Raw genomic sequence first — 136,592 nt, forward strand, 5'->3', positions numbered from 1 at the left:
ATTTAATGGTCAAACAACCTAAGGCCTTAAAGAGTAGGAGGACTGAGAATTGAGACTTCAACCAATAAATGTGTTTTCTTGTAAGAGATATGGGAAAGAGCAGGAAGCAAATCTCTTGCTTCACACTTTTGAGGGTTGTACCATGGAAATACTGGTGCCATTTGATTTGACCATTCTATCTCTATAACTCCTCTTGTCCTATTCCCAATAGTCCTTCTATGGCCTACCAGCCTTTCCCAGGAACCTCCCCTCCTTATCGCAAGAGAATGAATCTTCTGCCCTTTGTCCCTCCTTTCATCTTGAAAATACTGATGCATCAGGTTGTTTTCCTCCTTAGCTAAAAGCAAACTAAATTCCACTTAAAACGTATTAATATTCTTCAAGAGTAAGCCCAGTTGAGTAACACATAATGTAAACATACTCATTTTATTAACATGTTTTATACTTGCTTCTTGTGAAAATGAACCCTGGCATCATTGTACTGAGAATGAGATAAAACCTTGATGAGAAGATTCTCATTACACAGAATCTCTGCAGTAGATGCAAATGCTTTTTCATAATAGCTATGGATGACCCCATTTCCCACTACAGCTCTTATCTTGTCTCTCTGCGTTTCTGCCTTAATAGAAAGGGGATGGCAATCACCACTCATTTTGCTACACTAGAAAAACCTGAAAATTGAAATCTCTATAAAATTGTACAATTGGATGTTGGGATAGATAAATGTGTAGAGGACAGATGTTGGAACTTTGATAATGTCTTGATATTCTACTAGAAAAATGCCTAATGTATCTCCTTTTAAAAAAAAAAAGACTTTGGGGTGCCTGGGTGGTACAGTTGGTTAATGATCCAACTCTTGGTTTGGGCTCAAGTAGTGATCTCAGGGTCATGAGACGGAGCCCTGCATCGGCTCCATGCTGAGTGTGGAATCTGCTAAAGTTTCTCTCTCTCCCTCTCCCTCAATCCCTCCCCCGACACACTCCCTCTTTCTCTCGTGAATAAATAAATCTTTTAAAAAAATAAATAAATAAAGACTTTACTTTTCAAGGGCAGTTTTAGGTTTACAATAAAGTTGAGAGGAGAGTACAGAAATATCTCATATACCCCCTGCTCCCACACATGAATAGTCTTCGCTATCATCATCAGCACAATGGTACATTGTTTACCTACATTGACACATCATAATCACCTGAAATCCATAGTTTACTTAAGGGTTTACTCTTGGTGTTGTACATTCAATGGGTTTAGACAAATGCATAATGACCTATATCCATTTTTATGATACCTCCAGAGTATTTTCACTGCCCTAAAATCCTCTGTGAAACGTCTATTCATCTCCCACCACTGGCTCCCCACATCTGGCAATCACTGAGGTTTTGTCTCCATTGTTTTGCCTTTCCAGAGTGTCATATAGTTGGAATCATACAGTATATGGCCTTCTCAGATTGGTTTCTTTCACTTAGTAATTTGTGCTTGTTTCCTCCATGTCTTCCTGGCTTGATGGCTCATTTCTTTTGATTGCTGGATAATACTCCATTATTTAGGTGTACCACAGTTTATCTACCAATTCTACTGCAGGACATCTTGGTTGCTTCCAAGTTTTGGCAGTATGAATAAAAATACTGTAAAATCCACGTACAGATTTTTAAATGGGCATGAAATTTCAACTCCTTTGGATAAATACCAAGGAGTGTGATTGTTAGATTGTAGGTTCCAGTAGGTTTAGTTTTATAAGAAACTACCAAACTGTTTTCCAAAGTGTCTGTACCTGTTTGCATTTCTACCCAAATGTATGAAAGCTCCTCATTCTCCATGTTGTCAGCCGCAATTGGTGTTTTTAGTGTTCTGGATTTTGGCTATTTTAATAAAGTTTATATTTCACTGTTGTTTTAATTTTCATTTTCTTGATGAAATAATATGTGCAGCATCTTTTCATATACTTATTAGCCACTTGTCTATCTTTGATGGGGTGTCTGTTAATGTTTTTGACCCATTATGTAGGAAAAACTTCTTCTCTGTGTTTTTCCTTTACTATTCACACAGAACACTTCACTTCTGACATTTCTGGTCACCAAATGTGTGGCTTTTTTCCTTCCACCAAGCAATTCTCTACAACACCAGCTGGGTATTCTACAACTCAATTAAATTCTGACACTATCTGCTTGGAGTAGCATCAGATGCCACAAGTTGAAGGCTCAGTCATAGTAAGCTGTCCCCTAATCTCAATTTCAGATGCTAGTCACAAACCCTGGGTCCTCACCTGTATGTCTGATGGACTGGCTATAAATTGAAACTCTAGCATCCCTTTCCTTGGGTTAAGCAATTTGTTAGAATGGTTCACAGAACTCAGGGAAAACTCTACTTATGTTTGTTGGTTTATTATGTAATAAAGGATTTGATAAAGGACAAAGAGAACATCCAGATAGAAGAGATACATCTTCATGTGAATTTCCGCAAAATAACTTGGAATTTTGATTGGGATTGCATTGAATCTATCAATCAAGTTGGGAAGAACTGATGTCTTGACAATATTGAATCTCCTTATCCATGAACATGGAATATCTCATTTATTTAGTTCTTATTTGATTTCATTCATCAAAGTTTTACAGTTTTCCTATACCAATGTATGTTTTTAAACCTAAAATTTATTTGATTGTCAAATAATACATTTTGTTATGCTAATACAAATAAAAGCATGACTTTTGAATTGTTCATTTACATGCAATTTTTATTCTAAAAGCTTGTAATTTAACCTTATAGGGTAGCATTTAAAAGATAATTCAGAAGTAGTCATAGTCCTTTTAATCAGTCTCATCTGCCTGCCTCAAAATGTCAAAGGAATGTTAAGAGAAACATGGTGTGGTGGTGGTGGTGGCAGTAGACGTAGAATAATCTTTAGATTATTTATAAGTTACAAATGCAGTAGTTTTAAAGTAATGGCAGAACATTTAAAAATGGCTGTCGATATAAGACCTTTAAGCTGCTCAGACACTAAAACAATTACCAAAAGACCAACATTTCTAGGGTGACATTCTTTCAAATATGATGATATTCAGTTTGATAGCCAATATGTATTTTTAACACAATAAACAAACTAGGTATGTATAGTACTATTGTTGCTCTTTATCTAAACATTTTCACAAAGAATGTCACAAAGTGAAATGCAGATTAAATCCACATGGCTCATATTAATAATCATAGCTCATAAAACATCCTCTCAAACATTTCCTAATGAATAATCTTCATAAATTTTTTAAATTGTTGCATGAAAAGGTTTGGATACTGTTATTTATCTGAGCCTGAACATTTTAAGTTTCTGTTACCAAATGATTTAATTACTGTAAATGTGATTGGCAGTTTCCATTGCTAGTATAGTTTACTTACATGATTTTTATATGATGGAGGAAAAGAGACCCTTGAAAAAATGAAAATTCTTATTTTAAGTGATTTTTAAAAAATTAATAGCTCTTTATGTCTGCACAATGTTCTCCTCTTCCCCACCAACAAATTGATCAGAATGGCTAACTTAATTGAGGCCATCTTACTACACAAGAGATTTTTATTCATAATTCTATTATTATTATTTAAGAAACAATATGTAGGAATATCTTTTTAATGTATGTAGACACTTTTAGAAATAAAATGATACACAGGATGATGGTAATAATGTTTTTATTTAATTGTTTCATTAATTTGTTTTGCTCATTTTATAGTAATTTATTTCTAATATGGAGGAACAATGGAAGCACCAGAGGGTAAGTGACTGACCTTTATCAAATAACTATCATGGTCAAGACTAGTGCACACATTACTCTTTTTTTTTTTTTTAAAGATTTTATTTATTTGAGAGAGAGAGCATGCTGGAGAGCACAAGCAAAGGGAGGGTCTGGGGGGGGAGGGAGGGAGGGAGAGAGAGAGAGAGAAGCAGATTCCCTGCTGAGTGTGGAGCTTAACTCTGGGCTCAATCACATACCCTGAGATCATGACCTGAGCCAAAATCAAGAGTTGGACACGTAACCAACTAAGCCCCCAGGTGACCCACAAACATTACTCTTTTAATTTTAGTTTTTACTATAGGCTTTCATCAACTTCATAATCACCATCTTCACACGTTGAATTATCAGGAATTTTTTTTGGTATTATTTTTATTTTTTTCAGAATTTTCTTTTTGAAATTCCAGTTAGTTAATATGCAGTGTAATATTAGATTTTGATGTACAATATTGTGATTCAACACTTCCATACAACATCTGGTGCTCATCGCAATGCATGCCTTAATCCTCTCACCTTTTTAATCCATTCCCCGACCTACCTTCCTGCTAATAAGCATCAGTTTGTTTTCTATGTTTAAAAGTCTGTTTCTTGGTTTGCCTCTTTCTCTCTCTCTCTTTTTTTCCCCTTTGCTCATTTGTTTTGTTTCTTAAATTCCACATGATTGAAATCATGTGGTATTTGTCTTTCTTTGACTGGCTTATTTCACTTAGCATAATACTCTCTAGCTCCATCCATGTCATTGAAAATAGCAAGATTTCATTCTTTTTTTATGGTTGAGTAATATTCTACCATATATATAGTCTTCAGCAAAGCAAGAAAGAATATCCAATTAGAAAAAGACAGTCTTTTTAACAAATGGTGTTGGGAAAACTGGACAGCCACATGCAAAAGAATGAAACTGGACCACTTTCTTACACCATACATAAAAATAAATTCAAAATGGATAAAAGACCAAAATATGAGACTTGAAACCATAAAAATCCTAGGAGAGGCAGTAACCTCTTTGACATCAGCCATAGCCCCTTCTCTCTAGATATGTTTTATTTTTTTGACTCCTGTCTTACTTTGGGCTACACATCTAAAATGTTTAGGATATATTATAAATTAGTATGTCTCAAAATTTCATTCTATATAATTAAAGGCCTAGGTTTATAAATAAGATCAAGTTTTGGCCACACAGGTGTCTTTTGAATCTGTTGCCTCCTTCAAAATAAGGACTGACTTTCCTACTTGAAGCCTTCAACATCTTTCACACAAGTTGTCACGATGACTTTCTCACTGGTCTCCTTTCCTTCGTTATTCTAATGAAGACACTTAGTCTGAAATACCATTTTAAAATGTCTATCTGATTATCTAATTATGTCACTCCTCTGAACAATATCTTATTTGCTTGTTTCTTCCAGGATCTGGCTCTTTCCTGCTTCTGATTTTCCAAACCCCATTGCATGCATCTACCAACTTCACTTACTGTATTTCTGACATATTAAACCCGTGGCCGTCCCGCAACATGTTGAGATATTTCACATCTACATTTGTTGATCCCTGTGGCTGGAAAACTTCATCTATTTGGTGATCTACTGATTACTTAATGAAGCTCAGTTGAATAATCTCCTCCACAGGTAAGCTGTACCTACTTTGAGCCATATTTGCAAACATATACTTCGACATGTAACATTACTATGATATATTACAATTATCCCTACATGCTGAATTTTCTTAAGGATCCACTAGTCTGAATTTTCTTGAGGACAACACGTAGAGTATTTATTTTTGTTTCATAAGTCCATAATCATGCAACTTGACACACAGTAGGTACTTTATAAACATTTGGTAAACAAATGAATATTGCTACAACACCATTAAAGTCTTTAGGTCGGAATATGTTATACTCTTAAGTGAGGCCCGGCTTTTTTCACAACAATCGCATTATAAGAATAAGTCACAATTTGAAACTGACTAATAAGTTACTTCAATTAAAACTTTTTTTAATTAATATTGATATTGATTCAGAGAGGGCAAATAAAAGATTCCAGAACAGTTCTTAATGAATATTCATAAAAGAGCTCTGGTTTCAAAACACAAAAATGGATAAGAAATAACAATAAAGCCTCAGTATACTACAATTTGATTATATACACTTTGTATTATTCAAGTAATGTTTATGATTTTGGGCTTCTGTTCAAATTTAATTTCATGTTTTCTGGCAAAAATATTCATCTATAATAACAGCTGTGCTCTTCAAATGTAAGTACTATTTGTTTGTATCTTGAACCTGGCATTGTATCTGTGTGAAGAAGAGGATTTGGAAAACAGATTTGAATTAGTCTATTTAAATAAGCTGTGATATGTTTTGAAGGTGTAGCTTACTGAGTGGAGGGGTTTACTTATCTATAAGGTCAGACGTGCATGAAGGCTGTTTTGTTATTGGGTAAACTGAATTCCATATCTGATGTAGTTTTAGGATAATAACCTAAATATTAAATTATACATATGTTTCACAGAAATTTTAATGTCTATGGCTTAATTAACATCTTCAATATTTATTTCAGTGTTTTTAGCACCAACCATGTTAGAGAACAAGGTAAGTCGTCTTTCAGATTTCCTGGATGGAGCTTTTGCTCTGGCAGTTCCTGTTCCTTAAGAGGACTGGGAACTGTATACCCATTATGAGAGTTTTTATCACACATATTTCTCACTAGTATTCACTTCACTATTTGAGAACACATGTGCAAGAGTAAAGTTAGGAGAAGGGCTTCTTTAATGTGTTTTATTCTCTCTTATTCTCTCTCTTTCTGTGTCTCTTATAAATGTTCCTATTTTCTTTTGAATCACTAAAACACTGTGAGTTTTTAAAGTTATGCTTTCCTATGTCCACAGATTAAGGGATGCAAGTGTGAAGCTAATAACATGTGAACGGATTTATTAGGAAAGGTAATATTATGTTGCTATTACCCATTGTGTGTGTCCTTCTTTAAGAAGACAAAATCCAAGATCTGACAACAGAAATATCTGAATGTTGAACTGAAAAGTCATCTGTAAACATTTAAAATCATGCAGAAGCACAAAATAATCACTGAGAAAAAAAAGTTTTACAGATACCCCAAAGAAATCAACTGTTGACTTTATATTTAAAAAAATAGCACTTCACATGCCGTCATACTACAGACAAGATTGCTTTTTATATACTCAGTGGGTCTGCTCTCTTTCTGAAAATAAAACAAATGATAAATGCACTTCCTCCAAAACAAGACAGGACCAAGCACACTGTACTTTGGCCTTATGTTTACTCCGCTTAGGAGCCTCTGACCCTAACAGCAGGTGCTTGGCAGTTTCCTGGGATGCGGGGCCAGTGTGTTCTGCACTCATGCTGGAAATCATTTAGTGGAGCTCATGTGGCAAATGATGCATGGAAATAGGAGGGAAAACATCTCCCATACTGTAAGCCTTCTGTTCTCTTAAGCCATGTACATTAAAAGAGAAAGAGATATCTGTATAGTGTTGTTTTCCTTTAGTTTTATTTCAGAGCATTAGGTTGAGTTTCAGAAGAGATAGCTGCATTGTATCTGTTAGGATGAGAAAATCTATTTAAAAGGATGTTCAAATAAACTGGAAAAGAACAAAGACATAGAAGGAAGCTAGATAAAAGAGTTAGTCTGATCATCAGGTAAAGGTTATCTTGCAGAGAAAATGAGACCTGATTTTCTTGTTTGGTTTTGTGTTCTCCATCTCTAGGACCATGGATCCTTAAAAGAACCCTTTGCTCTTGAGACCAGATGTCTAATGCCCAGCTTGACATGAATTACTTTAGTACTTTCTTACTGTTTAGAATTTACAAACATTAACATCTTTTTTATTGAAAAATGCTTTTTTTTTTAAGAACTACTAATTACAATTGCTTAAGAGCTCATATTACAGTTGAAAAGATGAATTAGTTCTTTTTGGAAAAGAACAGGGTGGAGATATGTGTTCCTTCCTAAGACTGAGTAGGCTATGCAAATATTAGAATTTAAGAAATTTATTAACTACCATTTTCTTTTTGAGATTTTACATTACTCTTCTTATTTAAAAATATTTTGAAAGTCATTAAATTAAGCAAGCGCAGTCAACATGGTCTTTTAGTGGTTATTTTCAAAGCATTCATATTATTAAAAACCAGACATAAATGTCTAAATGGTATATCTACATAAAATATGTAATACAATTTAATAAAATTTTTTCAAAGGGGTGGAGTAAAGAAAGTCCACAGAGTCTCATCCTACCCGGGCTAGGTTAATGAAAATGAGGCCCTATTTTCAAAAAATATGAGGACGTGAAAACATTGGTAGTTTTGGTAGGGGAAGAGAGATTGAATGAATTAAAGAATTTTAGGAGATTTCAGAGAAGTAACAATGATCTATTAAGGTCTTAGCAAGTGGTCAATGCTGGTAATCTTCACTCCATGGAAACTAGCAATAGGAGCTGCAGCAGCAGTAGGCAGGAGCTATGAGCCGTACTCATTGCATGCTTCCTATTTGCCAAGCCCTCTGTTAAATACTTTTTATGAGTCATCACACCAATATGCGGTGGGTGGACTCCCAAGTTGATGCTTACTGACCCAAGAGCACATGTGCTAATCCCTAATGTGCCCCCTAGAGATTCAGTAAAATATAAATCTTGGATCTCCTTGTGGTAAAGACAACCCCAAAATACACAACAGTAAATGATTAGGTACAGGTCTTTATATGACAGACTATGCAGCAGGATAAAGGGAAGACGGAAGTCAACGAACACTAGACTGATTAGGAAAAGCTTTTTGGTGACCACTGAAAATGGGTAGCATCTACTTGTTGGTGTTAAAGATGGTGGGGATGATGGAAAAAGAGAATTCCAATTTAGAAGAATACATGAAACAAGGCACAGAACATAATGTACCCATGAGACTGCATTTGATTAAAGAGTACTGGCAGAATTCAACTCAATTCAAAATTGCTTGAGGCCCTCCTCCCCACTCCTTCTATAGCACAGCCCAACAAGATACTTTGGCAGAAATCACTATGTTGTGAAATAAATTGCGGGTGGAAACAAACTGAGGAGAGTAAGCTATTTGGAGCTTATTCTTGAAAATGACTCATTCAACTCTGTATGATTTTGTTTTCTCAGTCTAAAATGATTAGCTACATGACTTGAATAGCTAAGCACATCCAAAATATAAAAATATGTTTGTATCTGGGAAATAATGGCAAAATGAAATGGGCAATAGGACAAAGATGTGGCATTTTCAGGAAGGATTTTGCCCTGATGCAAAACATTTTTCTTGGAGTGACCACTCCCAGTTGGGCATGATATACTGTCCCCTTCATTTGCTTCTTCAGAGGTGAAGAGGGAAATATTAGACAATGTAATGGAAAAAGAGACCAATCAGTGAAGAATAGTTCAATGCAGGACAAGATTAAAATTTCAGGTTCATCTGTGAGACTTTAAATAACTCACTATCTTACCATAGAAATCCTAAAAATAGAGCCATCTCTACTTTTTATTTATTTATTTATTTATTTATTTAAGATTTTATTTATTTATTCAACAGAGTAGAGACAGCCAGCGAGAGAGGGAACACAAGCAGGGGGAGTGGGAGAGGAAGAAGCAGGCTCATAGCTGAGGAGCCTGACGTGGGGCTCGATCCCACAACGCCGGGATCACGCCCTGAGCCGAAGGCAGACGCTTAACCGCTGTGCCACCCAGGCGCCCCTCTACTTTTTTTTTAATTTCATGAAATCAAATTTTTAAAAAGTCAGTGAAGTCAGAATAGAAAAAAATTTTTAAGTCAGTGAAGTCAGAATAGAAAAAAAAATATTACCTAGTGATTTCAGATTAAATAACATGTCCAGAGCAATGGAGTGTATGTTTGATTAAAAAATAGTGTGGGTGTGGGCAACCTTTAATTTTTTCCAAGAAAGAATAAATAATAAAAGAAAAAACACTGCCACTCTTCCTTCCCACATTTTTTTTTAGCATAATGGATATTCAAATGTAAAGTGCATGATCTTACAATAAAGGGTTGTGACTTAAGTTGCATGAATTAAGTTGTGTAAACTTGCTACATTTTTCTTATTTTTTTTATTTCCTGGTGGAAAAGCAAAGTGTTACAATGACTGACGCTGGTCTGTGGATTGGACTGGAACACCTGATCTCAGCCAACGGTTTGAAACCATTTTACAATCTTAGTAGTTGTGAGAAAGAATATTCTATTTTAACTAGGACACAATATGAAAATAGCCTTATTTTTTTCCTCTGTGGACTTCAAACTCATTTTCTCTAAATTCCTTTCCTTATTCTTTGTCAAAATCTGAAATATATTCCCTAAATTTTCTATTCATTTTCAAGGATTAAAGCAGTTTCACTTCAGTTATTTAAAAGTCCTAACAAAATTTTTTAAAGATTTATTTATTATTTGAGAGACAGAGTGAGTGATCAGAGGGAGGGGTAGACAGAGAGAGAGAGAGAGAAAGAATCTCAAGCCAACTTCCTGCTGATCACAGATCCCAATACCTGGTACAACCTCATGACTCTGAAATCATGATCTGAGCCAAAATCAAGAGTTGGATGCTTAACTAATGAGCCACCCTGGTGCCCCTAAAAGTCCTAATAAAATTTGAATCAAAACTTTAACCTCACCTCCAATACAAATTTAATACCCTTTGTAACTCAGGCCATCCCTAGGATTCTCAGACCAACAATAGGAAAGAGGGCATTGTCTATTTTTTTTTCTCTCCTTATAATACTATACTTACTTGTCCACTCCTTCTGCTATTTCTAGCTTCTATGGGATCTGGGGCAAGAGACAGAGTAAGGGTGAATTAGAAAAGTCAAATTCCTCTTTGCTTGGTGCTGATGTAATCTGGCACTATATGGTGCGTGACCAAATTCTGGCTATCTCTTGCATAAAGCTCTTTTGTATAATTTTGAGACCCTTCCTTTGGGGACTGCTGCACTGAACTATTACCTGCTGTCCATAATACTCTATTCAAATAACTTCTTATACATTCTCCCAAACGCCTGCCTATACTATACCTCCAGCCTTTCTAGTAGAATACCTGGGACTGGAAGGCAGATGTCCTGGGTCAAATCTCTATAAGATAAACATACACATCATAAAGCAAAGGCCCCTTGGAATTCAGGCATTGTTGCTCTAAAAAATCCTGGAAGCACAGGTCACATTCATCGCTCTCCTATTTCCTTGTCCTGTTCCATAAGCATTTACAACCAACTGTTCTACTTGAGAATCAAGAGAGTCAAGTCCAAATCTTCATGCCCTACCCAACTCTAGAGGACAATATCACATTTACAAACTATTCTTCCATTGTGCTTAGTGATGTGCCACAACAGGGTCAGATATGTTTTGACAGACTAGCTAATGTCCATCCAGAAAGAAAATCCTGGTCTCTGCTCTGGAAACCAACCCAATGCCACCACCTCCATCACAGTCTCATCAAGGAATTCCCTTGATGCTCACTTGGCTTGAAGTGGGTGAGGGAGTATGCCCCAGTCTTCTCTATTCCCACTAATTGCTATAAAAAATTATTTTTTTCTCTTTAATGAATCTCTGGACTTTTTTTTTTTTTTTTTTTTTTTTTTTTTTTTTTTTTTTTTAGCCTGCATAGTGGTAGCTGCACTATTTTGGATACCTCTTTGCAAACCTTGAAGTGTGTGGCCTAGAAATTTGGAAATTCACTGTCCATGGTGCTAAGAAATGCTGCCTCAGACAAAAATCTCTGAGACAATCAAAAATGTCCTAGCCAAGCTTCACAAGATTTATTAATATTTTTGCCAAGTCATATGTTTCAATATTGTGAAAAAACATTGATCTAGACAAACCAGAGTCGTAGATCCTAGAGATTTCTTTTTTAAGTGAAGGTTAATTGTAAAGCCTTTATTACTTAAAGAAAGAACAGTGAATGACCCAAACTCTGCTTGACTTCAGAATGGGCATACATAAGAACAATATGCTTCTGTCTTCTACCTGGAAACCTTAATCTACAAAACCAGTGCCGTGTGACAATGTTTCCAAGCACAATAATCAGGCTTAATTTGAAAGGATGGTATGAGCTTCCCAATAGAAATTTTAAAAGCACTGCTACTGAATTCTCAAGAAATTGCTATATGAAAATTTTCTTAATGTTTCTCAGTGTAAGTTCTCTGAAACCCACATCTCCGGCAAAATGAAAGGCTTATTTATACCCTTTATAGGCTCATTTCCATTTTACAATTCAATATCGCCAAAATTTAATATTTTGATTCTTCGTGATTGTATGTCGTGTGTGTGTGTGTGTGTGTGTGTGTGTAAGTTGCTCAACATTTTTGGCAATCTCTAATCTCCTTTAGTTACCAAACAAAATATATTTGAATCAATCTCAATATGAGCATCAAGCTTAATGAAAAACAGAGCATCAAGAAAGTAGATAAATGGCTACAGCTTCCACCTTCACTCTTGCTTTACACATTCATCCAGTTCATCAGTTCAACGTGGGGTTTAGGAGGCTCATGACCCACTATTGACGGCAGCAGTGATTATGGTATATCAACATTTATTTATTGGGTTTTTTACAGACACCAGAAAACTAATGTCACATGATATAAAATGTTTCCATTTTAAGCTGATATGTTGGTAATTGTCTTTCACATAAAGAGTAGTTTAAAAAAATGAGGAGCTTCATTTGTATGATAGGGGTGTAATGGATGAAAATGTTCAACTGAAAAATAAAGTAAGATGAAACCACTGTATTTTTTTCTTTCACACCATTTTTTAGGAACATGTGATATAATTATTTTTAGATGACTCCGGGTGACTTGAGGGTCATAAAATACTAACTTTTCAACAAGATAGAATCATTATATATTAAAATGTTCGATTGTGTAAGTATTAGTATGAATTTTATCATAATAGTTCAGAATTTAGACTTTATATCTTGAAATTATACTTTTATTGCAACAAAGATGTGCATTTTACTTAGAACCTAAAATTAGATTGCAGAATTATTTGATGGCAGATAGAAAAAAAACCAAACGACATCTATCTTTATGTTTTTTTCTACTAAGATAATATTAATTTATCTAAAATTTTAAGTAGTTCAGAGAACTTTTCTCATTTTGTTTTCACTAGGTTGATGCAAAACTTGTAGGAAACAAGGATAAGTTCTCATTTTTTAGTTGTAGAATTATAAATATTGGGTGAGGATTTTGTCTTCCTAACTATTAGTATCCTTCTTTTTCCTATGCTACTTAAACTGAAAAAAATAAATGATTCCATAGCTAGTCACCAAATTATATGGACCATTGTCTTACTCTAGAAACGTGCCTAATTTATGGTGAAAACTGCATACATATTTGTGGGATAAATCAGCTTACTTTCACCCCAAACTTAATGAAATAGGAAAATACCAAAACCCAAGGTGGGGATATTACTTGGTTCTTACTATAAAAATGTTTGTGGTGACAAAATGAGACATTAAAACATGGAAAAAATAAATGCAAGCCCCTGCGTTTCAACAATGGCTGTTAGTCACCTTATTTTACTCATTACTCTATCTTTAGATAACAGATTTCACCTATATCCCCTTTTATGCAATTCAAAAAACTAGTCAAAATCAGTATAGAAATGCTACTCTTTTTTTTTTTAAGATTTTATTTATTTATTTGACAGAGATAGAGACAGCCAGCGAGAGAGGGAACACAAGCACAGAGAGTGGGAGAGGAAGAAGCAGGCTCCCAACGGAGGAGCCCGATGTGGGGCTCGATCCCAGAACGCCGGGATCACACCGTGAGCCAAAGGCAGACGCTTAACGACTGAGCCACCCAGGCGCCCCAGAAATGCTACTCTTAATATATAGTAAAAGGCAAAAAAGAAAACCTATAGAATGTAGCAATGCTTATTTGAAAGACATTTCTGTGTTATCTAGGGAAAAACGTGCTATTCAATGTATATCTGAGTGTAGTAATTTGGTATCATCAAATATTACATATTTGTTTATATCTCATCTCTATCTAAAATACATTTATTTATAATAAATGATATACTAAAAATGAAGGTGTTACAAAATATATAGACCTAGCAAACCGAGGCTATGAAAAAAGGAAAAGGAATATAACATACAAACCATAAAAGGGCAATGTTACTAGTCTGACTTATATTACCCTAGGGTCTCACCATTCCTCTTAGGAGAGTCTCCCTTAAAGGGAACTTCTGTCTCATCAGAATGAAAGACACACAAGCTCTTCTAGATAGATTATAGTTTCCTTTGCCTCATATAAGTAACATCATGTGATGTCCTGTCAAAGACTATCATAAAATATGTTTATGTCAAATATAGTGTATATTTATGTGTTACTTCTTATAATGTTCACTGATAATGTCTATGCCATTGTATTAAAATACAATTGAAATTCACACCCAACTTTCCCTTATAATTATGCTCCTTAGGCAAGTGTTTCAACAAGTTTGCTATATGTTCATATGAACTTGTAAAAAAGGAACAGTGATTACGTAACCACTATGCTGCCTTAATACTTTTATCACTTAGGTATGTGTTTAGCACCTCTGGTTGCAAGATAAAGAAACCAGTTCATATTACTGATAGCTTCTTAAAGATATGTGGTTTAGATCACACGGTTTAGTTCTTGGGTCTGTTTTAATGCTTGTTCCTTCCAGTGTCTTGCTTTCAAAGACTTTGGTATGGAGTCTCTTGCATTGTTGCTGTGGCTTCTGTAACTGGGCCTCATGATCTTTAGAATAACAAGCTGGTCTGGATGAAGTAAAGGAGGGACTTCACTCTGGGTCTATGCCAAAGCCTCTGTTCTACCATTAAGATGATTCTTTCAGGTCTGCATAGTTTTAGCTCATGATATCGCTCTGATATCTCTGATACCTTTCAATTTCAGCTTTCTTATGGCCTTATGTTTTTAGTGCTTCTTTTTCAGATTCCTCTAAAATAATTTGGACCAGACAAAGTAATTTTGATCCTTTTTTTACACTGGACCACCCTCTCACTTGTTGAACAGCTTAGGCTTCCCCTGGCTAGGGATCCTTGCCTCATCCCCTCAATAGAGGGAGCTGAGCTAGTGTAATGTGCTCTACTCCTCACAGATGATGAGGATATTTTAAAGATGTTTGGGTGGAAGATTTCAATTTGGCCCTCAATGCCAAGGCCAAAGCCTTTTTAAAAACTTAAATTTTTTTTCTTTTATTTTTCCCCCTTTGAGTCTTTTCTGTCCTTCCTAGAAATACTCCCACATACCTACCTTCCTTACTGCCCATAACTGTTTATCTGTCCAATTCTATTTCTCCTATCTTCCATTCAGTCAAGTGCCATCCCTTATCTTAGAAATTTGTTTATATTTAGCCAATCCAAAAGCCAACAAAAAAAATGGTCCATAATCCTTTGTTTCTACGATGCACTTGAGATTTTGGTGGGTGTAGATCTTAAACTGGGACTTGAGGAGACGGACACATAGAGCTAATTGTTTGACTGCATGAAAGATCTCTAACAAGGAATGAGACCAACTACTTATAAGAACAATTTGCATATGAGTTAATTTATTAGGTAACTAGAAATTGTGAGAAAAGTTCTAACCTCTATTCGTTATCTGGAAAACCGGTAATATATGGGGATGGTTACTGACTAAAGGAGTGAAATGATTTAGATAAGGTAACTTCTTACAAGATCAGACAGATAAAGATCTACAAATAAAGTCGACTCAACATGCACAGATGTGGAAAGTGAACAGAACTTCATGTTTACCACACAGCACTCTGAGGAAATACATGAATTATGAGTCAGTTACCAGTAGTATATTTTAGTCAGAGAACTGAACAAAGTATAGGAATGGAACTGATTTATACAAATTATATAAATAATATAATCTCTGTGCTTGTAATTCCATTTGAGATCCTGTTGTTTAGGGCTATTATAACTGTAAATGATAACATACCAATATAAATTCTGTTTTGAGATTGGAATTTGGGGCTTCCGTAACTCTACAGTTCATAGTGAGGGATGTGGCTAGCTTTAGTCAGTCTAGATTCAGGATCTCAAATGACAGTGTCAGAACACAATTTCTTTCCATTTTGTAGCTCTGCTTTTCTTTTTATCTCCTTCTTTTCCAGTTAGCTCACCCCTCAAAAAGTCCGATATAGTCATCAAAAGTTTTGTTTTAACATTACACTGTCTAATAATCCTACAGAAATTATGTGCTTTATTTTGAATAATGTCAGCAAAATTACTGAGTTAATTCCCTGAGCTGCCTTGGATCATATATCCATCCCTGAAATAATTGTGTCAGCCCATAGAGTGGAAGGTACTGACCGGCCAGGCCTGCATTCTGTGCAGTAGACAAGTAGCTGAGCTTTGGAGAGTGACACTGTCCCTGCCAAAACGACATGAAATGAGGATAGGAGAGGGATGGTTTCCTCACCCCTCCAAAACATAATTCTTATTATGAACAAATGAAAATGTGGGCAACCCAGAACCATAAATGACCAATTCAGAAATTAATGCATCTTATCCATCACTTGAGATTAAGTGATAAAAGCCAGATGAGAGATTTGACCAAGGTGGCTCTCTAGAATTAGTGATAGATCCCAGCTGTTCTGGTCTCTAGTCAGGTGTCAATTCCTTTTGTCTCCTGTAAAGCACTGTTTATGATAATACTGGGATCTGGGGGTTGGATCTTAGGCATATTCTGTGATTGTTCTTTTTTAAAATGCATAGTATTCCACCTCTGGCCAAACTTAAGACTTGTGCAAATTTAAACACATTAAAATAATAGAGAAAATGGGTGATAGAACTATACTATACAAAAATCAGAATGTACTCAATAATGTACTTCATCCCACTGTTCCTATTTGGGCATCCTGCAACTCTCTGGTTACCAAGTGATGCTAGAGCTTTTAACATTTAGTGGCTACAGTTGATTTCTCCCCAGGACACTACCTTTGGCTCTCTAGAATGTCCCAGATAGCTGATAAGCTCTATTCATGGACAATATCTATAAGAAATAAAGTTGAATATGTTACCATCTTATTTTATTTCATATTTATATTTTCTAGGGCATTCAAGATTTTATTGGTCATATTGCAATTCTTTTTTTCTTGGCGTTACTATAAAAATGAAATAAGTTTTGTTTATACATATTTATAAGAAATACATGCTAAACAGTATGTAAATAGCTATCATAAACATATAATAGTCAGCAGATTGTCTAGTTTCATAATTATCTGGTGGAAAAAACCTGATGAGATCAAGGATTTCACTGGTCATCACAGCGGTCAGTCAATATTTCTTACTGCTTATGGTAGCTGAAATTACATGAAGAAAACTGAAGCTATCACATAGAAATTAAAATCACATTGCAATTACGTATTGCAATGCCTCTCTGCTGGGGGAAATGAAATACAAAGTTTAACAGCTTCTGAATCTTTGCATTTCTTACACATTTTCTTAGTAACAATAGAGTGTAATGTTCTATTTAATTCAGAAACTCTTGTGTTCAGAGAGAGAGATAGTGATTGATGACACATTATGCTGGCCCTTCTTCCTTCAAACCATCACTATTTCTTTTTTTTTTTTTTTAAGATTTATTTATTTATTTATTAGAAGCAGGCTCACAGCGGAGGAGCCTGATGTGGGGCTCGATCCCATAATGCCGGGATCACGCCCTGAGCCGAAGGCAGACGCTTAACCGCTGTGCCACTCAGGCGCCCCAAACCATCACTATTTCTATGGCTCTGAACTTGTGAAACAGAGATGATTGTATTGTCTTCATTCTTCTTTCTTACACTTTTGGATTTAGTTGTGTGTAGACACAAGTTGTTGAGAGATTCTAACTGATTGCTTATTCAGCAAACTCTCTAGAGTTCCTAATTCTCATTGTTATCTGTCAATCTACATACAGGCTCAATTTACTGCCTTTCAGAGTAAACACTACCAGTAAATTCCTAAAAACAAAACAAAACAAAACAAAACAAAAAACAGACAAAAAGAACAACAAAACACAAACAAACAAACAACACCCTTGCATTTGCACAGCAGGTAGCATGGGACAGAACCATGGGCCGGCATCCATACTTTAAACGATATGTATGTTCCTGAGTTTTACAACATGAATTTATTGTAATATTGAACTCCCCTATACTAAATCTATCAGGTGTTAGGAAAGGAAAGTCTGTTTTTCAGGACTATATATTCATTTTAAACATTTGCTTTTATTATATCTCCCCTGACCCTGATGTTTACAGGCTGAGCTCTGCCCAAGCCTGCCTGGTCAAGAGATGCTAAGTACAGCTTAAGAATCCCAAGAACTTCGATGCTGAACATTTAGTGAAGAACACAGTAGGAAATCATTGCAAGTGTATGTACTTTCCATTGTCAAGTCTGACGATGTGGAGTGCTGCCCAGAACAAGTGGAATCTAGCACTCCTCCTTTGCTCTGACAATTACCAAAGTAAAAATAAATTTTACCTGCTAGAAGCTGCTTATATCGTCATGGCCCAAGGCCATGCATTATTTAGGCTTTATAATGACAATACAAATTTTATAGTTAAGTGCCTGTGTATTGCAAGGCAGAATAAGCTAGTAACATATGACTTGAGTGCACACACAGTGCGTTTTATCATATGAATTCCTCAAAAAAAAAATGAGCTTTTGACAGTGTATCTTCCAGTAATTTAAGCCACTTGATGCAGTGTTTCTTGTTGCTGGTAATTACTCTTACCTCTTGCCACAAGAAATCTCTAAATTTTCTGAGAGTAGTGTGGTCAAGCGCTTCTACGTAAAAAGAGGCAATGAGAGAGAGACTAACAGAGAGAGGACTGGTACCCTGCTAATCTCTGAATACCTCCCTAATAACTATTTTGGGAACTAGACTTGGAAAATAAATAAGCTCACATTCCACAGGATGTGATGCTTTCATGACCCTTCAGGAGGCACACAACTAGAAAGTATTTTAGGATTGGAGTCACCTCCAGATCATGATGATTCAGGAATATTATCCTGAATACAATTCTGCAGCACTCTCCCTTGGGGCTGAGATGAACTCTCCAGTAGCAAAGCTTACACTGCTCCATATCTCTAGAGTAACAATAAATAAAATGCACATAGTTATACCAAAATGTTCAGATTGATCCTATGTATTTTACAATAAAAATGAGCCTGACATATTTATTTTGGTAATTATACCTCATCCCTGCTAGAGCAAGTCTCAGAAATAATCTTTAACAATGACTCTAGAATTGATTTTCTTGTTTGCCTCTTCTAGAAATTCAAGGATGACAGAAAGAACAATTCTGATTGCATTTCCAGAAATTAAGGGACCACAACATTGGACTGTTACAAGATCTATTAAAATTTTGAAAGTTTTACTCAAATGTATATATGTGTTTTCTTTCCTTCTTTATTATTTTTTGAGGGGTATGTGGAAGCTAACAATATGGCATCAAGTCTCTGATAATCCAGAGACGAATTTGGGTCAAGGCCTCTGGGTTAACTAACATAAACTGCATTCTGTTGATTTTTCTAGGAACTAAGACCAGATGCTTGGAAGCAGCAGTGGTGAACCATCTCTGGAATTCTTCCTTCTGGGCCGTACCTTGGATGTTTTGCTTTCCAGTAGAGATGGGTTTAAACCCTCTCTTGAGTTCCATAAGGTTTGTGTTTATGACAGTGGGAGGGGACATAAGTAAGAAAAAGGAAAAGAAAGTAACTAGAAATAAGATTACACAACAATAATCTCAGCATCATGTATTTCTGTTCAGTGTTAGGCCTTCATAATGTGTCCATGTGACTAAAAACTAATAGAAGTCTTTCTAACTCACCTGGAAACTCCCTCAGGGGAAATGGATCCTCTCCCTATTCTCTCTTGGCTATGGTATTACAGATTGTTTTTCAGTTTCAGACTTGCTTCTTTATGGGATGGGATGTGCTGTTTGACATTGTAGTAGTTGCTCTTATTTGAATATGGAGCCAGAAGGGGGCAATGTTAACCTTACATTTTTAAATCAGGTAAAGGTTCGTTTTTATTTGAACTTTTTTTTTAAACTTGGAGATTTTGTGCTACACATACTACTCTATGTTATATAGATCTCAACCAATGTTTAGCATGTTTTCAAGATTTCAAATCTTAGTTAATATACCCTTTTATTAGCTATTAAATAATAAAAATAGGAGAGTAACACCAACATTCTTGTATTTGGGGGGAAATATTCTGTGAAAAAATGTCTTAATTTTTGGTGCAAATACTTGCTTTTTTATTGTTATACACAAATCAAAGGCAAAAATGACATTGATTTAAAGGAACAAAACAAAACACAAAGTCAGGCACAGAAAGTTAAATCATATTTGAGATGTGTTTTATTCATGCAAATGTTCAGGCTAACATAGAATGTGCATCACCCATGTATTATTGGAGGCATGTAAATTTGGGAAACAATGCTAGTTGTCACTTACAAATTTCCCTAGCATGTAATTAGAGTCAATAGTATGGAAATCTAATTTGGTAATCATCTTCCATGCATTTATTGTTTCCTAAATTTACTGTAATGTCTTCCTGGCTCTTATAATATGTGGCTTCCATGTAATCGCTTAGATTCTATTTCAAAAGAAAATGCTATGAAAAAGAACTTCTTCATTGTCAATATCTGGCCTGTGTTTATCCTTGAATCTGTCTTCCTCCAATTCTGCTAGCAAACCCCCTATTTCCTCACAGGGCTCTGAACTACTATTAAAAAACATGTTCCATCTCAGGTCTTCTATATAGATTGTAAGTAAAGAAGATTACTTAATTTTAATGGCAAGTCAGAAATATCGGTAGATTTGCCCACAGTTTCTGCACTGCCATGAGCTTCCCCATAGCTCAGTCCAGGGGCGCTTCTGACAGAGGAGAGTGCTAAAATTCTTGCCTCACCAAATTATCAAGAAGGAAGCCAAAATTTCTTGAAAGAGTTGAACTACCAGACTTTATCAGGCAGTAGCCATGGAAGGAAGAAAAGAAAATTATACATCATACTGGATATTATCTTAACAGAATTCTTTTACCAAGGTTAATAACCAATACTCAGAAGGACTTTCTTGGTCAATGAATACAGCAGGCTCTGCTAATGACATATTCCTTTTCCATATGAGTGATGCCACATCTAATTTTAAATCTATTTTGCATAATAGTAATAATAACAATAACGTTTAAAAGGTACAAAAATACCTTTTCACAAGAGGGAAAAGTAATTTCCCTTTCTCTCTTATCTTCAAACACTTTGTTCGCCTCCCCTGAGATGATCACTCTTAATAGAAATTTGCTAATTAGCTGAATTTGAAAAGATTAATATTTTTAAAGATCTATTTTTTGAATATGGACCTAATTTTTGAATATTTTTTGAATAAATTCACTGCAAAAAGAAGAGGAAGATACAGAGATTTCCCATATATCACCTATACCCACCATACATCGCCTCTCCCATTATCAACATCCTCCATCAAAGTAGTATATTTGTTGCAACTGATTAACCTATATGAACACTTCATCACCCAAAGTCCATAGCTTATGTTAGAGTTCATTTTTGGTGTTGTACATCCTACAGTCTTGGACAAATGCATATGCACAATTTATATACACAATATATACAATGTATTTGTATATATAATGGGTGTATAGTATTATAGTATATCAATATATAGTATGGTAGCATACAAAGTATTTTCACTGTCCTAAAACTCCTCTGGGCTCTGCCTGTCCATTCCTCACTTCCTCCAATTCCTGGTAACCACGGATTTTTTTTTTTTTTGTCTCCATAATTTTGCCTTTCCTAGAATGTGTCAAATGGTTAGAATCATACAGTTTGTAGCCTTTTCAGATTGGCTTCTTTCACTTAGTAATTGCATTTTAGTTTCCTCCACATCTTTTCACAGCTTGATAGTTCACTTCTTTTTAGTGCTGAATAATATTCCATCGTCTGAATGAACCACAGTTGATTTATGCATTCACCTACTAAAGGACATATGGGTTGCTTCCAAATTCTAACAATGATGAATAAAGCTGCTCTAAGTGTCTTTATGCAGATGTTCATACAAACGTGTTTTCAATTCCTTCGAGTAAACATCAAGGGGTACAACTGCTGAATCATATAGTAAATATATGTTTAATTTTCTAGGAAACTGCTGAACCGTCTTCCAAAATGGCTATACCATTTTGCATGCCTACCAGCCGTGGGTAAGCTTATGTATCGCTGTTCATCCCTGTCAGCATTTGCTGTTGTCAGTGTTCTGGATCTAACCAATACAATAGGTGTATAGTGGTATCTCGTTGTTTTAATATGCATTGCCCAATAACATATCATGTGGAACATCTTTTCATATACTTAACTTCCATTTGTATATCTGTTTTTGGGGGCATCAAGGTCTTGAGACCATTTTAAAATTGGGTTTCCTTATTGTTGATTTTTAGAAGTTCTTTGCATATTTTGGATAACAGTTCTTTATCAGATGTGTCGTTCGTGAATATATTCTCTTCATCTGTGGCATGTCTTCTCATTCTCTTGAAGTTGTCTAGTGCAAAGCAAAAACTAATTTTAATAAAGTCCAGCTTATCAACTCTTTCTTTAATGAATCATGCTTTTGGTGTTTTAATTAAAACTTATTACCATACCCAAGATCATTTAGGTTTTCTCCTATGTTATATTGTAGGAATTTTTGTTTGTGTTTTACACAAAACTGTAGCAGAAGAAAAATAATTTTCACTTTATCCTTTTAAGTTTTGGGCTCTGCCCTTGTAACAAAAGATAGATAAACAAGAGAAAAACAAACAGAAGTTTGTTAACATGTATACCTTGTACATACCATGGGAGATAACAAGGGGAAAATGAGTATCTCTCAAAGATGTGGCTTAGAATTTTGGCTTATATATCGTCTTCACTAAATCCAAGAAAGAAGGGTGTGGGGAGACCAATTATGAGGTGACCAGGAAAAGTATGGTAAATAAAAGTAAGAATTGTTACGCAGATTTAAGTTGGTGCTGCCTTCACTGATAGGAATCTCTGATGATTTGGTCATCCTTCTCTTCCTTATATAGAAAGGGAGCCAAACTTTCAAAAGATTTCCTTTTAAAGTATGAATTCCTGGGATGCCTGGATGGCTCAGTTGGTAATATGTCTGCCTTTGGCTCTGGTCCTGATCCCTGGGTCCTGGCATCGAGTCCCACATCAGGCTTCTTGCTCAGTGGGGAGTCTGCTTCTCCTTCTGCCTCTGCAGCTCCCCCTGCTTGTGCTCTCTCTCTCTCAGACAAATAAATAAATAAAATCTTTAAAAAAAAGTGTAAATTTCCTTTACAAAAAAAGTAACTTCTACTCCGTTTTCAGAGCTTTTTCTGTGACTGTTGTTTTTCAAAATAATCACCTCAAAATAATTCTTATGCCAAGGGTGGTATATTCTTCACTCTTCAGGTCTATGATTCATTTTGAGTTATTTTTTGTGAAATATGTAAGGTCTATGTCTACATTCATTTTTTTTTTTTTTTTTGCTCATGGATATCTAGTTGTTTTTAGTACCATTTGTTGAAAAGACTATCTCTGCTCTATTATGTTGCCTTTGCTCTTTTGTTAAAAATCAGTTGACTGTATTTATGTGGGTCTATTTGTGGGCTCTCTATTATGTTCCATTGATCTAGTTGCATATTCTTTTCCTAATACTACACCGTCTTAGTTACTGTGGCTTGAATTTGGGTAGTGTCAGTTCTCCAACTTTGGTCTTCTTCAGTATTGTTCTGATTTTTAAAAATGTGTTTTCCTCACTTCAGAGACATGTTCAGTATAAGAATTTTATGTATAGGGGCGCCTGGGTGGCACAGCGGTTGGGTGCCTGCCTTCGGCTCAGGGCGTGATCCCGGCATTATGGGATCGAGCCCCACATCAGGCTCCTCCGCTATGAGCCTGCTTCTTCCTCTCCCACTCCCCCTGCGTGTGTTCCCTCTCTGATTGGCTATCTCTGTCAAATAAATAAATAAAATCTTAAAAAAAAAAGAATTTTACGTATAGAATGGACATAGAGGGTATTATGCTAAGTGAAATAAGTCAGACTGAGAAAGACAAATACCATACGATTTCACTCATATTTGGAATCTAAAAAACAAAACAAATGAACAAAGGAAAATAGAGACGAACCAAAAACCAGACTCTTAGCTATAGAGAACAAACTGACGGTTACCAGAAGGGAGGTAGGTGGCAGGATGGGTGATAAAAGTAATGGGGATTAAGAGTACGTGTATCATGATGAGCACTGAGCAATACATAGAATCGTTGAATCACTACATTGTACACCGGACACTAATATAACACTGTATATGAATAACAGCAACAACAAAAACCAAATGAATAAACAAACAAAAAGCACAATCAAATCTATAAATACAGAGAGCAAACTGATGGTTGCCAGAGGGAAGGAGGGTGGGGGATGGGCAAAAAGGGTAAAGGGCAGTGAGAGATACAAGCTTTCAGTTATGGAATGAATAAATCATGAGGACGAAAGGCACAGCATAGGAAATATGGCCAATGGTACTGAGATAGTGTTGTATGGTGACAGATGGCAGCTACACTTGTGAGTACAGCATAACGTATAGAGAAGTTGAATCATTGTGTTTTACACCTGAATCTAATGTAACTTTGTGTGTCAACTATACGCAAGTAAAATAAAAAAATGCTTTAAAAAATTACCTATAGAGTTAAGGACATTAGGCCCTCTTCCCTCTTTTTTGGATCCTCACAAAAATACATTTTAGTTTGAAACTAATGCATTTGTTAAAACAAACAAAAGTGAGGGACTAATGAAACAGTCTAAAGAGGAACAGTAACCCCTGTCTTGATTCCCAGAAGTGGGGGGCAGAGGGGGGCTGGCATTAGCTCTGAGTTGTAGCATCGAGCATCGTCAGCTCAGAGCAGAGAAGCAAGGCAGCTTCTGCAACTGTGAGAACACACTGGAAGATCAGTGTATCCAGCAGGGATTCTAAGATATTAAGTGATGACCAGGAGAACTTACGCCTGAAAATTTGTTGCTTTCACTGACGTCATAGCTTACATTCTTTGATTTCTGCCCACCTCAGACACGTATAATCTATTACAACACCTTTCCTCTCGATTTTGCTTGCAGTTGTCTATTCTCCTTCAGTTCCTAAACTATGATCTCTAAAAGCCCTTCATGTAACTTACTTCTCTCAACATCGGAAGTCAGCTAACAGGTGAATGGAATCAGTTTTTCTATCTTAGCACATACCACCCACAGGGATATCAAATCAAATTGCCTTCATACCTGAAGGAGCACTTAGAAACTACTTCCTTTAATGTTAATAGGCACCAAGGAGTGCCAATGGCCCAAACTACATGTCTAGATCTCCATTTGCTGCTGAGGAAAATTGAGCAAATTGTCGCAATTACATATGTATTTATTTTCAAGCCCAAGATTAGATGACAATAATTTACTTTCCTTGAGGTTATTTATCTTTTAAACCCAAGAAAATAGGCTTAGAAAGAAGGCATTGGATCAGTTGCTGAAAAATGTCCTCAGCATGAAACACAGAAAAATGTCATCATGTAAGTTCTACCACTACCACAAGCTCACACTGTTCCCTTAGATTACCTGAAAAAAAAATTTTGAAATTGATTGTCCCTCGTGACTGTATTTTTGTAAAAAGCTATCTGTTTTATTAATAACTTCAAATGAATTAGTTGGGAAAAGGATATGTGATATTCCATCTGCTTAGGATAATATCATACTTTGGCTCAAGTACATTTTCCTTTCCATTTCTTTCTTTTAATTAAAATATGGAGAGTTAAGTCTATTTCTTCAAAGAGTATGTCTTGATTTCTGTTAGTTGAAATGTTTTTTCCTGGATTTTGTCGTCAGGAAAATGTTTTTTTTTCTGTTCTCTGCTCTTCCCCCTTAGAAACTTTCCCCTTTGTCTCAGTTTTTAGAGATATATTTCCCTACCTCCCTTTTTGGTTTAACAGAATTATTATAATTTCTCTCATCTACAAGAAAAAATATTTACTGTTGAGAATGTTTCACTGTACAAAAACAGCTACTCTTCAAATCCACTGTTATTGTGGGAGTCTATTTCTGAGAACACTCTGACAAGGAGACAAAGGAGAGAATTTCCCAGAAAACACAACCAAACAAAGTGGGCTGGTGCTCTCCAGTGCAGTACAGTTACTGACTTATTTTTATTTGATAGATGAATCTCAGCCATTAAGAGATGGGTACAAAACCAAATACTGCACATTTTGTGACAGAATGCAAAATATCCTTAAAATTTAAGGTAAACCCAAAGATCTAAGACTACTTGGGCATGTGAAAGGATGTTTGGATGGTGTATATAGGACCCCTGAGATACTCAATCTACCTCTTCTTCCTATAGGGGTAATTTTCTGGGAAATCTAAAGAAAGACAGATTTAAAAAAAAAAAAAACACCTGAATTTCAGCAGGATGCCTCAGAGTTTCTACTGATGTTTTAAAAATTGGTTAATTAGTAGTGAGATTCCCATTAAAGGAGTTATTTATATAAAGAGACTGGACCTCCAACTGACAGAGATATCACAGCAAGAAATCAAATAGATTTGTAGTTGAACTTAATCAGATTTAAATTTCTTTCTAACATTCACGAACCTAGGTGGTCTTGTTTCTTTCTTTGTTTATTTGGAGACTTTAAACTTTTACTGTATTTATGTGGGTCTATTTGTGGGCTCTCTATTATGTTCCACTGATCTAGTTGCATATTCTTTTCCCAATACTACACAGTCTTAGTTACTGTGGCTTGAATTTGGGTAGTGTCAGTTCTCCAACTTTGGTCTTCTTCAATATTGTTCTGATTTTTTTAAATGTATTTTCCTCACTTCAGAGACATGTTCAGTATAAGAATTTTACGTATAGAATGGACATAGAGGGTATTATGCTAAGTGAAATAAGTCAGACTGAAAAAGACAAATACCATGTGATTTCACTGGAGCACTTTTCATAAACTTCTACTGTTTTCTCATTGTTCTCTAATTGGAATACAGAGTTATCCTTTAGCCAGAATTCCGTATTCTTCCTTCAAAGATTAACATGGGTAAACAATCCCTACTGATTCTTGCTTTTTTTCTTTCTTTACTTTTTTAAGGTAAGTTCCATTTGTCTTTGACATTTTATGTATATATTTTCTCTTATTCTACTTTAAATACTACCTTTTAAAAACAGAAATTTCAAGATTTCTAAAATAGTAGATTTCTAGGTTTAAAAAGAAAAACTACAAATGGTTTTATTATTTATAAAATTGGAAGTGTCAAGTTAAAAAAAAATTCCCTGGTGTATTTTGTAGGCATAGAGATGGCAGTTATTTTTCTTTTTCTACACATGGATCCTTTTAAATATGTTAGTGGGTAGATCAAGGAAAGGTATCTATTTGTAATTATAAAATAAACTGCTAAACAGAACAGAAAACAAAACAGCGGATATCCAAAGCCATTTGTCACAATGCACTTGAATGTCTATCATTTGTACTCTTAACTAAGGCAAAGAGCTGAGGATGGTGTGAAAAAAGGCTTGGTTTAAAGGCTAAAGTTGTGTACTCTCTGATTGGTTGAAAATCGGTCATCAAAGGCTCAATTGTCATTTAACAAATGTTTAAAAATCTGAAAACACACTGAAACCGAGGGTAGAAGCAGTGATTGTAATGCTTGCAGAACACAACCTCCTTAAATGCTAGGACATTTTTGCTTATTAAATCCTTTCTTGGCTAGCTTTCCTGCTGTGTACGACTCACTATGAAAAGCAGGCACTTGCAAGGCACAGCTGGAGACCAAGTATAACAGGATTTCAGAACCCAAAACATTCTAAAATTTCCTATCAATTCCCCACATGCTTACTTAAGAATGCTAAGGCTTCCATTGCTAACTTTTTTATGTGTTTGTGGTTTCTGATTAACTACACTACTTGAAATGCTGCTTGAAAAACATAAGTCATAATAATGATAATATCTGGAAGGTATAAAATTTTTATTCTACAGAGTTTAAAGTGTGGTGGTTGGTTCTTGTTGTAAAGGTAAAACTGGGGAACATATATCTGTTACTGTTTGGAGGTGTATTATTGTCACCAGAATTAATTTAACAAATTACTTTACACGATATTACAGATTTTACTAAAGAGGTAGACATTTCTATGGGTTCAGGTTATTTATTTATGTATAAGGAGATGATTGGTTTAGATTGTCTTTGAGTCACTTTTTTTATAACATTTTTTTGATTGTAAAAAGAAATATTTAACATTATTCTCAATCATAAATAACAAAAGTCTCATATCAAAGATTTTTTTTAAGAACCTGTCTTTCTTTGTCTCTCTCTCTTTTTTTCTCTCTCTCTCTGGTTACAGAAAGTTGCTGGGGTAAAGTATAAAATTTCTTGTAGGGCATTCATATATGTAAAACATACTGTAAATCCTTAAAGTGATACAGGTCCTTTGTACAATACTAAAAATAATTGGAAATTCATGCATAAAAGTATATGGAGAGAATTCCTGGTTTCAGATCTAACATGTAAGGAGCTTAGAAGTCATCACGCCAATCCTTAAAATAAGATAAATCTAGAAAAACTGAATCAGTGATCTTTTTTTTTTTTTTTTCTAGCCTACAGAGAACTGAAGTCTTAAAGCAAAGAGCCACCTGAAAATCTGGACAAAAAGACACATGCAGAGAGACACAAATACCAGGATTTGCTGATCTAGGGCAGAAGCTGCTGGACATACATATTGGTAAAGACATTTAATGGTAATTTTGATGAACTGCTGGAAGCTGAGAGATTAACAAGAGTGAGAAAATCCTGGAGGTCACAGTCTTAGGGGAGCTCCCACATTTTCCTGGGCTTTTTTTTTTTTTTTTTTTGGTGGGTATCCAACCAAGTATTTATAGTGAGAATCCAAGAATCCAAGGAAACCTGGGACTCATGAGGAGGATGAGGAAAAAGGACAAATCCACTATTTTACTTGTATCCTTCACCACCTTTCTGTCAGTAATAAATAGAGTAGGCAGGCAGAAAGTCAGTAAAGATATATAAGATTTGAATAGCACTATTATTGCTCAACCTAAATTAAGTGATATTTATAGACTGAATCCAACAACAGAAAAATCCACATTCTTGCCAAGCTCACAGGGAACATTTACCAAGATAGGCAATGTTCTGTACTATGAAACACAGTTCAATGAAGTTAAAAGACTAAAAATCACACAAAGTATATTCTCAGACCAAAATGGAATTAAACTGGAAATTAACAACAGGAGGCTGAAAAATCCCCAAATAGACATTAAACAACACATTTCTGAATGGGCTTGGTTCAAAAAAGTCTCAAGGGAAGTTTTAAATATTATAACTTAAATGAATATGAAAATAGAACTTATCCAAATTTTTCTTAAAGGGGTATTTAAAGCATTAAATTAATATGTTATAAAATAAGGAAGGTCTAAAAATTTTAACCTAAGCACCCACCTTAGGAAAATATAGAAAGAAGAGAAATATAAATTTAGTTCAAGAGAGGAAATAATAAAATTAGAGCATATATCAACAAAGTTGAAAAGAAGAAAACAGCAGAGAAAGAGAAAATTAAATCCAATATTGGTACTCTGAAAAGTTCGCTAAAATTGATAAACTTCTGTACAGGCTAATCAAGTAAAAAGAAGATACAGATTACCAATGTTGGTAATGAAAAAATGGTCATCACTACTAATTCCACAGACATTATAAGGATAATAAGGGAATAATACAAATAACTCTATCCCCACATATTTGATAATTTTTTTCATTTTTTCTTATTTGATAATTTAGATGAAATGGTCCAATTCTTTGAAGACATAAACTACCAAAACTGATGCAAAGAGAAATAGGTAACCTGAATAGTCTTAGATTTATTAAAGAAATTTAATCAATAATTAATAATCTTTTAAACAAGAAAATATCAGGCTCAGATGGTTCATTAATGAATTCAACCAAAATTTTTAGGATGAAATAAGAATTCTGCAAAATATTATCCAGATAATAGAAATATATGGAACATCTGACTAATTTCATGAGGCAAAAATTACCCAAATATGAAAACGACATAAAGACTTCACAAGAAAAGAAAACTATGGATTAATATTTCATGACCATAGCTATAAAAATCCTCAGCAAATAAATGCAGTAATATGTAAAAAGGAAAACACATGATAACCAGTTGGGGTTCATACAAGGAATGGTGGTTCAACATTCAAAAATCAGTCAATGCATTTCATCACATTAGTAGAATGAATAAGAAACCATACCTTCATATCAATAGAAGCAGGGAAAATATTTGACAAAATTCAAAAACCATTCATGGTAAAAACTAAAAAAATATAAGGAATAGAAGGGAACTTCCTTAAATCAATAAATGTTATAAATGAAAATCCTCAAGCTAACATCATACCTAAAAGGGAGAGAATAAACATTTGCTCCCTAAGATTGTGAACAAAGTATGTCTTACCTAACAAGAAGAATAAATAAAAGGTGTTAAGATTAGAAAGAAATAAACTGTTTATATTCACAGATGACATAATTTTCCATGTAGTAATTCCCAAAGAATCTGTTAAAATAGGTAGCTTGAAACTAGTAAACAAGCAGAACAAAATCACAAGATACAAGATCATTAGACAAAATCAATTGTTTTTCCATATATGAAGAATAAAAATTTTGATTTCAATATTATTTTAAAGTTTTATTTATTTAAGCAATCTCTACATCCAACATGGGGCTCGAAATCACAACCCCTAGATCAAGAGTCACACGCTCCTCCGACTAAGCCAGCCAGGCACCCTTGAATTTGATATTATTTTAAAAATACTGTTTAAAATAGCACCAAAAATTTGGAGACTTAACTATACATCTTGTAGCATATGCATAGAGTTATATAAGGAAAACCATTAAAAAGATTTAAAAAATTATCAACTAAATAAATAGGAGATATTTTGTGTCCATTCACTGGCATTCTCAATATTGTTAAGAATTGCAATTATTCTCAACCTGACCTTCAGATTTAATACAATCCCAACTAAAAGCCCAGCAAGCTTTGTTTGTAGATATCAAGCTTACCTACTTTTAAAATTTATATGAAAAGTCAAAGGACATAGAATATCCAATAAAATATCGGAGAGGAAGAAGAATAAGGAGGAAGAGGAGGGAGGGGAGGCACAGAAGAAGGAGGAAGATGAAAAAGCGGTGAACAGTAACATCAGAAATGTTGAGGGAATCACATTACCTTATTTTAAGGTAGTATAAAACTACAGTGATCAAGGCATGTATCGATGAATAAATAGACACATAGATCAATGAAACATAATAGAGAGCCAAGAATAACATACATATATTCGATTGATTTTTAACAAAGGTGTAAAGACATTTCAATGGAGAACAGTTCATTTCAACAAATGATGTTGAAACAACTGATCATCCACGTGCAAAAAAAAATTGAGATGATGACTTTATGTCTTACACAAAAATTAACTCAAAATGCATCATACACCTAAATGTAGAAGGCAAAACTAAAATTTCTAGAAGAAAATGTAGGGGAAAATCTATATGATCTTGGTTTTGGTGATGACATTTTAGATATAATGAAAAATACTATTCTGGAAAGATAAAAATGATAAGTTTGGCTTTAATAAAGCTAAAAACCTCTGCTTTATGTAAGACATTGTTAACTGAATAGAAATAAAAATCTCTGATTTGGAGAAAATATTTGCTAATCATAAATTTGATAAAGGGCTTGTATCCAAAATGTACAAAGAACACTTAAAACTCAACATTAAGAAAACAGCCCAATTAAAAATGGGAAAGGATATACATGCATACTTCGTCAAAGAAGATATACAGAAGGCAAATAAACATATGCAAAGGTGCTCAATGTAATTTGTCATTAGGGAAGCATAATTTATTTTTTTAAGATTTATTTATTTATTTTAGAGAGAGAGAAAGAGAATGAGTGGGAGGGGCAGAGAGAGAGAAACCAAGAGTCCAATGCTTAATGGACTGCACCACCCATTACCCCAGGGAAACACAATTTGAACAACAATGAGATACTGCTACACATGTAGTGGAATGGTGAGAATTAAAGAAATACTGCCAAGTTAATAGTGAGTGAGGATATGGAGTAACAAATTCATTCATTGCTGGTGGGAGTACAAAATGGTGCAACCATTTTGTAAGAAAGTTTCTTACAAAGCTAAACATACTCTTACCATATGATCCAGCAGTTGTACTCCCAGGAATTTGTCTAACTTATTTGATAAACTATATCAACACAAAATGCTCCATGTGAACATGTTTATAAGATATTTATTAATAATTGCCAAAATCTGCAAGTGACTAAGATATCCTTCAATAGGTTAATGGATGAATGAACTGTGTTAGATCCACAGAATGGAATACTGTTTAGTGATAGGACGGAATGAGTTAACAAGACATGAAAATACATCGACCCATATTGCTAAATGAAAGAATCCAATATCTGTGATTCCATTTATGTGGAATTCTGGAAAAGACAAAACTATAGAGATGGTATACAATTCATTGCTTGCCAGGGTTTTAGAGAGGGTGGAGGTATGAATAGGTGAAGTAAAGGAGATTTTTTTTTTATGGTAGTGAAGATATTCTGTATGATACTGTAATGCTGAAAACACGACACTATGCATTTGCCAAAACAAATAGAAGTTTCCAGCAAATTAAAAGATAATATAGGAGACTGGGAATCCCAGAAGGTATGTAGACTGTGACAAAAGAATGTAACTGTAGAAAAAATGTATAAACTAGCTTCACTGAAGGAGCATGGGAAAATGTGCTGACCTAAATGACTTAAGGCTTTAAAGATTAAAACAAACAAACAAACAAACCAACCAACTGCACATAAGCACTGTATTCTAATAGGTAAAGTTGTTCCTATGGGGTCACATGTTAACGATTCTTAAATCATTATCAAGTGTATGCCATATGTATACTGATTCTGAAAACCAGTATGTCACATAACTGGAAATGAACTGTTATGTACATAGATAGCAGATGATGGGAGCCAATTTTCTCACTATTGGAGTAGCAGGTTACAGACAAGCAAGGCAAGACTCAAACAGTCTATATGGTGCTGTGTTAGAGATGCAGACATCAGTATGGACCCATGTTGACTTTAATATAGATACAGTTGTTTGCATATAGAAATATTTATAGATATGTGTATATAAAAGGATTAGTATGTACATGTATTTCCTTATTTTGTCCGTTGAGAAGGCCTAAAAGCAATGACACCCCTGGCAATATCCATACCCAAATCTTACATCATGATTTCTTTTTTTTTTTTTTAAGATTTTATTTATTTATTAGGAAGAGTGGGAAAGAGAGGACATGAATGGAGGGGAGGGGCAGAGGGAGAGGGAGAATCAGACTTCTGACTGAGCAGGGAGCCCAACATTGCCATGGGGCTTGATCCCAGGACCCTGAGATCATGACCGGAGCTGAAGGCAGATGCTTAGCTGACTGAACCACCCAGGTGCTCCTACATCTTGATTTCTAACACCATTCTCCTGATAAAATAAACCAGGGATACTCGGAGAAATGGCCAATTCTAGGACTGCAGCAGAGAATATACAAGATGAGCCTGGAGCACCTTGTAATTTAAAAATTACAAGAAGTGCTAAAAACAAACAAGAAACCAAACCAAGCAAAAAACCTGATGTGATTATATCATAGGAACTAAGAAACAAACGAAAGAGCTCCCAATGGCCAATGCTGAAATAATTTGAATCACAAAATAAAGTCATATTGAATTATATCCCAAAGTATAAAATACATATCCATGAATCAATACTGATATAAATAAATTACTGAATAAAAAATTAAACAGGATACAGACACCAAACTTCAGTGTAGAATTAAAATAATTTATGTAGATTCCTCCCGTTCACATAGATAGATAGTTGCCCCTCACTCTTTAACTGCACGCTGGGTTTGAATGTGTAATTTTTACAATGGGGAAATCTCTCAATCAGGTGATCAATGTTAATATCAATAGTGATGTCATATTGATAGTATGTACCTTAGATATGAGGGGATGAAAATAGCACTTTATTTCTGTGTTCTTCCTCTTTTTTTTTAATTTTTAATTTATTTGACAGAGATAGAGACAGCCAGCGAGAGAGGGAACACAAGCAGGGGGAGTGGGAGAGGAAGAAGCAGGCTTTCATCAGAGGAGTCCGATGTGGGGCTCGATCCCAGAACGCCGGGATCACGCCCTGAGCCAAAGGCAGACAGACGCCTAAGGACTGAGCCACCCAGGCGCCCCCTGTGTTCTTCCTCTTAAAACCCCATCGCCTCAGTATAATCATGAGGAGGATAACAGAAAAACTTCAATTGATAGACATTTTATAAATGTACTAATACATGTACAAAATATAACTGTAAAACAAATGTATAAAATATCTGACAAGTGCTCCTCAAAAATGTCAAGGACATCAAAGCAAAGAAAGTCAGAAAAATTGTCATAGTCCAGAGGAAACTCAGGACACATAACAAATAAATGTAACGTGGTATCCTGAAATGAATCCTGAAATAGTAAAAGAACATTATGTAAAACTAAAGAAATCTGAACAAACTATGGTCTTTAGTTAATAATAATGTATCAATATTGGTTCCTCAATTGTGACAAATATACCATACTAATTAATGTAAAACAATAGTAGAGGAGACTGGGTATGTTGTATTTGGTGATTTTCTGCACTATAATCTTAATTTTTCTGTAAATCTAAAACTGTTTTTTAAAGTTTATTAAAAAAATCTATTCTTATTTCCCTCTTTAAAAAACATATTAAAATTCTATCACTTATTGCTTATTTGTATCATTTTGGATATTATCATGCTAAAATAAAAAAGTTAATAGTTGAAAAGCTGTGTTACATCTATACCATGCAATTCTATTCAGCAATAAAAAGAAACTATTTTACACACACATATTGAATGAATCACCAGGTAGTTTTGCTGAGTGAAATGGAGAATAGAATGTGTTTGCCATGCCCCAAGGAAAGGTGTGCATGGTTATGAAAGAGACACACAAGGGATTTGGTGGTCATAGAATTGTTCTGAATCTTGACTGTACCAATATCCATATTCTGGTGGTGAAATTGTACTATATTCACAATATGGTAAACAAGGTAATAGGTACATAAGATCTCTCTGTGTTCTTTCTTACAGCTGCTTGTGAATCCACAATTATCTCAAAAAAAAAAGCTTATTTAAAAAAAATAAGAAGAGTCTCTAAATAATGAAAACAAACTAAAGCTACTGAAATTAAATGAATTATCAGTCAGTGGCATAATCACTAAAAGAATTATTCCAAGAAAATTTATAGTGGTATTTGGCATTAAATCTGTGAGATACAGGTAAGCTTGGAAGTGTGAGAACAATCCTCTGCCTGCCTCTATTTCCCGTGTGAAATAGAAAGCAGAGATCAGTTGAGGATGAGGGTCAGGGCAAATGTGCTGAAGGTGAACTGAGAGGGTGTCCCAGCGAGGCGAGTATGGAAAGGAGGTGAGATTAACGGGCAGCACTAGGGTCACACCTGAGGCTACTGAGTGTGTATTTAAAGTGAGAGGAAGTTAGCAGTTGTGTGTTTTTCTTAAGCAAGGATCATTTGTGGATCTACGTAATAGGTAGAGAAATGGCTTTCAAACAGGATTCGCATTTGCCAGCCTAGTATCACAAATCAAGAAAGAGGTAAGGCAGTTAAATTTTATGCAGAACAATGATAATGATGGACCATGAAACTTACATTGGGTAGTGAAGGTAATGTGAATATGAGGCTGTGGATTGGTAGTGAAAAAGCCACTGGATCAATGGATTATAGGATCAAAGTCCTGAGGCTCAACCCTTCTCTGCTGACCAGAGAAAAACATGGGCAACTGCCTGCTTTGCTATGATTTTTTTCTATGTATAGCATGCAGGCTTCCTAAAACCTCCTGAGATCTAATAGCCTTTGGCATGCCTTACATTCTGAAGTTTCTACAGGGAGTAGTTTTACATTTATAAGGGGCTATGATTACATTTGTTATTCATTCACAGAACAGAGCTTCTTAGTAATTTTTTTTTTTAATGTGGCTGTATCTAAAAATAGCCCACCTGGGCAGGGTATATGGCTTCCTCTAAGAAAAGAAAGTATTATATGTAACACATATTTCTTAAAGATTCTATCTGAAAAATGTGAGTAGCACACATTTATTTTAGATTCAGTAGTAATAAGTACCCTAGAAATAAATGGATGGAAATGACATCTGCATGGGTTAGCTAAGGAGTAATTTTTTTTTTTTGGCTAAGAAGTGATCTTATAGCATTTTTGTATATAGCAAAGCTAAGGCATAGAATAAAAAGTTATTAACTTTTTTGCATCTATACCAGCTGTACACTTGCTTTAGAAGAGAATTAAGAAGATGGACAAACCTAATTGTCTGTTACTAGAGTGTAGAAAGGAAAAGAGAACAATTTAAATGAAATAGATCTATAAACAGTGCTCTGAATGGACTACTACTTTGTGTCTATTTTTCAAGTACTTGATTTTTTTGTTTTTAGGATATTATTTAGGGATGCCTGGGTGGATCAGTCAGTTAAATGTCTGCCTTCAGCTCAGGCCATGATCCCAGGGTCCAGGGATGGAGTCCTGCATCTGGCTCCCTGCTCAGTGGGGAGCCTGCTTCTCCCTCTGCCTGCTGCTCCTTCTGCTCATGCTGTCTCTGTCTCTCCAACAAATAAATAAATAAAATCTTCTAAAAAAAAAGATTTACTTATTTACTTGAGAGAGAGAGAGAGCAGGGGAAGGGGTATGGGGAAGGGGAGGGGGAGGGGCACAGGAGAGGGAGAAGCAGACTCCCAGATCCCCAGCTGAGCAGGGAGTGGGACTCCAGGCTTGATCCCCAGACCTGGGGATCATGACCCCAGCCAAAGGCAGATGCTTAACCCACTGAGCCACCCAGAAGCCCCAACAGTTGATGTTTTTAAAATGCCAATGTAACTCCGATTTTTGAAATAAGGCATTTTCCTTCCCATTAGTTTCATTATTCAGTAACCACTCTGTGCAAGAATTTGATCTAGGTAATACGATACAGTAAGAAGAAATACATAGTATTTAGTCACTGCCACTCAAGAGTTTTAATCTGCTATGAGAAAAAGAAACCTGATTTAACGCATGCACATGTTTATTTTAGCAAACATTCATGGTGTGTCTAATAAGCATTATGCTGAATACTGAGAGTTTAAAAACTGAAGTATGCATTTATTCATCTATTTGTTAAAAAATTGTTTTCAATTCCCATGATGCATCTCATGTTGCTCTAGGAGCTACTGAATCTACAGTCGACAAGATTGACAAGTTCACTGATTGTGAAGAGATGAAGAGATTATGTTCTGAAGCATAAACAAGAACACAAACAAATTATGAGATTATGTTAAATCATTTTAAGGGAAATAGAAAATAAAACAAGGAAAGTTGATGAATAAGTTCAGGGAAATATTTCTCTTGTTTGAGGAAAATGGGAATGGACATGAGGTAGGGGTCATATCATTGTCATAGATTGCTGTGTATGTCCCAGGTTTGTTTGTTTTATGTATGTATGTATGTATGTATGCATGTATGTATGTATGTATGCATGTATGTATTTGGAGGTTGTAGGTTTGCAGGCATTTATTACGTTCTTAATATGGCTAAGTGAATCATTAAAAATGGGGCATTCATGGACCTATGATGAGAATGATGTGCCATCATTCACCAAGAATAATGACTGATCTAATTTGGACTGTATCTTCAGTCCACAGAGAGAGGGAGAATAAGAGAAAGAGTGAGAGATTGATCTTTTCTATGTTCTTTTCCTTCTTTTATGTTTATTTTAAATTGGCTGATTCCTTCTTATCCATTTTAGTTGAGATGCTTGGAAATTTATTTAACCATAGGCATTTTTTTTAAACAAAGTTTTATTGATACTTTTATTTTTCTCCTTCCACAAAAAAGGGAGGTTAAAACAATTAAATTCTTATTACTCAAACTCATAAACTATTATTCTGGTATATTTTGGTTCTCACTCATTTTTCTTTAACTCCCCAAATATTTACTTCTATTTCTCTCTCTAGTCACTTGTTTAAATCTACCTGTATATGTATCTCTTTTCTTTCTCTTCATTTCTTCTTGTATCTCAAACCTTCCATCTGAGATCACTTTGCTTCTAGAAGAAAAACATTTAGGAATTTCTTTATTGAAGGTTTGTTTCATAGATTTTAGACTCCTACCCTGCTTATCTGTTTGCTTGTGCTTGTCAATTACAAGGTTTCAGTTTAATACATAAGAAATTATGATTATATTGCACACAGATTATAACCCAGCAGGTCTGGATTGTCCAAATTTTACACATTTCAAAGGAAGGTTTGGTTTTTGCTCATCTCCTGGGAGTCAACCTCGAAGTCCTTATCCTGTCTGTACAGATTGTATTTGTTTAGAATATCCTGCTTGTACATTGCATCAAAAACTGGGGATGTACTGTATGGTGAATAATATAACAAAATAAAAATTATTTTAAAAAAAGAATACCCTGCTTGCACAGAGTTCGTTTATCTGATTCTGTATGCCATACCATATAGTTTATGCTAAACATGTGATTTATGGTGGAAACCTTGGGCCATGTGGAATCAGCCTGAGCTCTGATGGGGTTGAAAACTGAAGGTCAGCCATGTAGGTGGTCAGCCCTTCCTACGTGACCAACCCCCAATAAAATTCCTGGACACCAAAGCTTGGGTGAGCTTCCTTCCTTGTTTGGTAATACTCCTTGCATGTTGTCATGCATCACTGCTAGGACAGTTAAGTACTTTCCACATGACTCCACTGGGAGAGGACAACTGGAAGCTTGTATCTGGTCTTTACCAGACCCTACTTTTCCAGGCATCTATGCCTCACAAACCATTTTGAGTTCATTTACTCTACCTAATCCTTAGTCAAGTACATCCTCCTAAGACCATTCCAGAAATAAGGACTGTTGTTCCTAGAAAATATCACTGATTTATTTAAGAGAAGAAGGATAGACTTGGTCACCTGCTTTCTTTTCTTCTCCTCACAGCCTGAATAAACATAGGACAACTAATTTATATCCTACTTCCCCAAAATAAGTTATGTGTGAACTATAATGACATTTAGCTTAGGACTGTAACTTACGTCATCTAAAAATGATGTTAGATGTTTGTGGGCTTTATAAAATGTGTATGGTACTCTGCACTGGTTTTGGGAAAATCTCAATTATTATCTTTTATAACTTTGCCTCACCCCTTCTTTTGAAACTCCAGTTAGATTTTCTCACATCATCCTTCCTTTTACCTCTCATTGAATAAACATTGCATTGCCTTTTCCAGATAACTTCTAGATAATTTCTTTTCAGTTTGTCTTCTTGTTTTCTTACTTTTCTCTTTAGGAGTAAATATTTTGTTAAAAAGAATCAGGTAAGTTAAATTGCCACAATTGTATTTTTTTAAATAATTTTTATTTTGTTATGTTAGTCACCATACAGTACATCCCCAGTTTTTGATGCAATGTTCCATGATTCATTATTTGCATATAACACCCAGTGCACCATACAATATGTGCCCTCCTTAATACCCATCACTGGCCCATCCCAATCCCACACCCCTCTCCCCTCTGAAGCCCTCAGTTTGTTTCCCAGAGTCCAGAGTCTCTCATGGTTCATCCCCCCTTCGGTTTACCCCCTCTTCATTTTTATTTCTAGTAGTTTTGTTTGGTTCTTCTTTTACATAGTTTTTCATATTTAAGCTTCTTTATTATTTTTTGAAATATATTATTTTTTTATATTGTATTTTTGATCATGTTAGTGTCTGAATGGTTAGACTTTGCTTTTTTGATCCTTTGCTGGCTCTTGCTCATGGTTCTGCAATTTCTTTTGTATTTACTAACTATTGTAAACAGTTTTTGCTGGCTGAAACATACTAGTATTAAAACATTTTCTTTTATTTTCTAATAAGAAGTATGTAGACTTAAGTGTGAGAACTGACAGTAGACTTAACATTATTCAAAACTGAAAAATACTTGGGACCTCAGTAGATTAAGTGTCTGCCTTTGGCTCAGGTCATAATCCCAGGGTCCAGGGATGGAGCCCCTTGTTGAGCTCAGCAGGGAGTCTGCTTCTCCCTCTCCCTCTGCTTCTTCCCTGGCTTCCCCCCCTCTCTTTCTCTTGTTCTATCTCTCAAAAATAAATAACTAAATTTTAAAAAAATCTTAAAAAAAACAAAGATGAAAAGTACTTGGGATTATTTTCCGCTTCCAATATTTCAAATGATAAATTAGGACTACCAGAATCAGCACTAACAGAAGGTCAACAAGTTATAAAGGAAAGCACATGAGATTTGAAATCAGGCAGAATTGGGTCAATTCCCAGCTCTGACACTTACTGCATGTGATAACCTGAATTCATCTCAATTTACTCAGATAAGATGAGATAAAATGATGATGACAGTTACCTCATGAAGTTATTATGGAGATTAAAGAGATAATGTATGGAATGTGCCTAGCACCTGTTCTCCATAATAGATATGCAATGAAGAACTACTGTTATGCTGTTATTATCAATATGAATTATTAAGGCCAAAATATCAGTCATTATATACACCATATAAAGGTATTTTAGAATCTCACAAATTGCTTTTAGTGGAATTTCTTTTTAGAATTTTTAAATTTAAAGCAACAACACATTGTAAAGCACAGATATATCAGTATTAGTCTCCATATTACCAACATTGAATTTTTAATAAATTCAGTAAGGTGGCTGTAGATAGAATCCCATTTCTAATTCTCATGAGTGGGGCAAGTTACTTATTTTCTCTCTGCATCAGTTTTTCATTTTTAAAGTGATGATAATAATAGTGCTGATATAAGAGTCAGTATGAGGATCAAGTGTTATTAATATGCTTAGAGGATTGACAGGCTCGTACAAAGTTCTACGTTAATGTTTATAAGTAAAGTTTTTAAAACAAATGTTTTATCACACAGGCTTATTTAAAGTGGGTTTTAGGAAAATGATTCTAAACGTAAGAGAGATATCTACCTTCCAGAAACATGGACTTGGTTTTTGAATTCTTTCTATAACCGATGGGTTTCTCAGTGAAACACTATTTTGGTTGTAGTGTATTTTCCTGCCTGAGTAAAATCAACTAGGTAGCCCTTCCACCAAGCTTAGCAGATCTGGAAGGTGCAACTGTGTGTGTGTGTGTGTGTGTGTGTGTGTGTGTGTGTGTGTGTGTTTAGGTGCCGGGGAGAATAGAAACCAGTGAAAAGCAGGGATTCAAATTCCTGTTCTACATGCTGGAAATGACCTAGCTGATTACTCTTTCACTTACCTCTCTGATTTTTTTTTTTTTCCCTGAACAGCATGGGGCATCCAAACGTTCTCTTCCTCAAGGCAATGAAATCATAGACAGTCTGATATAACTGACAGAAGAATCTCATTCTGCTAATCTGTTCTAAGAATTAATGGAAAGAATGTCATATGAATGAAATCATACAGTGTATAACCATTTGGCACTGACTTATTTCACTCACCAGAGATTCAACCAGATTGTTGCAAATATCTATAGTTCATTACTTTTTATTGCTAAGCAATAAGCTCATTGTAGTTTTGATGTGCATTTCCCTGATGACAAATGATGTTGAGCATCTTTTCATGTATCTGTTAGCCATCTGGATGTCTTCTTTGGAAAAATGTCTATCCATGTCTTCTGCCCATTTCTTAACTGGATTATTTGGTTTTGGGGGTGTCAAGTTTGATAAGTTCTTTATTTGAATACTAGCCTTTTATCAGATATACCATTTGCAAATATCTTCTCCCATTCTGAAGGCTGCCTTTTAGTTTTGTTAATTGTTTTCTTCACTGTGCAGAAGCTTTTTAACTTGATGAAGTCCCAGTAGTTCATTTGTGGTTTTGTTTCCCTTACCTCAGAAGACATATCTAATACGAAGTTGCTATGGCTACTGTCAAAGAGGTGGCTACCTATGTTCTCTCCTAGGATGTTGATGGTTTCCTCTCTCACATTTAGGCCTTTCAACCATTTTGAATTTATTTTTGTGAATGGTGTAAGAAAATGGTCCTGTTTCATCCTTCTGCACGCGGCTGTCCAGTTTTCCCAACACCATTTGTTGAAGAGACTATCTCTTTTGCATTGGATTTTCTTTTCTGTTTTGTTGATGATTAGTTGACCATATAGTTGTGTGTCCATTTCTGGGTTTTCTTTTCTGTTCCATCGATCTACACATATCTGTTTTTGTGCCACTACCATACGGTCTTGATCACTACAACTTTGAATATAACTTGAAGTCTGGAATTGTGATGCCTCCAGCTTTGCTTTTCTTTTACAAGATTGCCTTGGCTGTTCAGGGTCTTTTGCGGTTCCATACAAATATTAGGCTTGTTTTGTGTAGATTGCTTTGGGAGGTATAGATATTTTAAAAATATTTGTTCTTCCAATTAATGAGCATGGAACGTCTTTCCATTTCTTTGTTTCCTCTGCAATTTCTTTCATAAGTGTTCTATAGTTTTCAGAGCACAGATCCTTTACCTAGGTTAGGTTTATTCCTAGGTATCTTACAGGTTTTGGTGCAATTGTAAATGGGATGTATTCCTTGATTTCTCTTTTGGCTGCTTTATTATAGGTGTCCAGAAACAACAGATTTTTGTACATTGATTTTGTATCTTGCAACTTTACTGAATATGTATTTTCTATATAGAAAACTCCAAGAGACTCCACCAGAAATTTGCTAGAACTCAATGTACAGAAATCTCTTTGTGCTTACTCCTGTGCACCCCACTCTCTCTCACCTTTCTCTGACAAGCGCCCCCCCACCTCCATAGCAGCCATGATCTATTTCTCCCCCGAACCACATCTCTGCTCTTTCAACCTTCCTCAGAGTGACCTCTTCTCTCCCTCCTAGTTTTGCAGTTTGTTCTATTCATCCTCAGATTGATTTCTTGGGTATTCAGAATGAGTAGATATGGTGTGTTACCTGTATCCCAAAATACCCAAACCATATAATGAGTATATTCATGTCATACTCCATTTATTTCACTAAATTGAACTAACAGACAAAACAAAAATTTGAAATGTTTAACCTAAAAAATAATGTTGGAAAGCATAAATATGTATTTCCATATGAATAATGTTTATTTATTTGCTAAGATACCAATATAGGGCTTTAACTGATTCAAATTCAGCTCTTTCTTACCTAACCTATATTCACAGGGCATCTGTGTTTTCAGTTTTGGTTTCTTTAAATTAGAAGATGAACTTAAATCTTTTTAAAGAGGACCTGACCAATTTAAATACTATCATTTTCCCCACTCTTTTGTGGTCATCACACATTTAATTTCATTTTTATTTTTGAGCAATGTTGGAAGCATTTAACTTAATAAAATTAAGTAATTACAATAATTAACAAAATTGGTATAAGCAAGTTTTGGGGAAAAAACACTACTATTATTGGAAACGTTCAACTCCACTGTTGGGCAGAGAATTGTGTGGGTACCCTGAACAATCAGTGTACCATGACATCAGTCTACAGAGCACTGGTTAAACCTACAAGGCAGTTAAGTGGAGGGAAACAGGCTAAAGCTGTTTAATGACTCTGTTTTATATTCATTTCATTTGGCCTATGAATGACAGGCCAGAAATTACCTGCAAATCCTCACAAAGGGCCTGGGACATCTCTACTTCCTACTGCCACATGTGCCACCTCAAGCAAATACAAATACCATGAATAACACTCTGGCTTCCTGTGAAGCCAGCTCTGACTAATGCCTGTGGGTTGATGTACTTTCTGTACCTACTGTTCTTTCTGATGACTGGATCTAAAATGGTGACAGGTGTTGTGGGCTTTGTTATTCCTCTTCAGGAAGAAATTTGAATGCACTTAAATTTTTGAAACAGTTGCATGCCATCCTATCCAGCTAGTTTACCTTCCTTATCCTGTCTTATTTATATCACCATTGGACTCGTAAGTACTAAGCATACGCAATATGTAGTAACCTATTCCCCGCCTTGCATCAGGCATGTGATACACTCAGAAAAGCAGGAGACAACTTCTAGGGACTTGATCTTTTTATGTTTCTACATGACTAAGACTGACTGTGATGGTACATAACTATTGACAAGCAATTTAAAGGAGCTCCAGCAACTGCCCTTACTTCTACTACTGTAGGTACAAATGCATTCCTCACACACTGTGTTTTTATTATAATTTTTAAAAAAGATTTATTTATTTATTTATTTATTTATTTATTTATTTGGCAGAGAGAGAGAGCTTGTGGGTACGTATGCAAGGGGCGGGAGGGTCAGAGGGAAAGGGAAAAGCGGGAAGCAGATTCCCCACTGAGTGCTGAGCTGGACAGGGGGCTTGAACCCAGGATGCTGAGATAATGACCTGGGCCGTGATCAAGAGTTGGACACTTAACCTACTGAGCTACCCAGGTGTCCCATACACACCATGTTTTTATTTTTAAATAGCCAGATTCTTATTTCCATGTGAAGAGGATCAGAATACCCCAAATACGCTGCTTTGATATGAAGGCAGTTGAGAAAGAAACAAGACATGGGACACCTTTCCTCTATCTGCTTAAAAGCTGGGCACAAATATCCCTTGTGGAGGTGTCCTCTTTTCTCCTATCAGGAAGGAAAGAACATTCTTTATTCACCAGAGATAGAGGCAGTGCCAAGATGAGTCTGCATAAACAAAATCTTACAAAATAACCCTTGTCTTCCACTAACTACTATCTTTCATACATCTTCCTTCCATAATCTACTTCCCCCAGAATCTCAAACCCCTTTGCCTTTATCTTGTCATTTCTCCACAATTTGTCGCCCTTTGTTAACATGGTATATAACTCCTCCTCTCCCTGCCCTCCCTCCACTCCCACCCTGAGTTTAACTGCTTCTTTGGATTTTGACTTCCTTTCTATGAAGGCCTCCATGCACGTAAAAAATTAAAATAGTAACATGAAACAAAGTTTCTCCTGTTAATCTGTCTTTTGTGCATTTAATCTACAGGTCCCAGTGATATAACATAAGAGAGTAGAGGAAAAGAATTTCCTCCCTTACACATATTAGACATATATTTTACATTTTAATCCCCAATAACATTTTACTTCCCTTTACGACTCTGCTTAGTACTTAGTGGTAGAAAGAAATGGTGTTGTGTTAAATACTATGTTAGAAGGAGTATCATGTAGTATTTAAGAGAGCTCTCTTGTCAGACTGCCAACTTTTTTTTTTTTTAAAGACTTTATTATTTATGTGACAGAGAGACAGCCAGCGAGAGAGGGAACACAAGCAGGGGGAGTGGGAGAGGAAGAAGCAGGCTCCCAGCGGAGGAGCCCGATGTGGGACTCGATCCCGGCACGCCAGGATCACGCCCTGAGCCGAAGGCAGACGCTTTAACGACTGCGCTACCCAGGTGCCCCCAGACTGCCAACTTTTAAATCTGCTCTATCACTTATCATGTAACCTTGAGAATTTAATTAAAATCTCTTGCTTTAGAGATTTTAAACAAATTTGTTTTTGTATGAAAACAAATTGTATGTATGTTTTTTTGTATGAAAATAAATTTGTTTCCTCACAGAATTATGGTGAAAATTAAAGGACTCCATAAATATAAATCACACAGAACAATACCTGACTCCTATTACTCAACCAGTGCTAGCTTTAAAAAGTAGTATAAATATCTCAAACACCCGACGTCATAGACCGCAGTACCACAGTCGCACGGTAGCAAAACAGCAGTACGCACATTACGTGAAGGATGTTAGCTTGAATTTAATTCATTTTGATGCTTTAAAAAATTAATTATAATTCAGCTTTGGTTTTAGTTCTTTAAAAGGCCCCTCAGTTAACTTACATATAAAACACACTGTCCTAAATCTTCTTCTATTACCCCAAGTCATGACAACTCGATTCACCTTAGAAAAGCGAACACGTAAGTAGCATGTTGGACAGTATAAGGCTTAGTAAAGTGTGGCTTCTAGCTAGAAGAAATACAATTGTTTTCTTTTTGGTAGAGTTCTAAGAATCTGCTATCTCTTCTGGTAAATCAGGGAATTTGGAATACAAATGGTTTGCCAATTTACTCTTGCAGTTGAATAACGGAAATAATGTTTTTGGTTTATAAGACAATGGAAGATAAAATTATGTGTTTACATAAAAGGTATATTACATCTGCATTTTTGGTAGAAGTTGAATTTTCCATCTCTAATATACTCATATAATCCGATAAAAATCTTGCCTCATTTCTTATATCTAATTACTCGCATCATTAATAATTTAACATATACTTTTATCTAATATAAAACTAGTCAAAACTCATTTTTCATGGGGATTTATTTCTAAAGCAGCTTCTCCTAACTATCTGGTTCTTGACCTTTTTATGTATTTTGGCATAGACATGAGCAATAGAATGATCCGACAAGTATAAAGTAACATATTCAAACAGTGCTTCCACGAATTGTACAATGCTCCGCAACCCCTGTATGATGACTAATGTGATTGATTTATTTAGTATTGTAGTAGCATTTTGTACTCTGCTTGGAATGGTTAACCTATATGAGCAAAAAAGGCTTTCCCAAACATAGGAGCCTATCATGTGTTTATAACACTAAATATCTTATAACTTGTACTTAAATAAAAACCTTCAAAAAATGATTTTGTATCATCTAAATAATATTTAAACAATCATTTTAGGGGCGCCTGGGTGGCTCAGTCGGTTAAATGTCTGTCTTCGGTTCAGGTCATGATCCCAGTGTCCTGGGATGGAGCCTCCTCAGCCAGGAGCCTGCTTCTTCCTCTCCCTCTGCCTTCCACTCTGCTTACTTGTGCTCTCTCTTTCTCTCTCAAATAAATAAATAAATAAAAATCTTTAAAAAAGTAAATAATCATTTTAGAATACATATGCAATTCAGAAAAAAAAAAAAACTGTAGAAAGACCAGGTTTTCATTTGTAAATGAAATCACATTAAAATAAGTAGGACCTAGATCTATCTTTGGCATAGGCAGCTTTCCATGATGAATCTCTTAAGACGCTGAGGGAAGGTGACCTTTTCAGAAAATATCTCTGCACTGAACAGTCTTCATTTAATCATGTTGCCTTGACACTGACCAATTTGAGTTAGCAAGCTCCTTTTAAAAAAAATCTAGCTGTCTCAGGATGTATATTAATTTGGTTTATTAGTCATCCATACCTACTATAGAATACTATAAAGAGTTTAAATTTTAGAACTTCATAGAAATTTAAGAATTCATCTAGTACACTCTCATATTTAATAGCTCAAATTCAAGGTCATTTCAGCATAACGGTCAAAACCATTGCTTCAGAGCCCTGACTGCCTGAAGACTGCCAAGAAAGTTGTGAGACCTCAGGGAAATTACTTAAATTCTCTTTGCCTTGTCTTCCTCAATTGTGAAATGGGGATAATGTCTGATACCTGAGTAACAATGCCACAGGTTATTGTGAGGATTAAATGCCATAGTATATATAAAATGCTTAGAAGAATACCTGGTATATGGTAAGTGTTCTTTTGCTATTATTATGAACTTACTATGGGGATCACAATGGACTTAAGTGGATACCAGGGTTATTATTTATAGATACTTAGAAGAACGTTTCTTTTAGAAATTCACTAAATGTCAATGGGCATAATAAGACGAAAGGGAACTTGTGCATTCACACGCCTGGGTCGCAGTGCTACCACGAGGTTAGCCTTAGCACATCTTTTTTAAGTGGCGTGTGCTCTGGAGGAAAGAGAGACACAAGAGGAGACCTAGACTCCTACTTGATTTTGGGGAGGGGATAAATAGGACAACAGAACAAAATTACTGAAGGCTGGTTTTCCTCTGACTTCTGCCCGGTTTTCTCACACCTCGAATAATCAATTAAATAGTGCTCTGGTAAAAACAAGAAATAATAATAAAAAATTTAAAAAATGGTGCTCTGGTACATGGGGAAATTACTATACTTATTTATTGTGTGTAAAGGAGCCAAGCACAGTTAAAACTAAATTCACGGAGTTAGCTACTTCTGTCATCCTCAAATACAGTTTCTTAAAATCAGAAATAACAACAGGAATCCAGTTCTAATGTAACGACCTATATTCTTGGGATGCCTGGGTGGCTCAGTCAGTTAAGCGTCTGTCTTTGGCTCAGGTCATGATCCCAGGGTCCTGGGGTGGAGTCCTGTGTCAGGCTCCCTGGGGGAGCCTGCTTCTCCCTCTGTCTGCTGCTCCCCCAGCTTGTGCTTGCGCTTCTTCTCTCTAATAAATAAAAAAAATCTTTTTTTTTAAAGCCTTAATACTCTTTTAGCGGAATATGTAAGAAACCGAAGGTAATCATCAGTCTTACGAGAACACTGAAGGATGTTATATATAAAGATATAACATTGGTAAAAACAGCAAAGAACTTGAAGATGCTTTTGCAATCTAGACAGAAAGGATCAGTTTTGTAAATACTGCAAGTGCTCTGGTCACATTCTCAACATTACAATCCAATTGTTTTCCTTTAAAAAACCCCAACTTCCTAACCATATCTTTTCATGACCTATAAGGATATATAAGGGATTATAATGTTATGTTTCCAGTCTACCCAGAACACTAGTCGGCCTTAGTCTCTCTGCTACATAGAGCATTTAAGTCAGTAGTTATTCTGCCTGTTGAAATTCCCCTTATTATTTGATAAAAAGCTAACATTACTCTGTGGTTGTATGTTTCCTTTGCCTTTACTTGCAAGACTACTTCTCAATAAATGGCAGCCATTTCTTCTCAATAAAACCTGAAAAATTCAACATAGGAAAGTGAAAGCCTTTTTCTTGAAGTGTGTCTTCTTAGGAGAGAGAAGCAGGGATACTAGGTCTAGAAAGGTCCCAGGTCTTATATGGGAGGAATTTTCTGCCTGTTCATAACTTCACTAATACCTGGGTAATGGAAAGGGATGAGCTTATATAAGGATGAAGTTGAGAGTGTTTCTTTTCTTTTCTTTTTTTTAAAGATTATTTATTTCTTTATTTATTTGAGAAAGAGAGAGAGAGAGAGAAAGAGTGGGAAGGAGAGGGAGAGAGAATCTGAAGCAGACTCTACACCGAGTACAGAGCCCAAAGCAAGGCTTAATCCCACAACCACGAGATCATGACCTGCACCAAAACCAAGAGTCAGATGCTTAACTGACTGAGGCACATAGGTGTCCCCAATTGAGAGTGTTTCCAAAAGAGAATTGGAAGGAATCATGCTCATAGCTCCTGTCACTGCCTCCCTAATGCTGAATGCCAGTGGGGAGTGTACGAGGCTATGGTTACCACCAATCCCAAAACAACCAAAGTACTCTTGTTCTCTATCTGTATATAGCTCTAGATACAGGCCAGTTTAGGGCATAAATTGAATCAGAAGTTGGAGGAAGATACACCAAACAGATAAGGTTCATAAGTTTCATTAAGATCTACTGAGGATAGGACTCAGGACAGGTGAGACAGGGAAGAAAAAGAAAGCTTAAGCCAACAGTATCCTATCAGGGAAGTTAGGATCCAGGATGAGAAGATGTTAGAAGATAGAATATTGGGAACATACAAAAAGCCATTGTAACACCAACATTAAAATGTATACTTTGGATTTTAAAAGCATTTTACTTGTTTGCTTTATTTTCATGACTGTTGTTTTCCTGACTCAGAATTTGTTTAGATTTCTGTTTAGATTTCACAGGCAAACAGCAATACCTCTGTGGAGGTGGCACGCAGTATGGAATCAGGGTCAGACTTTGAGTCACTGGCCTGGCACTCATCATCTTCGTGGTCACATGCAAGGTGCTCTAACTTTTCGTATTTACAAAATAGGCTTTTTCACAATACACAGCTTATATGGTCATTATAAAGATTACAGAATGTAGGCGGTAAACACTTTGTGAGATATAAAGTGATACAACAACCAGTGTTGTAAGAATAATGTAACAGCTAGCATTAGGCTAGATTTATGTGTCTTTAAAATTAGGGTGAAATGTGAGGTTCCTGTGGCAGCTCCACCTAATCTAGTTTGTTAGTCTTTTTTTCAAAAATAACCCTTGATATTTAGGATTGTCGTGACACCACCCGCAGCGCCGTGGCGTTGATTCAGGAGAAGGACGAGGCACAGACAGGTTAGCTTCCGAAATAGAGTGTGGGTGCAGGGGACAACCGCCAGGCGTGCCCCCCCCCAAGACTGCGATCGCCCCAACCAGCTGCAACCTCGCGTATTTATTGGCAATTAAACAAAGAAAATCAAGGGAATAATCCATATTACATCCTAGTGAATAGTAGTACGTCATGGGGAAGGTCACAGGATAGTAGTACTTCACAGGGAAGGTCACGGGATTAGATGATGTAACGTTCAGCAAGTGAGGCCTGTTCTTAAACATGTTTCTATGGACCCCACGGGCTATTGTCAAGAGCAATCAAGTTTTGGTTGGGGCAGCGTTCTGCCCTGTAGCAGACCAGGAGTTCCTGGCCGCTCGTTATCTGAGGTCAGCCTTCCACTCTGAGCGAGTTCGGCCTTCCTGGCTGCTGTGCTCTGACCTTTACGCTAAAGCCCACAAGGTCACAAACGTGTTTTCCTATTATATCCTTAGCATAAGCTCTCGGCCAGGGGCTGCTGCATAGGATCTCTGGGTTTGGTTCTTCTTGAGCCCTTTCATGCTCCTGCTGGCTAAGGGTTGCCGATCAGTGTCACGGACCTGGAAATTCATACACAAGCAGTATCTGGGCTAGGGCCAAGAGCCAGCGTAAAAGAGATGAGTCTTTAGATCTGAGATGCTGTCTGGGAGTGGACAGCAAACACTGGATCCAAAGGCCAATGCAGTGGGAAGTTTTCTGGGTCCCTGGCAACAGCTTTCTGGAGCTGTCTATACCAGAAGTGGTTCTGGCATCTGCCAGGAGGTTCTGATGCCTTCATGGGGACAAATAGCCAGGCTTTCTTTTTCAAACTTACTTTACCTAGCCATTCCAGTTTAATTCAAAATACCTATGATTATTTAACATCCTTGGGGCCATGGCCCAACCACCTCCTCCCTCATTTCTGCTCTTGTTTTCCAAGATTTTTGCAGGAGCTTTGTTTACAGGAATTTAAAACACTGCTTCCTCTCTATAAGTGACAGATTTTTTGCTGTGTTCTCAGTGAACCATGATTAATAGCTATACTCGCAAATGTAGCCAAGGCGAAAGTCAGAAGTAATTCCAAAACCTGGCCCCAGTGCCTGGGCAGCTCTCTGCTGCTGAGAAAGGACACGTAAATTTGGTATGCCACCTCCACAGAGATGCCATTATAGATTCCACGAATATATGTCACATTAGAGTCTACCTTTGGCTTATCAGAGCATGTCAAAACGTATTTGCTATGTAGCCAAAGGTGGAGACATGCTTCCACATCTAGTTAGTCTAAAAGACAAAAACAGTAAGCCCTGACCATGTTTTCCCCCTTTCAATTGATGGACTAATTTTTGCTTTTCAGCATCTTACTGCTATCAAAGTCATGCAGTCTTTTTCTAAACATGGATGATTTATTTTTTTTCATTTTGGCATGGGAATAATTTTTTGCTCTGCTTTACGGTAAATTATCAATCTTTTCCCAAAGTGAGAGTTTTCCTATGACTAGTGTTCACAATCCTCTGTTTTATTGTTTTAGTCAATGATAAAAGCAAAGCTTACTCGGTCTTTCAACAAGCAACTCTGTTTTATATACACCTACTATTATCTTTCAGTTATATATCTATTACTTTCTGTCTTTACGCAAAAGAGTGAATAAAGATGCGTGCTTCTCTGAGTCACAGAGATTATTTTTCTTGTTTTTTTAATTGAGGTATAATTGACAAAATGTATTGTTCTTCTTAAATCCCAGAAAATAAGTTGTCAACTGTGTTCCCATGTCCACTCTCTCATTTTATCTTCAAATGTTCTTTTTACCTGGTCTTAGCAAACATGATCAGAGGAGGTCGAGGGAAGACCAAGGAGTAGAGAGAAGCTATTGCTCTATGTCTTTTGAATTTTTTGTGGATTTTCTAGTCCGTATGGAGCAGTTTATAAAGTAAAACTCTTAAAAAAATAAAAACAAAACTCTTTGTCTCACCAGTACCAGAAAGGATGTTTAAGAAGCTGGTGTCACATTCCACTATTACTGAGTTTTCAATTACTTTAAAATGCATCTTTGCTTCTAGTACTAATTTATTCATAGGTCTCCAGTTGGGTCTTGTTCTCATCTGATGGGTTCTATTTTCTAAAGGTGCTCATTATTAAAATTGGAAGGTACAGTGACGAAAATGAGTTTAAAAGTTTTACAATTCTGCCTTATAATCTTATCATTTTATCAAAGTCTGCTCCCTTGTTATTATGTAACTAATATTTTTCTATGGGAACTAACAGTTTTCACTGAATTGTCAACATGATTTAATCCTAATAGGACTTATTTAAACATTTTCCAAAGAGCAAAACGTATTCTTTAGAATTTCCAAAGAAGAAAGGAGGTAGAAATAGGGCATACGTGATGGCACAGTTTACTTGTAAATCCTTATGGAGTCCTTCAGCATACCTGTTCATTAGCAGTTCCTCAAATTAGCAACAATACTGATACATGCAAAGTACACATGGGGCAATTACCCAGTTTATTTGATCTTGTAGGTTTGGCCAGGTTAAATGATAACTGGCTTTCTGAATGTGTTTGATTTGTGGTTTTACTAGGCAGGTAGTCCAAAACAATTAAACTAGCAAATAAAGGGCCCAGAGCTAAAATTTTAATTGTTTAAAGCTAAAAAAATTTTTGTCACGAAGGAAATCTAGATATATATGGAAATATATATCTATATCTCCAAAATTTCCCAGTCCAAAATTCAGGGCTCATTATATATCTTATAGAGGCTCATCTGATATAGAAGATTTTATTTCCATAATAACCAATATTACTTTTTTTCCCCCAAGTGCATATTTGGTAAATTATGGCAAGCATAACACAAGCATTATCTCCTGCAATCCTCTTAAAAGCAAGACAAGCACAGATGAGGGAAGCAAACTACTCACCAGCTGTGGGACTCCTGGGTAAATCACTTCACCTCTCTGTGACTTCATATCCTTGTCCATAAAATTGAAATGATGATAATATGTAGTACATAACTCATAGGGCTGCTGTAAGAATAAAATGCCATAATTGTTATGAAATACTTAAGAGGCCTAACCCTCGTAAGCCCTTTATAAATGCCCCGATTGAAATAATATGATTGCTCTTCTTACCACATTTTGTGGACGAATACAATAAGCCCAGGTTTAAAGAAGGCTTTCATGAGCACACAGGTAACGGATTGTGGAGCTGGGATCTGAACATGGGTGTCCTCGATTTTAAAGCTACAGTTATTTATTCTCTATTCTCCCTCACTGCTACTGAACGGTTCGCCACTGAAAGTCCAAATACAGATTTTCAGAAAGCATCGTAGAATTACCATTTGTTCAAATGTGAAATAAAAAATGGTTCTTGAAAATATTATTCTAGTCAATCAATACTTCTCATTCCCTACTCAAAATCAAAGGCTTTTGCTAATTCAGGGGACATACTGTTTTAATACTTCACTTGTTTATGTAATAAATAATTGAAGAATATATATTTTTAAATCATTGAAGAAAGCTCATGTGTTAAAATTCATAAATATTTGAAAATCAGGAGTTTTTAACTACTCTTTATTCGTTGTTTAGGTGGGTATGATTTTCCGTATTATATACCTCTTTTTTTCCCCCATCAGATGTACAGAAATCAGAAAAAAAGTGTCTTTTTTTAAAAATAAAGGTTCAGCCTCCCAGAACCGCTGAGTTTTGCCTTATCTTATTCTATTACTTAAATCCTGCATATGTGTTTCACTTCTCTGAATGTTAATGGTGACCTTGAAAGCTGAGAAATTCTTTGAAATACTCTTTGAATATCCAGTCTCTCCCCCACACAGCTCCTACCCTATCCTGAACCGCCTAATGCAGATACTCTGGGACCACTGCTTTTATCAAACTCTCACCTCTACTTCCTCTAATCTTTGTCTCAAAAACACAGTTTTTTGGTGACTGCCTATTTTTATTTTATTTAAATTTAGACACTATAAATTTTTATAAAGTCCCGTAAAAATAGGCATTAACTTCTTTAGATATCTTTCAACATCCCACAGGAATGAAATAAAAAGCAAATAGAATTTTAAAAGCATAGTGTTTTTAACAAAAAGAAAAAAAATTAGGGCAAACTGATGTGTTCAGAGCCACTGTCAGAAATTCAAATGCCATTTTAAAGTTAGAAGTTAAAAGAGCCTGAAGTTTAAAAAATTCACATGAAGAATGTTAGAAAATAGGTACTTTAATGAACTTTCTAGTCTAAAAAAGAATATTTTGAGTAGGATTATATATGATAAAAAGAAAGTTTTGAAGTATAATACCAGACTAGAAAAATAAAATGAGCTACTTGGCTATCTCTCACTCTGTAGTTTGTTCTCTTTTTCTCTGAAAGTTTCTCTCTCTCTTTCTGTCCAGCAAGCCAAACAATTACTACAGTAATCAGCCCCAAATGGCAATGGCTGACTATGGTAAGCTTTTGCTTTTTCTTATTTGGACTATCTGCACCTATTTCATTCACTTCGCCACCTCCCTCACCCTAAGAGAGTACAGGCAAGGTGGGATATGTAACTATATATATCTCACCACAATCAACATAATGCTTATATTCATCATCCCTGAAAATTTCATCATTCTCTTCTATAAACTCTCCTGTCTGAATAGTCCTGCCTACCCCATCCCTTGACAACCATATACCTCCCTTCTGTCTTTATATATTTGTGGCATTTTCTAGAAATTTATATAAATGAAATCATAAACTACATACTATTTTATGTCTGCCTTTTTTCATTGAGCATAATTGTTCTGAGATGCATCCATGTTATTCCAGGTATTAATATGTAATTCCTTCTAACTGCTCAGTGGTACCCCATTCTATAGCTCCGGTACAATTCATTCATTCATTCATTCACTCATTCATTCATTTACTCATCTTATTGACATCTGAATTATTCTCAGTTGTTTACTATTATAATTAAAAAACTACATATATTCATATATAACTCTTGGAACACACATATGGCTTTATTTCTCTTGGGCAAATAAAGAGAAGTAAAATGACTGGGGTGTATGACAGGTGTATATTTAACTTTTTAAGAAATTGCCACACAACTTTCCAAAGTGATTTTATTATTTTACATTTCCATTGGTAGTGTATGAGATATCCAGTTGTTCCAAATCCTTACCAACACTCAGTATGGTCAGACTTCTAAATTTCAGATATTCTAATAATTATGTAGTAGCATCTAATGTCTAATGATATTAGCCCAGTTTTTGTGTGCTTATTTGCAGTCAGCGTATCTTCTTTGTTGAAGTGATTCCACTTAATTTCATGTGAAGGCTAATTAGCTGTAACTCATTAAAAGAGAATCAACTCTTTTTAAACAAGAGCAATACAATGTATTTTGGGACTTCTAGGATATGGAAATAAAAGGTATGACAATAGCAGCAAGACTGGGAGGGAAAAAATGTGATGAATAGATAAAAAACAGGTACAGGCAGAACTAAAAATTCCTATTCTTCACCCTCATACCCAAAAGGCAAGGTGATGTTGTCAAAATATTGCTTTCATGCAATGGTGGTAGATGTGGTCAAAGGGAAAGCCAGAACAAATTTAGAACAAATCTAGGTCATCTTTGTAGTGGTTCCTATATCACCCAACTCCCTAACTTGAAGAAAGTCCAGGTCTTCTACCACACACCTTGGAATAACATTACCTAAGCTAGCTGATTAATCTGAGGAAAAATTACTCCCCGGAAAATCTATGAGATTTTGAATAAACCATTGGTCTAAATAAAATATAACAAACTGAAAAACTGTACTAGAAGAAGCAGTATTAATAAGCAAGCCAAAGTAAGATTTATAACACTCTCAAAGATATGAGATAAATTTCAATAATATGGAGCAAGGACAAACAGAAACAACTGTTTTGTTAACAATTGTTAACAGAAGGACTAGTTGGAAATATTAAACATAAAAACAGTTTAAATAAAGAACTCCATGAATGAGATTTATAACAGAACTGATACTGGTAAACTACAAATTAATGAGTTCAAATACTAGGTCACAGAATTACCTCAAAAGGCATCAAGAAAAAAATAGAGAAAAATTTAATAATTCAAGTGATTGGAAGAATATAGATAGAAGTACAAATACCTGTATATTATGAGTGCCAGAAAGGGAAAACAAAGAAAGATAGAGAATGTTAAAGGAAAAAAGTCCTTCAAGCAGAAGGAAATCCACATCAGAAGGTGACATGAATCCACCTGATGGAAGTAAGAGAAATGGAAATGGAAACAATGTAGGTGAATACAGTATTTTATTTCTTGCTTTGAATTTTTAAGAAATGCTAACTGGAAAATACTCAATTTATTGCAAGTCTAAGAATCTTAGATTGAACTGAGTTGTAGTGTACCAACCAAAATTTGCCAAAAGAAAAAAAAAGTACACTGCTTTCTACCTTGGCGGCTGATGATGGTTAGGTCAAATGTCATTCTGCAGTGATTGACTTAACTACTTCCAGCTTTATTTCTGCATAATGCACCTGAAAGCTTCCTTTATGTCTTTCTTCCTGCCACGAATGCAGAAGTTATGGTCGAAGCTCCAGATCATCTTCCTACATTAAGGGCAGGCTGTGGCAGAGCTCAGCCTCAGCAACAGGGTGACAGTTGACCTCAAGACTGTGTGGGTAATTACAGCACTGCTCCTCTGCAGGAAGGATGCAAGAATTTTTGTTGTTTTTATTGGTATTGTGAATTCATTATCTTTATATCAAAACACTTGTATTTTGTCAGTGCACTGCTATTTCAGACACTGGTCAACAATTTTATGCACTTTTTTGGTTTTTCCTTAATTTTTCCTTTCCCTCCCCTTCTTTAATTTCCTCTCTTTCCACTTATCTCTGATATCTCACCATAGGCCTCCATAATTTTCTTTACCCCTGACCTTCTTCACCTCCTCTACCTCCTTCCATTTCTACTCCCCTATAAAGGGTCATCATGGACTCAGGGGAAACCCACAAAGAGGGATAAGCTCTCACTAGGGAAAGGGATGATGTACTGGGGAAAGGTACTGCAACTCAGTATCATTGCAAAGATCTGAAGAGCTTCTGAAGATGGTGGCTTTGTAAGTGCTCCCTCAAAAGAGTTAAAGATAAAAAGAAAATACTTAAATCTCAGCAGAAAAACTACATTAGAGGTGACAGTCATGAGAGTTTCTTTGACAGCAGGGCAGGCATCTATGGAAGCATTAGAACTAATATAGCAGCTAATAATTTATATTAGAATGTTAATAAATATTTAACAATTTCATGCTTAAAAATTTATATTTTCTTGATGGATTGTATTTTTTATTTAAAATGCAAAAATTTAGTTCTACCCTTCTAAAATTAATTTTAAAGAATTTATTTCTAACAACATATTAGAATGAATGTCAGAACTGTGTAAGACCTAGATTTTAAAAAATACTAGCATTCTGCTTAGTTATTTCCTCCTGTTTTCCCACAATCCTTTTGTATGAGAAAAATAAAGTCTTGCATGTTTGTCACTGTTAGTCTTTCTCTTATCTGCAAGCAAATGAACACATTTCTAATAAAGACAAACTATATTTCTCTTTAAGTGTCCATTTGTATATAAATTAAACAGAAAAGGGTCAATTATGATATATCTAAAATAACAATGTGTGTCTATCAAGGAGTATTTCAATTTTTCTCTCCTGCCTGAAAAATCAAATTAGTTGTGTAAATGAAATAAAAATTAAAAAGCACATGTGAGGGGCACCTGGGTGGCACAGCGGTTAAGCCTTTGCCTTCGGCTCAGGGCGTGATCCCGGCGTTCTGGGATCGAGCCCCACATCAGGCTCCTCCGCTATGAGCCTGCTTCTTCCTCTCCCACTCCCCCTGCTTGTGTTCCCTCTCTCGCTGGCTGTCTCTCTCTCTGTCAAATAAATAAATAAAATCTTTAAAAAAAAAAAAAAGCACATGTGAAAAAAGCAAAGATAACAAGGACCAGTTTGTACCTAAGATCCATCAAAGAACTATTATTAGATAATTTCAAAAAGATGACATGGAGAATGAAAGGTTTTTCTGGGTTCTTTCACCTTTTTTCAACAAGACTATTTCCATTTTCCTCATATTTCCAACCCATTCCACCACTGTCTCATACCTCCTCATCCTCATTACTTTTCTTGCTTTTATTTCCAAAGAAAATAGAAACCTGTAGCTAGATGCTCCTTCAAGTGAGGTTACCAGATATTCAATGATTCCCACCTCTGAACAAATCCTCTTTAAAATTTTTTTTTCTCTTTATTTGAGACAGAAAGAGAGAGAGAGCATGAGAGTGTGTGTGTGTGGGGAACAGAAGGAGAGAAGCAGACTACCCACTGAGTGCAGAGCCCAAGGCGGGGGGCGGGGGGGGGGGCGTTCAAACGCGTTCAAATATAAATGCAATTATTTTTATGCTCAGGTAATATTGTCTTTGTAAGATAGATACTCATTTTGAAATATTCCTTTATGTAACAGTCTTATAATTGCTACCTTTTTGTGTCTAAGATCTCTGAAAAGAGTATGCATTTAACACATATTATGGCTAATATCTAGCCATAAGTTTACCCAGTGATAAAATACACACGATGATATCTGCTTTCCAACTTATCTCACAAGGCTACAATAAGGCAATAATGTGAACATATTCTGAAAACAAATATAAACTACTATATTAATGTAAAATATTATGATTTTCTTGATTCAGCTGAAATTGATGTAAAATATTTTGGAAACAAACATAAATTTTGCAACGATATTATACTTCATCACTCCTACCTTGTTTAATCTCCAGGGCTATGTCACAGGATGGACATTGAAGACATTTTCATGTAGTTGTAGATACTCTCAATTGAATTAAAAGTTAATTTTCAAGCCAAAATTTCTACATATAATGCAAGATGTATGTTGGTACTATCTGCATAAAGACCAGAGAGCTGAACTATATATTTTTATATTAAGATACTCTTCATAATATTTTTTTTCTGATGAACTTATATGCAACCAGAATGAAATAATGTCAAACATCTGTATCCTGAAGCATGATACTGAATTAGCATCTATGTATTACACAATGCTGGTGAATTACGTGGAATATGAATTACATCTTCAATAAAGCTGCTATAAAATTATTAGCTTTATGCCAAATAGTGAAATAATGGAATTAATTCTGAGGTGCTACATTGGATAAAAAAATCAAATTTCATGGTATGAATAAGATAAAAGGGACATTTCTTCAAACTTAGAAGAAAATATATGATAAAAGTAAAATAACATTCAATAGAATCAAAATTGAATGTATGATATGGGAGTTTATAACTATTAAAATACACTTGTTTTTCTTTAAGCTCTGTGTTATCTGGGAAAAAATTACTGACTGCAAAAGTGGATGGGCATATACCCAGCAAAAGAAGTTCTAGATCATCTATTTTGATTAAATACGGCAGCAGAAGAAAACAAAATAGACGGCCGCATGTCATGGTTTTTGATGTCAGCCTGATGCATTGATCTTATACATGAAACACAAAAGTTGAAGGAGAGAAACTTCTTTAGAGGCCCATATTGCTGAGGCCGACAGTTATCTTTATCCTACTGTTATCTAAACTATAGGTAAGCCAGTAGAATTGCTGAGTCAAAACATAGCAATAAATATATTATAAAAAGTATTTCCCTCTATATAAGGTAAACATTTGAGTAAGTGCAGTGGAAATAAAAATGTTTACAGAAACACTAATACTTAGCTTATGCTTTTGTTTATTATTCCAGATACATATATAATTAGTTTGGCCTACATATGGTAACTATTAATTTCTAGGCTAGAATCCAGTACTTCAGTACATAGATACCTTCATAGGAAGATTAAGCTAAAATTTAGTCCACAACAAAATTTCTATCACAAAATCCAGTGAATGCACTTGAAAAAATACATTGTTAACTTATTGCTATAACTTAAATCATAATACATTTCCTTTTCCTGGTATAAAGATGATATAATAACTTAAAAAAAAAGATTATTTGAGAGAGAGTGAGCGTGAGTGGGGGAGTGGCAGAGAGAGAATCTCAAGCAGACTCCCTGCTGAGTGCAGAGCCCCATGTGGGCAATCCCATGACCCTGAGGTCATGACCTGAGCTGAAACCAAGAGTCATACACTTAACTGAATGAGCCACCCAGCCACCCCATAATCGGACTTTTTAAAATAATGGAGAATATCAGGATAAATGGATCCATATTGTTAGCTAAATATGTGATGGCAGTGGTGAAATTTCTGAGTAATTGGCAATGGTCTGAAACACTCAAGCAATAACACTAGCTTTTCTTCAGTGATTGTTCAGTGTGTGAAATATCTGATGGTGTATGTTACTAAGTAGTATAACTTGTCTAAGAATCTCATTTTTCAGTAAAAATAGCAAATAAGTTATTTCTAATTCAATGTAATTCAAGAAATATTTACTGAAAGAATGAATAATAAGGGAAAATTCAGTTTAAAAAGGCTGGATATTTATGCAAACTAATTTGTAGGAATATATTTAGATGCAGTACAGTGAGATATATATATATCCCAAATTTTATTGTATGTATGACATGTACATTTATTATATATATTTTACATATATATTAAATATATACATCAAAATAAGGAGTAGTGTTCACATATACTTTATCCACATGCAAAATATACTAGTATTTTAAATTAATGGCTTAGTATTGGATTATAGATGGCCAGTAACCAAGGATGTAAGTAACATGATTTAAAACTTATTTAAGTAGATGGAGGCCATATAAATCTACGATTAATTTCTGATCCACAATTTCAGTACTGAAACTACCCTTATATTAATTAAGAGAATCTCTTTTATCTATCTAAAACTTTCTAGGAAGTTCATCCCCAGAATTTGAAATGATAGAGAGGCCTAATGATACATTCTAGAACTTTAAGAGAAAGGTTTTATGGCAGGGAAATATACATCAGTCTGAATAAAAATGATAAAAACATTATCTCAAGGATAAACTGTGTAACTGGGAGTGTTGGGACGTTGAGCAGAAGCAGACTGGATTACACTTTGGCAGTGGATGAAAGGTTTACACTCGATACAAGGGGTCGGAGTGGTATTGAATATCTGTGCTGAACCAGAAAGAGTCCAGTTCCTAAGATAAGACCTGGAGTCTGCTGTGTATCTGTTTGATCTTGAACAGGTTACAATCTCTGAACCTTCATTTCCTCATTAAAAAATGAGAATTATACTACTTTTCTCATAAGATGGTTAAGAGAATTACATGAGTTATGAAATGTAAAGTGTTCAGTACAGGTCTTTTGCTATTGTTGTTGTCATTATTTTTTTTAATGCTCCTGACAAAGCCAGTGGTCACAGAACCTACTCATTTTATCCTCACTTCTTCCCAGATATAGATAGCAGCATTTGTTCTTTTGTTGTGAGATTGAAATGTATCCAGGAATTTGTAGGTATGGGTGGTCAAATCAAGTCTGGTTGAGGTTCCACAACTCTATACTTACTTGCTGTTACTTGAAAGTAATTTAACAAATGCTAAATGTTGAGTATCAGAGTCATTGATTAAAATTGGTAGCTATAAATGAAAATTTTGCTTTACATGTTGAAACTGATTTCACAAAAGTGACATAACAGATTAATTGTTTTGATACAGAAAATGGGGATAAGAAAGCACTTGGATTTTTAGATGCCTGAGGTGGGGGAAGAAAACACTCCTATGTGTGGGTAGTGTGTCTGGAGGAGGAAGCAGAGCAGACAGTAGTAACTGGAAGCTTGGAATAAATTAATTGTGGGGTCATACATAATACTTTCTTGGAAGAGGTATTTCATCCCTGGTTATAATTACATAGAAGCCTCCTTCTCATACCTAAAACGTTTAGTTTTTATGACTTGAAGCTACAAGTTATTTCAATGTGGAGCTTTTGAAGCATATATCACCATATAATTGAAATTGTTTTTTCCATAAAATTATAAGTCATAAAGACAAAATAAAAAATTCTTATTGATCGCATTTAATAGAAAAAATAAAGGACTGTCATATGATGTTAACATGATTACTTCCTTCACTCATTCACCCACTCATTCATTCACTCCATTAATATTCATTTAAGAGCTTGTATATGCCAGGAATGGTGATAACTGGTAGAGATTCAAATAAGACATAGAATTTCCCCTAGACCAGTTTAGAAATGAAACAAAACAAAACAAACAGAAACCTGTATATAAGTAAGCATTTTAAAAGTCAATTTCAGATATGAATTAAATTTTTAGAGACTTTTTTGAGTTACTTTTTTAAAAAGAGATTTATTTAGTTGAGAGAGAGAGAGAGAGTGCATGCATGCACACAGGGGGTGGGCAAAGGAAGAGGGAGAGAGAATCTCAAGCAGACTCTCTGTTGAGCATGGAGTCCATTATGGGGCTTGATTCCAGGGACCTGGGATCATAACCTGAGCTGAAATCAAGAGTTAGATGCTTAACCAACTGAGCCACCCAGGTGCCCCATGAATTACTTATAAAATATACAAAAATCCACAAGTTTTTGTAAGAAGTTGACAGTTAAACTCCAGCCACAAAAACAATGAAGAAGATATTGTGATTTGGCCTTATGGAGAATAGGAAGAGAAAACACTGTTTAGGAATGGTGGATTCATGATCTGTTCTCTCTAGGAACAGCAACCCTCAATTAATTTAGGAAAAAATTGACGTAAAAGATTCAATATCCTCAAATTATGGTAAGCAAACTATCTCATGACATTTATAATTCTTATTATGCATTTAAAATTGCAGTATTTATTTTAAAGTTTATTAATTTTATTATACAAATTAAAAATGAAAATGACTCACATCATAACAATATGACAAATAACCTGAAACCTCACCAACTATTTTTTAAAGACCTTATTTTAGGGGCGCCTGGGTGGCTCAGTCAGTTAAGCATCTGCCTCTGGCTCAGGTCATGATCTCAGGGTCCTGGGATGGAGTCCCCCGTCGGGCTTCCCATTCAGTGGGGAGCCTACTTCTCCCCCTCCCTCTGTCCCTCTCCCCTCACCCCACACTCGTGCACTTGCTCCCTCTCTCTCTGAAATAAATAAATAAAATATTTTTTAAAAAAGACCTTATTTTTTGAGCAACTTAAAGTTCTTAGAAAAATTAAGAGGGGGGTACAGAGATTTCTCATATATCTCCAACCGCCACACATGCATAGCTTCTCATTTATTAACATCCATTACCAGAGTGGCACATTTGTTACAGTTGATGAACCTACATAAGCACATCATAGTCACCCAAAGTCCATAGTTCATATTAGGATTCACTCTTGGTGTTGTATATTCTATGGGTTTGGACAAATATATAATGACATGTGACCATCATTACAGGATTATACAAAGTATTTTCACTGCCTGGAAATCCTCCGTGCTCCATCTATGCATCCCTCCACCCCACAACTCCAGACAACCACTGATCTTTTTATTGTCACCATAGATTCACCTTTTTCAGAAAGTCATATAGTTGCAATCATACAATAGGTAGCCTTTTCGGATCGACTATATTCACTTAGTAATATGTAGTTAAGAGTCCTCCATGTCTTTTCATGGCTTGAGTTCATTTCTCTTTTTTTTAAAAGATTTTATTTTTAATTATTTGAGAGAGAGAGAAAGCAGGGATAAGAACAGAGGGAAAGGGACAAGCAGACTCCCTGCAAAGAGTATAGCTTTGGACACATTCATTTTTTTACTTGAAAGTATTTTAAAGATAATTGTAAATTCAAATGCAGTTATAAAAAAATATAGTAGGGATACTTAATATAGTTGATTAAGTGTCTGCCTTCAGCTCAGATCATGATCCCAGGGTCCTGGGATCGAGAACTGTATGGGCTCCTTGCTCACCTGGGAGCCTGCTTCACCCTCTGCTTGCCATGCCCCCTGCTTGTGTGCTCTCTCTCTCTCTCTCTTTCTGGCAATAAATAAATAAAATCTTTAAGAGAAAAGAAATAATATAGTAATATCCTGTGTACTCTTTACCCCATTTCCTTCCATAAGAAAATCTTTTAAAACTATAGTACAATATCACAACCAGGGTATTGACATTCATAGTACCCATGATCTTATTTAGAGATTTCCTCAGTATTACATGCATTCATTTGTTTATGTGCATGTGTGTGTGTATTTAGTTCTACATAATTTTATCACATGTATAAGTTTATGAGACCAGCACCACAGTCAGGATACAAAATCACCACAAGGATTACTGTTACCCCTTTATAAATGTTCCTACCTCCCTCACCTCTGTTCACATCCTAAAGCTCAACAGAAAAAAAAAAACAAACAAACAATGAAAAAACAAAAACAAAAAAACCCACAAAACAATCTAATTAGAAATTGAGCAAAAGACATGAAAGATATTTCATCAAAAAGGATGTATAGATGACAAAAAGAGTAAGTGAAGATTGACATCATTAGCCATGAAGGAAACACTACTAAAAATTATCATGAGACATCACTACACACCCACCGGAATGACTAACAAAAAATAGCGGTAACACCAATACTGGTGAGAAAACACATTGGTGGCAGGAATATAAAATGTTATAGTCTGGTAAATCCTTTAAACCTGTAAACCTAAACATGGAATTACCATATGGCACAGCAGTTGTACACGAGGGCATTTCACCCTGAGAAACGAAAAATTATGCTCATACAACACGTACACTAATGTTCATTATTGCTTTATCACAAACTGGGAAAAGCACAGATGCCTTTTAATAGATGAATGGTCAAACATACCATTAATTTTTGTATTAATTTATGAATCAACAATAATTCTACCATCATGAAACCTTCAACATAAATAAGAATTTGAATAAATTCACCCCTCTAAGAAGTTGCCTCACACCCTTTCTAATCTCTCCCTCTTTTCCCCCACATCTTTCTTTCTGTCCTGGAAATCATTGATCTGCTTTCTGACACTATGGATTAATTTGCACTGTACAGAGTTTAATGTAAATAGTATAATGTGTATTACTCCTTCCATGATTTATTTCACTCATTTGCCATTCATATATACTCTTTGAAGAAGTTTCTTTTCAAAAATTTGGCCCATTATCTATTAATTTATTAGAGTGTTTACCTTCTTGTTATTAAGTTTTAAATGCTTTTAACATATTTTGTATATAAGTCCTTTATCAGGTATACGATTTTCATATATTTTATCCCAGTGTGTAACAAATCTTTCATTATCTTAACTCAGCCTTTCAATTTTTATGAAGTCTGCATTACCTTTTTCTTTTTTCTTTTTTTTGAGTAGAGTATTTGCACTTTATTATTATTGTTATTATTTTTTCGCATTACCTTTTTCTAAAGCTTGTGCTTTCAGAGTCATAGCTAAGACATCTTTGCCTAAGTGAGATCACAAATATTTTTTCTGATTTTTTCTTTTAGAAGTTTTATAATACTAGCTCTTCCACTTATGTATGATACATCTTAGTTAATTTTATGCATGGTGCAAAATATGGACCAAAATTATTATTTTGTTTATGTGACTATCCCATTGATCTAATCCATTTGTTTAAAAGATTTCATTTCTCCACTGAATTGCCTTTGCATCTTTGAAAAAAATAACTTTCCATGTGTTTATAGTTCTTTTTTATGACTCTCTCTTCAGTTCCAATGATCTTTTGTTTTATCTGGACAATAAACAATAACATACTTTCTTGATTAGTTGATGATCATAGTCCTATAGAGTGAATAAATTAATTTTGGTATTTAAGTAGCTAAGTGCATTTATCATTTCAATCAATGTTACATAATTTGTCTATTGGGCTTTACTAAGACTTGTGCATATTTAGAAAACTTCTCCCTGAGGAATAGAGCTACATATATTTAGTATGTATGATTCACCTCACTGTTACCTAACCAAGTGTTATACTTGAGAATGTTTGGCCCAATTAAAGATTTACACATGCCAGGGGAATGCAATTACCATGTCAGAAGGACTGCTTCTGAAAAACTCAGGAATCTCAGAAAGAGTAGGTGAGAAATTTCAATATATTTTTTCTGGCAAGTTATATTTTTCACCTAAAACTGTGAACAGCAAACTTCAAGTGCAAACAGATTTGATAACACATTCTTCCTATTACCAGCTAAGGCTGGCTGAAAACTTTGACTTCTGGATAAGTCAAACTATTAAAATGAATTTCAATGCACGTTATTTTCCTGAAGTTTTCTGCATTTTCCATTTATTGGTTGGGATGTATTTTCTAAGTTTATTACTAGAAAAAGTTAAGTGTTCACTTTCTCCTCTTTTTAATGGAAGATAATACTAGAAAATCATGAAAGTCTTTGATAGTTGCCAGGCTGACAAATGACACTAAGAAGAAAATAGACCCTGTGCAGAGGAATTAATTTTGACTTTCTAATAATATATTTGATGTAATTATAATGTCATCTTTGATAGATAGTCTTTTTATTCCTCATTTATAACTTATACAGTGTCTTCCACAAAAAAAAAAGACAAAGTTACTGATTGAAGGAAATATGCTCAGAAATTCACTAATTATTATCAAAGATTTATTTAGGTGTTTAATTAACGTGACCAAATAATTATAATAAGAGCATTTTATGGCATTCAATAAGTTTATCTCTACAAATAATTTAATGAATAAACAGTTTTGTAATATATGCATATGCACACTGGTCAAAAAAACCTAGCTTCAGAATGATTATAACAAATCAATAAGAACGTTCTTTAATTCTTAGTAGTCAATACAGGCTACCAAAATATAAATTGTGATGTTAATAGCAAATTAATATAAAGGTAGCCACATCAAATTAAATCATGTACATGTTATGTGAGGTTTCAGATTAGGTTTCAGATTTTATAATAGTACAGAACCATGGGTAATGATATGGTCTTAAATTTATGCTAATAAATCTCTTTGTAATATAAATAAAAACACAAGACAAATTCATAAAAGAGTGATACTATAATAAATAATAAAATTCACAAAGAAAATATAACTAGTATATTTTTGTCACCTTGTAAATTTTATCTATATCTACATTTACATCTGTATCTATATGTATATCTTTATCTATATCTGTATATGGATGAATGGATAGACAGATGCACCTATTAGGAATACTGTATGATAACTAACATAACATAATAATAAAAAAAGGAACATAAGGAAAATTGAGAGAAATTCAGTAATATTAGGGTAAGCTAACATATCAACTTATTGTTACTCAGAGTGTTAATGAAAAGCATATAATTTACTTTTCCAATGAAGACATACAAATGGCTAACAGACACATGAAAAAATGTTCAAAATCATTAGCCATCAGGGAAATTTAAATCAAAACCACACTGAGATACCACCTTACGCCAGTTAGAATGGCAAAAATAGACAAGGCAAGAAACAACAATTGTTGGAGAGGATGTGGAGAAAGGGGATCCCTCCTACATTGTTGGTGGGAATGCAAGTTGGTACAGCCACTCTGGAAAACAGTGTGGCAGTCCCTTAAAAAGTTAAAAATTGAGCTACCCTATGATCCAGCCATTGCACACTGGGTGTTTACCCCAAAGATACAGACGTAGTGAAGAGAAGGGCCATATGCACACCAATGTTCATAGCAGCAATGTCCACAATAGCTAAATCATGGAAGGAGCCGAGATGCTCTTCAACGGATGACTGGATTAAGAAGTTGTGGTCCATATATACAATGGAATATTACTCAGCTATCAGAAAGAACGAGTTCTCAACATTTGCTGCAACATGGATGGCACTGGAGGAGATAATGCTAAGTGAAATAAGTCAAGCAGAGAAAGACAACTATCATATGATTTCTCTCATCTATGGAACATGGGAACTAGGATGAGCGGTAGGGGAAGAAAGGGATAAAGAAAGGGGGGGGTAATCAGAAGGGGGAATGAAACATGAGAGACTATGGACTATGAGAAACAAACTGAGGGCCTCAGAGGGGCGGGGGGTGGGGGAATGGGATAGGCTGGTGATGGGTAGTAAGGAGGGCACGTATTGCATGGTGCACTGGGTGTTATACACAACTAATGAATCATCGAACTTTACATCAGAAACCGGGGATGTACTGTACGGTGACTAACATATAATTAAAAATCATTAAATTAAAAAAAAAAGAAAAGCATATAAATTAATAAATTGCCAAAATCTTCAAGGAATGAGGATAGTAACTGAGGCTTCTGGAGTTCATTGAAACAAGGATGGAGAGTAAGTGTTATTACTCAATGGCATGGGTTGTTTGGTTTAGGATGAAGGTAGGGACAGTAGCTTGTAAGTGGTAATGAGAAGCAAAAGGAGTCTCGGGTGTTAGTAGAATGAGGGAGTAACTAGTCACCCCTTAAGAAGGCTGCAAGAAAGAAGCTTCCTTGAGGACAACCAGTCTTCAACTTACATGATAAGGTAGGAGGATGTAAAGCAAGGTCAAGTGTAGATAGGTGATAGACTATTAGTTACAAATTGGAAGGGTATGGGAGAGAAGTTGGAATCACACAGAATATTGTAATTGTACTATATCCATTTTTTTCTTGAGTCACAGTATATCATTATCACCTGCAGATTCAAGTCTTTCCTTTGGGAATACTTTCTTATACCTGGAGTACCTTCCATTTTTCTGTTCTGTTCTCTTCTTCAAAAAGCCAATTACTAAATCTACCATCATATTCATATTTTCCTTTTAAACTTTTATTTTAATTTCCTCTAGCCTGCCTACAATATATCTTCCTGAGTTTATAGTTTTGAATATTTGCTACTTCTAATGTGATAATACTTTTTATAATGTCTTTATAAGTTTTTGCCTTTGTATACTCTTTAATTAATTTGTTGTGATCTGCTGACTTGCTAATTATTCTTTACATAAATTATCTTTGAACCTTTATACTGACATATATTTATTTCAAATGTACAGATAGATGAGTTTATTCAAATGGATAGTCATATAACTATCACCACAAACAAAATATAAAATATTTCCATCACCGTAAAAAGTTATCTAGTGCTTTCGTTTGCTCTATCATTTGTCTTTTTTGACAGCTTTATTGAGATATAATTCATATACCATAAATTTATCCATTTAAAGTATACAATCCAATAGTTTAAGCATATTCAGAGTTATGAAACCAACACAACAATAAATTTTAGAACATTTTTATCACTCCAATAAGAAATCCTATACCCATTAGCACGCACCTCACTCCACCTACTCATCTCCATCTCCAGCCTTGGGCAGCAATTATTCTACTTTTGTTCTCTATAGATTTTCCTAGTCTGAATATTTCATATAAATTGTATCATATAATATGTGGTCTTCAGTTACTGATTTTTTTCAATTAGCATAGTTTTCAAAGTTCATTTATGTTGTGGTACGTAGTATGTTTTAGCATGTGTCATTACGTCATTCCTTTCTATAGCTAAGTAACATTCCACTGTACAGATATACTGCACTTTGCTTATCTATTCTGTAGTTGATAGACATTTGGTTGTTCCTAAATTTTAATTATTATGAATATACTGCTGCAAACATTAATATAAAAGTTTTTGTGTTTTCATTTCTCTCAGGTATTTATGTAGGAATAGAATTGCTAGATCATTGGATAACTCTATATTTAATCATTTGGGGAACTCTCAGACTGTTTTCCACAGTAGCTGCAACAATTTTACATTCCCACCAGGACCTATGAGTGTTTTAATCTCTCTACATCTTTGTTAACACTTGTTATTATCTATCTTTTTTATAATAACCATCATATTGGGTATGAAGATTCCTCGTTGTGGCCTTGATTTGTGTTTGCACTTGGATAATGAGCAACTTTTCATACATTTCTTGGCCATTGTATATCTTCTCTTTTTTTATTTTATTTTATTATTTTTTTAAGATTTTATTCATTTATTCGACAGAGATAGAGACAGCCAGCGAGAGAGGGAACACAAGCAGGGGGAGTGGGAGAGGAAGAAGCAGGCTCCCAGCAGAGGAGCCTGATGTGGGGCTCGATCCCATAACGCCGGGATCACGCCCTGAGCCGAAGGCAGACGCTTAACCGCTATGCCACCCAGGTGCCCCATCTTCTCTTTTTTTAAAGATTTATTTATTTATTTGAGAGAGAGAGAGCGAGCATGAGCGGGAGGGTAGAGGGAGAGGGAGAGTGAATCTAAAGCAGACTCCATGCTGAGCACAAAGTCAGATGTGAGGCTTGATCTCACGTGGTGACCTGAGCCAAAACCAAGTTGGGATCTCAACTGACTATTCCACCCAGGCACCCCCATTGTGTATCTTCTTTGGAGAAATATCTATTCATATCCATTACTCACTATTTAATTGGGTAATTTCCCTTATTATTCTGCTGTAAGAGATGGTTATACATTTAGGTATAAGTGTCTTATCAGATCCATAGGATTTGCTAATTTTTACTTTCCTGATGGTTTCTATAGAAGCATAAGTAATTTTAATTTTCATGACTGGATTGTCTTTTCATTCGCTTTCATTTATTTTATCTGTTGTCTTGTTATTAACCAGTAAGAGTCCATTATATAATATAGTTATAAGTCCTTTGTCTGATAGGATATTTTACAAATATTTCCTCCCAGCCTGTGACTTGCTTTTCATTCCTTCAATGATGCATGGCAAAGAGCAAAAAACACCTTTTCAGATAAGCCATAATATTTACTTATTTTTCGTAAACACATCTGGTTTAAACTGTGTCATTTTCCTTTCTCCAATGAATTGCCATGGCCCTTTTGACAAAAATCAATTGACTATACTCCTGGACTCTCCACTGTTTTTCACTGAGCTGTGTATTTCTTTTTCTGAATACCTAGCTATCTTGATTACTATAGTTTTATTATAAATCTTGAAATAAGTTTAAGATAACTCTTGCAACATTATTTTTCTTTTTAAATACTGCTTTATGTCTGCCTTCGGCTCAGGGCGTGATCACAGCGTTCTAGGATGGAGCCCCACATCAGGCTCCTCCGCTAGGAGCCTGCTTCTTCCTCTCCCACTCCACCTGCCTGTGTTCCCTCTCTCGCTGGTTGTCTCTGTCAAATAAATAAATGAAATCTTTTAAATAAAAATAAATAAATAAATAAATAAATAAATAAATAAATATTGCTTCAGACATTATAGGTCCTTTGAATTCTTTTATAAATCTTTGAATTACCTTGTCAATTTCTAGAGATAAAACTTGCTGGGAGTTTCATCAGGAATATACAGAATCTAGACATCCATATGGGGAGAACTGCTCTTATAGCACTGCTGATACTCTAATCCTTGGGCATCACCTTTTTTCCCATTTATTTAATTTCTCTCAGCAAGGGACACCTGGGTGGGTTGGTCAGTCAAGTGTCTGCCTTCAGCTCAGTGCCAGGGTCCCGGGATCAAGTCCTGCATCAGGATCCTTGCTCAGCAGGGAGCCTGCTTCTCCCTCTGCCTGCAGCTCCCCTGCTTGTGCTCTCTCTCTGACAAATAAATATATAAAATCTTAAAAAATATTTCTCTCAGCAATATTTTTACTTCTTAATGTAGAATACTTGTGCATAACATTTTGGATACAGTCGTGGGTATGTTTTGCTACCATAAATGGAATTTTTTAAAAATTTCAGTTTTCCAATCTTTTGCTGCTACATATTCAAATACAATTAATTTTATACTAAACTTGAATCTGCTAACTTGATACATTCAATAATTTGGCTTCTTAGTTACAACTATTGTAAATTTCCTAAGATTTTTCTGCATAAATAACCATAACATCTACAAACAGGAGATTTTTACTTCTTCCTTTTTAATCTTACACGTTTATTTTCCTTACCTTATTAGAATGGCTAGGTCCTCTAATAAAATGTCAAATACACTGATGAAAACATGTATCCTAGTATTGTTCCGACTTAAGGAGAAAATATTCAGCATTTCACCATTAGTATGATTTGGGGTATTGGTTTTTTAGTACCTACCCTTTATCAGCTCCAGTTCCTTAATATTTCAAGCTTGCTGATCATTTTTATCCTGAATGGAAGTTAGGTACTGTCAAACAGAACAGTGATTTATTCCTCTCCATTTTATGAGAAAATTAAGTAAATTTGGCAATTTTTCGTTTTGAAATATCTAATAGGATTTACTAGTGACACCATCTGTTTAGTATTTTTTTTCAGAGAAGATTAATATAAGCATACGTATTTGGAAATATTTGGTGCTAATCAGATAGTCTATCTCTTCTAATCAGTTTGCTTGCGATCCTATCCAGTATGTGCTTCATTTCGGATATTATATTTTTCTCTCTCAAAGTTTTGTTTGTACCTTTTCCTATTTTGTGTTTCTTTCATGTTATGCATTTCTTTATATCCACAAGAATATGGAGAATATTGATTGTAACATTTTTAATATCCTTTTCTTTGTCCTTTGCCGATCTCTTTTTATTGAATTTTTGGTAAATGACAACACTAACAATTTAATAAAATAATACCAAAAAAAGTCAGCCCGCTAATCTCTCACCTATATCCCAAGCTTAGCCTACTGAATTGTTGTCTTTTGAGTTATACACTGAACATTCTGATTTTTTAAAAGAACGCTCTAGTTGTTTCTTATTAAAGTTACTGTACCACTGGCATAGAACTTAACAGTTGAGTTTTAGATCAAACGACGGTGCTTTCCTTGCAATCTCCAAGTATTTCACTTACTAACTGTGGTAAATATATTGTATTTCTGCTGAACAACATAAAATTCTTTTGCCAGAGTCAACATAATACTTCCCTACCACCTTGATATCAGAATCAGCTGTCTGACTTGATTATGACAATGAAATGTTAGTGCTAGTTTTGAGGATTTAAGGGTTGCTGAAGTAGTCAACAGTGTCCTAGCCTGCCTGAACCATCATCCTCAAAGATTCATGATGACAAAAATTTAAAAGCATAGCCACCAGTCAACCATAATGGATACATAGCCTGAAAGAGAACTATATGTTTGTGTTTCTCAACTACTAAGATTAGTTTTTGTTCAGTCATTTCCAGCTATGATCATTCATTAGTAAGAAATTAATTGTTGCATATATTACAACTGACATTTAACTGCTAGTTAATGGTGTTTCATATCAGGTTGTAAACACTTCTATGGAATCAATATTAGACTGTGTTCCAAAATCTATACATTATTTTGACAGAAATACAAAATTGTCTATAGAGATACTATTACACAGAAAATCCCTAAATCAAAATTGGCAATTGGGATGGGGAAATTATCATAGCACAAATTTCTGGAACAGAAAAGTAATTGATTGAAATAAATTTATCAGGAAAAAAGTTGATTTCATTTAAATTTTCAGGAGAAATGAATTTATGGTGATTGAACTTGGCTAGTGCACTGAAGGACAATAGTTTATTTTAACACCTTTGAAGAATATATTTGCATTGTTTCCTTGGCCATTAAATGAACTATTTAATGTTTGGCACAAAATAATTTCAATCAAGGGGGTTTACATTTATCAAAATATTTTTTTTTTTCATTAAAAAAATTTTCTCAACCTAATTTCACCAAGACATGCACGACAGCTGGTGCTCATAGTCTAATACACTTAATTTTAGGACTATCCTTACCAGCTAATGAAGCTGACATGTTGATCCAAGACAGTTTTAATCCATTTTGATGCATCTAAATGTCACTTCTCCAATCCTCCCCGTTAGTCTGTAGCATGTTAAAATTTTATCAGCTAAGAAATTACCGTATTTTATGTCCAGTTTCTTTATGTTTGAAAAGTACCAGAGAGACCCTATATCTGCCTGTTTTCTGTACTTCCAATGAACATATTTCCAAATGTATTTTCAATGTATGAAAAGGTAAAGAGCTCCTTTTAAACATTCAATAATGTTTACATATTTAGTGACATTTTCTAAAATATATCAATTCTTTTTATTTCAGGGGTGACTAACAAAACTAAGATCTCACATATATTTCAATAAACTATTATGCCAGTGAGAGTGCACCAAATGTTTACATTGCTGTCTTTGTGGTGGATTTCTTTCTTTCTCTTTCTTCCTCTCTTCCTCCCCCCTTCCCCCTCCCTGTCTTCCTATCTTTGTCTTTCCATTCTTTTCTTCTTTCTTTCTCTTTATTTCATTTTCTTCCTTCCTTCCGTCCTTCCTTCCGTCCTTCCTTCCTTCCTTCCTTCCTTCCTTCCTTCCTTCCTTCCTTCCTTCCCTCCTTCCCTCCCTTTCCTCCTTCCTCTCTTCCTTCCCTCCCCCTCCCTTCCCCTTCCTTCCTTCCTCCCTTCCTCCCTTCCTTCCCTTCCTCCCTTCCTTCCCTTCCCCTCCCCTCCCCTCCCCTTCCTTCCTTCCTTCCTCCCTTCCACCCTTCCTCCCTTCCTTCATCTTCCTTCCTTATCTTCCATTACCACAAAAAATGTGCACTTCTGTTTTGATATATAGTTTTGTTCCCAAAAGTTCCTTTACATTCAATAAGATTGTTAGCCTTTTTCAAAGTGAAATGTGAAAAAAAGGTTTTTAAGTATAATAATACATTTGAGGTAAATCAAAATTCTAAACTTAAAACTTTATATAAACAATTTGGGCTTTTTTCTTGAATCACCTGAATACCTGAAACTTACAAATGCTCTTTAAGAAGATCGGTAGGGGAAGAAAGGGATAATGAAAGGGGGGGTAATCAGAAGAGGGAATGAAGCATGAAAGACTATGGACTCTGAGAAACAAACTGAGGGCTTCAGAGGGGAGGGTGTTGGGGTAATGGGATAGACTGGTGATGGGTAATAAGGAGGGCACGTATTGCATGGTGCACTAATGAATCATCAAACTTTACATCAGAAACCAGGGATGTACTGTATGGTGACTAACATAATATAATAAAAAAATTAAAATAAAAAAAGAGAACTTTTAAACCCATTAGCTTTAGGAATATAATATTTAGAACTGTTTCGAAAATTTAACCTATTGTCATTCTAATGCACAGTAGATAAGAATTATCCAAGTGCCTGTGTTGCTGGCCCCTGAAGCCAGAGAGCTCCTTCCTAAAATCCAATTTGATCATTTTCTTTATTTGCATTGATCTAAAATGCTTATCACTTAGAATTTCATTGAAGGCCCTTGGAAACTTATTTTCAGTCTATCCTCACCTTTCACTGGTTCTTCATATCTATGCATTGAAGCAATTAGGCATTTTCCTGAGATGTTTCACATATTACCTGAAAACTTGGTAATATCCATCTAAAATATTTTTTAAAGAAGTCATAAGCAGCATTTATTACCTTGGTCTATCATACTGGTCTTGTTACTATTCCTTCACAATTAAATGATTTTCTGCCTCTCCCCTACTCCCAGTCTGGCTACTACACAGTACACCCTTGAACCATTAGCTCACAGCAGCACTATGCTTATTCCCCTTCTCTAACACCATTCATTCACAGGTCAAAGATCTGGAGCACAAACATTTCACTGCAGGAAGTTCACTGCTTGTGAAAGAATTTTTAATAATTCAAGACCCTAGGATGGCCAGCTCCAGTGAGATAAGAAAGGACAGTAGCAGCTTGTTGGTTGTCACTTTTCTGAACACTGGACAGAGAATCTTTCCACTTTCACTCAAATTTTCACTTGTATTTGTTTACCAACCTTCTCTTGGTACATTCCAAGTAGTCATGCTTCTCCCCCAACTCTTCTGTGATTTCTGGGCCAATCTGTTTAGTCTCTGTGGCGATCGATGAGAACACTCAGTATTCTGGGTGGCCCAGGTCAAGCTGTCAGTACCTTGCAGAAGCAACTCCCTTTGAGACTGCAGCCCATTCATATGCACGTCTCCTCGCCCTCCAGGTGGGGCTGTCAAAGGTGTGCTTCTTACTTCCTAATGGAGGTTTGGCAAGGTCCTTCTGGTAGGTTTGAAGGTTAGACATCATAAGGTTAGGGAAAGATAGAGGTGCATAATGTAGTTCCTCTTCCACCTCTGCCAGAGTTTCATTTGCAACAGGAAGGTTGCTTTTCCTCAAAATCTCTGATCAGCTTCTTCTTCTCTTCCGCCCCTGCCATCCCCAGGAGCCACTCTGGCACCCCTTGAAGGTGTTCATGGAGGCTGTGGAAGATCTCATGAAGTTTCTTAAAATTCTACAAAGAAGGTGTCAGAAGTGACCATGGCATAGGCCATGCTCCCTAAAAGTGTTCTCTTGTTTAATTTTATGTTAAAAGACTGCTTTTTGGATAACTTGCTTTATCAAGATAATTGCAGAAAAGCTTAGTATTTTTCTTTGGAACATAGATTAAATGATATTATGCAAAAAAGAATATGACTTGAGATATAGAACCATATAGTAACATCCTTTTGGAAACTTCTGGGGTTCAAAATCACCTGCCTGCTATAACAGGTATTTTAGAATAATCACATTTATAAACTATTTTGTATTTTGATTAGTTCTGTTTGTTGCATTATACCTTCTTTAGCTCTATTTTGCTGGTTAATATCTACATAGTCCATAGCCTCCATTGTTCAAGATAGTTAAATGTATCAATATTTAGAGTTCTCTTTACTGAAGATTGATTACTACATCTTCATTGCTCCTTTGGCAGCTTATGGTATTTTTATTAAGGATCATTTGCAGAATGAATACATATAAATCAAATCACTGTTTTCATGATTAAAAAAAAGTAAGCCTATTCTCTCTCATTTCTTTCAGTAGTAATTATAGTAACAGATATCACTTGAGATTATTAACCACAAATTTTTGTTACCAGAAGGAAATGATTTATGCCATTATTTTTTTTTCTACAAGGCAAAGAAAAAATTGACAAAAATAGATTTGTCAGTATCAAAGATACTACTATATATCACTCTAGGTTAATACAAAATATAGCATCATGATATCAGAAAACTACTTAGGCTAGAGAAGGAAGATTAATAATCGTTCTGTGTGATTTCTGTGGGGCCTTGTTGACATAGCATTGCAACATTTATATATTTTGGTCAATTGAATTGCTTAATGAAACAATCACAAAAACTTTACAGTAAAACTGAATGTATCGAATAACAGAGGGGGTGGCATGGTGGAGAAATTAGGGTCTGTTGGATATATATATATATATATAGAGAGAGAGAGAGAGAGAGAGAGAGAGAGAAGAAGAAGAAGAAGCAGAAGCAGAAGGAGGAGGAGGAGGAAAAGGAAGAGGAGGAGGGGAAAAAGAAGTAGAGGAAGAGGAGGAAGAGGAGCAGAAGGGAGAGGAAGGGACGAGAGAGAGGAGAAGAAAAAGAGAGATTACTATCAACCCAAAGATTATAGTAGTTATTGGAAAGCTGTGATATAGTCTTTTAGTTAGACTTCCACAGGAATTTAGGTAGTAGCTTATCAATATCAATATTATTAGATTTCACGCATCTCATTCTTAAAGATAGAGGCTTATGTTTGTGGGATAACTGGAACTGGACTAGGTTTCTGCTGTGAACAGCTATAAAACTGGACAAGTATATGAGGCATCTGGTTTCACAAAGTCAGTTCAGAAAATGACTTGAGCTCAGTGATGTGAACTCAACAATCACACTCATCTGACTGGGGACAATTTTCTCAGCCTACACAGAGATGCGGAATTCTGCAGAGCACAGCAGTCCCACTGTGCTGAAGAGGCAGAAATCAGAGTTCTGGTCAGCTGAAGTGGCAGGACCCTGCAGGCTAGGGTATTGATGAGGAAGATGCTGGGTAGACACTGGAATTCGGAAGTCAGCATAGGGATCCCTGAGGAGTCCTTGGCTGAGGGCTGGCTTGTGCACTTATGTCTTACCGGAAAGTGGCTGATCAAAGATTTAAAGAGGAATAGATATCAGAAGATGAGGTACACTGGTAGAAGCGTTCCTTAGGACGCAAGAATTCTGTCAGAAAGGTTCAACCTATTTGATACCTCCTTAATGCCCCTGGAAATCCTCTGAGAAATCAAAAAAGCCATGTTTCTTGGAACCGCCAAAATAAAGTACAATGATATGAGTGACTTAACCAACAGAAATTTGTTCTGGAGACTAGATGTCTGAATTCGAGGTATTAGCAGAGTTATTTCCTTCTGATACATGAGGGAGAATCTGTTCCATGCCTCTCTCCTAGCTCCTGGTGCTTTGCCAGCAATCTCGGCCACCCTTTGTCTCATAGACCCTGTGCCGTATCTTTGCCTTCATGTTCACTGGGGTCTTCCCTGTATGTGTGGCTTTGTTCATAGTTCCCCTTTCATACAATCACCAGTTATACTGGGTTGAAGCCCACCCTGCTCCAGTATGACCTCATCTCAACTAATTACATTGGAATAACCCTATTTCCAAATAGGTTCACATTCTGAGGTACTTGGGGGTTAAGACTACAATATTTGAATTTGTAGGGAGACACTGTACAACCCATAATACCTACTCTAGAATTATCTTAAAAGAAAGACTTAAGGCAAGTTCTGAGAAGATTCCCTAGGAGACAAAGGGTCCGGAGGGTGAGCTCCTCTGGTTAAAATAACTATGGAATATCTTGGGCCTTCCAAAGTTCACACTAACGAGTTTAAACACAAGCCTACAGAAATTCAAATACACATACATAAAACCTCAAGCAAATTGTGGCCTCTAAGTTACATCATATTGCAATTGCTTTAATTATTCGTTATTCTCAATCTTTTCTTAAAAGAGGCCCATATATTCTTTACTAAACTCCTTTAAATGGTTCTAGTGAACACTGAAATAAAAATACTTTTTAATTGAACTGCCTGCTAAGATAGGAATAAACATTCAGCAGAACTTGGTTTACGGTGAAAAAACTTAAGGGAGTTCCAAAAAATCAGGTATCAAGATAAATATTTCAGTGCAACTCTCAAAAACAAAAACAGTGTGAAAAATCCATGATAAATACAATAGCAAGAGTTTAAATATAGATAGTATCAGCATCATTTACATGTATTATACATATACATATATGTATATAGCCTCGGGCTCCAATATCCAATATAACAATTTAAACTACACATTCTGAAATATACTAAATGTACTAATGAAGTATAATTTAATATGCACTACGTATACTGTATTTTAAGTGTTTATTCTCACTCTCTTAGGAGACCAATAATTTAATTTTTGCTTTAAATTTAGTCATGCATTCAAAGCTTTGTAGAAACTAGCAGCAGTTGTATTTTTATTTTATTAAACATTTCTAAAAAGTATCTTTATTTCAATGTTCACTAGCACTATTAAAAGGAGTTAGTGTAGAATATATGGGCCTTTTCTGCAGAAAGGATCGAGGATAATGATATATTAAAGTAATTGGAACATGATATAATTCAGAGGTACAATTTGAATGAGGCTTTCACACATATTGCTTGTATCTGATGGAAATTTAAAAAGTCATTTACGTACCTAATAAATTGAACTATACTGTAAGCCTGCATCTATAAACATCAGACAAAAATAGACAAAAAACTAAACAATAAAACTAGTTTCAATTATTTTTGTACTAAAAACTAGACTATTATCAATGACATTACAAAAGAGATGAGACTCTATGTTGACAATGAAGTTGATAATACAAAATAAGCCAAATGATACAGACATTCATGTTGCAAAACTTTGCTGAGCAAATTTATGCAAATTTATACAATAACTAAGATATCTATTTTATGAATCTTATTTTATGATTTCTATTCTATTCCTGTTTTTATATCCTAACAAAAATAGTGCTATATTGTTGTTTTGATAGCTAAATTTAAAATAAAAATGCTTTATCCTTTTGGAAAGTAATAATGTAGAGTTGCAGTGACAAAATTAACTATAAGAGACTATTAACTATTAAGTCAAATTAGGGAAAATTCTCTTAAATAAATGTTGACATGCATACAGAAAACAACAAAGGTGCCCAGCAGAATTGCAGGATCTTATTATGGTAGTTCTGTTAATTTTTGAGGACGCTGCATACTGTTTTTCATAGTGGCTGCACCGACAGTGCACAAGGGTTCCCTTTCTCCATACGCTGGCCAGAGTTTGTTAGCTTTTGTCTTTTTGATGATAGCCATTTTTAACAGGTGTGAGGTAATATCTCATTATGGTCCTGATTAGCATTTCCCTGGTGATTAGTGATGCTGAGCATCTTTCATTTACCTGTCAGCTATTTGTCAGTCTTCTTTGGAAAAATATGTCTACATCTACTCAGGTCGTCTGCCCATTTTTAACTTACATTATTATTACTATTGTTCGCTATTGAGAGGTGTAAGTTCTTTATATATTTTGGATATTAGCATCTTCTCAGATAGATGGTTTGCAAATATGTTCTTCCATTCCATAGACTGACTTTTCATTTTGCTGTTTTTTTTCTTTGGCTTTAAAAAATTTTCTTTCAAGCAATCACATTTTTTTTTAAGGAATCACATTTGTTTAGTTATGTTTTAGTTGCTTGCATTTTTGTTGTCACATCCAAAAAAATTATTGCCAAGACCAATCTGAAGGAGTTTACCTTTGTGTTTTCTTCTAGGACTTTCATGGCTTCAGGTCTTACATTTAAGGCTTTAATCCTCCTACAGTTAATTTTTTTGAGTGGTGTAAGATAAAAGTGCAGCTTCATTTTTCTTCATACGAATATGCAATTTTCACCATGCCATTTATTCAAGAGACTGTCTTCTCTACATTTAATATTCTTGGCTTCCTTGTCAAATATTTGTTGATCATATATGCGTGGGTTTATTTCTGGGCTCTCAATTCTGTTGCATTGCTCTATGTGTCTGTTCTTAGGCCAGTGTCATAGGATTCCTTTGCTATAGCTTTGTAATTAAGTTGGAATCCTAGAAGTGTGAAGCCTCCAGCTTTGTTAGAAAAACAAATATGACCTCAGAATACGTTTTTAAAAATCCCTTCTAAGACACAAATGAGCTTCTGAAACTGCTCGTGTCACCCTGCTTGCCACCCATGCTTAGAAAGAGCTATTTTCAGTGGAATTTAGTACCCAAATTTAGACATCTAATATTGTCCTAAGACTCAGCTAGATCAATGTGTGGGGGAAGAAAAGTCAAGATAACCCAGGGATATCTTGTTATTTCCAGAAAGCAAAGATAATTTCAAAGATGTCTAAAATAGTACCAGTGAGAATGAAGAAGCCAGGGAATTAGAGTTCCCACTTGCCAAATAGTGACAATTTGAGATTCATAACAAGAAAATAGTAATTACTGTCAGTTTTATCAAGAAGATTCTACAAAAGGTCTAAGTCCAGTTGACACTCAAAAAGGACAAATATTAAAATGTGCTAAAGGTAAATCACACAGAACCTTCCCAACTATGTTTACAAAAAAAAATTTCTACATGCTGTACCACATTTCGGCAGAATGCATCTTAGGTAATTATGTTTTCATTTATTGCATGAATCATATAAGTAGTATATATAAATTTCAGTAATTGCCTAATTGAAAATCATATGGGATAGACAGCATTTAAAAAGATAAAAATAACTTTTAAAGGTATTTATATTGCTTGTTAATGTTAATTAAAAATATTAGAATACACTGAGCCATATAAAAGGTAATATTAAATAAATGCTATGACAGCAGTATTACAAATGGCATCATATCAAATAAAATCAATAAAATATATGATATAAGAGAAGATGGGATAAGTTTACACCTCCATTATATTAGATATAGAAACAGCTAGAGAACTCAGCAATAAGTTGGTAACTACTTTCTAAGACAGGATTAAGCAAGATCAATAAATAGTTTATCGGAGTTTTCATAGTATTCTACAACTAGTCAGGGTCTCATGACCTTGATTTTTTTCTTCTTGTTAAAATAGAGACATTTATACAGCACACTTTATGGGGGACTTTGGGAACAAATTCTATGGCACCCTATTTATGCGGATAGTATAGAAGTTTGGGCAGAAGAAAAAGTTTCTGAGATGAATTAAAGAGGAAAACTTGAAGTTAAATTATATATACATATAGAGAGAGTTTATAAATATAACATATATATATTTATATCTATCTATCATCTATCTAGATTGTTTCTTTCAAAGCTCATCGAAATGTTAATAATTTAACACACATTGAATCTCCAAAGAAGGTTATGGTATATGATCTCCAAACATAAGGGACCACAAATTTGTTTTCTTTCCCGGGCATCCCTAGGAACTAAATTTCTGCAGAATGCACTTTAAGAAATTATGTTTTCATTTACTGCACAAAAATACACAGTATCCTAAGAATCAGACTAATAATGCACTTTGAAATTCATATTTGTAAGATTGAAACACAGTTTTGTTGTCTACAGAGTGCTCATGATGCTTCTAGGATTACACCGGCATCACCATTAACTATGACAGTATATCTAAAAGACCTATTTTTTAAAGGAAAACTTTAATAAGACGAGAAACCATGCTTTTTTTCCTAGTATAGTTCTCAGTATTCAAATTCACACCATGCTCCAATTTGCCTTTTCTAGAGCTTAACATACGTAGACTAATAAAGAATAAGTAATTTCTCTTCTGATTCCGGATTTGAGAACCGTAATGGTAAAACAGCTTGCCCTAAAAGCATATTTTATATGTCATTCTAAGATTTCTGGAAAGGCATTATAAGAACACTGGGAAAGATCCAGGAGGAATATAATAGGAAGTCACATTAAAGTAACATTCTCTCTTTAAAGTAAAAATGGTACTCATTATTGCGTGTTTGCATTTCCATATTGCTTTTCATTTGAATACTTTAAATGCTCAGGGTGTGATTATAATAGTGGCAGGTTCACCTAACAGGATTGGGAGAAGAAGGATGCTGTGCAAGTGAAAACATTGTATATTGTTAGAGAAAATTTGTTTTCACCGCACTTATATAAGAGCTGGGAGTCTGGGTTTTGTTTCTGTGGTTATTGTAAAGGTAGTTTTTCTTATTATGCCTAATAACTTTCAGGAAATTAACGGGCTAGCAAAAAGTCAGGTATGTGGATGTATATTCATCATGATAGCAAATGCTTATTTATTTAAAGTAAAATACTAAATTCAAAAATAATAGGCCAAAAGATAAACAACACAGAGTAAAGTAGTGGAAACTCTACTGTGACTCTTTAACCGCTTGAGAACATCTGGTTTCATGGGCCTTTTTCAGTGTGAGCATAGAACGCTGTCAGAGGAACTCTGAGTCAACTTGCCCTCAGTACTTCAACCCGACAGCTGGTTCTCATGGCTGCTTTCCACGACGATGAAACTACTCTGGAACTATAGGTTCCAGAGACCTCACTTCTCTACTCCTGGTACTAGATTTACGACCGTGCCACAGGTTTTCAACTTCACAGATCTTACACATTACGTAAGAATCACCACACATACACATTTCCAGGCCTGGGGCTGTGGAGGCAGCAGTGACCTTGTCCCATCTCACTGACTAAATGCTCACATTGTATCTGATATTTTATAAAGCACTTCCCCGAAGTTCTTTTGTATTTTGAATTTAATGGTTGTCCTTAGAAAATCACCTTCAATTAGCCCATCTGCTGTGCTGGCATATAAGTTAACAAAAGATTCTTCTGAATAGACAAGCCTTATTTTTCTTGGATGAAAAGAACACAGAAGTAGAAGCGGCAAGAGTATGAGTGAGACAAAGTATGGCTCCAGGCCCTGCCCTATTTTTTTTTTTTTCTAACATTAGTAGAATCTATGTTTTTCTTTTTTTTTTAAATTAAAAGAGTCTGGGTGGATTTACTGAACCCAAATGAATTCAAGGAAGAAGGCAAAGCTATTAAAAAATGAGGGAGTTCCAGAGGGTGACTACTGCACTCACCCACCAGCACGGGCAGCTTCCGTCTTAGTGTAGGCTCGCCCTTGCTCTATTCATACACACAAGAAAGCTAATTAAAACCTAAATAGGGAGCATAAAGTCTCCTTTCCAGGGATATTGGCTTGTATATGGTTTCCCTATTCAACTGTTCTAATTTTGAGACACAATTTTTACATTTTTCTTCTTAATGTAAAACATCCACTGTATCCCAGGTATGTAAAAGACACTCACATATCACTGAGATCGTTTAACCCTCACTATACCCTGGAAGAATATTACTATTATCTTACAAATGAAGAAAAATTAGGCTCAGACTAAACAATTTTACCCAAATCATTGACATTAATAGGGAAAATAGGAAGAATTGTTATATAGAAAAATGCCAAGGCTAATTCTCATTCCTTTATAATCTGGCCCATTCATTGATTTATACACTGAGGGTTTGCTGAAGACTCACCTAGCAGTGAGTACTGAGCTAAGTGAAAGGGGTATGTGACAGTCAGTGTAAGTACATTTCCAAGTGACATTATCCCGCTCTCTTTCTAACAGAAGACCAACCTCCTTGGAAGCTTCCCCAAGAAATGTCTCATGATTGACCCTGGCTGATCATAATCCCCTGCCCCTTAAGGGGAGACATACTTTTCTTACTTCTCCCGTAGCTGTGGAGTTAGGAGCAAGAAGATTTTTGTGAGGCATTAGTTCTTTGAAGATCAAAAATCACGGCCTCTCAAGACCTTGCTCATACCTTTCTTCCTGCTGGGTTGCTGGAGTAAGAAAATAATGTTTGTAACTGTGATAGCCATCTCACATATGACAAAGTGAGAGATCCAAGTGTTAAGGACAGTGGAAAAGATGGAATGGGTTGGTGATAACATTGAGGCACTGAGTAAGCTCTGGTCTATCTCTGAATTTTTATAACTTAATTGAGTCAGGAAAGACTTCTCCAAGGGAGTGACAAAGACCTGAAGGATCAGTAAGAATTAATTAAGCAAAAAGAGCACTGTCCTCTCAAGCTGCTATGTAGCATAATGTGTTCTAAGAATGAAAATATTGATATTGCGCAGAAAAGGATTAACTTTGCCAAAAGAAACAGTTGACTTGTAGTCAGCTCCTGGAAGATAATCTCAAAGCCCCTGAAAGTTTCTGCCTGATAAGAGAGTCTTTTTTTTCACCTGGGGCCATAAGCCCACACACATAGTCTATGCTAACAATATGGTTTATGGTGGGGCCTTGAAGGAGCTGGAAACTTTGGAGGGACTCAACCTCTGGAGGGGCTGGAAACCCAACTCAGTCATGTGGGCAGTCAACCATTTCTATGTGACAAAGCCCCAATAAAAACTCTAGACACCAAGGCTCTGATTATCTTGTTGGCAGTACTCCATGCATACAGTGGCACATAGCTGCTGAGAGAAGTAAGCTGTGTGTGTACCCACTGGAAGAGGACAACTGGAAGGTCCATCCTTGGAACTTTCCTGAATCCTCTTCCATATGCCTCTTCCTTGGATGATTTTAATACAGATCATTTTATTATAATAAACTGTAACTGTAAGCAAAATAGCTTTTTGTAAATATTGTGAGTCCATCAAACAAATCATTAAAACTGACAGTGTCTGGCAAGCCCTGAACTTACAGTTGATGTGCCAAACTTTGTGGATGGTTTACAATACTTATATCTCAAAAGATGTAGTATTCCTTACTTAACATTATTTACTACACCTGGTTCTTATCATTCTATAGTTTTTCTTGATGTCTGGAGATGGTGTGTAAATATACTTGATCATTAAAAGAAAGTTAGACTGCTTCAATTTTAAGTAGTCTTTTTTGAAATATATTTTCCCAGAAGATTTTAGCTAAATATTTCTGTATAAATTTTCTAGGGTTATGTAACAAAATACCACAAACTGTGTGGCCAAAACCAACAGAGATTATTCTCTCAGTTCAGGAAATTGAAGTCTAAAAATCAAGGTGTCAGCAGAACCATGCTTCCACTGAAACCTGTAAAGGAACCTCCTTTCTACATCTTCCTAACTTCTGGTGATCTGCTAGAGATCCTTGATCACTCATCTTCCAGAAGAAATGCACAATATCTGCCTGTGTCATCAAAGGGGATTCTCCCCTCTGCTTCTGTTTCAAAATTTCCTTCTTACTATGAGGACTGTAGGCACATTAGCTTAAGCACTCACCCTCCTGAAGTATGATGTTATCTTATTTAATTAGGACTGAAATGACCCTATTTCCAAATAAAGAATATTCTGAGATACTGAAGGTATGACTCCAACATATATTTTAGGGGGACAATTCAACCCATAACTGTTCTCTTGTTTCTTTTACTTTTTTTTTTTTTTTTTCCTGTTTGTAAGATATCGCCGTATATGGAAATTGGATGCATTCTTTGGGTGACATCTAGCTCCGTTCTATGAAACTAAGGTTCTGGCAACTCAGTGGAGCACTCATGCTTTCCAGAATGTGAAGACTGGCAAATAGGCTGGCAAATTCTCTCAGGCTCTGCTCTGTGAAGTTACTGGGATTTCACTACAAATCCAAGTTTTCATAAAAACCTCTACCTTTTTTGAGAGTAATGGAAAAGAAAAATTAGGATACTTGGTCTGACCCCTCTATTTCCTCTCCTTCAGGTTTATTCCACTTGGACATTTGAGAACGACACTGGGTGTAAAGGAAGGGTGTGGTGAGAGGGGAAGGAGTATACTTCATTTCTGGAATTGGGGAAGTAAAAAGTTCAGCTCTGCAGTAGGTCATTAAAAACACAGTTACTGTGGAGATACTCAGTGGAATGATTTCCCCCTTATTTTCAAATCTCCTAAAATATTAATATACTGGATTAGATATATATAAGATTAAATAAATGCAGTATACCTTTACCCTTGAACTTGTATTTACTAATGATTAAAATATAACTCTCTTCTAAGATCTACATGATATTCTCCTATTTAAAATTAGAAAATGTGTTTCTCTTGTGCTATGGATTTAATCAAGTATAATCTTATAGCTTAGGAATGGTTTTGCTGGTCAAGTGGCATTAACTCTTCTGCAAAGTGCTTAAACTATTTACACAATTCATGAGGATCCTCATGGTTTTATGCCTTGAGGTTAATAAAATTTTAATTCATAAATTTTAAAAAATATCCCATGCATAAAAAGAGCATTTGGACTAGAATTTACTGAGTTACAATATCCCAGTTTTCAATGTAGAATGCCCACATAACTTCGTGGACCATTGATACTGACATTGAGATCCCAGTCCATGTTCTCATATGAACTACTGAAAAATTCTCCAATTTCTGTCACAATCTATTCCACACATGGTACCCAGGCAAGATATTGAAATCATATGCTAAAGTTCCAACTCACTGGGAGGTCTTTAGCTCCCTCCACAAATCATCATAACACAGCCACAGGAATTTTGTATTTGTTGCTTCATATGCTTAGCATGCTCTTTCATGCTTGTTGCATTGCTGACTCACTTATATCTTTCTTGTTTAAAATGTCATCTTTTGACATCTCTGTTAAACTCTCATCTTTTCATGGAGACCTTCTATAATAATCCAAACAAAAGTAGCCCCACTAATAATTCTCTATGCCATATTCCTTCTTTAGTTGTAGTTTTTTCTACCTGAAATGATCTCATTTTAAACCTGAATCATCTGTCTACATCTTCTAAAATATAAATCCAGTGAAGGTAATGAAGGTATACGGTATCTGGCATTAAGTATCCAATAAATCAATATGAAGTATAATAACAACAAAATATCATTTCAGCTAAATTAAGAAGTACAATCTGTAAAGCTCTGTGATCTTCTCTAATAACTTTCCATCACCTTGGATTTGGAATAAGAGGTTTTAAGAGTGGACTAGAAGGGGAATGATGTACTAAGAGGAAGTTGAAAGTCAGGAATTTGGCTATTTTGAGACAAATAAAGTATAGTTACTGAGGGAATGAGAGATTGAGATAAATATAAGATATGCTTTTAATAACATTTAAGTTCAAAATGGTTTCACTGACCTCATAGAAAGCAGACCGCCCAAATATATTTTCAAATGGGCTCCTCCATAGGTTGGTTTTCATATGATGACTTGAGTTTGGCTTGTTCAGAAGACAGGGCAAGAATTCCTGAGGAAAAAGTAGATATGGAGGATGAATTTTATATAAGAGATTATATCGGAAATGAGTCAAGAGGAAAACTCTTTAAGAAAGACAAGGATTTTTTATTGTCTCTATCTCTTTAAGTTATTTTCATTCTGTCTTTTCTCACTTAACCATGAAATTTTATTGGGCTCACACTCCCAGAATTCCTCAGGCACTGTAGATAAACCAATGAATTACACAAGCCAATTTCTTGACATTATGATATTTACAGCCTAATAGAGAAATTTAAACATTAAATAAACACTTATGCTGGTTAAATACAAAAGACGGAATGCCTTCAAGTATAGTCAATTCTTCCTGAAACATCATATAAGCAACAACAACAATTAAAATGGCTAAAGAGAGTGTTATAAGCAACATTGTACAAAACAGAGAGAACAGAGCAGAGAATACATTTCTGAAGCTAAAAAGGAATGACTGAGTAGAAGATTTAGAATGTCAGAGTCTAATCCCATGTCTGTCGTATGGAAAACCAATAAGCAGTTTTTTAACCTATCAGAATTTCCACAAAAGTTCCCAAATTAATAGTGCCAGATGTCTTTGCAATTGTGGGATATGGGAAAAGCTAATATTAGTAAGACTGGAGACGTTTCTTTAAGAAGCTGTAAGTGTCTCACTCTTCCCCCCATTCCATGCAGATTATGATATTATGTCCTCACCATAGCATAAGATGGGGGGTGTAGTCCCTGAAGAGAATTAAACAGAAGACTTGGAAACCAGGCATGGTTGAAGGTGAGGAAACCATATGGAAAATGTACAGAATAAAGAGTCAGTGTATTCTTAATGCCTGGAAACCTAGCTGTCTTTCCTCCAGGTCACTGTAATCCCAGTAAGAAAACAGAAAATTGTGTTCTGGGAAATCTTTCAAGTAATAAGTAGACTATTTAATTCAAATTACTTGGTTAGATCCCACTCAACAATTTCATTATACTACTCTTAGCTTTAGGTCAGTCTTAATGCATTATTCTTAAATATGAGGAGACAAATAAGAACTCTCAAATTAGAGAAAAATGTCAGTTATGTAAGAAGGAGATTGAAGCAAATAAATGAACAGCAATCTCCAGGAAACATAAACAATTTGAAGGTAAAATAAATGTAAAAATAAATTTTGAATATCAACAGAAAAAGAAGATATTTTAACATTTAGCAAGAACAGGATAGTATAAAAAGTATATATAGAACATTTAAAAACTATATAAAATTAATAACATAATGTCAGTACTTAAAAACTCAAGAGAATTTAAGTAGTGGTAAACTTCCAGAAAAAAAGCAAAACACGACTGTAGAGAATAAAAAGGAAAGCCAATGGACTGGATGATCTATTCAGGCATGTTAACCTCTAAATAGTGAGATCCCAAGAAGGGTGAACTCATTAGGGAAATAAAAATATTCAAGAACAATTTCAGAGCAACAACAAAATGTTTCCTATGTATATTTTTAACCCAGTACTGCAACAACAACAACAAAAAGAAAATAAATCCACACCATGTAGAAATTACTATGTATTCACTAAAGTATATCTCTTTTGAGCTAAATTGGCTGTGAAGCTATTGTGCTTTCTTTACTCTCTTCCCACATTTGCTGGCTGGATAGAAATGATCCATCAGAGGACTCCTCCAAGCCCCTAGCAACTTTCAGAATGACTAGCTGGGAGGAGCCTGAAATATCACACTGAAAGCCATATTCCAATTACCTTCCAAACTGACCGTGAGATGAACTATATAAAGTAAGCTCTGTGGTGGTAAGCTACAAAGATTTGGGCTTGTTTGTTACAGCAGTAGCCTATCTGATTAATAGAAAATGTAAACACTATCTCTCTAATCTAAATTTTGCTATAACTATAGTAGGGCTATGGGAAGAGGAAGTATAGAACACGTGTTTGTGCGGCACCTGCATGGCTCAGTTGGTTAAGCGTCTTACTCTTGGTTTCAGTTCAGGTCATGATCTCAGGGTCCTGAGACAGGTGCTAAGTCTCCTTGTCCCTTTCCCTCTGCTCCTACCCCTGTGTGTGCTCACTTTCTCTCATAAATAAATAAAATCTTAAAAAAAATGAAAATATATTTGTATAGGGATGGGTCAGGGACAGAAGAGAGAGACATATTCTTCATTCTTTTCAATAGTGAAAAGTAAATTGATAACGGCTCAAGCTAAAAAAATAATCTAGAATTAGCAAGTCTATTATTCAGAGATATATGGGTAAACGTCAAAATAATTGGCTAAAAGAATTAAAAGATGCTGTGCTTGCAGAAAAGTAATTGTGGCATGGGGGATTTTCTTTTCCTTAAGGACATTTATAAAACTATTTGACCTTTTAAATTGTATGTATATATAACTCAGTTAAAACTCAGGACAAAAGAAAAATATTTCTTGTATAAAAACTTTACAAATGAGTGACAAAAGATTGCAAAATTGTGGAACCTAACCTAGAAGGAACGGTGAATCAGGGAAGATGACAGAGAGGCAAGAGTAACATCTGAGATCTGAAAGATGACTTGGTATTGTATAGAGTCTTTCATATTCCTATCTGTTGCTATCCAAAATTATGCGATCCATTCATTTATTAGAAATCAGAAAAAGTTCCATTTGAATATGGAAATAGTATGAGAAAAGTATATCACTAAAACATCTTGAGAATGTTAAACAAAATAGTCTCAGAAAATTATACTGAACTAAAACCCCAAATCATAAGTTAGAGTGATCTGATTTATCCAAGAAAAAGGCATTAAAATTTACATTTTTTTCTAATTTGAAGAAATATATATAGGATGCAAGATTCTTTCTCCAATTTAATCATAATCAACAATGGTGGAGAAACATTTCTGCCATTGACTAATGGCAAAGTGTGTGGAAAAGTATGTACCTCATCCTTCTCAAAACTCAGAAATAATAAAAATTTAGTACTAGAATCATATGGCTTTTAACAAAACTCACAAATGTAATATGTCACATTTTAAAGCTTCATCTAATTTGTGTTTTATGTTTAGTTCTCTCAGAACACCTAACCCTAAGCACAGTGGACCATTTGCCCAATAACCTGTAGAGCAACACTGCTTTTCACAATGGAAAATTCAGGGCAATTCTTTTCTTCTTGCAGTCTGCTAAGCACCCTGACATCACAGGCCTGTGCTTTCTCTCAAAGATAGGAGGGCTTTCCAACTTCTACTACGCTTATTCCTCTTTCTTTACAATGTTTTCTAAAACTAATGCTGACAAAAATAACTTGGGGGTGTAAGAAGAAAACTTAATTAGTTGAAAGGAAAAACAACATATCAAAGTCTACACCCGAGAGCTAAAATGCAAAACAATGTCATTGTTCTTACAAGAAATCTTTTCTTGGCTTTCAATATGTGAAAGTGTGAAGGAGATTAATGATCCTTTAGTTAAAAGACTCCAGCAGAAAGTATCTGTAAATCATTTGTTGGTTTCTAGGAAAATACCCAAGAAACTTTCATTACATGTTCTATTTCAGTAATAGTATTCCTCTTTTTCTTCAAGCCTTTTCTTCTTTTCAGAGTTGCTAGCCTAATAATCAATGAAGACATGCTCATTATGTTTCTCTCCAATGTGGCCTCTCTAGCACAAGCTCTCTGTCTACCGAATCACTTCAAATGGGATTGCCTGACCAACCGACTCATTCCTACAAACAATTTTATACACATAAATAATTGCATGTTTAGTTCTTTCATCTTGGTTGTGAACATAAAAGTGTACAAGAAAGGTTTCAAGTGTTTTGTTACCTATATCGCACTTCCCTAGTCATCCTTCTTTGTTTAAATTAGGAAACAACTGTCTTCTAAATCTGAAAAAAAAGATCATTAGGCAATTTATCTTCCACTTTAAACTCACTGTGTTTTCCCCCTCTATATAACTGTTTTCACCTTTTTGTGTAAAGTGATTTTTTGGGGAGTACATGGTTTGTTAAGTTTATTTGGTGACATTTTTTGGCTATTCAAAACAGATCTCAAATATTATTTGCACTCAGTGATTAATTATTGAATAAAGACTATAATATGGGACAAAATCAGAAAAAAATAAGCATATAGAGAAACCATATGTAATGAATGTTAACAGCATAGACAAAAACCTCACTATACTTCCATATAAGGAATCAAAACAGTCAGGGTTAATTTTAAATTAAAAAAAGAAAGAAAGAAAATGAGCAAGAATATCCATTAAGCAATAAGAATGTGCATGAGAAATAGGTAAGAGAATTGCGAAGAAGGTGATGAAAGTTAATAACTTCCTTTTTAAATTAGTAACTTTTGATTCCTTTTTAAATTAGAGGAAACTTTCATTAAGAAGATAGTCTGTGTTCCAGTAACACTAATTCTATGTGTTTGTTTACTAAAGAAAGTTGTGTATTCTGAAATTCAGAGTATCAGTTTTGTGTTCCTCAATTATTCACATTACTGTTTCACATATTTCAGTTACTAATTTTTTTTAAAAAAAGGAAGACACAGGTCACCATGATATAGTAAAATGTTACATGTCAAAATTATTTCCTTTTCCCTCTACACTAAACCATAAAATTCAAGTTAAGAGAAATAGGTTTCTCTAAAGTTAGTTTACCAAAAAAAAAAAAAAAACCGAGAAAAATATGAATATTTTCTTTAAAATTTATGATGCTACAGAGAATAATTAAATATATTTTAAATGTATGTGATGTAAAAATACAGCAAATTTTGTTTTACGAGTTTTTAAGCAATCACAGAGACTTTGAATTTAGTAACGCATCATCCAGATTAGCATTTTGATAAAAGGGATACAAAGTATTTATTAAAAAACCTCTATTTTTATATTTTCTTTGAGGAATACTTTTCTCCTATACACAAATGATAACTTTGAAATCTGCTGTATTTTTATTAATAATACTGCTCAATATTTGTGAATTGCATGGCATAACACTTGGCACAAAATAACATTTGATATACTAACTGTTGAACTTATCAATCACCCTTTAATTATTATATTATACATAACAAGTATTTTGCTTGTGTTAATTTAAGTTCCTGGAGGGCAGGGATCCTCTGCATCTTTCTCATTGGTGTATCCTCACTGTCTAACAAAATGCTGTGCATACAGAATACTCTCATTACTTGAAGAATAAATGACAGGAAAATAATGAATAAGCAAAGATATATTGCTAATAAATTCTCAGCAAAGACAGAGAAATTATTTACTATTTGATTCCAATTCAGCATGTTATAAACACTTAAGGCAAAAATATCCTCGTTATAAAATCAGAATAATACCTTAAATCCTCTTTTGGCAGAAGGTAAGATCAGTAAATTCTATGATTTCATAGTTATTATAGTATCTAAATAATTTAATACATTTAGCAAAGCATTTTGTAAAGTACTTAATTCATAGTTAAAATAGAGCAGCAAAAGAAGACTGATGATAATCAGCAAATTCAATTTCTAAATCTGTAATTTAATCTAATTTAGTTTTTCTATATGGGATGCTTGCTGGCAGAAGCTGGGACATGGTCAGGGTGGTTGGGTGCATGGAGGTTTATCAAGAATGATAAGAGGAGGGAAAAAGGTAAATAGGATGCAGTTAGAGCCTGCAAGATGCACTCTGTGGCTCTTGCTGTGTGTGCGGGTCCTGATGGAAGGCAGGGAAAGGATAAGCTGGGATGCATTAAGCACCAGGGAGGCTCAGAGAATAGTGGAGTCAGACTGGAGGCACTGCTGCCATGACCACTCTTCCCAGAGGAAAACCCATCTCCCAGGATTGTGGGAATTCTACAGGATGGTAGGGGCGTCCTGCAATGAGAAACATCTGGGTGCCCAGGTGACAGACCCCTTGTGCCAGACACATTTGTAGGAAGTCTGGTTGATGCCACCTATCAAGTGAAACCCAATCTTCATCACACCTAGCTCCCACCCCACCCCCAGAGTCACAGTGCAGGGAAACCTCCCTGTAGGGCATATGTGTGATAGGCGCCCTTTCTGCAGGCAGAAAGAGTTACTAGGGTTTTACATGTGGCATGTGAGCTCTCCATGAAACACTACCATTTCCCTTTCCATCTTAAAATGTTCAACATAATCTAAAGGAATGGTTGAAATACCATCTAGTCTTGTGTAATAAATACATAATGAATCAACAAGTTCTTGATTATACTTAATGAACATTTTCATTATTTGTCATGAACATCACTATATTTCCTGAGGATAAATGGGGGCTAGAAGTACTTGAGAGACTATAAGCCTTTTCTATCCACATTATGTTGTTTATCATCATAAAACCTCCTGAGTATTTAAGGCAAACATCTACCTGTTGGTCATGCTTGCTTCATGATATAACTCTGAATTTATTGTCCTATTTTGGCAGTTGGCTTGCTCTACAATGTAATGCAGCTGAATCAGAACCCTGTTTCTTGTTTCTTCTAGGGTCTGGTCTAACGCAAAATGGAACATTAAGTCAAAAGAAAAATTTACTGCAAGTCTAGATTTATGACAGCTACACTTTCCTATGGTGTGGATTTCCAAGGAGAAATTGCAGGCAATTCAAGGATGCTGAAATGTGCAAAGCTATCTGTTGATCAGAAATTAAGTACATAAAAAAAAAGTCTTTATGAAGACAGACTTTCATCTTTAATACACGTTTCTTAAGGAATAAGTTCCCCCCCCCCCCGTCTTGGGGAATTCAGGGCTTGATGTAGAAAAACACCTGCTGTGCCATCTGCAGCAAAACTGTTGCTGCCCCTCTCCCTGATAATGGATTCACTTATTGACCAGGGCCAGGGAATTAAGTTTAAAAAGCTAAATTAAAAAGACATCTAATTTATTGCCACCATTTCCAAAAAAGAATGTGAAATCAATGGTAAAGTCCCAAACTTTGACAACTGGTTATGAGTAAAGAATTCAGAATTCAGAGACAAATAAGGCACTGATCTCCAGAATGTACATTCTGGTGAAGAAGACAAACACTTCCATAACCACTTGGGACCAAATGTGGCAAACTCTATTAACATGATACGAGCAATGGACCAGGGAAGTACAAGGAAGACAGGTTAAATTGACTGGAGGAATGGGAAACTTGAAGAGATGGAGACTGAGATGGACCTTAATGAGTCTGGGTATGATGGTCGTCTTGGTATGAGCATGGAGAGGAAATTCAAGGCATAGGAAAATGGGTAACACTGGGAAAAAAAAGGAAAGGTCTTTTTATTTTAAATTTTAAAGAGTAAGAATTTTGTAGCTGAAAAGACACTGGAGTTCATTTATTTTATGTCTTCAAGTCACATTGCTTGTTACCCTAAAAATAGAAGTGTTTCTAGGAAGTAAAGATAAAGGGAAAAATATTTTGCTGCAAAAATTAAATTTCAGTGCCAGCAGTCATTTCTAACTGCTCAATTTTACCAAAAAAGAAACAGCTTCTTGGAAGACGCATGTGATATTCATTTTGTCAGAAATCATTTTGCCTAGAAAAAAGATTCAGGAGTCCTGACTTGTATTCCAATAAACTTTGCCGTAGCTTACTACTACCACATATCTTTTCATCTATAAGGATTGAGCCAATCTTTGAAAATTAAAAACACAGCAAGTAAGTTATGATAGTATGAGACTTTCATTTTTTTACCCAATAAATTGTTTGAACACATGATTAATGAGCCTCCTCAGTGTGGTAGGCACAGTTTCTATGCAAGAGAAGTACAGGAGGAAATAGAGCAGAGTCCTTTTTGCATGAAGTGCAGATTCTATCAGAAGGATTTTTAACAACTTACTAACGTTTACATTATCATCATTACCATTAACACGAAAAGCACAAATGTGTAATGTTTGTAATTCATAGTGTTGTTTTGAAGGATTAAATGAGACAATGCATGTAACAGTGAATTGTAGCTAGGATTCATTATTATCTTCTCTGTCATTACCTTTTTTAAAGTTCACTTTTGTTGTTATACTGGCATATGCCTTTTCTAGTCTTTTATTTTTAATTTCTTTAATTAAAGAGGTAAAATAGACACAAAAAACTACAGATATTTAAAGTGTACAAATATGATAAATTTTGCAATAAGTATACATCAGTGGAAAATTGCACCACAATAAAATAATGGACACCCCTAAATCTATCACCCCTAAAAGTCTCCTCATGTACTTTCTAATTCCTCCTTACTTTTCCTCCTATCCCTTACCTGTTCCTAGGCAACCACTACAGATTACATTTGCATTTTCTAGAATTTTATGTAAATGGTACCATACAGATGTTCTTCTTTTGTCTGACTTCTTTCACTCAGCATAATTATGTCGAGGTTCATTTATGTTTTTGCATGTAGCTGTCTGTTCCTTTATATTGCTAGAAGTATTTTATTATACTAATTATGCCATAATTTGTTTATCCATTCACCTGTTGATACATAATTCTGTTGTTTCCAGTTTTTGGTTAATGCAAATAAAGTTGCAAAGAACCTTCCTATAGGAGTTTTTGTAAGTACATAATGATATTGTACAGCTTTTTTCATGTGCTTAATTTGCCATCCTTAGTCTTTTTTTATGAAGTGCTTGATCTAAACTTTGGATTACTTTATATTGGGTTTTTTTCTTATCATTCAGATTTAGGAGCTCTTTATATATTCTGGATACAAGTTATTTATGGTTTGCAAATAGTTTTCCCAGTTTGTGGCTTCTCTTCATTCTCTTGGGAATGCCTTTCGAAGAGCAGGTATTTTAAATTTTTTGATGCAGTCCAACTTACTAATATTTTTTCTTTATGAAAAATGATCTTGGTGTCAGATCTAAAATCCAGAGATATAAATAGTTTTTCTATACTTTTCCTGATCGTATGCATTTTAGGTTGTACATTTAGGCCTATAGTCTATATTCTGTTAATCGTTCTTTAGATACAGGTACAATTTCACTTTTCTCTGCATGCAGATACCCTCTTTTGAAATCACCATTTGTTCAAAAGGCTATTCTTACTCCACTGAATTCCTTGCACCACTAAATTCCTTTGCACAGTCATTAAAAATCAGTTATCCTTGGGGTACCTGGGTGACTCAGTCAGTTAGTTAGGTGTCAGACTCTTCATCTTGGCTCAGGCCATGATCTCAGAGTCATGAAATTGAGCCCCGCCATCTGGCTCTGCACTGGGTGTGGAGCCTGCTTAAGATTCTCTTTCTCCCTCTCCCTCTGTGGGCCTCCCCCCAAGCCTACTCACACTGTATCTCTCTCTCTCTCTCAAAAAAAAAAATCAGTTATCCTTTTCCGTTTGGGTGTATTTCTAGACTATCTATTCTGTTCCATTAGACCAATACAACACTGTTTCAAAAGTACAGCTTTGTAAAGTCATTAGTCTTTCATCTTCAGCTTTTTTTCAAAATCGTTTTGAGTATACTAGACTCTCTGTATTTCCATATGGAATTTAGAATCAGTTTGACAATTTTTACAAAAAAGACCAAAAAAACCCCAAAATCCCTTCTGGGATTTTTATTTGATTAGATAGAATCTATAGATCAGTATGGAGAAAGTTTACAGCTTAATATCAAATGATCTGACATGTGACCTGAGTGTACCACTCCATTAATTTAGCTGGTCTTTATTTTTTCTCAAAAATGATTTGAGTGTTCACTGTATCAGTCTTCCATATATTTCACCAAATTTATTCTTAAGGACTTCATACTTTGTGATGCTATGATATGTGGTGTATTTTTATTTCAATTTTTGATTATATTGCTAGTACATAGAAATACAATTCATATTTTTGTCTACTGATCTGGTACAAGGCACACTTATTAAACTGACTTACTACTTCAGGTAGGTTTTCTTTTGCAAGTTTTACGAAATTTTCTACATAGATGATCATGTCTTCTAGGAGTAAAGTTTTATTACTTTTTCTCTAATCTGGATAACTTTCATTGCCTCTTTTGGGTTATTTCACTGCCTAAAATCTCAAGATAATATTGCATAGAAGTGAGGATATTAGGATGAAAGCACTCAGTGTTTCCCCATCCATCATACTGTTAATACAAGGTTTTTCATAGATGTCCATTATAAAATTGAGAAATTTTCTTCTATTTCACCATTCATTTTGTCAAATGATTTTTTGTACATCTACTGCTACGTTTATATGTTTTCTTTTTTCCTTTTTAGTGTTAATATAGTAGGTTATATTAGTTGAGTTTTATATTTTAAGCCAGCCTTGAATTCCTGAGATAAACCCTGGTGATAAGCTGTTGGGTTCAATTTAATTTTTTTTTTTTTTTTTTTTTTAGGCTCCATACCCAGCGTGGAACCCAGTGTGGAGCCCAAAACAGGGCTTGAACTCATGACCCTGAGATCGAGACCTGATCTGAGATCAAGAGTTGTATGCTTAATGGACTAAGCCACCCAGGCACCTCTCAATTTAATAAAATTTTCAAGATTTTTGTATCTACATTCTGCAGCTTTCTCTTCTTGCAATGTCTTTGTCTGACTGGGATGTATTCTCTCTTCATCAATTGTCTGGAAGAGTGGTGTAGTATTCATATTAGTTTTTTCTAAAGTATTTCGTAGAATTCATTAGCAAAGTCATTGAGGCCTGGGGTTTTGTTCTCTTGTTTACCTTTTTAATCTTCCATGTAAATTGTGTCAAGGAATGTGTTCATTTCACCTACAGTCAAGTTACTGTCATGAATTCGTTAATTATATTCACTGTTTATCCTGTAAAGTCTGCAGAATCTCTAGTAATGTCACCTCTCTCATTTTTGGCATTGGTAATTTCTGTCTTTTCTCATCTTTTTCCCCTTAATCTGATAATCTATAGGTTTATCAATTTTATGATCCCCAAAACTGCTTTTTGGTCACATTGGTCTTCTTTATTGATTTTACATTATCTATTAGATTGTTTATCATTTTAATATTTAATATGCCTTTTTTATCTGCTTACTTTGGATTTAATTGACTCTGCTAATTTCCTAGGGTGGAAGCTGAGATGATTGATTTCAAAAGTTTTTTCTGTCCTAATAAAGGCACTATTGCTATACATTTCTTTAGTACTGCTTCAGTGGGCTCTTGCAAATTAGGATTTTCTTTTCGTTCTCATTCTCTTGAAATACTTTGCAATTTCATTTTGTTTCTCTTTTGACCTTTCCGCTACATAGAACTGTGTTTCATTTCCAAATATTTGTGAATTTTACACATATCTTATATTTACTGATTTCTAATTTAATTCAGTTGTGGTCAGACAATACGTTTGTATGATTTAAATCGTTTTAAATTAGTTGACACTTGTTTTATGGTCTATCTTGGTAAATATTCCATGTGTACTTGAAAAGAATGTATTCTGCTGTTGTTTGGCAGCTTGTTCTATAAAAGTCAATTTATTAAAGCTGGTTATTTGGGTTGCTCAGGTATTTTATATCCTATTGATTTTCACTTCATTTGTCCTACAATTATTGAGAGAGAAATACTTAAATTTCAAAATAAATTGGAGACTGGTCTATTTCTCCCTGTACTTACCCTCATCCTCCCTGCCTTCCCTTTATACATTGAAAAATTAACAATTTAAATGCTTATTTCTGAGCAGTGTTTCTGATTTCATCAGCAAAACATTTTCAGTAGTTTTTGTCTGTTCAAAGAGCAAACCATGTTTTGCTTTAAAAATGATCATCTCAAACAGCAGAGCAAAACTGTATGAAGATAAAGATCATATTTTTGTTTGATTGAGTGGACAATTCACTTCTGTGGAAATGTTTGATCCAGAATTATCTGATCCCAAATCCTTGTTTTAAAATCTCCTGAACTATTTTTATATATAATATAAAATACTATAAATATATATTATTTCTATTCATATTATAGATAAATATATAACTCTAATCTATCACTATATAAGTAATCTATATCTCTAGAAGATTATATATCTATTATATGTGACTATATAATATATAAGTAATCTATATCTATATATCTATAGATGTAGATATGTATTATAGGTATAGATATACAGTTAAAAACATATGAATATGTATGAACTTAATTATTTTCACAACATAAAATGTTTCCAGTGTGCCATCTTAAGACATGAAGTTTTCTTCAAATGGTAACTCTCATGGGAGAAGTTTTCTTTCATTATTGTCTTTTTAAAGATGGATAATGTGGCTATTTGAAGAGAAACATTCTGTTATACCATTGAGAGTTGTATTTCCTCAGCATAATGAGCAATTTTAATTTGGTCTGTGGATCATTACTTCTTGATATTGCTAGAATCCTAGTGTTTTGAACTGTGGCTGTCATATAGCAGATTTATGCATTTGGTAAAATGACTACCCTGGAGAATTAGTTTTCCCTTGTCTTACACAGAGAGGAACTTGATATTATATGACCTAATGACTATTCTATTTTCTTCCTCGAGACATCTGGAAAAATATTTCTCCTTTCCCTGGATTTCTAGAATACTTAGAATTTTATTTAACTTTGGAAAAATGGGTAACCCTTTACCATCCTACCTCACTGGTGTACATGAAAGATTTAGCTTCTCAGTGCACACTGAAATTTCTTGTTCTGTCCATGTTGTAGTAGATGTGGCAGAGACTGTTTGCTCCTTTCCAAAATACATTCTCTTCTTATTTCCTAATGAGAACCCTAACTTTGTTCTAACACTAATTTGCCCAGCATAAAAAGAAAATCTACATTTCCCATTCTCTCTTCATTTTTGGAACATTTCCTCCTCTTTCTGCACAAAAGTCAAATAAGATGTCTGATGATAAAGCAGCCACCCAACATCCATAAGGAAATGACCAAGTGCATTGCTGAGACTTTAGATCTGATGTCTTTGGGCCTCTGAAACAATGCCAGTAGCTGCCTCATCTTCATTTCTACTTGAAAATTGTAACACACTTTGTTATTTCTTAGATCATTATTTAGCTATTCTTTACATGCAATTGCACTTATTACTTCATGGCTATGGCAGAGACTATAAAGTTTCCTATTACAGTGAATCTGTATGACCTATGATACATTTTACATTGAATATTTTGACTGTTGTCATTCTTGGTGACCCTAGCTTAAAAATCAGAGACTTCTAGGTTCATGTAACTGGGGAGGTTGAGGAGAAGATACACAGTCTGGCTGGTTACATCAAGGCTCTACCTGTGTTGCTCTGAAACACTTGGTGTGACTTTTATCTTCAGGCTGACATCTAAAAAACTACAGTTATTCTAGGCCATACATATTCACACTCAATTTCCAAAAGAGAAGAGAAAAATAACTTCCAGAACTTTTCTCAAAAGAGAAAAGGAAAGACCCTTTGCAAATTTTCTATAGTACTGATTTATATAACCAGGGGATTTCTAAGGACAGACTGATTTAAGTCTGTCCCTATCTAAGTGAATCTCTAGCAACAGGATAGGATTACTTAACACTGGCTAGCTCAGATAAGTGAGTTTAAATTCATCTGATGACCAACCTCATCAAGCAAAAACAGATAGTTACACTGTGAGTCGGCAAGAATATATGTACATACACAAAACCAATTTTTCAAACAGCAGAACTCGCACATTTTATTTAATTTTATTTATTTAAATGCTAACTATAACACTATAAGTAGATTTGATAACCTACAAGTAGGTCACAAATTCCATTTATAAAGGGCTTATACTAATTAATGTCTAACCACATGTGGTATGATAGAGTGGGAAAACTATTAAAGATACAACCATATTGGTCCTTAATACCCTCAAAATGCCACAATGTCACAAACACATATATTTTTGTTTGCTGATCATAAGAGCTCACAAAAATCCCTCAGAGTTCATGGGGCACCTGGTTGGCTCAGGGTTAAGCATCCAACTCTTGATTTTGGGTCAGGTCATGATCTCGGGGTCCTGAGATCAAGCCCTGAGTCATGCTCCTCACTCAGCATGGAGTCTGCTTGAGATTCTCTCTCTCCCTCTGTCTCTGCCCCTACCCCCCCACTCTCTCTCTCTGTCAAATAAATATAATCTTTAAAAAAAAAATCCCTCAGAATTCACAAAGCATAGGATCCTCATTATATTGTTCTATCATAGAGAAGAAAAAAGTCTTTGATAGGAAAGGAGCCTGATTGGTTATTTTAATTCAAGTTTCACTATTTATAGACATTTCCATGATAATATGCCTTTCAGAAGGTTAGCTATGATCAGCTTATCTTAAATTTTAGAAATCTAATAAAAAAGAGTTTGCTAACTGCCTTAAAATTCAGATTTATTTCTTTGGAAGCTTATTGATTTTCTTATGTATCATAACAGAAATACTATCAAATGGTATAGAAACAATTATGGAAAATTATACACTTACCCTTTTAAGTTTGAAATAATTGTATCATGGACTGTCACTGAATACAGGTCAGTAAGTTACAGGCAATGGCTGAGGCAACTTCAAATAGAAATTCATAACAGAACTTTTTTATTTTCAGGTTTTTTTTTTTTACTAAAATAATTCATTTGGTATGTTTATTCTGGTAGCATTTCCTAAAATCTGGTAAGCAACAAAAACTTAGATGACTCGACCTCAGTACTTAAATAAACATTGATAATTTTAGGATCTCTTCTTCTCTAATACTTTTTCTTTTTTTGCATCTTTCACATACAAGACAGTCTGTTCTTTGTTTTGTGTAGCCAAAGAAAAAGCTTGGTTACACTGTGGTAACAAACAACTCCATCACCTCAACAAGTAATAATTTTTTTTTTCCTGTTACATCATTACTACCTCTCTTTTAGAAGTCTGCTCCTGTCTTTCCTACTCTAGGATTAGGCTGACTATCTGACACGTTGCAATTTGCTAGTGTAAAAAGAAAGAATGTGGTGAGTCATGCACTGACTCTTAAGGCTTTATCCAAAGTACTATCTCTCCTTCCATTCATGTTTAATCCACTGAGTCACATGACCCTAACCTAAGGATGAGTGAAGAGCTACCCCACCATGGAGCCATAAGGAAAACTGGAAATACTTGGTGAGCTATACTAATGTCTACTTCTTGTCTTTAAGAAAAAAAAAATAACTTCAAAAATTTTTAGTCAAAATGGATATACACACTGCAAAATTAGACATATGTGATCCTTTTAGTAATGGACTCATGGAGAAATTAGAATAATAGATAAATTATTCTGAGTAGGAGTATTGCAGAAAACTTCATGGATATGACATATAAACTAGTTCCACAAGGACAGGAAGTAGCTGCAGAGGTACATGAGCAATCCGTGCTAAGGAAAGTGCACAATCATTGCAGAGTGAAGAACAGACTAGATTAGAGTGAGAATGGAGGAATATACTGTGAGAAGCCAAATGGCAATAGTTCAGATGAAGGGCAATGAAATAAAGGGGAAGTATAACATGGAAAATTTACTAAATTTGGTCTATAGTAGATGGAGAAGTAAGCAAGGGACAAAAATTAATTGATAAATGCTAGTTATAGCTTAGGGAAGTGATTTGGAAATGGAATTATATGGAATCCTATTTCAATGATATAGTAATTGCTATATTATTTTAAAAAATTATCCATAGTCAAATGACATTAGAAAATATTTCACTACGCTGTTCCCCCTTATAATTTCATCATGAATCTTTGCCTATTAAGGTCACGGGAATTCTTACAATAAAGAAACATGTTTAATTCAACATTCCCAACTTGATAAGATTTGTGTTTCCTGCTATGTGACTAGGAGTGTTTTGCTTAATACAGTTACACAAATGAAGTATTAATTTTCAAGGGGGAAAGATGAACACTAAAGATGTGCTGAATATACACCATAGTCTTTATTAATTAATAAGTTACTTTAGGATACTGCAAAATTTCAGAGTTCTCATTATATGCTATTATTTTAAAAGTAGAAAAATTAGGAAAAATTTTTATTCTTTACTAATCTCAGTACATGTCCTGGAAATAACATGTTAAAGTAGGATTCTAAAATAGGCTACTTCTTTGTCATTTGTGTTGATTTGACAGGAAATGAAGAAAAAAATTAGCAGTATGGATTTTGACATTTGTTTTTAAATATTTATGTATGTATGTATGTATGTGTTTATTTATTTATTTATGTAATTTCCACACCCAATGTGGGGCTCAAACTCACAATCCCAAAATCAATAGTCGCATGTTCCACTGACTGAGCCAGTCAGGTGACCCTGATTTTGACATTACTTTTTAGTATCTAAATATCTATATCTCTATCTATATCTCTATAAAACATATAAATATATATAGGCTCTGTAATTAGAAAACATTAATAACCTGGGATCTTTCTAATTCCAGAGTTTTTCTTCTTCCCCATTCTAATGTTAGTATTGTTACTGTTGTTGTTTTTGAGAATGACATACTGAATTTTGTTTCTAACTGTAAAGATTTCAGTTGTCTGAAAAAATAACTATCTTAACTATCAAAAGTAACAAAAATCTCTGACACTTTTTCTGATCCAGTCTTGGATATATTAGGTGATCTAATATAGGTTGAATGATTAATTCGTCTCCTCACAAATGAGTATGCAGGTATTTAAGTATAAAGAAGAATCATTTTATTTTCAGATCCATGCTACACTATGTCATGAGAGGTAAATCTATATTAACGAAAATAGAATCTATTTTTGCTGTCATATATGATTATGCACACATATGCATCAAATATTTTGGCTCAAAAGGGATTATATATAACATATAAATTCATTATTTGTTTATGAAGAGTATATTTATCATAAATTTATCAGAAAAATCATAAATTAGCAGATTCAACTACACCTTTAATTCTCATCACTCAAAACTTCTTTTCTACAGATTGCATTGGCCCTTCATCAGTTACTACTTTGGTATTTATTAGCTGATATTCATGTTGATTTAAACTCTGTCCCAATTGGATTTATAACTCCTTGCAGTCATGAGCTGAGTCTCTAGGTTTCAATATCCTATTAGATACACTTTCTCAGCACTAATAAATCTCATGTTAGCAATGTGGTCAAAGGAGGATTAGTAAGGCTTGGCAGATTGAAATATCCTTCTGCTCATTGTCTCCCCTTCTCCCTGTACTGGTAGACGCATTCTTCTTCATTCTTCTCTTTCATTTCATAATTTTAATTACCCAGTGAATTTTTTTGTTATACACTAAAGAATACTGTGACTGAGTGTAAAGGACTCTTGGGGGGAAAATATCAAATATAAATATTTTGTAAATGAAGTAATAGAGGGTGTTTCTACAAATCTGAAAAATTGTTTTGGGTACCAGATGACAGCATTTTTCGCTTTCATACCTTTTATCATTTAATACTCCTCTGAAACCCAGTATTTGTTTGCTTGACTCTGACCCAATAAAATATAGTCCAAATAAAAGAAGTGAAAAAATTATTTGGAAACAATATGGGTACATACACTTGCATTTACACACACACACACACACACACACATATATGTGGCATATATATACCACATAAGACTATAAATTTAAGCATGATCTCTTCAAAGTAAAATGGTGAGATAAATATACTTTGTACCACAAAGATGCCAGTTTTGAGCATCTAATTAGCCTTCTAATTTGGAACATACTGTAATTGGGTCTCCTCTATTATGAGAGTTGAAATTGAAAACAAGTGTGCATTTCTTACATTTATATTCCTAAATTGTCAAACATAATTGTTTTTTTTTATTTCTGCAGGTAATTGACTTGTAATTTTTATGTTATTGCTATATATTTCTGCCTAGGAATCTCTTTATAATTCACATCCCCTGCAAAGTCTTCATTTCAAGGACTACAGAATGTTTTACAACATAAACTCACTTATATAGCTTCACAGAAATAGTATTGTCTAAAAAGGAGTCACTTTGTAAATCAACTAATAAAACATTTTAGCACACTTTCTTATGGTCCACAACCTTTTTTTTAATTATAAACTCACTATAAAAGTATAGAGTATCTGGAAATAAAAACAGAATATGCAATCATTTTAATTTCTTAGATGTTTAGCCATGTTTACACTGATATGATATACCTTAAATTGTTTTGTATTTTCAAATATTACACCTTGAAGGAACTAACAAGTCTGAAAGAGGATGTTTACGCTTTGAAGACCAAAAGTTTATAGATTTACTTGTTTACCTAAGATTTATTTAAATATATGATTTAGCCTGGAAGTAAAAGTATATCACTCTGCTTACACCTCTGTGACAAGAACAAGTAAGTTACAGTGCTCTCTATCTTACTGAAAAAGTTAGAAAATTTACTTTTCTCTGTGAGCTCAAAAAGAGAGCCAGACGGGGATGAGCTCTGATCATACCTACCATAGACAAATAGTCATACAGTTGACCCGTGAACAATACAGGTTTGAAATCCATGGGTTCAATTGTATGAGATTTTTTTTAACAATACAGTACTGTAAATTATTTTCTCTTCCTTATGACTTTTTTAACAACTTTTCCTCTAACTTCCCTTATTGTCCAGAATGGACTGAGAAGCCCCCTCAAAATCAATAAAAACAGGTCAACACCCAGACATTTAATAGTGAAACTTACAAATCTCAGAGACAAAAAGAAAATCCTGAAAGCAACTCAGGACAAGAGGTCGGTAACCTACAAGGATAGAAACATTAGATTGGCAGCAGACCTATCTACAGAGACCTGGCAGGCCAGAAGGGACTAGCGTGATATATTCAGGGTGCTAAATGAGAAAAATATGCAGTTGAGAATACTTTATCCAGCTAGGATGTCGTTCAAAATAGAAGGAGTGATAAAAAACAAACAAACAAACAAAAAAAAACTTCCAGGACAAACAGAAACTGAAAGAATTTGTGATCACCAAACTATCCCTATAAGAAATACTAAAAGGGATCCTCTAAGCAAAGAGGGAGCCCAAAAGTAACATAGACCAGAAAGAAACAGAGACTATATAAAGTAACTATCACTTTACAGGTTATACAATGGCACTAAATTAATATCTTTCAATAGTTAATCTGATTGTAAATGGGCTAAATGCCCCAGTTAAAAGACACAGGGTATCAGATTGGATTAAAGCAAGACCCATCAATTTACTGTCTGCAAGAGACTCATTTCAGTCCCAAAGACACCTCCAGATTGAAAGTGAGGGGGTGGAAAATCATTTGTCATGCTAATGGACATCAAAAGAAAGCTGGGGTGGCAATCCTAATATCAGAAAAATTAGATTTTAAACCAAAGGCTGTAATAAGAGATGAGGAAGGACACTATATCATAATTAAAGGGTCTATCCAATAACAAGATCTAACAACTATAAATATTTATGCCCGTAACATGGAGCAGCCAATTATATAAGCCAATTAATAACAAAATCAAAGAAACATATCAATAATAATACAATAATGGTAGGGGACTTTAACACCCCCCTCACCGCAAAGGACAGATCATCTAAGCAGAAGGTCAACAAGGAAATAAAGACTTTGAATGATACACTGGACCAGATGGACTTCACAGATATATTCGGAACATTCCATCCTAAAGCAAGAGAATATACATTCTTCTCTAGTGCACATGGAACACTCTCCAGAATAGATTACACACTGGTTCACAAATCAGGTTTGTGAACCTTTTTGGCACCAAAAGATTGGGATCATTCCCTGCAAATTTTCAGACCACAATGCTTTGAAACTGGAACTCAATTACAAGAGGAAATTTGGAAAGAACTCAAATACATGGAGGCTAAAGAGCATCCTACTAAAGAATGAGTGGGTCAACCAGGAAATTAAAGAAGAATTTTAAAAAATTCATGGAAACAAATGAAAATGAAAACACAACTGTTCAAAATCTTTGGGATGCAGTGAAGGTGGTCCTAAGAGGCAAGTATATCTTGTTTCTCAAGAAACAAGAAAGTTCTCAAATATACAACCTAACTTTACACCTAAAGGAGGTGGAGAAAGAACAGCAAATAAAGCCTAAACCCAGCAGTAGAAGAGAAATAATAAAGATTAGAGCAGAAATCAATGAAATAGAAACCAAAGAACAGTAGAACAGATCAAAGAAAATAGGAACTGGTTCTTTGAAAGAATTAGTAAAATCAATAAATTGCTGGCCAGACGTAGGAAAATGACAAGAGAAAGGGACCAAGTAAATAAAACCATGAATGAAGAAAAACAATTATAAGAACATATCGTGAGCAACAGTATGCCAACAAATAAGGCAATCTGAAAGAAATGGATGCATTCCTAGAGATATATAAACTACCAAAACAACCAGGAAGAAATAGAAAACCTGAACAGACCCATAACCAGCAAGGAAATTGAAGCAGTAATTTAAAATCTCTCAAAAACAAGAACCCAGGGCCCAATGGCTTCCCAGGGGAATTCTACCCAACTTTTAAAGAAGAAATAATACCTATTCTTCTGAAGCTGTTCCAAAAAATACAAATGAAAGGAAAACTTCCAAACTCATTCTATGGCCTCATACCTTGATCCCAAAATCAGACAAAGACCCCAGAAAAAGGAGAATTACAGACCATTATCCCTGATGAACATGGATGCCAAAATTCTTACCAAAATACTAGCCAATAGGATCCAACAGTACATTAAAAGGATTTTTCACCACAACCAAGTGGGATTTATTCCTGGGCTGCAAGGATGGATTGACAACCACAAATCAATCAATTGATGCATTACATAAATAACAGAATGGACAAGAACCATATGATCTCTCAATAGATGCAGAAAAAGCATTTGACGAAGTACAACATCCTTTCTTAATTAAAACCCTTCACAGTGTAGGGATAGAGGGAATATGCCTCAATATCATAAAAGCTATATATGAAAAGCCCATAGCAAAGATTATTCTCAATGGGGAAATACTGAGAGCTTTCCCCCTAAGGTCAGGAACACAACAGGGATGTCCACTATCACCACTGCTGTTCAACATAGTACTAGAAGTCCTAGCCTCAGCAATGAGACAACAGAAAGAAATAAAAGATATCTGAATTGGCAAAGAAGAAGTCAAACTCTCACTCTTCGCAGATGATATGATACTCTATATGGAAATCCCAAAAGACTCTACCCTAAAATTGCTAGAACTCATACAGGAATTCAGCAAAGTGGCAGGATATAAAATCAATGCACAGAAATCAGTTGCATTCCTATACCTTAACAATGAGACAAAAGAAAGGAATTAAGGAGTTGATCTCATTTACAATTTTACCCAAAACCATAAGATATCTAGGAATAAACCTAACCAAAGAGGCAAAGGATCTGTACTCAGAAAACTATAGAAAATTCATGAAAGAAATTGAGGAAGACATAAAGAGATGCGAAAAAAAAAAAAAGTACCATACTCATGGATTGGAAGAACAAATACTGTTAAAATGTCTATGCTACTTAGAGTAATCTACGAATTCAATGTAATCCCTATTAAAATACCATCAACTTTTTTTCACAAAGCTGGAACAAACAACCCTAAAATTTGTATGGAACCAGAAAAGGCCCTGAATAGGCAAAGGAATTTAAAATGAAAATCAAAACTGGTGGCATCACAATGCTGGACTTCAAGTTCTATTTTAAAGCTGTAATCATTAAAACAGTATAGTACTGGCACAAAAATGAACACATAGATTCATGGAACAGAACAAAGAACCCAGAAATGGACCCTCAACTCTATGGTCAGCAAATATTTGACAAAGCAGGTAAGAATAGCCAATGGAGAAAAGACAATCTTTTCAACAAGTGGTGTTGGAAAAATTGGACAGCCACATGTAGAAGAATGAAACTGGACCATTTCCTTACCCCATACATAAAAATAGACTCAAAAGGGATGAAAGACCTAAATATGAGACAGGAATCCATCAGAATCCTAGAGGAGAACACAGGCAGCAACCATTTGACCTCGGCCACAGTAACTTCTTGCTAGACATGTCTCCAAAGGCAAGGGAAACAAAAGCAAAAATTAACTATTTGGACTTTGTCAAGACAAAAAGGTTTTGCACAGCAAAGGAAATAGTTGACAAAACCAAAAGACAACCAGCAGAATGGGAGAAGATATTTGCAAATGACTTATCAGCTAAAGGGCTAGTATCTAAGATATATAAAGAACTTATCAAACTCAACACCCAATAAGCAAATAATCCAATCAAGAAATGGGCAGAAGACATGAACAGACATTTCTCCAAAGAAGACATACAAATGGCCAACAGTCACATGAAAAGATGCTCAACATCACTCATCATCAGGGAAATACAAATCAAAACTACAATGAAATATCTCCTCACACCAGTCAGAATGGCTAAAATTAACAAGTCAGAAAACCACAGATGTTGGGGGCTCCTGGGTGGCTCAGTCATTAAACGTCTGCCTTCGGCTCAGGGCGTGATCCCAGCATTCTGGGATCGAGCCCCGCATCAGGCTCTTCTGCTGGGAGCCTGCTTCTTCCTCTCCCACTCTCCCTGCTTGTGTTCCCTTTCTCACTGTCTGTCTGTCAAATAAATAAATAAAAATCTTTAAAAAAAAGAAAAAGAAAAAGAAAACCACAGATGTTGGCAAGGATGCGGAAAAGGGGGAACCCTCCTACACTGTTGGTGGGAATGCAAGCTGGTGTATCCACTCTGGAAAACAGTATAGAGGTTCCTCAAAAAGTTGGAAATAGAGCTACCCTGTGATCCAGCAATTGCACTACTGATTATTTACCCCCAAAATAGAAATATAGTGATCTGAAGGGGCACCTGCATCCCAATGTTCATAGCAGCAACGTCCACAATAGCCAAACTATGGAAAGAGCCCAGATGTTCATCAACAGATGAATGGATAAAGAAGATGTGGTGTATATATATACAATGGAATATTACATAGCCATCAAAAAATGAAATCTTGCCATTTGCAATGACGTGGATGGAACCAGACGGTATTATGCTAAGTGAAGTAAGCCAATCAGAGAAAGACAACTATCATATGCTCTCACTGATATGTGGAATTTAAGACACAAAACAGAGGATCATAGGGGAAGAGAGGAAAAAATAAAATGAGATGAAACTAAGGGAGACAAACCATACGAGATTCTTAATAATAGGAAACAAACTGAGGGTTGCTGGAGGGGAAGGAGATGAGGGATGGGGTAACTCGGTGATGGACATTAAGGAGGGCATGTGATATAATGAGCACTGGGTATTATACAAGACTGATGAATCACAGGCCTGTACCTCTGAAACCAATAATAATTAATTGAATTTAAGTTAAAAATTTAAAATATATATAATTTAATATTAATGCCAACATTGAACATTTCAGTTATTGTCAAATTAATTATACTACTCTAAAAAAAATATGTGTGTGTGGATTTAGGTTGCATTAGTTCCTACAGAAGGTTGTATAATAAATAATAACATCCTGCTTGCCCTGAGTCTGCTGCTTACTCTCATTTAACTTCCAGAAACAATAACTTTTGTTTTATATTTCAGATTTTTCATTTTTAGCTTCTATAACTCTAAATAATACATAAATGCAAAATGTTACTGATTTATTAACTTTAGTGAACAAAAGAAGAGCTTATGCCCATACAAATTCTTTCATCACAAAGTTTCATGCCCCAACTTCAAATTTGGTATATTTGTGCTATATACTTTATATACATATACTACATATGTAAATCTCTAATTCTTATTTCATTAGCCTAACAATATCTCTTGGCTTCTCATTATGTAATATGACCATCTTAGAAGCTCTGCCATTTACCTCCATCTTCCCACCCTATCACAAATTTTCCCCTTCTAATATTTATCCCATTTAGTACTATACTTTTGAGGTACAATACCTCTAAAAGTTCTATAAGTTAAAAACCAATAAATGAGGTACATATTTTCATAAATTTGTAAATTATTTTTTGTTATAGAGCCAAAAATGCCCTCAGATTACTTTTGTCTCTCTTGATTCCAACAACACAATTTCTCTGTTATGAGTTCTAGATTGAAAACTATTGTCTTCCCTCATGTTGCAAAAATCATGCCATATTTTATTTTGAACTACTGTTTGGACAATTTGAACTATTATTTTCTTGTATTTGGCTTTCTCCTCTATATCTATCAATTTTTGTTCTTTACTTCTATTAAAAAGATGGATTTCTAAAGACAATTCCTTTCAAAACAAGCGTATGTTTTGAGTGGAAGTGGGGATAATACTGGTGGTGTGCTGTAGAAATTGGAACTAATTAATGTTGTTTCTCTTTATAGTAATGTATGCTTGGCCATATGTTATTATCTATAATATCAGATACTTGTCCAGGTCTTTTTATCACCTACGACTTGCAAGGCTGGGTCCTCTGTATTTTGCTTAGAAGATGGGCTTTCACTTACATCGGAAACCGGGGATGTACTGTATGGTGACTAACATAATATATTAAAAAATCATTAAAAAAAAAAAGAAGATGGGCTTTCATACATAAAATATATATTGTCAAGGCAAGAAACAACAATTGTTGGAGAGGATGTGGAGAAAGGGGATCCCTCCTACATTGTTGGTGGGAATGCAAGTTGGTACAGCCACTCTGGAAAACAGTGTGGAGGTCCCTTAAAAAGTTAAAAATTGAGCTACCCTATGATCCAGCCATTGCACTACTGGGTATTTACCCCAAAGATACAGACGTAGTGAAGAGAAGGGCCATATGCACCACAATGTTCATAGCAGCAATGTCCACAATAGCTAAATTGTGGAAGGAGCCGAGATGCCCTTCAACAGATGACTGGATTAAGAAGTTGTGGTCCATATATACAATGGAATATTACTCAGCTATCAGAAAGAACGAGTTCTCAACATTTGCTACAACATGGACAGCACTGGAGGAGATAATGCTAAGTGAAATAAGTCAAGCAGAGAAAGACAACTATCATATGATTTCTCTCATCTATGGAACATAAGAACTAGGATGATCGGTAGGGGAAGAAAGGGATAAAGAAAGGGGGTAATCAGAAGGGGGAATGAAACATGAGAGACTATGGACTATGAGAAACAAACTGAGGACTTCAGAGGGGAGGGGTGGGGAATGGGTAGGCCGGTGATGGGTAGTAAGGAGGGCACGTATTGCATGGTGCACTGGGTGTTATACACAACTAATGAATCATCGAGCCTTACATCGGAAACCGGGGATGTACTGTATGGTGACTAACATAATATAATAAAAAATCATTAAATAAATAAATAAATAAATAAATAAATAAATAAATAAAATGGCAAAAAAAAAGAAATGTAAAAAAATATATATATTGTCAAAAACTTTTATCCAATGATACTAATTATGATGATAATTTTTGAGAAATTGTGATGTCTGTGAGAAGAGAAAACAGACGATCATGTGAAAAAAGGATGGCTAAATATACCTAAAATATACTAACTTTTCAGATTTTATAAAAAAGTCAGGGTCTCTTTTTATACTTTCATATTATTATAATTATTTATCAAACATAATGTAGTTATGATTAAATGAGTAATCAGTACTTTACTATTTCCTCTCTAAAAGCATAGATTGTCTCATTATTGCTTACCATAATATCTTCACATAATGATAGGACATTTTCCTGATAATTTTTTGGAGAATAAAAAGATGAATAATGAGGCAAGAAAGGCGTTGTGTGATGTTTAAGAATACAATTATATATTGCATTTGCCAGAAAGTTCTGGTCTACCAGGTAACCTTTTATTTTTTCTCCTATAAAATTAGAAAATCATCTAATCATACATACTTCAATTAAAATATTACTTCTTTAAATAGTCAACTTCATATGTATTTCTCTATTTTATGTTAATTTTCAATACCATTATCATCACTCACATATCCATAACTAATATGCAATATCTCAATGACATTTTTTTCTCTACATAAGTGGATTTCATACCCAGAAGATGGATTTAATGGCACATTTATGATGAAATAAATAATAATAGTCTAACAGAATGGCAACCAACATATATCTATATCTATATCGATATCGATATCGATATAGATATATCTATATCACTAAAGTCTAAAATACTTACAGGAAGAAAGATTATAAACCAAATCAAATTATTTAGTAATTCATTCAATAATAAAGATGTTCTGGTTATAGAGTTTGAACTGGGTTTATAGTGTGAATTTAAAAGAGAAAGTATTTATCCCTTAAAAATAAAGTTTACCCTTTCTAGAAGAGGAGACAGATAAACTAAGTGGATACATTATAAGAAAAGAGATTGTGAGAATTTCTGTAAATAAAATAAATAAGGAAGTATGTTATAACATTGAGAAAACTTCTTTTTGATCAGATAGTCAGAAAAAGCCTTTTTGAATAATGGACAAAAAGAATTTCAATGATTCATACAAAATTCTTTTTTGAAACTTCTGCACATCAACTATCACTAAGCTTTGTCAAATTCATCAGTGAAGTAATTACATAGTGTTTATATACATATAATTTTTATGTTTTTAAGAAAAAAGAATAAGAAATTGTCTATCATATGTAGAAAATTCCCTGCCAAAAAGCCAACACTGTTATGTTTTTTGTTTGTTTGTTTGTTTTGTTTTTTGTGGAACTTAAACCACTATACAACAACAGGACAATTAAATATTTTCAAATTAAAAGGTTGATTAAAAGGTGATTAAAAAGTCGTGATTTGAGAGTGTTTAGTAGGGTGTAGACATGGGAGAAATAATGCAGGATGAATATTAAAATAATCACAGGAGGAATTAGTTTTAGATACTAAGGACTCTGCCAACTAGTGTGATAGAAGATGGGGTAAAAGGAATAGTTACATATGATTTAATTCACACATATGGCAAACTTATTACTTGTGGGATCTGTCACTGCTATTAAATAAATTTTATTGCTCTAATAAATATCACTTCTTTCTCCATTTATATTGTTGTCCCTGATATGGAATTGTATAGTAAATCATTGAAGTTATCCAATTTAATGGCGAATTTAGATGTCATTCCATATGCCATTCCAACAGCTTAGCCAACAGGTTAAAAAAGAAAAACTAAAAGTTACCACCAGAGCAGTGCTTGAATGTAGTGATAACCTAGAAAAGAGTTGACAATTAGAAAAGCAATTCATTCAGTTTGGACTGCAAAATAATTTCAGACAGGTTCATAGAATTTCTATTGTGAACGCTGCAGTCCAATTCAGCTTTTCATTTGTTGATACCTCTATTTAGGAGGAATTAATTAGGATGATGATTAACTAGAGAGGATTGGGATTGACCTAGAGACAGTTCCAATTAATGCAAAAGTCACGGAAAGTATAGGATTGTGGATCTATCACATCAATCTCCACATGTGGAAGGATCCTTATCATTTGATGCTGTGTCACATTTGCAAACAAGACTGCTCCAACACTGAAGCATCAGCTTTAGCTGTAACAATTTCAACACAGTATTTCCAATTCTCTAAAATGTTTATCACTCAAACAGAAGTTGGATAGGGCACAGAGTTACTCATTTATTTTGACAAAATAGCAACTCAAGGAAATACATCTATGAAGTGTCCACCAACTGCTTCAGCACTTGCTGTGTCAGTGCATGGCATGGCAGGTGGTTTGCTTGGAAAGTGGAATACAGGTACCTCTTCCAATTCATCACAACCCCTTCCCTGATGCTGCAGTAGTAGCACAACATCTGGTTCCAGATAGACAATGAACAAAGATACAGATATACAGAGAAAATAGTGATGGCAAATGAAATAATCCATTCCCCTCCCCTAAACGAGCAAAATAAAATAACACAGGTCCTTGGGGAAAGCTACCAGACAAAAACCAGTTAACCTGGGGCACCAGGTTAACTCAACTCAACTCTCCTAGTTGAGTGTCCATCTCTTGATTTCAGCTCAGGTCATGATCTCAGGGTCATGAGATGGAGCCCCACCTCAAGCTCTGTGTTCAGCAAGAAGTTTGCTTGAGATTCTCTCTCTCCCTCTCCCTCTGCTACCCCCACCCCACTTTCTCGCTCATAAATAAATAAATAAATAAATAAATAAATAAATCTTTTAAGAGAAGAAAACAGTTAACCAGTAGAGTCTATTTTCAGGCATCACAAGAGCAGATTATCTGTTTTATAGGTTGAGACAATAAAAATATCTGGTGTTATGGCACTCAACAAAAGTGCAGTTCAGATAGTGATTATAAAGGTTAACATTTTAAAAGCGCAAACTTTAATAACTTGACATCACTATTTCAGCCAGCATTTTAAAAGAATTATCAGCTACTAAGTCACCACCTGATAATGAATCACTGGTTGCTTTTGAAACCAATTTATTTCCTTTCCAAAGCAATTTCAGACAAATTCATAGCTATTAAAATAATTAAATACAAGTGACATGCTGGGAAAAATGTAGAGGAAAGAAAACATTCTGAAATAGTCATTACTTCTTAAAAGTGAAATCCCGCAGATTGGACTACTGAGTTATTGGTTTCTCAATCAGTCAAATAATCAGAAAAGGGAGGTTTTTCTTTCTGCATTTTTAAATTTAACTTAATTCTATAATTGAGGTATGCTTGGCATGCAAGACCTGCACATATCTAAAGTGTACAATTTGATGTTTTGACATGTGACACACCAATGAAACTATCACCATAATGAAGATACCAAGCATATGCATCACCTTCGAATTTTCTTTGTGCCATTTTATCATGCCTCCTTTTTACCACTCCTGGAACCCCTGCCTGAGACACCACTGATCTGTGGTCTGTCCCTATGGTTTAGTTCGCATTTTCTAGAACTTTATATAATTAAAACAATACAGTATAGACTTATTTTTGTCTGGCTTTTTCCACTCAGCATAATTAGTTTGAGACTCATCAATATTGTACTATATATCAATAGTGCATTTGTGTATTGCTGAGTAGTATAACACTACGTTGCCATAGGACAGTTTGCTTATCCACTAACCTGTAGATAAACAATTTTGGTTATTACAAATAAAGATGCTATGCACATTGTGTAGACATCTCTGTGTAGACTCACACTTTCTTTTCCCTTGGATAAATGCTTAGGAATGCAATGACAGGATCATGCGAGAGGTGTCTGTTTACATTTTAAGAAACTGGGGATTCCAAAGTAATAACATTTTACATTGTCATGACCAGGTTTTAGAGTTCCAGTTCCTCCACATGACTACTAAAAGTTCATATTTTAGCTAAAGTTATTCTAATTGGTGTGTAAGTGTATACTGTTTTCTTAATTTGGTTTAATTTGTATTTTGCTAATAACTCATGATATTAGGTATCTTTTCCTATGGTTATTTGCCATTTATGTATCTCCTTTGGTAAAGTGCCTATTCAAATCTTTGTGCTTTTAAAAATATTTGGGTATTTTGTTATCTTATAATTGAGTTTTGAAGAATTTTTTACAATATGTATAAAGTGAATAAAAATTCTTAATCAGACCAATAATTTGCAAATATTTCTCCAAGTCCTTAACTCTCAAACTTGTCTTTTTGTTTCCCATATAGTGTCTTCCAAAGAGCAGAAGTATATATGGAAGGAGGGGGAGTGAAGATGGCAGAGTAGTAGGGGGACCCTACGCTTGCCTCATCCCTGCTAGATAAATATCGTCATTCTGAACACCAAAGAAATCAATCTGAGGACTGAGAGAACAAACTACACAACTAGTGGAAGAGAAGAGCCCACACTGTGGAAGTTAGGAGGTGCAGAGACACGATTTAGGAGAGAAAAGGATCATGGATGCTGCAGAGGGAAGGGAGCCCTGATCACAGAGAGAAGAGAGAGAGAGAGTGCAGTTCATAGGGGATCATACAAGGAAAACACTTTCTCAAAGCCATCTACTGAGAAAATGAGAGGGGCTGATTATCGTGAGTTTTTACGACCAGCAGAACTCAGAGACTGTAGTTTTGGAGGTCCATGGTACAGTTGGTGTTGAGCCCTGCGGGCACTGTGGAGCTCCTATGGAAAAGGAGGGCAGAGGAGTGGGAGCAGGTGCTGGGTCTGAGGATCCCCTGGGATGCACTGAGAGAGATGGTTCTCCCGCCTTGGAGTGCAGCTGGGAGAGGTGACATTGCCTTTCCAGGGACAAAAGAGTCGATGGGTGCCATTCCACTGCCCAGTCCCTTAGCATAGGGGCAGAGACACCTGCTGAGGGCAACTAACCTAGACTCCAGCTTTTTGCTGTGCTTTATTCTAAACTCCATGTTCCTGCACATTGATGCCACTGCCCTTCTGGGACAAACCTGCACCAGCCTCAGAGTTGTAAGATCCTCCCGCAGAGGACCAGCACAAATCTCCTCCATGCCAGGTCCCTTAACTTTGGGGTTTTGATACTCAGTCAGTCTGCCTCAGCTAAAACAGAGGTGCACTGCACTGCTGAGTGAGCAGATGGCCCAGACACAGACGGGGTGAAGGCAGGGATCTGAGGGACACCTCAGACATATGAGGGGAAATAATTTCCTCTTCTGTGAGGGCTTCCAGATAGTGGTGGTTGTAAACTCTCCTCTCTGGGGATGAGGGAGAGGGTGGGAACCATTTTCCTCCCCCAGCCCATCAGCATGGACTGACTTCAGTGAGTAGCACAGCACCAAAAGTGGAAACCTAAACCACTTACACCAGCCTCCCACCCCCTTTGCGCTCTGCAGGTGCTTCTTTACTGGGGCAAGTGTTCCTGAGAGTCAGAGTGCAGGCCCCTACTCCAGAAGACCAACACAAACTCCCCACATGCACCAAGTCTACTAACCATAGAGTGCTGCAAAGCTTCAGCTCCAGGGGAAATAAGATCAAGCCTCTTTTAACAAGCAGACCAGAGCACACTTAGTTAAAACTAGCCACACTCTGGACAAGGTCCAAACACTCCCACTTCAGGCAAGAAGAATCTCCACAGGAAAGATTGCCAAAAACCTGAGGGAAAGAGCAGACAAAACACAGCAACAGAGTACAAACAGCATACACCAGAAACACTCCCTAAAGCACCGGGCCTGGACAGTATATGACCTTTTCATCTTTGTTTTTTCCTTTTTAAGGATTGTATTTATTTATTTTAGAGAGAGAGTGCCCGTGTGCATGAGCAGGAAGAGGAGAAGAGGGGGAAGGAGAGGGAAAGGGAGAGAATCTCAAGCAGACTCCACACTAAGTGCAGAGCCCAACATGGGGCTCAATCTCGTGATCCTGAGATCATGACCTGAGCCAAAACCAAGAGTCACACACTTAACTGACTGAGCCACCCAGGCACCCCTATGACCTCCTCTTAATAAAGCCATTACCCTCGGAAGAGTAAACAGCAGGCTTTCCTAACACAGAGAAGAAGACAGAGACTGAGACTAAATGCCAAGACTGAAGAATTCATCCCAAAAGAACAAATAAGAAAAATTCATAACCAGTGATCTAATAGGTACAGATATAAGTCATATGACTGATCCAGAATGTGAAAACTTCAATCATAAAGATACTAGCTGGACTTGAGCAGAGCATAGAAGACACCAGGGAGTCCCTTACTGCAGAGATAAAAGACCTACAACATAGTCAGGCCAAAATAAAAAATGCTATAACTGAGATACAAAAACAACTGGATGTAATGACCACACAGATGGAAGAAGTAGAGGAATGAAGAAGTGATATAGAAGATAAAATTATGGAAAATAATGAAGCTGAAAAGACCAGAGAAAGAAAAATATTGGATCACAAATGTGGACTCAGGGAACTCAGTGACTCTTATAAAACACAATAACATTTGTATCATAGGAGCTCCAGAGGAAGAAGAGAGGGAAGTGGGCAGAAGTTTTTTGTTTTGTTTTGTTTTTAAGACTTTATTTATTTGTTTGAGAGAGACAGAGAGAGACAGACAGAGTCCAATCAGGGGAGGGAGAGGGAGAAACAGACTCCTCTGCTGAGCAGGGAGCCCAATGTGGACTAGATCCCAGGACCCCTGGGATCACAACCTAAATGGAAGGCAGACACTTGACCAACTGAGACACCCAAGAGCCCTGGGAGGGCAAGATAAAAGCTTCTGCACAGTGAAGGAAATAATCAACAAAACTAAAAGGCAACCTTCAGAATGGGAGAAGACATTTGCAAATGGCATATCTGATAAAGGGTTAGTATTCAAAATCTTTAAGGAATTTATCAAACTCAACACCCCAAAAAACCAAATAATCCAGTTAAGAAATGGGCAGAAGACATGAATAGACATTTTTCCAAAGAAGACATCCAGATTGCTAACAGACACATGAAAAAATGCTCAGCATCACTCATCATCAGGGAAATACAAATCAAAACTACAATGAATTATCACCTCACACCAGTCAGAGTGGCTAAAATTAACAACACAGGAAACAACAGATGTTGGAGAAGATGTGGAGAAAGGGGAACCCTCTTATGCCATTGGTGGGAATGTAGACTTATGCAGTCATTTTGGAAAACAGTATGGAGGTTCCTCAAAAAGTTAAAAGTAGAACTACCCTTTGATCCAGCCACTGCACTACCAGGTATTTACCAAAGGATACAAAAATACTGATTTGAAGGAGCACATGTACCCAGATGTTTATATCAGCATTATCAGCAATAGCCAAATTATGGAAAGAACCCAAATGTCCATCAACTGATGAATGGAGAAAGAAGATGTGGTGAAGAATGAAATCTTACCATCGGCAATGATTTTTGATGGAGCTAGAGCGTATTATGCTAAGGGAAATAAGTCAGTCAGAGAAAGACAAATACCATATGATCTCACTCATATGTGGAATTTAAGAAATGAAATAGATGAACATGGTGGGGAAGAGAGAGGGGCAAGCCATAAAACAGACTCTTAACTATGGAGAACGAACTGAGGATTGCTGAAGGGGTGGTGGGTGGGGGAATGGGTTAAACGGGTGATGGGTATTAAGGAGGGCACAGGTTGTGATGAGCCTGGGGTGCTATATGAAGTTATGAATCACTAAATCCTACTCACAAAACTAATATTATACCATATGTTAACTAATGGGAATTAAAATACAAATTTGAAAAAGAAAAAGAAATTATTAAGAACCTTCCACGTGCCAAGCATTCCAGTGGACACTGGAGACACACAAGTGAGCAAAACAGGAATTATTCTCACTAAAAGAGAGCTTACAGTCTAATAGATCATGGTTGAGCTATGACTAAGAGTGTTACTCTACTTGCTGGTTCACCAAAGACAAGAATTAGAAACCTAAAGTGGTGTTAAGTTTCCTTGAATAAACATTCTATTAACATGTGAAAAAAAAAAAAGAAATATATATGGAAGACACTAGTCACATATTTTAAATAGCAGTGGGAGTCCATGGGGTTTTTAAACATACTGATTCCTGAGCCTCACTTCTAGAGTTTATGGGTCTGAGGAAGAGGTTGGGGTTACCCATTAGTTTGGGTGAAATGTATATTACTGATGAGAAAATCCCTACAATATTGATTCATTTCCTGGTTAATCAACTGAGGATATAATTTACCTTAAATAAAGTTCAATGCTTTTAAGTTCAGAGTTCAATGTGTCTTGATAAATCTTTATTGTTGTATAGCAAACATCAAAATCAAGACAAAGGATTCTACCTCCCAAGAGTTCCCTCTTGCCCCTAGGTAATCAATCCCTTCCTACCCATGCCCTTTTGTCATGCAACCAATGGTTTACTTACTTGAAGTATAGATTTGACTTTTAAGAAAATGATTCATACATAGAGTGGTATTTTGTTTTTGTTTTTTTTTTTTTTTAAAGATTTTATTTATTTATTCGACAGGATAGAGACAGCCAGCGAGAGAGGGAACACAAGCAGGGGGAGTGGGAGAGGAAGAAGCAGGCTCATAGCGGAGGAGCCTGATGTGGGGCTCGATCCCGTAATGCCGGGATCACGCCCTGAGCCGAAGGCAGACGCTTAACCGCTGTGCCACCCAGGCGCCCCATAGAGTGGTATTTTGTGTCTGGCTTATTTCACTTAGCATAATGCTTTTGAGGTGCATTCATGTTGTTGGTGGTATCATTAATCTATTCCTTTTTTGTTGATGAGTAGTATAGTAGTGATATAAGACAGTTTTAGTATTCTTCTATGATTAATAGGCATTTGGTTTACTTCCAGGTTTTGGTTATTATGAATAATGTAGAATATTTGCTTAACCATTTTTGTGTTGCATATGTTTTTATTTCATTTATATAACAATGATATACAAATGATATATGACAGGTCTAATTGATCCACGTCTTTTAAACACTTGGTAAATACTTGGTACTGGTAGACACAGTATTTCTAATTTTAGATAGTCTAATGAGAGTGTAGTTGTATCTCATTGTGGATTTTGTTTGCATTTGCCTAAGCAGCTAATGATTTTGAATATCTTTTCACGTGTACCTTTGTATAAGTTTTCCAATATAGAGCCTATAAAATATTAAGCTCATTGAAACTCATTCTTTTGGCTTCTCATTATTGAGTTGTAAGAACTCTTGATACTTTTGGATACAAGCCCTGTATTAGATACAGGTTTTGCGAATAATTTCTCCCATTCCGTTGCTTGGGTTTTCATTTTTCTAACAGTTTTTTTTTTTTCAAAGAGCAGAAGTTTTAATCTTGATTGCATCCGAGTATCTTTGTAATTCTTACATGGTTCATGCTTATTTTTAATATCCTATCTAAGATAACATTACCTAAACCAAGGACAACCATGTTTCGTTCTAATTTTCTTCTGGTAATTTTACAGTTTGACTCTTACAGTTAGATCACTACTTTTTTTTTTCCTTAATTTTTAAAAAATAGTTTGAGGCACAGGTCAGGTTCACATTTTTGTCCTATGGCTATGCAACTGTTTCAATGTCATCAGTTGAAACATGTATGTTTCTCCCTTTGAATTGTTTGGGCACACTTGTTAAAATTGAATTGATCAATATGCAGATTTCTGGACTTCCCATTCTGTTCCATTGATCTCTGTTTCTACCCTTAATGTCAATGTCACTCTTTTCATTAGTGTAGTTTGGGAGTAATGCTAAGGTAGTTTAATTCTTTCAATGCTGTTCTTTTATTTTAAAAAATGGTATTTTTATTTTTCTAGAGTCTTTTTTTTTGCATTTCTATATGTTTTATTAGAATCAACCTGTAAATTTCTTCAAGCAAATAAAGCTTGCTGAATTCTTGTTAGAATTTGGGTAGTGTTGACAATTTAACTATAGTAAATCTTTTAATATATGAAATCTTGCAAATTCATAGGTTCATTTTCATTCTCGGTCTTTTATATTATAGTTATTACATGTATTAAATCTAAATGCATTAAGAAATTCTAAGACTGTTCCCTAAATTTTACTTTAAATAGCCATATGATTTATAGCAAGTTAAGAGGGAAAAGGCCAAAAATAATCTTTTGCAATTTATCCAGTTATTTACCATTTCTGATACTCCACTTCTTTATTGGTTTCCCTAGGGCTTGGAGTTTCTAACTGGTACCTTGTCTCATTAACTTGAATGGCTTCCCTTTGGCAATTCTGCTGACACAGAATAATTTTATATTTTTTATCCAGAAAGTGAATTTATTTATTTCACTTTTTATCTTGAATGTTATTTGGAATATAAAATTCTGAGCTGACAGTTTCCTTATGGTTGTGGTCTTATGATTATATGTGATAAATAAGGATTGTTATATGACTATCCACTCCATAAATGATCCTGTAATTTGTTTGGGGTGTATATGAGGAGTGGATTCAGCTCTGTTTTCCCTAACTCTTCAACCCTTATCAAATAGCTAAATGGAATTGACAAATTCTCCCTATTAAAGGGCTTGGGTAATACAACTTCATAAACTGTGCCTCACTCTATTATTCAACATCCAAAGGTTACCTTCCTAGTTTATACTTTTCAGTCATTCCCAAATAAGCTTCCCTCTGTTCTAGGAGTATAAAGAAAAATATGTACCGTATTTGTGTTTCTATTTTTCTTCATTAGGAACATGGGAATTTATTACTAGAACTGTTATTATTTATAAATTTTAGATAATGCAAACCTCTAAAAAGTGTGAAATTGTTAATTTGTCACAAAGGCTTTATTAAATATATTTAAACCAAGTTGTATTTTTTTAAAGATTAAAAAAATAAAACCTCCTTTGGATTCACATAGTGTAGTAAACATCTCTTGGGCTTTGGCTAACAAATTCTGTTTTTTTTTTTTTTTTTTTAAAGATTTTATTTATGTGACAGAGAGACAGCCAGGTAGAGAGGGAACACAGCAGGGGAGTGGGAGAGGAAGAAGCAGGCTCACAGCGGAGGAGCCCGATGTGGGACTCGATCCCAGTACGCCGGGATCACGCCCTGAGCCAAAGGCAGACGCTTTAACGACTGCGCTACCCAGGCGCCCCCACAAATTCTGTTTTAATTCCCTATTTATTTTCTCAAGTGAGAGCAAGTTAAACTTTTAAAGTGATAAACACATTAGGAAAGATGAGAAGAGGAAGGGTATCATTATTTAAAATAATGATAGCTAATCAAATGCTGGCAAGGTTATGGTGATATGGGTATATGATATGGGTATACTTACAGATTGTAAATTTCAGTGTATATTGGTAGAACCTATCTGTAAAGACAGTAAACTGGCTTCAAAGCCTCAAAAATGCCTATATTCATGGTCAATCCCTTTTGAAGACCAATTCTAATTAAATAAAAATATGAGACAAACTGTATGAATTAAGATATTCATAGCTTGATGAAATCTACAATAATAAACATTTGGAAATAATGTAAATAAGCAATATGAAAATGTAAAATACACTATCATATAGTTACACAGTGAAACATTACATTAATGAAACATTACAAACAAAAAAATTACAATATTAAAATATTGCCTTAAATATGCAGGGACCTAATAAATTATTCATATCATAAAATTAAGGTCAAAAACAGGAAACACAATATTACATAAGCAAATATTTAAACACACACATATATATAGCATAATACTGACATTGAATACATGAAAAGTTTCGAATGGTTATATTTAGGTGGTGGCACTGTAGGTGATTTTTACATTCTTTTGTAGCAAGCGCTTTCTGCTGGGAATCATCTAGATGGGTCATGCCTGTTGCATTGATAGGCTGACCAAGAGATATGTATGGATGGGAACATGTAACAAGCTTAATCATCATTTGAGAATAGAGCAGTGGTCCTTTCACTTGGTTTTATCACTTGGTTATATCATCTCATCCAGCCTCTATTGGAAATATATGTGAATTCTTGGAATATCTAAGAGATACAGCTATAAACGGACAAACTGCTTCACGAAAACTCTTGATGAGATTACGGGGCAAGAGCCATGCTTTTGGGATTCTCCTAAGTGCACAGAATAAATCAGATGAGAAAGAAAAACTCACGAACTTTGCCATAGAGATAAGATTTACCATCTTTGTGTGATTTCATTTGTATCCACAGGCTTAAAGGTAGGGCTTGAGTAAATTTACCCTTTGCTTTTTTTGTCCCCTGTATTTTGAAAGTTCTCTGCATTGTGCATGAATTGATTTTATATTCAGAAAAGAAATTATTTCATTTAAAAAAGTATATATTAGATCATTTTGGGGCTGATTAAAAATAACAAGGTAGAAATCAAAGAATAGAACAGAAATTGCCTTATAATCTAGATGTTGTATTCTTGATTAAACTCTACATATTTGGAGCTGCAAGGCTTTCTGTTAAGAACCACAATCATTAAATTGTGTTAAACTCCAATTTTTTGTATCTGTGCAGTTCATGCTCTAGTAAACTGATGTTTCAAATTGGAGAGATTTTCTTAAAATTAAAAGGTAAGAATAATGCAGATGAATATCTTATAAATAAGATGGTCTCACAATTTCTTCTTTTTTTTAAATTCAGAAGAATCTTTGAGAGTATTTCTTTATATGTGGGTGTATATTGGGTGTCATCCTTCAGGTCTAAAGTAAAACTAATCCATTTCATTTCTGTCAAGATGAACGAATAACTTTTTTTCTAAAATGTAATATCTATCCACAAAATGGAATTTTTATGGTGCAAATAAAATGGGCTCGAATCTGTCAAAAATTTCAATTTAGGTTCTCATATATGATAGTTCTTATCTGCTGTGAACTCCTCTGTCCCGGCACTGATTTGCTTTCATCTGACGCTCTCAGTAGATGTTCACTATTAGATTTTACCACATGGCCAAGACATAAATTTTCTAAAAAATACCCAGTATTTATAGGGTATCATTGTTACCCCAGAGCCCTAAGATGAATAATACTTGGTTGTCCCACAATAAGACACGATCAAAATATAAATTTAATTATGTTAGTCAATAAATGTCTTACCTGTTGAAATAAACATACCTTGGCTTGGAGAGTGAAAAATGAACTAAAGGAAACAGACAGAAGCAGACAAACAGTATTCTGACGAGAAATACAGGGGAACAGTCCTTTACAATGTACTATCAAGGTGTTGGGTGACTTCTATTATTCTTAAAACTAATTTTTCCTTTTATTCTTTGAAGCTCTTCATGTACTTTTTTATTCCCTTTTATTTTACGATTAGAAGATCATTTAACAGTTTGGATTGACACTTAGTTTTATTTAGAAAACAGGAGAACCCAAACCATAATAGGTCAATATCATAAAATTCCATCATTTCCTTGTGTGTGTGTGTGTGTGTGTGTGTGTGTGTGTGTGTATGTGTGTGTCCACTTACAAACCTAGAAACCAGATACACAAGTTTGGGGATTGGTGGTACTCATTAAAATGATCATTTAGAAAGCTCCAAACTGCGGGCGCCTGGGTGGCACAGTCGATTAAGCGTTTAACTCTTGATTTCAGCTCAAGTCCTGATTTCAGGGTTTGAGATCAAGTCCCATTTCAGGCTCCACGCTCAGCGTGGAGTCTAGAGGAGATTGTCTCTCTTCCTCTCCCTCTGACCCTCCCGCTCATGCTCTCTCTCTCTCTCACTAAAGTAAATACACAAATCTTTACAAAAAATAAATAAATAAAAAGCTCCAAACTAAAGCAGTGGTTCTTAAAAAGCACTGTTTAGGAATACAAATTACTTACTCTTTCGCCTTGTCCCCCTTCCTTTTATTATTTCCTACACCTAAAAGCTTAATTCACAATTTGTATATTGAAAACAGATAGTATTAATAAAAATGATAAATACACTTATGAAGCATCTGATGTTTATTATTTTAATAATTCCTAGAGAAGATGACTTTTTATTTCCAACATGTATATATATTCCAGCTTAGTTGGGAATCCAAGATTTATTGGTGATTGCTACAAACCATTCAGGTCTAATTCTAAACATAAATATTGATTAAAAGAATCACCTCCATACACTAAAACAAAAAACCTAGTGTCTGGCAGCAGAACGTGGTCATTGAAGGATGAAAGAATTAAATCAAATTGAACTGGTTTAAAGACAATGGTTTTAAATATTATAATATTTAAAAAACTACTCACTGTATCAATTATTATAATTGACAATTATATAAGTAACTTTTTTATACATCTGATATGATCTGCAGGTCTAGAAAGAAAATTTAGAGAAGAGATATTATCATTACTTATAGATTAGAAACTAAACCTTGAAAGTTTAGGTGATTTACCCCGTCACACCACTTAAAAGGCTATGTATAATCAAGATTCAAACACCTATGTCCTATTTTGAGAAATACCTTGTCCCAACAACTAGAAATGTAGGGAAAAAAGAGTATAGGGGAAAAAAGGAAGTTCCTTACTATCTGAACACTGACTTTCAGATTAAGGCAGATCTTAGAATATATTATCAATGAAAAGATACTTACTATGCTATGGTTCTATTGTTTCTTTGCTTATTTAAAAAAATTTTTATTAAGTAATATAAACTGTTACATTACCTACCCACATCACAACGATTCTTTTGTTTTAGGATAAAGAGGCTATGTCTGTCCAAAACAGCTCTGCATCACAAAGTAAAAACTGTTTCAAACCTAAATTCAAATTAATAACATGCAAAATTTGGAGCACTGGGAACCTTCTAAATATTTTCTTTTGTTCCAACAATAGGTTAAAATAGTGAAAAAATTAGGTGGTATGAATCAACACCAATTCAGGAGAATCAAATTTGAGGCTTTAAACTTGATCCTTTAAATCTGAGATTTAAAATTAAGGGCAGGGAATCCACCCTCAATGATTTAGCTGTTCTGTGAACAGCCACAATGCCTTGCAAAAGTCAAATCTCATTATAGAATATGATCACTTGTATTAAAAAGTCAAAAGGCAGAAAGTTAATAAAATGGGAGAGTGATAGTATCTATGTTTTAATTGTAATTCATCATCAGATGTATGAAATATACATGCAAGAAAAGGTCTGAAAGGTATGCTTGTAAAAGCTTCAGAGAATGCTGATGCTATAAAATGGAATCCCCTTCATCCCAAAGTTGCTTTTATTTTATCCATAGGTAGATGATTGAAATACAGGATCAAGATAACACAATGCTTTTGGGTCTGGTTTAACTTTGAAGCTTCTTGCCTCAATTTGAGGGACCATATGAGATCAGATATCCTGAAGAAGAAAAAAATAATAAAGTCTCCTTCATTTGAGGTGACTTTGTCTTTCATTCTTTCCTGCTCTGCAAAGGATGCGACATTCATTACTCCTATGTAAAATTCTGTACTCCTAAGATTTATATACTTCCAGCTTCAAATCAAATAGTTACCATAAGCAACTTTCTTCATCCTTAATAGCAAATTTCATTTCAACTTGCTTCTTGATTGGCTTTAATGGAAAGTAAAAGATAGGTATCTGTTACACTCAGAAATGAAAAGCTAAAAATACTCATAAAATTAACAAAATCTCTTCCTTCAGAGTTTAGCTCCAAACACCTTCAGAGAATGTGTATGCCACTATACCAATTTACATGTTACATAAATCTCTAACTAATAGCTTTTTAACCAGAAAGTCTTTAGAACAATTTCACATAACAGCAGGGAAGGTGACCAGTAGTGATTAACAACTTTCTTGTTCAATTTTCTTGCTAGAGAGAGAAAATTGTTCAAATTCATCTTGGCTTCTTACCTTGATGTTTATTACAGCAGATGAGATTTCCCCTCTTCATTATTGCTCTTTTCACACTAAACTCATTTCCTGTTACAGTTGTGTTAATTTTTCCTTCCTCTCCTTTCCTTCCCTTCCCTTTTTTCCTCTTCTCTTCCTTTCCTATCCCTTCCCTTCCCTCCTTCCCTCTCTTTCCCTCTCTCTTTCTGTTAGCATTTTTAAATTTCATACTTTATATATCTAAAATCTCAGATATATAATTATGATTAGTTTATTTTTAACAACTCAAATTTAATATCAATGTATCTATACATCTTTCTGGATTTATTTGTTTTTGAAGATTTTATTTATTTACTTGAGAGCATGATCGGGGGGAGGAGAAGAGGGAGAAGCAGGCTTCTAGCTGAGCAGGGAGCCCATCGGGGGGCTGCATCCCAGGATCATGACCTGAGCCAAAGGCAGATGCTTAACTAACTGAGCCACGCAGGCGCCCCATCTTTCTGAATTTAAAGGTATGCTCTGAAACCGGTGAAAGGTGTTACAATTAATCATGTACATGGCCAAGCTTCATGGAGTTCAAGCCAGATGTTTATGATATTGATAGTGATTCAATAAATATTTTTATTACGTAAACTTCATCATCAGTGTTAGACCTACAATTTTAACAATGTCATAAAGCATAATTTTCTCATCTCAACTATCTTAACAGATAATATGAGTAGACGTAAAATTGATTTTTTATTTAAATTCAATTAGCCAACATACAGTACATTATTAGTCTCAGATGCAGTGTTCAACAATTTATCAGTTGTGTATAACACCCAGTGCTCAACACATCACGTGCCCTACTTAAAACCCATCACCCAATTACTCTATCCTCTATCCACATCCCCTCCATCAACCCTTAGTTTGTTTTCTATATTTAAGAGTCTCTCATGGTTTTTCTCCTTCTTTGAGGGCTTTGCATTCAGTTTTCCCTCCCTTCCCCTAAAAGCCTCTGTGCCATTTCTTATATTCCACATATGAGTGAAACTATATGATAACTGTCTTTCTCTGATTGACTTATTTCACTCAGCATAATATGCTCCAGTTCCATCCAGGTAGATGCAAATGGTAAATATTCATCCTTTCTGATGGCTCAGTAATATTCCAATGTGTATGTGTATATATATATACCACATCTTCTTTATCCATTCATCTGTCAATGGACATCTTGGTTCTTTCCATAGTTTGGTTATTGTGGACATTGCTGCTATGAAGATTAGGTTGCATGTGCCCCTTCAGATCACTGCATTTGTATCTTTGGGGTAAATATCTAGTAGTACAATTGCTGGGTCATAAGGTAGCTCTATTTTCAACTTTTTGAGGAAACTCCATACTGTTTTCCAGAATGGCTGCTCCAGCTTGTATTCCCACCAACAGTGTAAGAGGGTTCCCCTTTCTCTGCATCCTCTCCAACATTTGTTGTTGTTTCCTGCCTTATTAATTTTAGCCATTCTGACTTGTGATTTGTATTTCCCTGATGCCAAGTGATATGGAGCATTTTTTTCATGTGTCTGTTGGCCATTGACATACAATTGATTTGAAGTGGTATGCAATGCTTTTTTCTGCCCTAGCTTGATTTGTACTTTTCATATTTACTGAATTAATATTTCAAAAATTTAAAAATATCATTTGTTACTTCCACAATTCTAATACTCAAGTCCTAGAAATGATGTTCTTGATTTTTCTGATTTTTCCTCTTCTGATTTTTCTAACTGGGATGCTTCTAATAGGATAAAAGGTTTATATTCAATATGAATTTTTAACTTTATTAAGTCCCATTTGCTTGTTACTCATAAAGTAGCACTGAAAATGAATGCCAAGGACATATACTCGAAAACACTACTCTACTATTTTCAACACGTGATCTTCTAGTGGAGGTATTTCTACTATCTAAATAATCCATAGTCTTTTAAAAGTTTACTTTTTTAAAAAATAAATACATGACTTTTATAAAAATAACAAGCAGCTTGAAAAAATGAAAAGGGAATTACAATATAACTTGAAGTCTCTTTACTCACATAAAATCACACTAAAGCTTTTGTGAGCAGCACTGTACACATTTCTCTCTACTATAAAGAGTTACATATCAGATACCATGCAATAAATTGTAATTGGATTATAGTAGGTTATCAAAATGAAATAAAATATTTAAATGCATTACATTTCTTTGTTAGACAATAGTTTGGAAAAAGTGTTGAAATCCAGGTAAGTGCTATCCTAACAAGATATATGTATATATTTAAAAACCTCCAAAATTTAAAAGATTATTACAATAGGACATTTGAATTCTCTAAGTGCTATCTGTTCCATATTCAGCTATATCTATAAATTTTACAGTATAAAAGAGAGAAGACTGTGGAGTTGACATCTCACATTTTCCTACTTAGACTACCCATGTCCTATAATAAATTATAGCATCACTTTTATATTGTCAAAGTATACAACATATTCTTTTCTATAGCCACAGTCATCACAACTAACACTAAATGAATTCAAAATTCAACATCTATCTGTTGCACTTGTTATGGAGCCAGTGCTTCCCTGTGTGAAGATACACATGATTTGTGCTGTTTATAAAGGTCACTAGAGTTCCTTGTTTAGTAACTCCACCAGAATATGCCATGGTGCTGAGTATTTTTGATACTCACCTGAGAAATGCAGTGTCACTTCAGGATTTCAGAAGCATTTTTATTATACCTTCAAATACATTTCTATTTATTATGTTATTTTTGTCAAGAAAAAATTACAAATATGTTGGGAAAGTTTGTTTGGCCCTCCAACAAAGTAACTTAAGGAAAATAAAATTGTTCTGTGATTCAATTTTGTCTCTTATTGCATCGTCTATCCAGGTTGGTCATTTTAATTCTTTTTTTTTTAAGTGATTTATTTTACATTGGGCTTCATTTCTGTAATCATTTTATTTTTCTGTTTTTAGCCGTTGTTCATTAAAAATTTGCAACCTCACTTTATCTCTCTGGTTTCTTACAATTTTCCTAATACTTTTAACTATTCAATATATATTATGCTCTGTTTTGTTTGTTATTTTTATAGTACTGTTTGTTTAGAAATATTTTTCCTGAAATCTACATTTAGTTGATTTTTATGTCTGAAGGATTATTATCTTTCATTACCTCATGTTCCTTTTCTCCCAATTATATACATAGACTGTGGTGGTATTTACCTAAAAAGAGGTTAGGGGGTGGATGAGTATTAAAAGAATTTGAATTTGATTTCTTTTCTCAGACTTATTCTCAACCAGTTGGTTATTTTCTTTAGTCCTCTGAGCAGATCTGTACTCAGTTTTGGTGCTTAATGAGTCAGTGATTCCATCTAGTTTTTAAATCACAGGCTGCGGAAATGAAAGTTATATCTGTGTCTCCTCTCTGATTCCACTTTGCCTCAAATCTATCACTGTCCTCATGTGGGGAATCTAAGCTGCAAAAATGCAAAAGGGGGAGAAAGAGTTGGTGTTTGACTCAATCGCCACCTGCTGATCTGTGATATTGATCTAAACCTCTACAGAGTCAGCTTTTTCTTTTCCACTATATTTTCTCTTCCCATAGAGCTAAAGTCATCTGGATGACATCTATTTCCTTATCCTATTATTTCTCTCTTCCTTCCTTTCATTCCTCCTTCCTTCCTTTCCTTCTCCTTTTCCTTTCCTTTTTTTTCCTTTTTAAAGTTCGTCTTCTTTATGTTCTCTGCCTCTGTGAAACAGTACACCAACGCCTCAAAAGTATTTTAAGAAAATAAGGTGAGAGTTCTACTTTATATTCAAAGAACTGTTCAAATTATCAATATATTTGTCACATATTTAAAAAAAAAACCATGCTATGGATTGTCTTAGATATGCTGGTTTGTTAGATAAAATTGTAACTATCTCCATTCTTTTCTAAAGACACAATTTTCCCCTTCTTAATCTTTTTTTCTCCATTGGGTTTGGAGAAATGGAGTAAAAATACCTTAACTATGCCATCTTTAAATGGGATTCTCTACATAAGTCATATTTAATGGCTTATTTTAAAGACATCTTAGCACTTTGTTTTTTATCTTATATGCAGGCAGGTACTTAAGCATTTCTAATAAAAGAGATTGTAATCAGTGAGACTGTTTATTGTTCACTTCTAGCAAGATAGGAGGCCCCTAGATATTTTTCTTACTTTAATTTTTTTCCTCTTCTCTCCTTCTCTTCCTTTAGTTTTATACATTCTTCCTCCTCTTTTAAAGGAAAAGAAATGTGGAAAATAAATAGAATTTTTAATAAAATATATGCACATTCTTTATCTAAATGATTTATATTACACGTAGACATATATGAATGGAAGCACTTTGAAATTTTTTTCTCACAACAATGAAAGGGAAAAATTAGGGGAGAGGAGAAAAGATGGTGGAGGAGTAGGGGACCCCTTTTTCAGCTGGTCCCCTGAGTCGAGCTGGATATGTACCAGACCATCCTGAAAACCCACAGAATCAGCCTGAGACGCAGGAAGATACATCTGGATCTCTACAAACGAACATCTCCAGCACTGAATATTGAGGTATGAAGCAGGGAGCCATGAATCTGCGCACAGGTATTGGAAGATAAATGGAAGGGGGAGGGAGCTGACGCACTTGGGCACCGGGAAGTAGTAGCCACCTGCACGGGGGAGCAGGCGGACTCACAGACGGCACCTGCCAGAGAGCAGACTGAGACTGAGCCTGAAAACACAGGCGACCAGACTGAAAACCGGCGCTCCGGTGCACTCATTCGAACTAGACTGAAACCAAGAGCTCAGGAGATTGCGCGCGTCCAAACTGACAACCAGAATTCCAGAGCGCACACTCAAACTAGACTGAGACCGGGAGATCAGGAGCATGCGCACGATCAAACTGAAAACCAGAACTCTGGAGTGCCCATGAACCACACTGAAACAGGGAGCTCAGGAGCACGCCCAGGAATCGGGGGTGGCTGGCGGTGCTAGAAACACAAAGGACAGAGATGTGCCGGCCCTGGAAGTGAGGGCTGGGACACCGGCTGTGGGGTGCACAACCTGGGACGCTGCAGGGTTTTTAGCAGCATCAACAGAAACAGAGTTAAAGTGGCCAAGAGAGCTCAGTGGAGAGTGGACTGCGATCTCTCTGTTCTGAGACAGAGGCTAGGATTCGGCCACTGCTGCTCTGACTCTCAGAAGAGTCACAGAAAACTGCCAGGGAAAGCCACCAGAGAACAAAAGCCTGGAAATACCGGCTCACAGTGTGCCCATCCCCATCCCCCCTCGCAGGGGACAGGGCAACTCTACCCAAACAGGGTTGCCTGAGTATCGGCGCGGCAGGGCCCTCCCCCAGAAGGCAGGCTGAAAAATCAGGAAGCCCACATCCCTAAGGTCCCTATAAAACAAGTGCACACTGTCTGGGTCCTGGTCAATAATTTGGGCTCTGGACATCCCTGCAACCTCTACTCATCAGAGTGACGAGGAGGAGAAATCCCCCCCCCCCCAGCAAAGTAAAGATAATGAGTCTGTGGCCTCTGACACAGAACTGATGGGTATGGATATAACCAAATTGTCAGAAATGGAGTTCAGAGTAACAATGGTCAAGATGATGTGTAGGCTGGAAGAAAATATTAATGAGAATATGGAATCTCTAAGGGCAGAAATGAGAGCGAATCTGGCAGAAATTAAAAATGCTATGAATCAAATGCAGTCTAAACTAGACGCTCTGACCACCAGGGTAAATGAGGCAGAAGAACGAATTAGCGAATTGGAGGATGGGATGGTAGAAGAGAAAGTTAAACAGAAACTTGGCTTACAAAAATCCAATCTCAAGAATGTAGATTACGGGAGGTTACTGACTCAATGAAACGTTCCAATGTCAGAATCATCAGCATCCTCAAGGGGGTGGAGAAAGAGAGCAGTCTAGAAGAGATATATGAACAAATTGTAGCTGAGAACTTCCCTAATCTGGCAAAGGAAATTAGCATTCATGTCCAAGAGGCAGAAAGGACCCCTCCCAAGGTCAATGACAACAAACCTACACCATGTCAGGTCATAGTGCAATTCGCAAATATTAGATCCAAGGATACAGTATTGAAAGTGGCCGGGGGAAGAAAATTCTTACGTACAGAGGGAAAAATATCAGAATAATGTCGGACCTGTCTACAGAGACCTGGAAGGCTGGGAAGGGTTGGCAGAGTATTTTCAAAGCTCTGAGAAGAACATGCAGCCGAGGATCCTTTATCCAGCAAGGCTGTCATTCAGAATTGACGGAGAGATAAGGACCTTCCAGGATCAGCAGAAACTGAAGAAATTCGTAACCACCAAGCCAGCACTACATAAGATATTAAGGGGGGGTTATATAAAAGTTAAAAGGCCCCAAGAGTGATACAGAACAGAAATTTTCAATCTATAGAAACAAAGACTTCACAGGCAACATGACATCATTAAAATCATATCTCTCAATAATCACTCTCAATGTGAATGGCCTAAATGCTCCCATAATGCCACAGGGCTGCAGATTAGATAAAAAGACATGACCCATCCATTTGCTGTCTACAAGAGACTCATTCTGAACCTGAAGATACATCCAGACTGAAAGTGAAGGGATGGAAAACCATTTTTCATGCAAATAGACCTCAAAAGAAATCTGGGGTAGCAATTCTCATATCAGACAGATTAGATTTTAAACTAAAGACTATAGTTAGAGATACAGAAGGACACTATATTATTCTTAAAGGATGTATCCAACAAGTGGATATGACAATTATAAATATCCATGCCCCCAACAGGGAAGCAGCTAGATACACAAGCCAACTCTTAACCAGAATAAAGAGACATATAGATAAAAATACGTTAATAGTAGGGGACCTCAACACTCCACTCTCAGCAACAGATCACCTAGGCAGAAAATTAACATAGAAACAAGAGCTTTGACTGACATACTGGACCAGATGGATCTCATAGATATATACAGAACATTACATCCCAGAACAACAGAATACTCATTGTTTTAGAATGCACATGGAACTTTCTCCAGAATAGACCATATACTGGGTCACAAAACAGGTCTCTACCGATACCAAAAGACTGAAATTATTCCCTGCATATTCTCAGACCACAATGCTTTGAAACTGGAACTCAATCACAAGGAAAAATTTGGAAGAAACTCAAACACTTAGAAACTAAGAACCATCCTGCTCAAGAATGATTGGATAAACCAGGAAATTAAAAATCAGTCTAAACAATTTATGGAGACCAACGAGAATGAAACACATTGGTCCAAAACCTATGGGACACTGCAAAGGTGGTCCTAAGAGGAAAATACATAGCCATCCAAGCCTCACTCAAAAGAATAGAAAAATCTAAAATGCAGTTTTTATATTCTCACCTCAAGAAGCTGGAGCTGGAACAGAAGAACAGGCCTAACCCACGCATGAGAAGGCAGTTGATCAAGATTAGAGCAGAGATCAATGAATTAGAAACCAGGAGCACAGTAGAGCAGATCAACATACATCAAGACCAACTGGGATTCATCCCTGGGATGCAAGGGTGGTTCAACATTCACAAATCGATCAGCGTGATAGATCATATCAACAAGAAAAGAATCAAGAACCATATGATCCTCTCAATTGATGCAGAAAAAGCATATGACAAAATACAGCATCCTTTCCTGATTAAAACCCTTCAGAGTGTAGGGATAGAGGGTATATTCCTAAATCTCATAA

At 35.2% G+C, this 136,592-nt stretch overlaps 1 pseudogene; it reads right to left on the bottom strand.

The window, feature by feature from the left end:
• Positions 1-75,557: 75,557 nt before the first annotated feature.
• Positions 75,558-118,136, bottom strand: LOC103656475 (annotated as a pseudogene).
• Positions 118,137-136,592: the final 18,456 nt, after the last annotated feature.

This window comes from Ursus maritimus, unplaced genomic scaffold (assembly GCF_017311325.1).
Source record: "Ursus maritimus isolate PB19 unplaced genomic scaffold, ASM1731132v1 scaffold_5, whole genome shotgun sequence".
Lineage (NCBI taxonomy): Eukaryota > Metazoa > Chordata > Mammalia > Carnivora > Ursidae > Ursus > Ursus maritimus.